General features: G+C 45.8%; 2 protein-coding genes and 1 long non-coding RNA gene across 4 annotated transcripts; 2 read left to right on the plus strand and 1 right to left on the minus strand.

Moving 5' to 3' along the window:
• The first annotated feature begins 7,342 nt into the window (after positions 1-7,342).
• Positions 7,343-10,668, plus strand: LOC142817410 (uncharacterized). Its single transcript, XR_012895217.1, has 3 exons — positions 7,343-7,921; positions 8,905-8,983; positions 9,177-10,668. It is a non-coding gene; the product is annotated as an uncharacterized LOC142817410 (long non-coding RNA).
• A 33,373-nt stretch (positions 10,669-44,041) lies between these two features.
• Positions 44,042-111,961, plus strand: LOC119173684 (sulfotransferase 2A8). Its single transcript, XM_075894436.1, has 3 exons — positions 44,042-44,173; positions 106,170-106,593; positions 110,905-111,961. The coding sequence occupies exons 2-3, from the start codon at positions 106,198-106,200 to the stop codon at positions 111,475-111,477; spliced, it is 969 nt and encodes a 322-aa protein (XP_075750551.1). The 5' UTR covers positions 44,042-44,173; positions 106,170-106,197; the 3' UTR covers positions 111,478-111,961.
• LOC142817968 (uncharacterized) lies at positions 51,157-62,371 on the minus strand. 2 transcript variants are annotated; one of them, XM_075896034.1, is made up of 4 exons: positions 62,212-62,371; positions 57,172-57,226; positions 54,932-55,020; positions 51,157-51,763 (listed from the first exon to the last, which is right to left on the minus strand). In XM_075896034.1, exons 1-4 carry the CDS (start codon positions 62,356-62,358, stop codon positions 51,599-51,601), a joined length of 456 nt encoding a protein of 151 aa, XP_075752149.1. In that variant the 5' UTR covers positions 62,359-62,371; the 3' UTR covers positions 51,157-51,598. The 2 variants fall into 2 exon arrangements, with proteins under 2 accessions (XP_075752149.1, XP_075752150.1); XM_075896035.1 differs by having other exon boundaries at positions 57,172-57,234.
• Positions 111,962-130,338: the final 18,377 nt, after the last annotated feature.

A 130,338-nucleotide genomic window follows, 5' to 3' on the forward strand; every position in this document is an offset into this window, starting at 1 on the left:
TTTATTAGCACATCTATTCGAACAAACCAAGAAGCTTAAAGAAAAATTGCGCTTTTTATTTGTTGTTGTCGTCGTTCCAGTGTGTAAAAAGCATCTTTAACACCACACGTTACAGATCAACTGCATTGACGTATTACCTGATTATCAACTGCTTAGACTTATTCGGCCTCTTTGGCGGATTGAATGCGAAGCATTGTTAAGCAAACTTCAGGCTTTTTGAGGACTTCTATCTACGTGTTTCTCTATCTATCTAGTCGAGTACGTCTGGGTGCTCTCGTGATCACCTCCCTAAAATGGAGTAGACCAAAATGAGTACGGGAGCGTAAAATAGTTGGACTGGTCATGACATGAATAACTTAAAAATCCCACTGCATACGTAGTGAAACCCTGCCTTCCAGGCACTTGTGGCACGTACCCGTCTACCACGGGCGGCGGTATTAGGGTATGCGCCACAGGTGACTGACAGTTATTATGTACACGGTGAAACAGCAAGGACAGGCATTGGTAAGTTGCACGCGAGAGCTTTAAGCAAAAGTGACATCGGTAGTGTTGACTCAACGAATGAAAGGAATAGAATGCAAAGAATAAACATTAGAGTCCCAGCAGGAATCGAACCCGATAAGTCTGCATGACAAACAAGTATTCGACCCTGGAGCCACGCCAGGTCTCGAAGTTGCTTTGAAAAAAAAAGCCTATGCAAGCGTAATCTTGGTTAAACGTCAATTTTGGTTGCAAAGCTGGCCTTCATATTTAGTGAACATCCCATATGTGCTCCTGATACAGGCGTCACGTCTGGTGAGCGCCAGTTGTATACCTCATCACCATCCACTGAAATTGATATATAAATATGCCTACTAAAGGAGGTCATGCTTGCAACCACAAGCGGTACATATATCAGCTTACCACTTCGGAGTCGCTAATACCCTTGTTGCTATTGGCATCGTTAAGCAAATGTGAAGAACTGATGATATTAAGGATATACGACTGATTGACATATGCTTGTGTGTAAAACATTTGTACATTTTCTGTGGGCTCCGCGAAGGAAAGGGGCCTTATTGGCGCACTGATCCTGTGGTGGGGGGGGGGGGGGGGGAGATCGCGCGCCTTCGGCTTTGATCAGAATGATTGCGTTTAGTTGTCGGGCGCTCAAAGAACACTTCACTCGCTGGACAGACCCCTTTTGCGAAAAAAAGCGCACTTACCACACACAGCAAAGTAACAACTGGGAAACTTGTTAGTTCGCACTCATATCTTTGCCTGTGACTACGTTTTGTCAGTTGTTAGATGCAAAGCAGCTCTCTTATCAGCCTGTGTAACGCTGTCCCTCCGTCCGCACAGCTCCCCTCACCGCAGGTGTTGTAGTGGTGCTAAGTAGCTCACGCGCTCCTAGCAGTGCGCTGTGACCGATATCTCCGGAAACAGTCTAGTGGAATTTTGTGCTATTCAGCGGATGAACTCCAGGCTTGCGTTTACTGTGCTACGCCACTAGACAGTAGCGATTATCAGGGAACATTGATTGATGATTGATATGTGGGGTTTAACGTCCCAGAACCACCATATGATTATGAGAGATGCCGTAATGCAGGGCCCCGAAAATTTCGGCCACCTGGGGTTCTTTAAACTGCACCCAAATCTGAGCACACGGGCCTACAACATTTCGGCCTCCATTGGAATTGCAGCCGCCGAAGCCGGGATTCGAGCCCGCGAGCTGCGGGCCAGCAACCGGGTAGCTTAGGCACTACACCACAGCGGTGGGGCTCATCAGGAAAAAATTAGGCACCCGGGATTTTACTATTAGCTGCTGGCAAAGGCTTCGCTCAGAAATGGACTCTCAGCGAATCAAAAAAGCATCTCTCAGTCAAGCGAACGTGACGGGGACGAAACGATCTTCCGTGGATTATTGTCATGAACTATCTGGTATCGACCTAGCCGATGACGCGCGTGCGCTTTGATCGCACGTCATCTAGTCGCGAACGACACATGCCTTTGAAATTAGCTGGGTGTCCACAATAAATGTTTCACGATTCTCGGTTACAATATTCCATTTTACCTTAAAGGGACACTCACTAGGCCCCATACCAAATTTTAGTTAGACAGTGGAAGTTGTTGCGTGTCCGATGAGGAACATTTCGCCACAAAAATTTTTTAATCGGTTCATCACGAGCGGAGAAAAGAGGTCTTTTGAAGTGGCGTGAAACGAGGATGAAAGGAGGCAAGCTCGAAACCCTTGCCGCTCCTCCGCGTAGCCTTCTCTTCCCCACCCTCTCCGGCATCCAACCATGAGGTGACGTGCGCATGACGTGCCCAAACAAGTCCAGTCCCCGAGCACGTGAGCGGCATTGCTTTGTTGACCAGGGTTAATTTGTGGTCTTCTGCCTGTTTCGGCGGGCGTAGAGTTTCCTAATATACACTAAAGGGAACTCTGGCGCTACTGTCTATGGGAGCTGCAACGCACGGCACTTCAGCGAGAATGGGAATGGTGGGTAGTACACACATGTGTCTAATTTTCGTACTTCTGCCTTGCTTCTGTCTCCGTGTGTGTTCGTGTGGTTTTGAGCCTTTTTTTCACAAAAAATAAATTAGCGGATATTCAACGTTTGCGCTTCACAACCTTATTCTTTTAGGCTTATCATTTTAAATTGAGTCACAATGTTCAAAAGGGTTTGTTCTTTCCTTCAAAACAAAACCGCAACCAGCAATACTCGAAGCCGCAAGTACGGTTCGCCACCCGCAAGTACGAAGACAAGGCAAATGTGTGTACTACCCATCATTCCCATGGTCGCTGAACGACCGCAGCGCCAGAGTCCCCTTTAGTAAATTTTAGGAAACTCTATGTCTGCGGGATGCTTTGGACACGCTGGCTTAGACGCGGTAAAATAGTTGAGTACAATGAGTGCGCGAATGCGTAGGAGCGTTCCAGGGCGCTCGTCTGCTCAATGCGCTGACCGCGGGGACACGAACGCATGCGAAACGCTGGCACATTAGTCCCGCATCTTGTAGCAATCAAGGAGGTTGTATACTATGTCTTCTGAAGCGGAGGTGTGCCCACGATAAGTGATGCCGGTCGCTGCCGTTTTGGAAAAGGAAAGACTCGGAAGCAGACGACAAAGTGCGCTTCGTAGCTCCGCCCTCGCAGTCGCCTTTGGAGACTGTGACATGCTTTTGTAAAGCAGTTCAAGATTTTACAAGGCCATGGTGACTTCGTGCGTTATGGCTGTACAAATCGCATCAAGAAGACGCCTGGGATCACTTTTTCGTGTAAGTATTCACGCTTCGTTCGCTGACGATCGTCTGTTTTTCCGCGTATTTTGTTAAATTAGAAACAATATCAAAGGTGCGCATGCGTGTATACATGCGTATAGCTGTATGGAAGGTAACATGAAGCTTTAAATGCTCGCTGACACGACGTTGTCCCTGAGTTTTAAGTTTATGGACGAATCATTTGTGGTCTGTGGCTGCACGTATCAAACATTGGAACGAGCAGGACGTCTGAATGCCCTTTGAATTCCACGTTTTTTTTTTTTGTTGTTGTCTTACAAGGCAAGACTGACGGCGTGCATGCATATTTTTTGGCGAGCGAATATCGAGTTTGGTGCATGTTTATCGAGGAATTCGCATATGTAGGGAACAATTCCATGCCGTGATTATCCGTGTTACAGGTTTCCAAAAGACAGTGTGCTGCGTTCTGCCTGGGAACGTGCTGTTCAAAGAAATAGTTGGAGGGCTACGGATGGTGACCACCTCTGTTCTATTCACTCCGAAGAATGCTACTTCGACAGAACAGGGTAGAAAACCAGACTGCGGCCTGGCAGTGCACCTTCGATTTTTCCTGCTTTCCGAACGCATCTGCAAAAACCTGTTCGTTTCAGCCTCCTTGACGTAGCTTCAATAGAATGTAGTCACAAAAATAAGCAATTGCGTCTAAAACAAGATGCGACACCTTTGAAATGTATTCTATTTTGCCGACGAAACCCAAATCAAAATGAGTGAGTGGTGTTATATCAAACATCGAGCTGCCTCGTTTCTAGACTCTGAAAGCTGTGCTTGCCATGACAACACATGTCACCAACGGAAGTTGATAAATATTATGCATAGCTAACGCCGCTGCAATCGTTCATATAAACGGTTCATTTGGGGTACGTCTCCTGGAGTTTGTCGGTTGCACGCGACACGGGTGCTTCGGTTTTGGTTCCGCCTGCAAATTGGTGAGAATTCGATAACTCTAGAAAAATTTCTGGTGACTCCCAGTTTACTTAATTACCCCTCTTTTCTAACTTCAGCTTTAATTACTTCAACTTTTTTATGTATATTATCTGGTAATCTGCCGACACACACACACAAACACATATATAAAAGAGGCGAGCAAATGTCGCGTTCCGCTCGATCATGAGTATCTGCAGGCACATTTCTTAAAACCCCAATATGTACTACAACCCTTTTGTACCGCAATAGTGCGCCAGCAAGCTTCATGTGCGAAGCATCCCTTGACAACAGATTGATCTGAAAGCGTGCAGCTGACAATGGGTGCATAAAATAATTTGTTTCATAAACAAGAAGAGGCATTTATTCGTTGGTGTAATTTAAAAATTGTTTCCACCTCATTTTTTCATCGTAAAACTGCAAACCGACGCGCGCAACGCGCATATTCCATTGTGGACTACGGCAGTTCCGCCCTGTTTTTCCTCTAGCAACATGGCCGCAGGCGGCTTCACTTGCTCCCGTTGGCAGCGGCCGGGACTGTTACTCCAGAGGTTCTATAGAACCTCCTTGGTTACAATTCGCAAGGGAAAAAAAGGGAAATAACGCCCACATTCTCTTATTGCGTCTCATTATTTATCTAGTGTTTTATTAATCTTTCAAGCAACAAAGTAGATAAACTATGTATGCCGTGTTCAATCATTTTCATCATATCACGTGCCACTGTTTTCAACGTCAGGGCAGAGTCGTCTACGTAAAGGACCAACCTCACTGCATTGCCATGTACGTAGCGCCATTGATACGCTCACGCCATGCCCTCGTTCTCTGGGCGCGCACCGGCAGAAGGAAGGGGGAACAGCGTTCATCTTGAAATTTGACCCATTTCCGCGGCGTGTAGCTTTGCAAATTTTGGCAGACGTGATCATGAACGCATCGTCTACGCATTGCGCTTGTCAGCACAAATTGTCAGAGCTGGTGACTGGCCCTTAAACAATGTGAATACAGCTGATAACCGAACTGTATAGTAGCTTCAAACGCAGCCGCGCCATTCGTTTGCGCGTGAGAAAACGCGGTAGGCAGTATACTCTGGTGGTGGCTAACATTTAATAACCAACAAATGGTTACAGAGGGACGCTTTGGTTGGGGCCTTATTGGTCTTCTCCTCTCACAGCACTAAGCGGAACCCCTATTCCGGAGCTCCATTGGCAAGCAACGCCGCCCATGTCCGTTGAACCCGGGCCTTTTCGGCCTTCAGGTCCTGACAGCCGAGCAGGGCCGCCAGCCAGCCCTCTCTCGTGAGGTTGGGGTTGAGGGGATAGATGAATTTTGTGGTGCCTGATGGCGAAACGCTAGACTGACGCCGACGCCCGCTCCACCCGGGCCCTAGAAGAATGGAGGAGGTGTTGACTGAGCACCACCAGCAAGGCTATTGGCGTCCTCGCTTTCGGCATGCTCCGGCACACATGTTTAGCTACGCTTGGCATACAGCATTCCTGGAATGCAACGTAGATGTGTTTCTCGACTCGTATCCCAGTGGTGCTATCACACAGCTGCCTCAATAGAAAACTTATTCAGGGAAGGGTGATGTCTAACGGTACTATAACGCTGGATTGATTTCAAAAATAGACCTCAGGAAAAGGAAAACAAAGCTTAACTTTTGCCGCCGTCACCTTAATATTGTAAGAATGTTCGGGAGTCCGTAAGCTCGCGGTGTGTAGTACGTGTTTTCCAAAGTTACCGTTAGCTTTAGGCAATTTACGCACCGACAATCACATGAACGGGAAAAAAAGACGCAGTTCTCATAAGCCTGATTGGAAGCATTGGCATGTGGGTATTACTTTTTTGCAGAACAATACTTATAAATAACACAGTTCAAACACTCGCAGAGATTTTTTTCTTTATGGCAATAAAATTAGGTCGGCCAGCTGCAGTGTCGAGCCTCTGTACTGAAGTCTCGCGAATAGATTACCTTAAACACCACATTAGTAGCAAGCAGCTCTCGATCATCACTGTAGTTGGAATCCTCGTTACTTATATGCAAGACGTTTACAACGAAGTTGTATATGGCAAGACAAAAGCAAAATGCATGTGAAGTCCCAGCGCACATGTTCCATGACAGAAGGGAGTTGTGCGAACTGTAATCGTATGATGGCTCCTGGCAGCGAACGACACATTGTGATCTCGCGAATGTTGAGGGACCCGGTGGTTGCTGGTGTGGCGAAAAAATGATGAATGAGTTCTTGAATTGCCTGTGTTATTCTTGTCTGATAGTGCTAAAATTAGATAGTTTTGGGTTGATAAACGAAACATGTGATCAATATTAGGCCAATTTCACAAGACGTCAGTGGAAAATCAGTGGAATTCTGATAATTTGTTGTTCGGACTACGTGTATTTTTCTTCTTAAGATAACTTCGGTAGAGCAAAACTTGAGAGGTGAGCGAGTTGGTATTGATTCATTATGGCGTAAATGTAGCGCAAAAAAAACACGAGATAAAGAAAGTTAATGTCACAAGAGCTTGTAGTTGTTCACTTTCTTGTATACACTCTAAGCCAAAAACGGCCGAAATGGGAGCAACGGCTGTTTTTACTCCTTCAGACCGACTGTTACTCTCCAAAAAGACCAAGCGGAACAAGATGGCCGACTTGTTCGAGAATGGGGAAGCAACTGTATTCATCTTAAGTTTGTAAGGGAGCAACGGAAGGAGGAACCGCTGTAAATGCTCTCGTCACGCAACGGTTACTCCCCGGCAGGACACCGCACACAAATATGCATGCCGCCCACATTTATATTCATGGGCCAGATTATTGTTTGTTCTGTGTGCCAAACTTCACCAAACCAAAACAGTGATTTATTTTAGCATCCGCAGATAATAAGATAGCAGCGCTGGCTGAACACAGAAGGCCTGAGAATACAGCTACGGCAAGTACCTAACACACGCAGCAGCAGAATGGAGAGTTGGCACGTCAAAGCGGACCGAACACCGAAACACGTGCAAAACAACGATAAAAAAAAACCTAGACACGCCGTTCGTCCGCGAAGGAAGGGCGTCAAAGTCGATCAAGCACCGAAACACGTGCATAAGGAGCCCCCCCCCCCCCCCAGATATATCGGAGAAGAAAAAAAAAGCGGACCCAGACGCGCTTTTCATCAGCCGTACCCTTAGTAGCACGCTTCTCCGTGTAGTTTGAAGGCAGAATGACAAATCTGCGCCCGCACGACAAGTGTGGCGCTAGTGTAGTAAGCGATGTAAGTTACAAAGTAATTTTTATTTAGTGTTTATGTTTACTAGCACTAAATAAAAATTACACTCAATTTTTTATATTTATTTATGAGTTTTAGTGTACCTCAGTTTTTTTCTCATAAGTGTATTAGGAGAACACACTGAAAGCATTGCGCTGACGCCTGTGCTGCCACTGCTCGACGTTTTTTTTTTTTTTTTCGGCGCAACTAGGTTCGCGTTCGCACTACTCATTCATATGGTCTGTGGTCGACGAGCACATGGACATGCGAGCTTGTGAGCTATGTTTTGATCGTGTGTGTTTGTCGCAGATTTGCGTTTCTACTTATTCGTGATGAAGGTTAGTGTATATTTATCTTTATGGAGCGCGAAGTTGTTGTGTATTTTGCTGCTGGGTGGAACAAACACATCGTAAACACGTCTTCAGCTATCTGCAAGCCTGTTCGCTCGTCGGACAAAGGACTGTGCATGCATCAGCGTGCAGGTGAGTGGCATTTCGAGCAACATTTAATGCTCTTACAATAGTTTGTTGAGTGGTTGCGTTATTAAAAGAAAAATAATTTGCTTTTTCTTATTTACCGTATCCATTGCTAGCCGTATCGGACTAAATTACCTCTATTATTACCGCCTGCATACCCTCTTGCTTCCCCTGTCACCACTGCAGTGCCAGTGTACTTTTGCAGTTAAAAGTTCACTCCCGCAACACTACCTTGCTTGAAAAAACATTGGGGCGGGGTTGTAGCTGCCTTCATACTGGCACTTTTCTACCATTGGCTTTATGTAACGTTAACGGCTGAGTGTTGGGGCCTTGGGCCCCATTTTTTTAGAGCTGTAAAGTGTATGTAAATCAGTAAGTGAACAAACCATTGTCGCATCACTTCACTGGCATAGCCAGGCGGTTGCGCACAGAATTTTTTTAGGCCGGGCGTAGGGAGCCCATAATGACGACCATATTCGCTTGCCCGGCCTCCAATTCAGATAAGCGGACCTCCCCCCCCTCCCCGCACGCCTCAAAAAAAAAAAAATCTGCCCACATCACTGCGTCACTTGCTTCACCTCTGCGCTGAACGTACTATTTTATAAGCGCACCATCAAGCGAGCAATTTACATATGAATAGAACAATTGGAGGAGGCATGACCCACATCTTTAAGATTTCTTTAGTCATGCAAAACCTTCGCAAAACTGAATATTGTCAAAGACAATCATAAATGCTGTATGTTCTCGTTAGCGTTGTCATTATTCTGCATCATGAAATCCTTATGCGCTGTGAAAATTTGGCATGCCGTTGAAGTCGCATATTGACGTTAATACCAATCAACGAAAATTTCGACAACCTCAATAACGCCGTTTGGGATTTCCCGCATGCACATAATTAGGCTGATTTTCACTTGGCTGTTCTTAACCCGACTTCACTGCTACCAAATGAAACAATACTTATGCATGTCTTTTACTACTTTTTTTTTCAGGGATATGACACAAATTTGGTTATACTGCAGATAAAGATGCTCCCAACGATGCTGAAGTACAGAAAGCAAGTGAATTTTGGTAAGTGCAGACCTTTTGTACTACGTATATGAAAGCATCGCTTTTTAGGGGCAAACTCTGCATGTGTTGGCCAGAGAATAGTTTATCATGCCACATGGTTACACTGGCACTGACAATTTGACATGGCTCCGCTGGCCCGTGTGTGTGCTCGCACTGTTACCGTTAAGATAAAATGTTTATGTTTTCATTGCAGGGATTGCTGTTTGTACTAGAAAGCCAACTGCCAAGATTTGTTTACGCTGGAGCTTTTAAAAGTATGCTTTCCCTATTTACATGGATTTTGGCTTGCACAAAGCATAACACTTGGGCCTAGATTCACAAAGCTGTTCATGCGCAGGCCTTCATAACAGCGTTTCTTGACTTGCCTTTACCCTGTTTTTTGCAGATGTTTCATGGGTTTAAAAGTGCCACAGCATGTGGACCTCTCCCACTCTGAAAAATTTGTGTTCAAAGTTCTGCAAGAGTGGGCTTAACTTTCTTATGCACCTCCTTGCTGTTCCAAGATCCTGAAGTGTTATGCTCTTACTAGAGGTGGCAGTGTTTCTAATGTTTGTATTTCCACCACATTGACCAAGTATGCGATCTTGGCTTGATTGGTAGCACATCCTCAACAAATGTCCTTGTGGCACATGTAGAAGGCAGTACAAAATAAATAGGCAGACATTCACACCGGGAGCTAACTTCTAATAATGCTTTTTTTGGAAGCCACGGTGCGCTTATTCCAATTTGTCTAACAGAGCAGTAACCTGTTTGGCTGTGAACCAACAAGACGTTGAACTAATTAATAAAAGCTTCACATCTTGTTGCTCTCAGATATATATGTATTGGCGAGCTATCTGTGACACTGTCAAACAAAGAATCGGAATATCTGTGCATGATTTAAGATATATCTTCGTTCACATATCTCGTGGCTGTGACTCGTCAACCGAGTGAACAAATGCACCCTAGTTTACTGAATTTAAAGCATTTTTTGAAGGTAGCACGGTCTACATTTATTTGCCTATAGTTTTGTCCAGTCGTTTGCGTCAGGTACAAAGAAATATACTGAAGATTATCATGTAGCCTCTGCAAATGGTTGCTTTCAAGCATGCTTTGCATGCTTGGCTTGTGAATACAGGTATTGCACAATTCAAGACGCAGCAGCGTTTGATAGAACAGTAGAATGGAGAGCAACTATGTGCACATACTAAATAAGTATTTTAACATGAGCGGACGGTACGTGTTATTTGCCACACACATGATCTCACTTAGAATGCCCATTGGTGAATGGGCTCATAGAAATGTCACTCAGCTGTGTATAGGAAACAAGTTAACTGAACCTAAGGGTATCTTTAACTGCTACAAATATGCCTTGTTGAGGTGCTGCACATTTTGTTCCAGAATATAGCTGTCAGACATCATTTGAAAAGCGTCTACCACATCAGCATTTATATGGCTTGCCAAATAACGTTTGGCCGAACCTTCCTTTTTTTTCATATTTCGTTTTGCAGTAGACATCCTAGAATGTAAGCGCTGCTGCAGTGTGTGTGACTCATTATGTATTGATTCTGGCATGTTTAACCTCACACTTCTATTTTTTTTCTCGCAGCAATGAGATGCTTCACATATGCCTGTGGTGATATTCCGCTGCGCTAGCCTGATGGAAACACCAGCTGCGAAACTTGCGTCCTTCAGCATTGGAGAAGTTGCCATTAGCTCACCAATGATGACACAGACTACCTTATGCTAGAAATTCAAGATTGTTGTTCCACGGATGACGCAGAAAACCTTCGATGTATTATGGTGCTTGTTTAGTGCTGGCTGTGGTGTGGCGAAGTCTACTTTTACGTGTGCTCACACGTCGCCTCGTAAAAAGAACAATAAAGCATTTATTTTCCTTTCAATATTGATTGATTTCATATGTGGGGTTTAACGTCCCGAAACCACTATATGATTATGAAAGACGCCGTAGTGGAGGGCTCCGGAAATTTAGACCACCTGGGGTTCTTTAACGTGCACCCAAATCTGAGCACCCGGGCCTACAACATTTCCGCCTCCATCGGAAATGCAGCCGCCGCAGCCGGGATTCAAACCCGCGCCCTGCGGGTCAGCAGCCGAGTACCTTAGCCACTAGACCACCGCGGCGGGGCTTTCAATATTGTCCACTTTTTGTGTTAGAAGCACCCAAGCAGTGCTCTTTCAAGGAGCTCTCGCCATGTGTTAACCGTGTGACAAGCATACTCGAGATAAATACTCATTTCCCCAAGGAGTAACTGGAAGCATGTGCAGTTGGTTTTCAAAGAGTAACTGCGAACACGTGGGAAGAACGGTAAAGAGTAACTGTTGCTCTTAGAAGAGCAACTGGTGGGAGTAATGGCTGGTCTGCAGGGAGCAACTGGTGGGAGTAACTGTTGGTCCGCAGGGAGGAACTGGAGGGAGTAACTGTTCATCCCCCGAAGGAAAACTGAAAGGAGAGCAACGGTTCTTCCCTCTGCAGTTACTCCTTTTAGGGGAGTAATGGGAGTGGCAATGCAATTGCTCCCTGAAAGGAGCAACCCCTATACCCCTGTTGCTCCCTTTTGGCTTAGAGTGTACTCATCTATTTTGGGGCTGCATTTACGCCACATTAACTTTGGTAAACTGAATCAAGTCCCTGTAATATTTGATATGCTCGTTAGATATGCAACAATAGAAAATATCATAGTTTTAGGTTGATTTCATCAAACGTCAATAGTTGTTATTGGTAAACCTAACCAGTTAAAAGACATTTTTGGTCTAGTCAGTACACATAAACGGTAGCATGTCCCCTCTTTTCATATCAAAAAACGCCAAGTCCATGTCTATTACTGTGCAAACGTTACTTTGACAGAATATGTAAGCTGAACGAATAAAACCTAAATATTTAAAATCATTGTTAATTCTCCGTAAATGTAGTGAATAGATATTGAAAAATGTGTTTGGCACAGACGTTAAAAACTCATACACACACTCATGCTTGTGAAATAATTATTTTGGTTGGATAAGTGGTGTCGGAGATATTAATCTAGAAGTACACTGGACTTTTTGTGGCACGTGGTGCTTTCAGGGAAAAAAAGAGAGGGGTGAAACAAACTGACGATACTAGAGACTAGACTAGGAATGCAAAAAAAAAAAGAGGAGTTGCTTGGCAGAACGAGTCGTGCGGCGCTCGACGTTTCCGTGAAAAAAAAAAGGGGGAGGGATAAGAATTAACCCATATGACAGTCCGGCTCAACATTCTGAGACGAAAGAAACATTGTAGTGAAAGAGAGAAAGGAGAAGACACCCTTTTGAGAAACTAGCCGTATTTTCTGTGTTGATGATAGGAGAGATTACTGTCCTTGCCGCAGCATTTTTCCCCTCTTTCCAGTCGTGCTGCCGTTGCTGTGGCTGCACTTTTTTTTTTGGTGGAAGACGGGAGTGCGAAGAGTGCTGAGACGTAGTTTTCACCTGGACAATGCAACGACACTGGCCTGTGAGCAGAAGAAGGGAAAAGAAAAATTCTTCATGGAGGAAGCACTGGCACGTCGTGACGCTTCCACGTGCATCATCTTCTGTGGCCTCGGGAAGTTTGGACGGACCTTTGTGTTGAGTAAACTGATCGGCCTTCCCTTATTTCTGTGAAACTTCAGTTGGCTTTGTTTGCGTATGGTTAGTGCATTTTATTGCCTATATATTTTGTTACGTTGTAGAGAACTTTTTCTTGTTTTGTGCTTTAAGCTGTTCGTCTTGAAATACATGTTCATACAATAGCTACCTTGAAAAATGTTCACAACGACAAGTATCAAAACAGAGCGGGCAGTGCAAATTTAGAAAAAACAATGACAACGTATCTCGGAAATGATTTTCCAAGGCAGATGAAGTTAGGCTTTCCTTTAAGACACGCCGCAACCATGCGAAGTGTAAGGGCCCATTTTGCTGGAAGAATGAGGATTAGCACGCATTAAAATGCGACTGTAAATCGGAATTATTATTTGATAAAATTAGGAAATGGTCGGAAAGAGCATTCCTGGTGTCGTCTACGAGAGTAGCGAAATAAGAATATTTTAGTGAAGAACAGCTTTCGAATGTTTCCGCAAAGGTAGAGCTATCGATTTACAAATATATAGAAAACTTTGGCCAGTTTTGAACTTTGTTTGTGTCAGGAGGTGTGTTTTCATTATAATGCGGTTGTCTCACATCGTATTACATCGGATGTGCTTTTTGATATTGAACCCTCATGCTGTCTTTGTGCGAATGTGTGTGTGTGTGCGTGTGTGTGCGTGCGTGTGTGTTGATTGATTGATATGTGGGGTTTAACGTCTGGAAACCACCATACGATTACGAGAGACCGCGAAGTGGAGGGCTCCGGAAATTTCGACTGCCTGGGGTTCTTTAACGTGTACCGAAATCTGAGCACACAGGCCTACAACATTCCCGCCTTCATCGAAAATGCAGCCGCCGAAGCTGGGATTTGATCCCGCGACCTGCGGGTCAGCAGCCGAGTACCTTATCCCCTAGACCACCGCGGCGGTGTGTGTGTGTGGGGGGGGGGGGGGGTCAGTCTTATAAGTTGTTTCTTCTCATAGACTCACAGACTGTAAAGGATTATTGAGTTTCCGTGGCTTCAGTGTTCTTAGTTTCCGTGCCTCACATTATTTGCAGTTCTCATGTATAATAATTTTTGCTAAACTATTCAGGAAGCAATCAGCTTGATTCTGATGGATGGTCCTTCGGCAGTGGTGAAGAGCCGTTCTCGGTGGGCGCACTTTCTTCATTTTTCGTGCATTATTTTGCAGCATTATGGGCTTCATTTTGAAGCGCTGTGCTTCAAACTTGAGTTCTGTTGGTTTCATGGGATCTGTCTTATTGTGCTTTGTTTTTGGTAGCTTTTTCTACTTTTGTTTGCTCTTGTCTTTTTTTTCCAAATGCTAGGTAATCCAGGATTGGCAGCTTATTTTCAAATAATCAAAGAATAAAAACTTGAGTGTTTTCTTGAATTTCCTCTGCTGGAGCTTTGTGGAAAGGAATGCGCAGTAACTCTACAGTGCTTGCATGATAATTCGGACTTTCACCTAAACAATGCATGAAACGATCAGCATACAATAAATAAGTAGTAGAGCAAATAATTTTAAAAAGTACTGATCACCTGACTGAAATTCTGTCCGGACGAAGCAAGTATGTTCGTTAATACTCCGGAGGTACCACACAAAAGCTCCATATAGCCGGAGTGAAATGCCCACGAAAAATACTCCGGAGGCACCACGTAATCACCGCGACCAGCCGGAGAAAAATATCAATAAAAAGTACTCCGGCGGCTTCACGCAATTGCTCCGGTCGGCCAGAGTGAAATATCTGTTAAAAGAACACTGGTCGCGCCACGCGATTTCTCCGGCGAGCCGAAGCAAAACTTTTGCTCCGGATGTCCGGAACAACACTTGCTCCGAATAGGGGGGACGCTAAAAGACAAGCATTTTACTCCGACCTCGGAGTAATTTTTTTTACAGTGTGCGGCCAACGAAATCGCAACGCAACCAGTGCATTCAAGTTGTTTTAAAAGAAAATGAACATAGTTTTTATCTTGAAGCAAGATGAAAAATTCTGTTTTAAAAGAGTGTGATTTCATTTACTGTATGACGCATGAGCATTTTTTTTGTCACCTTCACATGGACGTGGACTTCAATCGAAGCCCTCAAGGCAACCTAAACGCATTTCAAACGCCCTGCGTTGAGGCAGCGCGTTCACAGCGCTGGCTTGTGGCAAATCAAACTAAGAAGTTTTTCTGAATATGTGGAAAAGTGGCTGCCGTTAAATATCAAAATTGTTAGTATTGTTAGATAAAATCGCTTACTATCGAACATTCGCGAAGTCTCTTTGATGGAAGTACCGAAGAAGCATCTCGAGACCCTCCTTTATGGTCCTAAGTGTCAGCTCTAGATCGTTTTGTGGGATTTCACCCCACATGCGCGGATTATCGTCGAATCGGCTGCGACGACTTTTCGGACGTGGTACAGATCCTTGTATGTATTGAAGTGCCGCCGGTGCTTGCGTGTTTGCCGAACAACCACCGCGTTTCCAAGCAACGCGGACTTGCGGCACAGAAAGTTGCCTGTTTAGTCATTTCTCTTCGCGTCACGTTATCCTTAATTCGCTCGCTACGACAGTCCGCTCACACGCTCAGCGCCTGACCGTATAGGGAATGCGCAGTGGCGTGACGACCGACTGACTGAGGGAAGCGGGAGGCAAAATACGGTCAGTGAAAAGTCCCTAATGTGTGAATAGCAGATTCTGTAGTAGTGTAGTTGTGTGTTGTGCAATATAGCAGGATAGGAAGTAGAAGTGAAGTTGAGGAGCTGTTACGTGAGAGTGTAAGGAAAGAAAGAGAGAAAATAGAGGTTGGAGCATAGCAAAAGCATTATATAGTATAGCTTATGAGCTACCATTAGTGGGTATGTGCCAAACACTTCTAAACACAACATGGCCATAAAAGAGTAGTGAGACAGGCAATTGAGGTTCAGGAGGAGGAAGCTGAGAGGAGACGGCAATAAGCATGGAAAGACAGAACGCTAGTAAGTAGGACTTGAAAATAAAAAAGTCCCAAATATGAAGATGATAATGAAGAAAGAACACAATCTACGTAAGCCAGGTGGTGGTGGTGATTGCTTGCTAGCTGCGCTGTTTTGCACGCATGGAACTAGATTTATTTTTTCTACAGCGGAAGCTATTATCAGATCAAAACTCGGGTCATGCATGGCGCCGTAGTTGTCCACCGCCGCCGCTGGTTCTGCCGCCGGTGTCCGTAACCACTATTGCGACATAACAAAGGAAGTAGCACCAAGGACACAGTGAGGCTTGAACCCGGGTCCGCTGCGTGCCAGCCCAGTATTCTACTACTCAGCCACGCTGATTGTTTCTTCCTTATTGATTTCGTGACTACAGGTCAAGTTAGTTGAACAATCACACATCACACGCGTTTTGTGTGTGTTAATGCATCAAACAAAGATGTCGAATTATCAACGCAGTCGTTAAACTTATTGTAGTGGAGCATACGTACTAACACGTATGCACCTTCCAAAGAGAACAAAAAACCCCGTGCTCTGACTGCGCGAGAACATGTGCCGTCTTTGCCAGATTTGCCGTACGCCCATTTTTCGTCGTGACGTCGTTGCGACTCCTCTGTTTGAATAAATATCATCGCATTTGGTGGAGGCTGCTGAAATTCCTAAGCAGACCTGGAGCTCCGCTCTCGCAAGTTGGCCGAAAGACCACCGTACAACATGACAGCCGCAGTCGCCAACCAGCCCGTCCCAGCACAGCCTGCACCATCGGCTGCCCCGGCGCTATCCGTCAGCGGGACCCACCAATCTTCAGCAGCAGTGGTGAGCAAGACGTCGAAGACTGGCTCTCCTTGTACGAACGCGTAAGTGCCAGCAACAAATGGGACGATGACTCTAAGCTCGCCTAGGTTATCTTTTACTTGGCTGACGTCGCTAAGCTATGGTTTACCAACCACGACACCGCAATCGCCAACTGGTCCACCTTTAAGACCATCGTGACCGAAGCATTCCGCCGACCAGAGTTTCGCAAACTCCGCGTTGACCAGCGTCTACGCCACCGAGCCCAGGAGCCTGGCGAGACGTTTACTAGTTATATTGAGGATGTGCTCGACCTCTGCAGGCGTGTTAACCCATCTATGCCTGAGGAAGAGAAAATTCGACAGATTCTCAAGGGCATCGAGGATGGCGCATTCCAGATGTTGCCTCGTAAGCCTGTGCCAGAGCTTCGATGAATTGCGTCGTTAGCGTTCCATCGCCCGACAGAGTGTCAAATCATCAGATTTGATATCGGCCGTCGCACTCGCAAATGGCAACGTTCGCCAAAAAACTCTGTCGAACCAGATTAAAGACTTCACCAGGGAAAAAGTCGCCCGACAGCTCTCCCTGCTGCCGCATAGTGACGCACCCACCACAAGCCTGCCTTCGACACTGCAGCAGGCCAAACGCACTGAAATTTGCGATGACCTCCCTACAGTTCCGGTCCCTTACCCATGCACTTCGGTACCATCTGATTCCTAAACTGCCTGCTACGCAACAGCTGCGCCACCTTCACCTCTCAGCTACGCAGCTGTGGTTGCGCGGCCCCCACCGCATCCAGTCCATCCAGTCGCCTTATCGGCTCCACCTCCTCCGGCCTCGCCTCCAGTCTACAGGCCCCCACCTCGCTTTTTTCGTTCATCAAATGAGTGGCGCACCCAAGACAATCGTCCTATCTGCTTCGCGTGTGGCATCGCTGCCCACAATGCACGCGTCTGCCGCCGCCGTCCCACACCTGCGCACGCATACTTCGGAACTCCCACCTACGCGCCGCAGCTGACCACCACGTCTGCATATGAACAGAGCCACTCCGACTCGGATAGCCGCCCATCAACTGCTCGTTTCCCATGCCCTCGTCGCCGATCACCATCGCCTACGCGTCGTCGACCACCTCCTGAGGAGGGAAACTAATCAGTGCAGTTCCGGAGGCAAGAACTGCAACTTGTGCACAATTCTCAAGGCCTCCATTTTCGCTGCAAAATGTTAATGTCGATGTTGAGGGAGTCGCCACATTAGCTCTAATTGATACCGGGGCCGCCGTTTCTGTGATGGACGCAAAATTTTGTTGGAAACTGAAGAAAGTGACCTCATCTTTCTGTGGCATGGTGCTGTCTACGGCTAGCGTGCAACGCATTCATCCCTCGGCTGTGTGTAGGGCGCGCGTCGTCATTCAAGACGTTTTGTACGTCTTGCAGTTTTTTGTTCTACCGTCTTGCTCTCATGACCTTATCCTGGGTTGGGATTTCTTATCAAGTAATGAAGCTATCATCAATTGTTCCCGTGCCAAAGTGTCCCTTGTGCGAACATGTGAATTTCCACCACCTGACCGTTCTCCTCTGCTCTGCAAACTCATCGCTGACGACGACATCACCTCGCCTCCGGAAGCTTCAGTCCCTATTAGCCTTTCATGTGTGGCGCAACCTGAGGCCACGGTGGGGTTTACGCCGTCTCCGGTTTTTACTGAACGCAAGGGCATCGTTCTCCTATTTTTCGTTCTTACAATTGCGTCGGGTTTAACCGTAGTACTGGTTACCAGCTACTGCAACTATCCAATTAGCTTACTTCGTGGTGAAACGTTTGGATATGTACAACCTCTTGACCATATCCATGATATTATTCTTCCTGACGAAACGCCGTGTCACATTGCCGCAATCACTCATGCGTTTGAGCCATCAAGTTCGTCAGCCTTCGACAATGCTATTGACGCAGACCTTCCCCCCTCGCATCGCCGCCAACTTGTTGCTCTCCTTAACAAGTTTCACTCTTCTTTCTACTTTCAAGAACCTTTTTTAGGCCGCTCCACGACTATCACTCATACTATTGACACCAGCTCACATTTGCCTCTGCAACAGCGTTCTTACTTCATTTCCACCGAAGAGCGCCGCGTCATTACGGAGCAAGTAGACGAAATGCTTCAACGTGGAGTCATACAGCCTTTTCAAAGCGCTTGGTCTTCACCTGTGGTTCTGGTAAAGAAAAAAGATGGCACCGTTTGATTTTGCGTGGACTATCGCCGCTTAAACAAGATTACGAAGAAAGATGTCTACCCGCTACCACGAATAGACGATGCTCTTGACTGTTTACAAGGCGCTGAGTACTTTACATCCTTGGATCGGCGCTCTGGGTATTGTCAGGTGCCAATGGCTGAATGTGATCGCCCTAAAACAGCCTTGTAACGCCGGATGGCCTATATGAATTCAAAGTCATGCCATTTCGGCTCTGCAACGCACCTGCCACATTTGAGCGCATGATCGATACCATCTTGCGTGCCCACAAATGGAAAGTTTGCTTGTGTTACCTGGCAACATTGTAGTCTTTTCATCTGATTTCCCGACACATCTTATTCGTCTCCACGAGATTCTGACGTGTCTAACTTTTGCGGGCCTACAACTTAACACCAAGAAGTGTCACTTCGCAGCACGAAAGCTAACCATCCTGGGACATGTCATCACAAGAGACGGTGTTCTTCCAGATCCCGATAAGCTTCGAGCTGTCGCTGACTTCCCAATGCCCACATCACTGAAAGCCCTAAGAAGTTTCGTTGGTCTCTGCTCCTACTTTCGTCGATTCGTGCGCAGCTTCGCGTCCATCATCGCACCTCGCACGAGTCTGCTTTCCAACAGCAAAGGTATATCTGCATGGTCACCTGCATGTGACGACGCATTTCTCCAGCTGCGCCACCTGCTGACCTCATCACCTATTCTTAGCCAGTACGACCCCACTGCTGCCACAGAAATTCGCACCGATGCAAGTGGCGTCGGTCTTGGCGCAGTTTTGGCACAACGGAAAAGAACCCAAACCGAATACGTAGTCGCTTATGCAAGTCACGCACTCAAAAAGGCTGAATTTAATTACTCCGTGACAGAGAATAAGTGTTTGGCCATAATCTGGGCGCTGAAGAAGTTTCGCCCATAACTTTACGGCCGTCCTTTCGACGTGGTCACAGACCACCACGCTCTATGTTGGCTGTCCACCTTGAAGGACCCGTCCGGACACCTGGGGCGTTGGGCACTTCGATTGCAGGAATACGACATACGTGTCGTATATCGTTCCGGTCACAAGCATGCAGAAGCCGATGCACTTTCGCGGTCGCCATTAACACCAGATGTGGCTTCTCTGTCACCCTTTTTTACCCCCTTGTCACCAATCGGCACCCACTACAGCCTTTCGGAGCAGCGCAAAGACCCATACCTTGCACTGTTACTCGACTACCTTACCGATCCGTCTGCTGTCTTTTCCACTAGAGCGCTACGCCGGCAAGCAACACACTTTTCCATGCGAGACAACATTCTGCACCACCGCAATTACATGCGTGGTAGTCGGAAGTGGCTCCTTGCTGTCCCAACTCATATGCGCTCTGACATATGCATGAATTTCCATGGAGATCCCCAAAGTGCTCACGCAACTGTCCTGAAAACCTATAAAAGGCTTTGCCTACGACATTACTGGCGAGGAATGTATCGCGTTGTGCAGAAATATGTTCAGTCTTGCACCACTTGCCAACAGAAAAAGACACCTCCGCGGCACCTTACTGGCATGTTACAGCCACTCCCGTGCCCGGCTCGTCCATTCGACCGCATGGGTATCGACCTCTATGGCCCCCTCTCATCTAGTGGCTCTGAAAACCAGTGGATTATTGTCGGCGTCGATCATCTGACACAATACGCTGAGACTCCACCTCTACCGGCAGCAACCGCTCATGAAGTTGCACTCTTCATTCTGCGCAGCTTCATTCTCCGCCATGGTGCTCCACGAGAATTACTCAGTAATAGGGGTCGAGTGTTCCTGTCGGAGGTCGTCCAAGCTATTCTCGCTGAATGCAACATCATCCACCGTAAATCTACCGCATACCATCCACAGAGAAATGGTCTCACTGAACGGTTCAACCGCACACTTGGCGACATGCTGAGGATGTACACCCCCTCCGACCACACTAACTGGGACGCTGTATTACCTTTTGTTACCTTCGCTTACAACACCGCGACGCAAGCGACTACCGGTTTTTCCCCGTTCTTTCTGTTGTACGGCCGCGAACCATCCCACCCACTCGACACCATACTCCCGTACCACCCTGATGCATCGGAGTGCTCCCCTCTTTCGGAAGTCGCCAGATACGCTGAAGACTGCCGTCAGTTGGCTCGGTCTATGACAAGTGAGGCTCAAGGTCTACAAAAAACCCGACATGATGACGCTCATCACATAGCGCCTACGTTTCGCACTGGCTCCCTTGTGTGGCTTTGGGTGCCCCCGCACGTTCCTGGCCTGTCTTCTAAACTTCTGGCCCGGTACCATGGTCCATACCGTACCGTGTCATTGACGCAACCTCGCCGGTGAATTACATCATCGAGCCCCTAACACAATCGCCAGATTTGCGCCGTCGAGGACGTGAGAACGTGCACGTCGACCGTCTCAAGCCCTACTACGACCTCTTCATTGTGCCTACTCCCTGAGTCGCCAGGATTGCTACTCTTCACCCCAGGGGTATTGTAGTGAAGCATACGCACTAACGCGTATGCGCCTTTCAAAGATAACGAAAAACCCCGTGCTCTGATTGCGCGAGAATCTGTGCCGTCTTTGCCAGACTTGCCGTACGCCCATTATCCGTCGCGACCTCGTTGCGACTTCTCTGTTTGAATAAACATCATCGCATTATACACATCTCGCCCTTAGATAACAGTTTCCTTTAAACACTCGTGAACAGATGGAACACTTACATCACAGTGGCTGTACGATAAAATACTACGCCTTAACGAATGAAAAACAAGTAGGAAAATAACGTCCAAAAGTTGCACAGAACTTTCACAAGGCAAAAAGCGGATTACATGTAGAGTGAGAGGTAAATCGTTTTTTAAGTCCTCTGTAAAATGTCCCCTAAGAAAATGGCATTGTTACCATCACAAAACGCAGCTTCAATGGTTCCAGGTTTGTTATACAAGAGACAGCTGCTTCTTCATGGTAAATGCATCCCTTTCTCTTCAAGCTACGTTTTCACTGGCAAGGTTCCCGTATGAAGCTTGAAACAGAAAAATTTCTCATTGGGGGGAATCCTCATGTTTTTCACTCGCTTTAGTACGTCTTGCCCATGTGATATTTCATACATTGAACGGTAAAGGGGCACAAGAAAAACGTTGTGTATTATGTCTTTCATGAGGCGCTTTCTTTTTCCTTTAGTTAGCAAATCCATCGAACACCTTGCCTTCAAGAACCGATATGAGAACACCATTTCGCGCAAAAACGGTGGCAAGGTATGGCGTCCTCCCTTTTCTGAAGATACAAAGAAATCAGGCATGAAGTTTAAATACATTGTTTCAAATAGAGAACATGAAAAAGCACCTAACTTGTCTCTTATCAGCATACAATGTGAGATTACTTGGTTAAGAAACAGATGGCACAAAGACGGTACTCATTGCTTTACACACCGAAACAAATTTGTTCGTGATGTTTGCTCCCATGTAGCCCTCCAGATGAACGTGTCAAATAATATGTGTATTTTATGGGTGCTTTTACGCGTACGACTAAGTGTCTGTAAAAGGTACATAATTTTAGCAGCCAGAAACACAATGCATACAGCTGACTAGGAGAAAATTCACAAGTCACAGCCGCCCCATCCTTCAGCTGCCGCGCGCAGTTCTTACTCATTTTCAAACCAAAACGCTTTGCTGTCTTGATACCTGTCCAATGGTACTCCTGGGTAACGACCAGGCGTCGTGAGCTACTCAATATTTCTGAAGGAACTGGGCGTGAGGTCTAATTACCATGCCATAAACCTAAACATTTTTTCCTTGTTTATTAAGCTTCCACTCATGTCACACCTTTCAGTGATTCTAAATAAGGAAGTGACACTCTTTTTATCAACCGCAAAAAGGGTAATATCGCCTGCGTATGCCAAAACTCCCCATTCACAGGACTGCAACCTGAAATCATTAATCCCTGCGTGGTGAATCACTTTCTTACACAATGGTTCCAAAAATAAAGCAAAAAGTGAAGAACTTAAAGGGCACCCCTGGCGCACTGACGAAAGTACTGAGCCACGTCAGTGCTTGCGACTTCTTCGCAAACTTGCCTTAAGCAGGCTTGGTGTCGGGAAAGAAATCACGTTAATCTGAGTAATAAAGGGTTTTAGAACAGCAAAATAACAAGGAGGCGTCACACAACACAATTAGCGTAACAGGTTGGACGTCCAAAGCTCCAACCCATGACAAAGCATTGATTTTGATCATCTATTAACTATGACGCATACGCACTTCAGGCATAATTCTACATCGTCGTCAACCACTGCATAAACAATTGGCACAAAATTTTATGAAAGTGTTTAGAAAATACAACGCTGTTGAGAATAATGACGAAAAATAGAACGGCGAATGCTGGTCTACTACCCAAAAAATATTATTATTGCCTTCGTGGATATCCAGCAAGTGTACCTGCAGCAGCTCCCCAATAAGTGTTGAGAAAAGACTTTGAAAGGCCACTCTTCTAGCTTTTTCTGTGACTTTGCTGCGCCTTCCGCGCAGACCTGGCGTTTTTTTTTCTTTGGTGAAAGGTGTTTTTCATTGACCGTGTAAAAGCGCGCATGTAGTCAATCATTGTGTGATGTTTATATCAAAACGAGCAATTAAACAGCTCTTACAAGAAAATAGAAACAAAGCCTCATTAAGAAAAAACTTTATTTGTACATCATGGAGCAAGATTCAGGGAGCAAGAAAGTAATATATTAGCCTCATTAAGAAAAATAATCGCAGCATGTCCACGGAGTGACTGACGATGAGTGGGGCGAAGCTTCAAAGGGTTTCATGGGTAAACCGTGAATCATCCTTTGGCTGCGTCCGATCCGTACGTCCTTCCGTCCATCCATCCGATCCTCTGTCCGTCCGTCTGTCCACATGTTTGTCTGTCTGTATGTCTGTCCGTCCACCCATACATCCATCTAGTGAACACCCCAAGTACCGCCATCTCGCAATTTTCATCATATGCAAGTACCCTCAACCAGCGGACATTCCGAGCACGGACGGAGATGTGGCTACTACATACAGGAGACGCACAACCCCCGCCTTAAGGAGCTTCGCCCCTAAAATTCCACCATCTCGGGCAAAAACGAACCATGTGTAGATCTGAAGCGGCGGGCGCCAACGTTTACACTGGCGGCGACGTGGACGCTAGCGCTCATCGTGGTGTTGCGCCGGAGAGAAACCTAGGGACGCGCAAAGCACGCAGTGATAGACTGGTGCTTCCATAGAGTTTTCTAAAATTAACTAGAGGTGACTGTGACGCTGCGATCGTTGAGGGACCATGGAAATGATGGGTAGTACACAGATTTGCCTAGTTTTCGTACTTGTGGGCAGTGAATCACACTTGTTGCTTCGGTTATGGTTGTCTGTTTTGTTTCGAAGGAAAGAACAAAGCTTTTTGAACTTCTTGACCCGATTTGAAAAGGTAAGCCTAAAAAAATAAGGTGGTGAAGCATAACCACAGAACATTTGCTGATTTTTGTTTCGTGAGGAAACAGCTCCAAGCCACACGAACACACACGGAGCCAGAAGTACGAAAATTATAGGAATCTGTGTTCTACCCATCATTCCGATGCTCTCTGAAGCACCGTGCGTTGCAGCTCCCTTTGACACTAGCGCCAGAGTTCACTCTAGTGTATATTTAGGAAATTCGATGGGTGTTTTCATAGAGTTTTATACAATAATACCTAGAGAGAAATCTGGCGCTGCAATCGTCTACCTCCATAGGAATTATGGGAAGTACAGGCTTCATATTAGATAGAGGTGACTAGTGAACTGTCTACAAACTTTTTTCTGCAGTTTCAGTTTTGTTCGCGCAGCACGGGTAGTGGGGTGCAGTAAAAAGCAGTGAAGTAGCTCCTTTCTTGTTCAAAGAGGCTGAAGACAACTAGGTCTGAAGTTTGCTGCGACGTTTCAGCTTCACGTGTCGTATTTGACAGTTTAAACGAAGCGTTGTCCTCTCATTGCTGCACAAAGATGTAGCGTCTCATGCTAGTGCAGGATATTGCGTCGAGCTCATGGTTTTTGACGAGTGAATTGTGCCTTAACTTTTTTTTAATCGACTGCAAAACGATGACGAAACTAAGTGGACGCACCGTCAAGCTTCGCTAACTCGATTTCACAACAAAACCAGAAGTGCGTTGGAGCCAGATCACTTGTACAGACGCACCTGGAATCGCAGCAGACGAAATGTTAAGTGTTTCTCATTTAATACTGTACTGTTATTTCAATAAATAGATAATTTGTACAATCGAGAAAGAACAAGCGGGTTTGTTTTCAAGCGTTATAAAAAATATTCATTAAATCTTGATGCTAAATCTGGAGCGCAATGGCAGAGTAATGCATACCCTGATGGTTAAATTTGCCCTCGTTTCTTTTTTGCCGCCTCGTCACAAAAACGTTTTGCAATAAATTTTAAATACAAACAAATACAGCAAGTTTCAATTAAATGCAAGTTCATATCACTTTGTTTTACACTCGGCAAAGAAACGTCCCGAATCTCAAGAACGTAATCCATCCGAAGTGGATCCGAAGCCTGTACTTCCCACAATTCCCATGGCGGTACAAGCACCACTGAAGAAGCCCATGTAGACAGTAGCGCGAGATTTTCCTCTAGTTACTGTTGTATGAAACTCTATGGGTGTTTCCTTCTGGAGCATGCCAATCACAGCTAATGGACAATGAGAGAAAGAAGACTCCGGTGGGGCACAGGGAGGCACAGCCCACTTTTTTGTTTTACACGCTGCCTGAGTCTGCATAGCGAGATGAGAGAGGGGGAATAGGAGAGGTTAGAGAGAAGGAGAAATTTCAAGAGGAGGGAGCGCATACGGGGAGAAATTCCTAGAAGAGGGAGCGATTGCAAGGCTATGCTTGCTCCTCCTTCTCTCTCTCTTCTAGGCATTCCTCCAGTGGCATCTACAGCTTGAGGAGGAATGTCTAAAGAAGAGAAAGGGGGGAGCGAGTGTTGGTTAGCAGACGCTTCCTGCGTAGTCATTAGGAGGCGAGAAAGCGTAGGAGAGAAGGGGTACGGACGCACATGCGCGGTAAGGGTCTCTCCTGGCATTTCTCCTGAGGCGTTAACAGCGTGGGGAGGAATGCCAACAGGAGAGAGAGGAAAGAGCGAGTGTTGGTTCACAGACGCTTTCTGCATCGGCATTAGGAGGTGAGAGAGGGGAGCGTAGGAGAGAAGGGAAGCAACCGCGCATGTACAGTAAGGGTGGTCACGCTGCACACCAGATTGAGCTCGACACTAAGCTGCTTCGAATCTATAAAGACAGTTTCTAGATCATGCAGCAATATATATATATGTGATGTTCGGGTGTGCGGTGTTCCTGCATTGTATCTTGAAGATGTCTTCACGGCTCTTTCATGAAATAATACTGCACAGTGAAAAGTTATGCTCTTCAGTTCCGCTGCCGTGCGTGTTCGTGTCATTACTGTGATGGCTATAATACAGACACCTTCCACGTGCCTTCGCTGCCTGCGTCACCGTAATTTTCATGTTCCTTGTGAGTCCAGATGAAGAACAGACTCTCGCACACGGTTTCCCCTAAACGTTGGTAAAAGCGTGTGAGCAGAGGCATCTAACACGGCTGAAGGAGCGATTAAACAAGCCGGCCTGTCTCCATCCTTCGAAAGGGCAGGCGATAAAACTCACTGCTGGTCAAGCCTGCCGTCGTGTGCTGCTTAAGGAGAGAGAAAATGGCGTGGCCATCTTGAAGGAGCATGAAAGAAAGAAGGAGGGGGAGAATTTTAGTTCGAGCATCAACTGAGAACTTGGACTATGAGTGCGTGGTCGCGATTGTTGGGTCGCGCTATCTCGGCTGGCATTACCGACCACTCGTATATACCCATCTACATGCTGGCTCTCGACGCGAAGATATTGTGTGCGTTCCGGTTCCCTGCCTCGAGCGGCCATAATATCTTGCACCAGCTTGAATAGTTGCGTAAGACTAGATCTAAAATAGTTAACGGCCAGCTTTTCTTTGTATAGCAATATGATTAACTGCTATCGCGTAGATTGCTTCGCCTTTGTCTTGCAAGCACGCTCCTTATAAATTGCCTTTTCGACATCAGCTTAGTGTTGTGTTCAAAATTTGTGAGCAAGAAAGTCAACACGAATAGACTTCAAGCATTTACCAAGTAGACTGCTAGTAGAACTTTCATAACTTTTGAGCCAATGATATCCAAAGCACACATGTCACCATATAGCATCCTGTCTAGAGCCCCGAGCAGCTTCAACAGCTCCTGTTTTATGTTTGTCTCTTCTATTGATGTAAACTTGTATAAGAGATGTGAAACCAGATGCTTCCGTTGCAAGTGAGCACGCTAGTCTGCGCCGGATGTGCCAGGTCAGTTGCACGCTATCGCTACACACGCACACCCAGTGGAAATGCTGACAAAACATCGGTGCGTATTTGCCTTTTTAGGTGGCAACAGACGTCCGCAGCTCAAGGTTACATAGTTGAAAGTTTCTGAGGAGTGTCTGTGAGGAGGCTGAGGGGTTGACAAAGTGTGTAGCCGAGTGTGCAGAGATGGGTGACGAACAACGAAAAATCTTCAATGATTGAATTTCGTACAGCAGGCTGCGGAAAGAAGAGAGTTTGGGTGATGGTGCCAATTCAAGAAGTAGCAAAAGCCTTCAGTGATCAGCATACGGTTGTCAATTCCAGCAAAATACTTTCGCCGTCAACAAACTTGGAGAAGATGCAGTGAGTTAAAGGCCAATCGATAAGCGCAGTTTTATTTAAACATGCAGTAGTGCGAGTGCTTTTGCTGCATCTCACGCTCTCTACGGATTCGATATCTTTTTCGTCAGCCTGATCAATTCTCATGCCACTTTAGTGTGTTTAAGATGAGTGTGCCTTTGAAGCGTTGGGCACTAGAGATTATTGGTTGTTTTGTCTAGCAGTACTGTTTTTGGCCCATCAAAAAATTGTAGTGCTCTGCTATCATGAAGACCACGAGAACACAGCTACGATTCTTGAAAACAGTCACCTACTGTTTTTGGCCCATCAAAAAATTGTAGTTCTCTGCTATCGTGAAGACCACGAGAACACAGCTACGATTCTTGAAAACAGTGTCACCTTGGTCTTCTACACCAAACCCGTGTTCGAGCCCTAAGGTGTCTTTGGTGCTAGATTTGCCAACAAGTTTTCCGCACTAAGAGTATGATTTATAGGAACTTTATTTCTTCTGGATAATTCTACGCCCAGTGTCTCAACCAGGGCACTCGCAAAAATCTATTTCTGTCAAATAGTTTTGGAAAATCGCAGGCATACAGACATTAGTTCCAAAGTAATTCCGAAAATATTATGAGCGGCAAAAAGTTTTTGCGTTCGTGACCACCATTCAAAATTCACAAAATGGTGGAAAACCCACTGCGGCAAAAAGATGCCTATAAATTGACCGTTTCGCACATGCTTTCAATACATTTTTCGGCGTTTTTAGAGCAGCTTGCTTGTATTAGAAGACATTTCTTCCTGATATCTTCAACATTTTCACTCTTTAGAGCGTTCACAAAACTCGGCGAATTGTAGTGTTTTCGAGAGTTTTTCTGCAAAACAGGACCCTCAATGGGAGTTATAAATTACGTCTTCCAAACTCTCTGGACAACTTACTATCAACAATATTTTTGTTTTGCCTTAGTGTGGCGCACGGACTCTAAAATAAAAAAATGAACATGTCAAAATGCCACTTTGGTCTAATTCAAGACGACTAAAGCACCTCAAGGTGGTAAAAAATCAGGAAAAAAAACGCATACGATCGAGAATCACAGCGACTTAGTAAACAAAAACTTTATTTGAAGTCCATTTTGTTTTAGCGCGCAAAACCAATTCTTGAAATTTAGTCCTAGCATTGCATTGCTTTACTATGCTGGATGTACTAGCCAACTGAATTCGCTGCATAAAAAAGAGTGGTAGTACATTTACAACACAAGGTTCAAAGTTCTCTTTGCTAGTAATCTATTTTGTATTCCACATATTAATGTGATAATAAACAAATATAAACATATAACAATGTGAATGAATTATACGTCACTAAAATCCCAATGTATTGCGTTAGATTTATTGCCAGTCAGAATCCATATGTGTTCCAACGCCCATATAGGTCGTGTGAAGGGGGCGTGAGTGCGGTCAGCTGTTTTTCACAGCCTGCTTGGCTGGTTGCAAGCAGCAGAGTTTGGTAAAGTAGAACTTTTCAGTATGGTGACATGCACTGTTTTACAGCTGTTATGAGATAAAAACATCAGATTCTTATGGCGTAGCCTTCGCCCGCCACCTGTGCTGTGTTCCACACAAATAAGTAACGCGATTCATTATTGGGAGCATAGTGACATACAATTCATTTGCATTGTTATAACTTTTACCTCTGTTTATTATTACCTCGATATGTGGTATGCAAAAAAGAGTACTAACAAGCAGAACTTCGAACGAAGTGTTGTAAATGCACAACCACTGTTTTTTTTTATGCAGTGAATTCAATTTTCCCGTATTGGTCCCCCCAGGAAAACAATGCAAGGTGCGACTTAACTTCAAGAAAGTTTTTCTCCACTTAAACAGAAATGACTACGATGAACCTATCTTGTTAACTAGGTCGCTGTGATTTTCAATCGTGTGCGCTTTTCTCCTGATTTTTTTATGGACTACCTTATATGTGCTATAGACGTCTCCACAGAGACCAATGTGGAGTTTTAGCCAAGTTCCAGATTTTATATAGTAGTCTGTAAAACAAAAACTGGTAAATCAAAATATTTATAAAGAGTAAGCTTTATGGAGAGTTTGACCAAAATAATTCGTGCATTCAATTGATGGTCGTGATTGTAGAAAAATTTTCGAATAAACTACAACTTGCTCAGTTTTGTGTAGGCTCTAAAGTGTGAAAACTTTAAAGTTGACATGAGGAACTGTCTTATCAAACAAGAACGTTGCTCAAATATTGCAAACTGTCATGTGAAGAAAACTGACCTTGTGTGTGTAACATATGAACCAATAACTGTATGTGAACTGATTTGTGAAGTTTCGTTAATATGTACTAGCTTTCACAACGTTTGTCGTACAGACTCGCATTTTTTGGCCATATTTCTGATCGTACGACATATTTTGCCTACAAAGAGAAAAGCAGTAGCCGGTGCCACAATATTCGCACGAACCTCTCTTATTTCATCATTTTAATAAAAAATAACTATTGAAAAATGCACGATACAGTAAATTTATAGGCAATTTTTTCGTCGTACCTGATTTTCCACCATTTCATGAATTTCAATTGATGGTCGTCAGCAGAAAAATTTTTGCCACTCAATATATCTTGAGAAAATACTTTAGAAGTAATGTCTATATGTGTGTATATTTCCGAATTATTTGAGAGAAAATGCTTTTGGTGAGCGCCCTGGCTGACACAGTTTGCATGGATTACCCAGCAACGAGTATATCACTTGATTGGGCATGTTTAGATTAAGAAAAGAAAATAAGGATGGTAAAGCCCCATTGAAAATCCAGCCACCGCAGCCGGGATTTAAGACAACGACCTTCAGGTGAGCAGTTGACCACCTTGTCCTCTTGATAACTTGGAAGCGATCTCAATGTTTTGTAGACTAAAAACCATTAGTTCCTTGGATGCGAACATCTCAAAGATTTAGCATTTCAAACATGTCATACACCTGATACCGACACCTAACTACACATTTGTTGGCCGATATTTTTACCTGTACTACGTTCAGGCCGGGGGACCAGCCGAAACGTAAAAAACAGAGTGTTTTTCTACCAGTCTTTTCTGAATGCGAAGCATTTCTTAGCAAACTTCGGCGACTTTGAGTCTATCTATCTATCTATCTATCTATCTATATATCTATCTATCTATCTATCTATCTAATAATCTTTCTATCTATCTATCTATCTATCTATCTATCTATCTATCTATATTGCCGCCTACAGCTTTTAGCTCTCCTGGCCGTTTCGATGATGGTATCGATACCGAACTTGGTACCGCATAACAAGACTGTATGAAAAACATTTTTGAACAGTCATAACAAGAAAATAATGATATGTTTGTCATGAATGTCATGATTGTGTTGAGATGGTTGAAAGCTTTCTTTAAATCAACAAATAAAGGCTAATCTAACATTTGCAAGCGCAAAGACGGATATATATATATATATATATATATATATATATATATATATATATATATATATATATATATATATATATATATATATATATATATATATATATAAATTGTACCGAAGCATAGTGGCGCCAGCTCTGTGCCAGCGTGAAAGAAGACGTTGACGTCCGTGTGTGGCTCGTGCTTGCCGGGTTCCTGCCTGTACCAGCTTGTTGCCGCTAACGTTTCTCGAATATTAACCTGTGTTTTACGCAACCTTGCTCGTTGCATTTGGTGGAGGTGCTGGGTAACGTCCTGGAGCTCCGCAGCCGTAAGCTACCATCTCAGTCCGCGATGACCGAGCGCGTCGATCCCCCACAAGGCTCTTCCACGCTGCCACCTGTCATGTGTTCTGGTGTACTTCGTTTGCGTGACCCACCAGTATACAACGGCAATGAAGATCAAGATGTCGAGGACTGGCTGGCAGAGTACGAGCATGCCAGTGCGATTCACAAGTGGAATGACTCTGCGAATCTGACTCACGTCATCTTCTACTTGACAGATTTGGCCAACCTATGGTTCACCAACCACCAAGCCGACATCCCCACCTGGTCGGTTTTCAAAGAGGCCGTCACCTCGTTTTCAAGGAGGCCGTCACCTCGTCAGCCATGCGTAAGTTTTGTGCTGAACTGGGACTGTGGGGACGATTTCAGCGAAATGGTGAGAGCTTCACGAGCTACATTGAGGATGTGATCAGCCTTTCTAGGCGAGTTGATGCCAGGATGACGGAGGCTGACAGAACAAAGAATATGATGAAATGCATTGATGACGACGCTTTTCATATGCTGGTGGCCAAAGACCTACAGACCGTCACGACCGTGATTCAGCTATGTCAAAGTTTCGATGAGCTGCGCAAGCAACGAATTTCTACCCGACGCGCTAATACGCAAACAGCTGATATTTCGGCCTTGGAGTGCAAAAGCAGTGGCCCCGACTACAGCGTGCTAATGCCTCAAATTCAACAGTACATCCGGGAGGAATTTGCTCGACAGCTCTCTCTTGTCGCCACCATCAACGAGACCCCCACAACACTGGACCACTCACTTCGCCGTGCTATTCAGACGCAAGTTGCCGGGGCTCTCCCTTCGCCCGCATCCCCAATATCAGTGGCTGCACCGCTGACTTACGCAGAAGCCGTCCGCCGACCTCCTGCCCAACCGCCGCTCCCTTCATACAGTCCAGCCACCAACTACTACAGGTCACCAGTTTCGGTTTATCCGGTAAATCGGCCCTTTCCACCACCTCGAGCACCTGTAAACTCTTGGCGTACTCCGGATAACCGCGCCGTCTGCTACAACTGTGGTCTTCCAGGACATGTCGCGCGCTACTGTCGTCGCCGTGGATTCTATTTTAATGATGTTCAGCATTCCGGCAACATACCTCGGCAATCAGAATCGCATGTGACACCTGATTCACATGACCCCCGCTCACTTCGACCAGACTTCAGCCGACGTCGATCTCCTTCACCCCGTCTTCGGTCTCCTTCCCCCCATGCTTCGCCGTTCCAACCACGCCCAGGAGGAAAACTAACAGTCGCAGTTCCTGAGGCAAGAGCTGCGCCTCCGACGAAGTTTCCAAGGCCTCATCTTTCGCCCCCTAACGAGATTGCCGTGTTTGTGGACGGTTTTGCCACAACTGCTGTTGTCGACACAGGTGCCGCTATTTGTATAATCAGTGAAGTGTTATGCCGCAAACTGAACAAAGTTACGACTCCACTGGTTGAAATTTCTTTACGCACAGCGAGTTCGCAACACGTCCAACCTTCTGCCACATGCACTGCTCGTGTTGTGATTCAAGGAGTGCTTTACATCGTTGAATTTGTCGTCCTTCCGCATGCGTCTCATGAAATCATCCTGGGATGGAACTTTCTTTCCGCTAATCATGCGGTTGTTGACTGCGCTTGTGCTCAACTTGTCTTCTTTCCATTCAGCACGACATCCATAGATCTCCCTCGCTCACCCAAAAAGGTGATCGTCGCCGCTGACGTCGTCATTTCTGCTTTTTCGGTCGCCGCGGTATCTCTTTTGTGCAACTCCGTTTCCAATTCAACTGCCCTATTTATGCCGTCACAAGAATGCGCTCGTCGCCGGAACCTTGTCGTCCCGTTTGCCGTCATAACACTTGCCGATGGCTCCAGTGACGTGTACGTGTGCAATCCGTTCCCTTGTCCCGCTACCTTATTGCATGGCGAATGCATTGGGAGTCTTGACACTTATGATGACATCTTTCCTCTCGATGCCAGTTCTGATACGACACCGATGTCCGTGGATGCTGTCACAGCTGGCACCGCGCCCTCACTACCTGACGAAGACGTTCTGTTGCGCAGCGTAGACACCGGCCTTACGCAAGACCAGCGCAATCAGCTCATTCAACTACTTGACCGTTTCCGCACCTCCTTCGACCACGGACAACCTCCCTTGGGACGCACGTCAGTTGTCGCTCACCATGTCGACACCGGTCATCATACTCCACTTCGTCAGCGCCCCTACCGCGTCTCGCAAGCTGAGCGTGACGTCATCACTCAACACGTCGACGAGATTCTGCAACGTGGTGTTATTCAGCACTCACACAGTCCTTGGGCTTCGCCAGTGGTCCTCGTGCGAAAAAAGGATGGCTCCATCAGGTTTTGCGTGGATTATCGTCGACTAAACAACATCACACGCAAGGATGTTTATCCCCTGCCACGCATTGACGACGCCTTGGATTGCCTTCAAGGTGCGGAGTTTTTCTCTTCACTGGATCTGCGCTCTGGATGATGGCAAGTGCCAATGGCTGAACCAGACCGTCCAAAAACGGCGATTGTGACCCCTGACGGCTTATATGAATTTAATGTAATGCCCTTCGGTCTTTACAATGCGCCTGCGACTTTTGAAAGAATGATGGACAGTGTCCTCAGGGGACTTAAATGGCACATCTGTCTTTGCTATTTAGACGACATAGTTGTATTCTCGGCGAATTTCGAAACTCATCTTTCCCGTCTGGAACAAGTTCTTCAGTGCCTTACGGCAGCCCGGTTGCAACTAAGCTTCAAGAAATGTCGTTTTGGCGCCCGCAAACTCACAATTCTCGGCCACGTCGTTTCAAAAGAAGGAATATCGCCAGACCCTGCCAAACTGCGTGCCGTTGCCGAGTACCCCAAGCCTACTACCCTAAAGGAGCTTCGTAGTTTCGTAGGCTTGTGTTCCTATTTTCGGCGTTTCATTCGCAATTTTGCCTCTATAATTGCCCCTCTGACTGAGCTTCTCTCGCGTAGCGCGGACCTCTCTGGCTGGAATTCCCACTGCGATGAGGCATTCACGGCGCTATGCCGGCTACTCACGTCTCCACCAGTTCTCCGCCACTTCGATCCCAATGCACCCACTGAAATTCACACGGATGCAAGCGGTGTCGGCCTCGGTGCCATTCTCGCTCAACGCAAGGATGGCTGCGACGAGTACGTTGTCGCCTATGCCAGCCGTACACTAACGAAGGCAGACTCCAACTATTCCGTAACGGAAAAGGAGTGCTTGGCTATCATTTGGGCTATAGGAAAATTTCGCACCTACCTTTACGGACGCCAGTTTGATGTTGTCACACATCACCATGCCTTATGCTGGTTAGCGTCCATGAAAGATCCTACTGGCCGCCTCGCTCGTTGGACTTTACGCCTTCAGGAATACAATATCCGTGTTGTTTATCGCTCAAGACGCAGACATTCAGACGCCGATGCACTATCCCGTTCTCCACTGCCTCCTGACCTTGCCTGCTTATCAACTGCCATTTGCGATTCGTCATCGTTGAGCATCACTGACATGCCATCCGAACAGCGCAAGGATCCCTGGATCAATTCTTTGCTCGACGTCCTCTCTCACAGTTCGTCAGAAACGACTTCACGCTCCCTCTCTCGTCAAGCAAGACACTTTGCTGTCCGTGAAGGCTTGTTGTATCGCAGCAATTACGTGACGGACGACCGTAAGTGGCTTCTTGTCATCCCTCGTCATTTGCGTTCGGACATCTGCGCTGCCTTTCACGATGACCCCCAGTGTGGCCACGCTGGAGTATTTAAGACTTACCCTCGCCTTCGCCTAAGATACTACTGGCGTGGCATGTATCGGCACGTTCGCCAGTACGTTCGGTCATGCACCACGTGTCAACGACGCAAGACGCCTTCTCACAGCCCTGCTGGCCCTTTGCAACCCTTAACCTGCCCAGCAAGACCATTCGACCGCGTCGGAATTGATATTTATGGTCCTCTACCCAACTCTCTTCGAGGCAACCGGTGGATTATCGTCGCCGTGGATCACTTGACACGCTACGCTGAAACATCTGCGCTGCCTGCTACCACTGCGAAAGACGTTGCGTCCTTTCTTCTTCACCATCTCATTTTGCGACACGGTGCACCTCGTGAATTAATGAGTGACCGTGAACGCATGTTTCTCTCGAACGCCGTCGACGAGCTACTCAAGGCGTGTCGCACTGTCGATCGGAAATCCTCGGCATACCATCCTCAAACCAATGGCATGACGTAACGCTTTAACCGTACCCTTGGAGATATGCTTGCAATGTACGCCTCTGACGACCACACTAATTGGGACCAAATGCTCCCTTTTGTCACGTACGCGTACAACTCTGCGCCACAAACAACCACTGGCTTTTCTCCTTTCTTCCTCATGTACGGGCGTGAGCCATCATGCTCCATGGACACCATTCTCCCTTACAGGCCTGATGTTTCCGAAGCGACGCCTGTTTCCGAAGCAGGTGCTTATGCCGAAGAGTGTCGTCAACTCGCTCGCTCATTTACCGCACAAGACCAATGGCGCCAGAAAACTGACCACGATGCCTCTGCGTCTAGCGTCCACTATAACCCAGGAATGCTGGTTTGGCTCTGGGTCCCGTCTACCCCTCCCGGTCTTTCTCCGAAGCTTTCGTGGAAATACCATGGCCCCTACCGTGTGGTGCGACAAACATCTCCTGTCAACTATGAAGTTGAGCCCATTGATCCACCTTCGGACCAACGCTGCCGTGGGCGTGAAACAGTACACGTATCACGCCTCAAACCGTGTTATGACCCCCCTTGTCGCGTCCTTTCCCTTGGTCGCCAGGTTGGCTCCTTTCTGCGCGGGGAGTAATTGTACCGAAGCATAGTGGCGCCAGCTCTGTGCCAGCGTGAAAGAAGACGTCGACGTCCGTGTGTGGCTCGTGCTTGCCGGGTTCCTGCCTGTACCAGCTTGTTGCGGCTAACGTTTCTCGAATAATAACCTGTGGTTTTACACAACCTTGCTCGTTGCAATATATATATATATATATATATATATATATATATATATATATATATATATATATATATATATATATATATATATATATATATATATATATATATATATGTCTTTGGGGGGATTTCCGGACGGAGCGGCCGCGTCAGCAGCACGGGTAAGTGAGCTCTGCACATATCTACCTATAACATTAGCAATTTTGGTTCTAGGAAGGTCAGAGTGGTGTCCGTGAAGATACAACGAGTTCAACCGCTACAAATACTGCTATTACAAACGAAAAATATTTAAATTTTAGGAGCGGAAAACAGTGTGAATCTGTGAAACAACAACAGTCGGACCACGTGTTTTTTACGATCGCTTGTAGCTTCGTTAATATTCTACCGGGAAACTTCTTACTTATAAAGTTGAAAGTCCTTAGGGTAGACCTGACGCTACTGAAGTTTGATCAGGCTAGGTTTAATAGTTCCAGAGTTATTCCGCAATCAAATTTAAGCCTAATCACTAAAAAGATTAAATTGATGATATCACCTCGCAAACACATTTAAATTTTGTCCGCTTAATATAATAATAAACCGCAACCCATAGGCTACAAGGAGGCCCGATTCCGTACACTCTAGGCCCTTAATTAAGGTGGTAATCAGCAAAAAGCTCATTCCATTAAAACAAATTTTCAAAAGGAGCTACAAACGCAACCAAAAATAGCTAATATCTTCTTTTAAAACACAACAGTCCGGTTTTTTCCGTGTAAAATTAATTTTAATAGCTTAAAGTAACCGGAAGATACAGAGTTAGAAAGAATATAACGAGAACCGCTAATAAACGTGTGACGCCCGCGTCTTCCCTCGCTCAGAGGAGGAGGGTGGCTCACTGCTCGGGAGAAAGGTACGCCCGTCAAATCAAAGTCTTGAACCACGTTTTTTTTACGATCGTTTTTAACTTTGCTAATAACCTACCGGGATACTTCTAACTCATAAGTGCAAAGCCCTAGTTGTAGACCTGTCGACGCTCAGGTTTCATCAGGACAGGAGTAATAGTACCGGAACTATTTCGTGACCAAAATTAAGCCTAATCACTAAAAAGATTAATTTGGTAACATCACCTCACAAACGAATTTAAATTTTGTCCGCTTAATATAATAATAAACAGCACCCCATAGGCTAATCGGAGGCCCAACTCCGTACTCTCTAGACCCTTAATTAAGGGGGTAATCAGCAGAAATCTCCTTTCAATAAAACATTTTATAAAGATAACCACAAACTTGACTGATACACCGCTGAAACCTACATTTAGAACATAACAATCCGGGTGCGGCGATGGCGTAGTGGTTAGAGCATCCGCCTCGCATGCAAGAGGTCCGTGGCTCAAATCCCGGTGCCGCGCAGTTCCCAACCGGGAAAAAAAATCCGCGTGTTGATGGAACTGCATTAAGAGGCCTGGGGTGCGGCCTCACCGGCAACCACCGCCGGGAACGCACTCCCTCACCAGAAAAGGATTGGCCACCCTGGTGCAGTATCTGGCCACTACCTCCCACATGCATACGTCAAATAACTCACGGCCCTCAGTCCCCAGCAGCTGCGAAGCAACTGACCATGGCGACGGTCAGATCTGCAACGCAGCAGAGGGTGCTAAGAATCTCTGGACTACAGGCCGCCATTCGAACCTGACCTTGGCAACGTTTAACGCTAGAACCTTATCTAGTGAGGTAAGTCTAGCTGTGCTATTCGAGGAGCTAGAGGGTGTTAAATGGGATATAATAGGGCTCAGTGAGGTTAGGAGGACAGATGAGGCCTATACTGTGCTACAGAATGGGCACGTCCTTTGCTATCGGGGCTTGGCAGACAGAAGAGAACTGGGAGTGGGGTTCCTAATTCACAGAAACATAGCTGGCAACATGGAGGAATACTATAGCATTAATGAAAGGGTGGTAGGTATTGTAACTCAACTGAATAAAAGATACAAGATGAAGGTATTACAGGCTTACGCGCCTACATCCAGCCATGATGACGCTTCAGTTGAAAGATTCTATGAAGACGTGGAATCGGCAATGAGTAAGGTAAAAACACAGTATACTATAGTGATGGGCGACTTTAATGCAAAGGTAGGGAAGAATCAGGCTGGAGACCAGGCAGTAAGAGATTATGGCATCGGCACTAGAAACGCCAGAGGAGAGCTACTAGTAGAATTCGCAGAACGCAATTATTTGCGGATTTCGAATACTTTTTACCGAAAACGAGAAAACCACAAGTGGACATGGAGGAGCCCTAATGGTGAAAATAAAAACGAAATAGACTTTATAATGACTGCACACCCAGGAATCGTGCAGGATGTGGAAGTGGTTGGCAAGGTACGATGCAGTGACCATAGAATGGTACGGTCTCGAATTCGCCTAGACTTGAAGAAGGAACGACAGAAACTGGTACGCAAGAAGCCAATCAATTAGCTAGCACTGAGAGGGAAAGTACAGGAATTCAGAGTGTCGCTGCAGAACAGGTACTCTGCTCTTAGTGAGGAAACCAACCTTAGCGTAGATACAATGAATGATAATCTGACGAGTATCATTACGGAGTGTGCAGTGGAAGTTGGAGGCAGGGTAGTTAGACAGGACAGTGGCAAGCTTTCCCAGGAAACGAAGAACCTAATTAAGAAGCGTCAAATCATGAAAGTGTCAAGTACAACAGACAAAATAGAACTGGCAGAGCTTTCAAAGTTGATTAATAGACGTAAAGTATGCGATGTAAGAAGGTATAACATAAAGAGAATTGAACACGCTTTGAAAAACGGAGGAAGCGTCAAAGCAGTGAAGAGGAAACTTGGGATAGGCAAAAGTCGCATGTATGCACTAAGGGACAAAGAAGGCAAAATAAATACCAATATGGATAGGATAGTTAAAATAGCGGAGGAGTTTTACAGAGATCTGTACAGTAGCCGAGACAACCACGACCTTAATACTATAAGAACTAGCAGTAACCCAGATGACACCTTACCAGTAATGATAGAAGAAGTCCAAAAAGCTTTGGAGAGCATGCAAAGAGGCGAAGCTGCTGGTGAGAATCAGGTAACGTCAGATCTGCTGAAAGATGGGGGACAGATTGTGTTAGAAAAACTAGCCACCCTGTTTACGAGGTGTCTCCTGACGGGAAGGGTACCAGAGTCTTGGAAGAACGCTAACATCATCTTAATACATAAGAAAGGAGATGACAAGGACTTGAAGAATTGCAGGCCGATCAGCTTGCCCTCTGTAGTATACAAGCTATTTACAAAGGTAATTGCTAACAGAGTAAAGAAAACATTAGAATTCAATCAGCCAAAGGAACAAGCAGGATTTTGAACAGGCTACTCAACAATTGACCACATTCATACTATCAATCAGGTAATAGAGAAATGCTCAGAGTATAACCAACCACTATACATAGCCTTCATAGATTACGAGAAGGTGTTTGATTCAGTAGAAATATCAGCCGTCATGCAGACACTGCGGAATCAGGGCGTAGATGAAGTACATATAAACATTCTGGAAGAAATCTACAGGGGATCAACTGCTACCATAGTGCTTCATAAAGAAAGCAACAGAATACCAATCAAGAAGGGTGTAAGGCAGGGGGACACAATCTCCCCAATGCTATTTACCGCGTGCTTAAAGGAGGTTTTCAGAAGCCTAGAATGGGAACAGTTAGGGATAAGAGTTAATGGAGAATACCTTAGTAACCTGCGCTTCGCCGGTGACATTGCATTGCTGAGTAACTCAGGGGACGAATTGCAACTCATGATTACGGTGTTAGACAAGGAGAGCAGAAAGGTGGGCCTTAAAATTAATCTGCAGAAAACGAAAGTAATGTACAACAACCTCGGAAAGGAGCAGCCCTTCGAGATAGGTAATAGTGCACTTGAAGTTGTAAAAGACTGTGTCTACTTAGGGCAGGTAATAACCGCAGAGCCTAACCACGAGATTGAAGTAACTAGAAGAATAAGAATGGGGTGGAGCACATTCGGCAAGCACTCTCAAATTATGACAGGTAGATTGCCACTATCCCTCAAGAGGAAGGTATATAACAGCTGTATCTTGCCGGTACTTAGCTACGGAGCAGAAACCTGGAGACTTACAAAGAGGGTTCAGCTTAAATTGAGGACGACGCAGCGAGCAATGGAAAGAAAAATGGTAGGTGTAACCTTAAGAGACAAGAAGAGAGCAGAGTGGATTAGGGGACAAACGGGGGTTAAGGATATCATAGTTGAAATAAAGAAGAGGAAATGGACATGGGCCGGGCATGTAGCGCGTAGACAAGATAACCGCTGGTCATTAAGGGTAACTAACTGGATTCCCAGAGAAGGGAAGCGGGTTAGGGGGAGACAGAAGGTTAGGTGGGCAGATGAGATTAAGAAGTTTGCGGGTATAAATTGGCAGCAGCAAGCACAGGACCGGATTCACTGGCGGAACATGGGAGAGGCTTTTGTCCTGCAGTAGACGTAGTCAGGCTGATAATGATGATGATGATGTTGATGATATGTCTTTGCGCTTGCAAACGTTACATTAGCGTTTTTGTTGATTTAAAGAAAGCTTTCGACCATCTAAACACAAGAGCCTTCACGCCAAGCTTCAAAGTTATGACATTAGACAAATTGGGTATCTAACCGATGAAGTCTTATTTGTCTCATAGACGCCAGTATATTTGTATCAATGCGAACACCTGACGAATACCGTGTGTTACGTTGGGTGTACAACATAAATGTATTCTAGGGCATCTTTTATTTATTTATATAGCTATAACATTGTCCACATTCAAGAGATTTTGGTTATTACGCCGATAACACCAGCATTTTCCTTTGCAGTAAAGACGTGTGAATCCTAATTAAGTGTTCGGCATGCTATGGCACTAGTCAAATTTAAAAGCGTTACAAATATAGTGGTAAAACAAAACAGATTATTTTTCGTCCCAGAGGTAAAACTGTACTATTTAACATGAAAAACACCTTTTTCAGAAAACGTCTGTCGAAATTCCGTTTTGCGCTAAAGTGAAAATGGCATTTTGTTTGTTGCAGAATCGCTGCTACATCCGTAAGAGTTCTTTATTGCGCATTGGCGCTTCACTTGCCGTACGGCGCCTAAGCTCACACCGGTGTACAAGAGCACTGTATACTCTAAAGCGTGAGCATAGATGTAGCGAAAAATTGGGTCAAGTGGAAATAGTGTAAACTGCACTATCATGAACAAAACATACGTCTGGCTTCGTTTGACAAGAAATATACACATAACTTTTTATGGAAGTTCAGTTTGATACCGACTATGATGTGTTTCCTTGTGCTAAATGAAGGCTGAAAAAGAGGCTCGTATGGTCCGTGAAGTAGCTGACAACAGTGGAAACATTGGTTACACTCACTAAGCCATGGGGTGAACATGGTGTCCGCTTGAAGACCAGGTCTAAGACTGTTTCATTCAGTCGTGCATATTTCATGGACGCAAGCTATTGTGAAGCTCGAACGTTCTTCCATACTATACCAGAAGCATGGCTAGATTTTCGCCTTCTCAAATGCCTAATACCTTATATGGACATGTCAAGAGCTGCGGCCGGAATGCTCCCGTCACCAATTTCAAGCCTGTCTTCGTTTCAGTGACACGACCAGTTAGAACCGCTGGGGACATGACAACCCCCTTCACAAGACACTACTTCACTTCCCACACAACACCGGCCGAATGGCGTATATTTAATACACATACGCGCAAAAAATATTATGCTAGGGGCAAATCTACGTCGCTATAAAAAGCACCAGGGAAGTAACCATTGTAAGGCCCTTAATCCGCCCAGTGCTTATAAATTAGTTCCGGCATTCCATTTGTCCACGAGTCTAAAATGACTACTGGCGCATTTACACGCGTTATGTGCTTGAAACCAAGTCCGCGCTTTTTTTCGCTCCTTTCTTCAGTTACATCCGTTCATCGTCTCTCATCTACACCTCCTTTGGCACATCCGTACCCCAAAGCAGTTCGAAGGCACTCTTCGCAATGGCACCCCTGAGGTCTGTCGGGCACTTGTTCTGCAGGCCCGGGCTGTCACAGTGGTTGTCCAGACTGTCATAATTGTCCTGGTATAGGCACCCTCCCCGTTTTTGTAGAGTTTACATAATAAAATATTTTCATCAATATCATCATCAACTTTATAATCATTATCATCATCATGATCTCTGAGTAGTCTTCTGCGTCGTGCGAGTGAAATAGCAGGGATCGTGGTACTCTAGCAGAGGAAGAATTCTTGTTCGGTCATAAAAACGAGACACGACCATTTCTTCTTCCTGCGCTTTATCATAAACCCATTATTGTGGGCGGAAGCTGCTCGGAACGACCGACGAGTATGAAGAAGACCACGCTCAAATTTGTTGAGGCTTTACCGTCCCCTGATCAGGAGGCACCGCAGCGGCGAGGCTCGTGGGTCAGGTAGCCTGACGTAACGCCTACGACACTTGCGCTTCGACAGGTCGCTTTCCGTCAGCTAAACGTCGTGGTGGCTTGACTGATGACTTTCAGATGCATGACGTATTTAACTTTTCCCAATAGTTACTGGTTTAGGTATGTGAATAAATTAACCATATGCGCGTCGCCTCCAGTGGATAGAGAGACGTGGCTGTGCAAGAAGAGGAAAAAATGACGCTGTACTCTGGAACACCTGCCGGACGCACCGCCAAGCGTCATCGGAGAACGGCAAGTTGGTGTGTGAGAAAAATAAAAGTCGAAGATACTGAGGCATCTTGTGGCAAGGGAGGCCCCAACGAGCCTCGCCCACGATGGCTGCTCAGCGGGCACAGAGGGTGTTGTACGTGTCGGTTACGGAGGCCTCGCTGTCCGCGAGCAACGAATAGGTTTTCGAAGGTTCTGCACTCACTAATCTCCTAAATGGGTAATTCAAGGGGGATCAATCAGGAGAACCTCTATACTTCACGCCCAATTGGAAATCAGTGCATCTAAGTGCATAACAGCAACTCACAACCTGCACAATAATTTTTGCCATCAGCGTGTAGTCAGCCAGACTGCAAAAGCAGGCCGCGTAATTAAAATAATGTACTTAAATCTTGGAGGCCTTAAATTGTAGTCATGCACACTTTTCCTGTTTGAATACAGGCAGCGAAGATATGGCAGTGGAGACGCTGCAACCTTTTTCAACAACGTGTGCTTCTAAGCAGCCATTGTCGTCACAAGCCTATCTGAAAAAGAAGCGCGGGAGTCGGCTAAATGCAGCAACCGATATGCGACTGGCTCTGGGTGCTACCGAACCTCGCATTGGTTTGTTTTTAACGACGGCATGTGAATGTAGCAAGAACCAAATGAAAAATTCTTGCTGGAAAGCGACATGGTTTCGGGAGCTAGTGTTCGTGGACATTTATTGTAGCGTATAGCAGGGGGGACATGGAACAACCATGCTGAAAACCCCTACCCTAGATCACAAAATTAGGCCGCGTCAAGACCAGTAGCTTCACAAGATGCTGCTCTGCGGGGACCACCCCTTTCGGTGACCCCATGAAATGGGCGGCAGCTTGTGTGGCTGTGGGAAACGCAAGGCGTGGTAAGGCTAGCGATAGTTTATCACCCGTTACAGGTGCGTATACAGCCGAACAGCTCAGCGCGAGAAGAGCAGGTCTTCTGTACTAGGCTCATCCGCTAGCTGAGAACCGCAGCTATGAGTAGTAAAGCACGCAATCCACAGCATAAACCAACAGAGAAAATGGTCGTCCAGTCAAGGATCACTGTCAGTTAAGTACTGGACATTATGAAAAAGAAACCCGCTTTTCTGAGGGTTGGGCCGGAACTTGTCACCGAAGGTGGTATCATTAACATTCTCGTCTGTGACAGAAGTGTTTGGAGGAGCGTTGGTGTTCTGGAATCTCATAGCGAGGCTCTACGCCTCCTGGTTTCCGGTGGGAAAGGGCACGTACGTATATATGCAGTGACGCATGGCACGTTGACTGCAACTGAGTCGTGCAATAAAAAATTTTATCGTTTCCTGTCACTGCGGTGCTATTGCATAATTGCCTCCACAAAAAAAGTGCACAAAAGAGGACGACTCTATCAACTTTCACGTCTCAAAAAAAAATCAGGCACTATGCGTGCGTTCCAGAAGACTCCGTCGACCTTTAGAACGAATGCATCAAAAATCGCGCTAGCATGAAAGCACACACCGTTTTCATGTCTGCCACTCCAAGCATCGCCAGGTAAGTCGGGCTTCTTTGCCAACTACGCTGACTAAGAAAACAGGTGAAAGATAAGTGAAAGGTTGTTTCACTTATCTAATAAATTATTTAGCAAGCATAGTGCTGATCCTCGGTAGTACAGTGCCACAATTAGACTATCTTGAGCACAACACGGGAAGCTCAGAGCACCCGATTATATCAGTAGCGTGTACTAGAGACACCGGCTACTCATTTTAGACTATCAGAGTTTTGTCTGACGCTGTTGCAGGAAAGCTGCATACGGACACACGTAAGCAAATTACGTTCGTCCTACGTGCGCAAAACCTCCTACCACGTATGTTCGGCATAAATGCAGCACGTCCCTCTTCTTTGTAAAACCATTTTTACGGAGTGTTTCTTCGGTCATTTAACAGTGGACCTTTTACAGCTGGTATTGTATCGGATAACTTGGCGAGTATGCACCACAATATGCTGGTAAGTGCAAAGCAGCTGACAGCAATGCATAGCCATGCTTCATGTAATTAATCAATGTGGTTGGAAACAGAAACAGAGGGATATCAATATTTATTTGAACGTGGGGAGAAGCGACTGGAGGAGACATTGCATGCAATAGCCCTTAGTAGTAGTTTATGCACCATAAACAATGCAAATAAAATAACCAGTTCCAAGAACAGTACAGTGACGTGCTGTATAGCATGCCAGGTGGTGCGAAAAAGATATTTTTGATGGAAGAAGTGATGAAAAGGAGCACAGGAGGTCAAGGAGGAAGTAGTAGAGAAAGACAATATAGAAAGAGGTAAAGTAAGACAAAAGCATGACAGACAGAACAAATACGATTATATAGAAAAGCATAAAAAATAATGGAAGGTGGAAGAAGACAGAAACGAACAAATTATGATGAAGAAGGAACTGAAACTGCTTTAGCCTATAGGTGGCACTTGCTTGCTACCTTCAACGTTTACTGATATTTCGCGGGCGTAAAACTGGCTTCGCTTGGTTTTGTTGACGATGTTTTTGTAGCGCTGTGCGATAAGGATATCTTGAAGAGTCTGGCCCTGTGACCTACGCCGTGTAGAGTGACTGCAAGTGCATGAAGCCACCTTTTGTGTCAAAAGAAAGCGGGCCTCCCCGCCGACAACATTGATATTCAAATAAGAAGGATAGATTAGGTACAGCCTCCTGAAAAAATATGAAAACTAAACCACGTTATGAATGTACTAGGTAATGAGCAACAAAGTTATGGTAATGAGTTAGTTAACGTTAGTTAATGAGCGACAAAGCACAATATGTGTGTTAGGGTGGGCAGTGTTCCTGTATTGAAATTTAAAGGCGTCTTCATGACCTTTTCATGGAAAAACACCTTACAATAAAAAGTCGCGCTTTCCCATTTTACTTGATACACGTTCCAGTTATTTCTTGCACCGCCATTTCCACATCAAGTTGGACGCGTCTTCGAAATGTGCGAGCACGCATTTCAACCCGTGCGCATTGCGACCTCTTACAAAGTAGAAAAGTACATGGTTATTGCAGCAATGCTTTTTTTTTCGTCAACCGTTTGCAAGGTGCCGATGTCGTCATATCGTAATGTCGTATAGAGGCTTAACCAGCTTCGCCCCTAAAATTAGGGGCTGTCCCAAATACTGACTGAAGTGTCTGGCACTGCAACATCGGCGTTTGGTTGTTCAAACGTATTTCATAGCTTAAGAAGGCTGTCTACCCCTCTGAAAAAGTTTTTTGATTGTGACGCACATGAAAAGATTGCTTATCATATCGACGGCAATGAGCAATACTTCATTCCAGAAAAAAATGATAACTTTAACTTGATGTTGAAAGTCGAGTGAGCACTTGCGTCATCCAACAGCGAATGTGGTTAATCTCTGCAATCTATTCATAGGACCATAAATCCTCGCCGGTAGACCTATTTTCCTTAAAATCAAGCACGTTTAACTTCAAATTGTATTTTATGCACACGAGGTAGCTTTTGGTTGCGCATAGACCAATTTTTGCTTTTTTTACGCATTCAAACAGGCGCCCGGTGGCGCTTCCGGCGGTGTGTTCGCTTGCCTACACGCCTGTCTGAAAACGGCGAATAAACGAAAAGATTGTGTGTGCCTATCGCAACCACTAAAGCATTTGTTTTATTAATAACCAAACTTGATGGAGCCTCCAAAAACCATACGCGGTTAGAGTTTTCGATTTTCACCGGCACCAACCAGTGTTGTGGGCATTGATCCCACCGATGAAAGGAGTCATAACGCGGACAGAAAATTTTCATTTTAAAAATTTGTACGTGCTTTACAGAAAAACCGCTGTACGGTTACACTTTTCACATGGTGCCATTTTTATTGCGACACAAAACTGGAGCGTGTTGAAGGATGGTAGAACTCCCTTTATAGTTGAGTTCTGATTGGCGGCAAAAGCGAGTCCCCGAGGCCACCTAAACAGAAGCGCATGGTCGGAATCTGCTCTTTTAGATGCAGCAAAGAACTCTGCTGCACACAACAAATCTGTCTGCTCTTCCAATGAACTAATTCAGTTAGTTTTCATTATTTATCATTACTTCTATTAGGCCTCTATCTAGTGAACGTTTCTGCTGCAGTATCATGCGCATCCAAAATAAGTTAACTTCAAGCGCTGTACTCACACCTGTTTTATTTTTTAAACTTTTTCTGGCAATTTAAAAAACAGAAAAATAGGTATTGATTGATATGTGGGGTTTAACGTTCCAAACCATCATATGATTATTAGAGACGCCGTAGTGGAGGGCTCCGGAAATTTTGACCACCTGGGGTCCTTTAACGTGCACCCAAATCTGATCACACGGGCCTACAACATTTCCGCCTCCATCGGAAATGCAGCCGCCGCAGCCGCGAATCGAACCCTCGACCTGCGTGTCAGCAACCGAGTACCTTAGCCACTAGACCACCATGGCGGGGCCAGAAAAATAGGTACTGTGTCGAAAGTGCGTAGGGGAGAATCTTGCGTGTCCTTCGTTAGCCGCGCCCCTGCAGAGAATACGCAGCGGGCAGTGAGCTCTGGTTGTGTGTGCAATCCAGTCCGTGGGTACTTCGCCCTGTTTTTACCTATAGGTATGCACCGACTGGCTCACAGTCTCCCTCTTTGTACAGAGATTGCACCTTGAGCCGTTGCACAGCCGTGCAGTGAAAAGCCTGCTCAGAGCAGAAGTTCGGGTCGCTAAGCACATCAAACGAATCGTATGGCAAAATGGAAACATGCGCGTCGTCAAAGACAAGTTGCGTAATGCGGTGCGAAAATCACGTATAACATCACAGCAGCGCAGCGCCATTTCGTTGAAACGAAGGGCGTTGAAGTACAGTACGGTTCAAAAATATGGCGCTCCCAATATTTTCACTTCGATTATGGCTTCTAAGTGAATCTGCTGCGTCTGTACTCACATAAAAAAAAAATCACTGCCTTTTTGACAGCAGGCCTATGGGTGGTTCAGAACCCCTTGCAAAAACATGACGTCAAAGTTGGCGTTTCAAAATGAAAGAAAACGTTATGGTTTGAGACTAAAATATCGGCAGCCATGTCTATATGCTTATGCCACTATTGATTGCTATGTTTATTACTTTTTGTGAACCAGTTTTTAATTAGATTCAGGGCTTTCGCGCGACTTATTTGCATCATAAGCCGGAAATTGTGATAGATTGTTAGCTATTACGCAATGAACATAAGAAGCTATAATGTGGAAATATATGAGCGCACAAGGTAGAGGGAAAAGCACTTGACAGGAAAGACGCGCACAGGAAAGACGCTCAGAAGCTATTGTTTTGAAAAGGAGTTCAAACACGAGCCTTTCTTCTTGTATGTTTTCATAGACTTGTAGCGGGCGACGACGCCGGTGATCGCGATAATTTTATTTGTGTGCGCATACCAATTCCTATGCAGAGGCGCACGGCGCATACGCGGCCAACATGCCTCACGTTCTATCCGGAGGGCCGCGGAAGATACGCAGCCACTACCATTTGGTTGTCGCTTTCGAAGCCTGTTTTTCTTGGAAAATAAACTAGTCTTGTCCCAAACTTCGAGGAGTGTAGGTGCCTTCTTTTCGCGCCTCCGTGGGGCGAGTACGCTAAAAGTGGTGACCCAAACGTTTGGAAAAACAGCAGCCATGTCAGACGAGGAAGGCACTTTAAGCTCACCCGCAACCAACGCCTCGGAGTTAAAGCTTCCTCATTTCTGGCCCAAAACCCCAGGGTGTGGTTCAGCCAAATCGAGGCCCGCTTCGAGCTTCGACGCATCACATCGCAGCAGTCGAAATACCGGCACGTCGTTTCAGCACTGCCACCTGACATCGCTGACGCCTTAGACGAAGTGCTCGCCTCTACTCCAGTGGAGAAGCCCTACGACGAACTAAAAAGCACCGTCCTGAAACGTCTTGAAGTGTCCGAACCGAGCAGGCTGCAACAACTCCTGTCTCACGAAGAGCTCGGTGATCAGCATCCCTCACAACTAGTCCACCAAATGCGTCTGCTGCTGGGCCAACAAGCGTCAGAGGAGCGTCAACATCCATTGCTTCGCGAGTTGTTTTTGCAGAGACTGCCACAGTCAACACGGATGATACTCGCTGGCTCGGATGACGTGATTCTAGAACGTCTGGCTCAACTCGCCGACCGCACCACTGACTGCACTGACCCACCAAATACATTTATTGCTGCAACGGGAAGGCCCGAACATGCAGACCGGTGAGGTCGCTTAGAGGACAGAATTGACCGACTGGCTGCCGCAGCTGAACACCTCGCCCTGTCCAACAAACACCGGCCTGCACGGCATCGTTCGCCATCCCGTGTTCGAAACCCGCAGCACCGCGGACACTCAAGCGAGACAGAGCAGAACATCTGCTGGTACCACCGTCGTTTTAGAGAGCAATCCACTCGCTGCACGCATCCATGCTCGTGGACGGGAAATGCACCAGCCAGTCGCTAACGGCGGAAAGCGACACGGGCCATCGTTCAAGCCGCCTCTTCTTCGTTGTCGACCGCATCACTGGCACACGCCTCCTTGTCGATACCGGAGCGAAACTACCTATCCTACCAGCAGCAGCTCAACATCGCCGGGGTGGCAAGTCGATTTCGAGCCTAATTGCAGTCAATAATACTGCTATTGCATCATATGGAGTCCAGTCAATGACGATAGACATCGGACTCAGGCGTACATATCGATGGCTCTTCAATGTGGCCGACGTCAGAATTGCCATCCTGAGAGCGGACTTTCTGAACCACTTCAATCTTGACGTCAGCGTTCGCGATCGTCGTCTCAAGAATAACGTCACTTCGTTCGCTGTTATCGGACTGAAGTCTGACCTGTCCTAATGCGGCATTTGCACTTTCAACCCAGAGTCAAACTTTCAAAAGATTCTGGCTGAATTCCCTGAAATCACCAGACCTCGAAACACCGAACTGCCACTCATACACAAGGTGACGCATCACATTGTCACCACCGGACCGCCCGTCACCGCTAGGCCTAGGAGACTCGCTGGACAAAGACACGAAGTCGCCCGCCATGAGTTCGACCACATGCTCCAACTCGGCACTATTCGACCTTCTTCCAGCAACTGGTCTTCCGCGCTGTACATGGTGCCAAAACAAGAGTCTGGTGACTGGCGGCACTGGTCTTCCGCGCTGTACATGGTGCCAAAACAAGAGTCTGGTGACTGGCGGCCTTGTGGTGATTATCGGGCACTCAATGCTGTGACAACGGCAGACCAATATCCTCTCCCCCACAACCATGATTTCAGCGCTCGCCTCGCGGGAACGACCATCTTCACTAAGCTGGGTCTGATGACCGCTTATCACCAGATTCCAGTAGAACCGAGCGACATCCCAAAGACGGCCTTGACAACGTCTTTCGGCCTCTTTGAATTGGTTCGTATGCCGTACGGACTGAAGAACGCGGCACAAACTTTCCAGCGTTTCATGAATGAGGTCACTCACGGATGGCTCTTTGTTTTTGTCTACTTAGACGACATTTTGGTCGCCAGCAAAACGCCGGAGGAGCATGAAAGTCACCTGCGCCTCCTCTTCAAGCGCCTCGACGAGCACGGTGTGGTTTTGAAGCCCCAAAAGTGCGTCTTTGGTGTTGAAGCACTAGATTTGTCAGCGAATCCGCCCGCAAGACATCTTCCCAGGCAGCACGCCGCCGTTGGACCAATCTTGGACCAACATCGGCTAACATCGGCACCGACGTCGGGCCGACGTCGGAAGTGCAACTTCTTCCAATGTCGGGCCGACGCTCAAGCCAATGATGGGCCGACGTTTTGCCGATGTTTTAGCCAGTATGCAACCAACATTGGGCCGACGAAGGCCCATCGTATTGCCGACAAAGCTGCCAATGTTCGGCCAACATTGGGCCATAGTTCAGCCAATCACATGCCATTTTTACGCCGATGTTTGCTGCACGACGAATATTGGCTACGGATGTACGACCGACATTGGACCAATCCAGGGCCACATTGCAGCCAATCAAATGCCGTTATTACACCGATGTTTCCTGCACGACGAATATTGGCTACTGATTGGCTTGCCATTATGTAACCATTATTAGTAGGGAATTTTTCTTACCGGAAGATTTAAACAATATGCCTCGATGACCCGCTCTTGTAGCTTTGCAGCCCTGTATACTTGGGGCAACAGAAAATTGAATGCTGAGAACTGAAAGCAGTTACTCGATCTATTTCATCTTTTATACCTCATTCCCTTTGCTAACACTAGAAGTGTAGTTTATTTTTTTACCAATTTATCTTTTGCAATAGCGAGTGCTTTATTTGGTACTGGTATTTGGTACAGCAGATCGAAAAAAGTCGTTAGGAAGTAAATGTTGAAAGCGTATGTCCCCCACTTGCAATCCCCACATATGTCCCCCACATGGTAATCGAGAATATTCATAGTTTAGAGCATTTTTTTGTAACTAAAACATGGTGATGGTGCTTCCGAATCAGCATAAGCTAGCCGAACAGTGCACCACCGACAGTCTGCAGACTATTTATTCTTTGTTTTTTTTTATTTATTTGGTACAACAAAAAATGTATACATTGAAAAATATATATACACAACTAAAAAAGGCCCGCTCTACTGCAGGTCAGGTTGCGTTGGGGGCACAGTGACAGTGGTGCTGTCAAGGCCCTGGCTGCTGTGGCTGGGCAGGAAGCCAGCTGCCGCGAGCAGCCGATAATCTGCACTCTGAGAGTGGGGATCATCGGGCTGCTCCACAACAAATGCTTCTCTGAAGCGCCGCTTCCTGCCCCCACAGCGATCACCACACCCTGGCAGCCACCTCTTAATAAAGTTGAGGGCCTCCGCCTGGTCGCACCCTGCTTTTTGGCAGATGACATCTGCATACAAGAACGGAAATACCATAGTACACATGAAGCACTGCAGTACAGAGAATACACAAGGGTACACACACATAAAACAATGAACAAGTCTAACCTGTCACTAATCTACAGAGCCTCAGGTTCACAAAGGCCCTTTTCCCTTTTTTGCCATGAAGGCTGTACAGCACTTGCACATCATGTGCCAATACAGCCTTCATGGCATTCACACCAATTTCTCGGAGGCCACGTCCCCCAATCTGCAGGAGGTGCTTGCGCTGTAAAAAAATGCAAGAAGCATAGATGGGGTAAACGCAACAGCACATCGAAATGTTTTCATGATAAAAATCTGCAAGAAGAGGACACTGAAAACAACAACTTGAATTTTTGGGCATCACAACATTTCATAGTTTTTTTACGCTAACTTCAACTCACTTGACCTAAAATGGTTTCCACATCAGCCCTCTCAGACTCAGTGTGAGAACCTTTCAGAGTCCTTCTCTGAATGCAGTTTCGCTGTTATGAAATCAAATACAACACTGTTATAACCCTTAATAAATATTGACTCTAGCTATGAAATAGTATAATTACTTTGTACAGTGCTCAAATTCCAATACACGTTTCTTCGAGGTTACAATGTCTTTGCCTGAATGTTGACCAGGAGTAGCTTCTACAGGTGAAAAACGATAAAATATGTGGAATTCAAAAAGAAGCTTGGACATGTTTTTAATCAATGCATTGTAAGCAGAGCACAACAAGATAAATGAACATGATCAAGGCGTACTAAGAGGCAACCTTAGAGCGACCAAATCTTGGTCATAGATGAAACTGATAGAAAAATAAAGGTCGCACTAGATGGTCGCACCATTTGCTGTTTATATTTTTCTGTGATAGCCAACAAAGAGGCATGTCGCTATAGAAATCTCATCACAATAAACAAAGGTGCATTTTTCTTCACACTGCGAAATTGGGTGCATGTTAGATTTTTAAAAAAGTAAGAAATCGGCTAACACAAGGCAGGGTGAACGGTAGCTCAAAGTAGAGAGAGCCGCAGCGGACACGAAATAGGGTGATAAATGAACAAAATTACTGAATGTCTGTTTTAAGCAGGCTATTGCTAGTCACTGCCCATCAAACACACGATGCCGCCTACATCGTCTGCTAGCTTAGGACAGTTCACTAGGACTTCACAGACTATAGTAAATACAGTCGAATCTCATTAATTCCAACACACTTAATTCGAACTGACGCTGTGGTCCTATCAAAGCTATACCGCGCTCCGAAAATGCTCTCAGCACCCCACCCAATCCTGCGGTGGCACTTCAGACACCTCATCGCTGTGCTTGAAGAAGAAAATGAAGAAAAGGAAAGAAAAGACTGCGGTGGAATGTTTGCCAAATGCCAATCTGCGACATTCCTGTGCCCCGCTTCGGCTTTTTCCGTCCCTGCCACGTAGAGACCCTTCTCCTCTTAACACTGCGCATGAAGAGAAAGAGGGGAAAAAAAGCTGTCGCAGAGAGTTGGCTCTCTCATGCCGATCTGCAACGCGCCGGTGTCACGCTTCCCTGTTTTTCGTTCCTGCTATGTAGAGACTCTTCTCCTTTCAACACCGCGCATGAAGAGAGAAAAAAAAAAAAGCTGCCGCGGAGTGTTTCTCTCTCGAATGCCGATCTGCTTTTCTCCAGGTGGAGACGCTCCTTCATTCTCATCATGTGCTGGCCACGCTCCGGCTGCAGCGCAGATGGTAACAGTGGAAACACAGTTGTCTTCGAAGAGTGTCAGCACTGGACATTGCCGCGCGCAACTTCTTTTGCCAGGAGAATACTGAAGCCGAAGTACAAATGCTTTGCAAACTGCACGCAAAACTTGTTGACTCGTTGCAAGGCCAACGTGTACAGACATGTATTGACTACTTTAATTAATGACGGATGTCCTGTAATTTGTGAATAAAACTTCTCCATGCACATGCATCACTGCATGGTGAGCCCTCCGCTCGTTTACCGTATTTACTCTATTCTACCGCGCCCTCGATTGTAACGCGCGCCCGGTTTCCACGACAAAAAAAAAAAAAAAACTAAGACATCGGTTGCAACGCGAACCCTTTTTTCTCGTTGGCCCGCTTGATCACACCACTCGCGAAAACGACTCTTTTTGAGACCGTCTTCCGTTTAAATATGAAGTACGGGGGAAGCTTATGCCTATCTGACGTGCAACAGAGCATTGCTGTCACTCTAGTTTTACCGTGGCCCGATGTCAGTACACAAACTTGCTTCGCCCCCTTCTCCTAGACGGTTGTGGTGCCAGGCATGTCGAAGTAAAGAGGCGTGTGATCGGCATTCCCGATTTGCCCAAGCAGGTAGCCGTTGTTGTGCCGCAAGTTTAGGAGGAACCTCTGAAGACTCTGAAGCTTTTCTTCGTACTCCTCCGGCAACTTCCGGCATATGCCCGTTCGCCTTCGGAGGGAAAAGCCTTTTCTCTTCATAAAGTTCGTTAGCCAGCACCTGCTCGCTTTAAAATGGCTCTGCATTAGCCCTTTTTCTAAGGCTAACTGCATAGCCTGCACTTGGAGCAGTTCTGTCGTCACGGGCCGCTGTGCCGCTCACTGCTTAATCACATACTCGCCGAGCAGCTCTTCAATTTGTGGAAACCGACCCTGCTGTGGTCCACTGAAGCCTTTGCGTGAATCTTTGCTGTCGACAATATTCTGCTTTTGTTTCCGCCAGTCCCGCACGCACGTTTCGGGAACTCCGAATGACCGCGATGCGGCCCGATTTCTGTCCGTTCCGGCACACGCGACGACTTTTCTTTTAGAAGCAGCACTGTGGTGCACTCGTCGAGTTTTTGGAGTCGGCCCTACCATGCCGTCGATGCTAATGTACTACAAGATGACGAACTCCTCAGCACACGTATGAAGTGCCGCGCATGGGAAACACATAGGCAGAAATGACCGACGCGCCATGCCGACGCACGTAGGGGGCGGCCATTTTGTAAGTGGCGATGGCAATAGAATGACCGTATTCATTTTTTTTTTCGTACTCGATTCTAACGCACATGCGATTTATAAACTCTCTTAACCGGAAAAAAGGTGCGTGTTAGATTCAAGTAATTACGGTAACTTTCATTATTTTGAACTTCTTTTAATTTGAACAAATTTTCTGGCCTCTTTGAGTACGAATTATTCATATTCGACTGTAGTACAGTGGCTCATGAGATAACCTGACTAGTTTGTTTCCCGAAACACAGTATCTTAAAGCAGTACTAAATTTCTGCATGTTACATAGGCATATTAAAAATCAAGAAATATACACCAAAGCCGCAGCCACAGCTTTACTCTGCACAGCTGCCTCTGCTGCCTCCACTTCTCCAATTGTACCAGCAGGCAGCCGGGGAAGGTCAGAGGGGCGCTGTGCTGGCTGGGCGTGCTGAGGCACGAACAAGAGCCGTACCTTGTGCTTCAGCTGTCGCACCTCCTGCAGAACCTCTCTTTGTTGCTGCCGGATGCCAAGTTGGATCCGCAGGATCCGTAGCAATAGAGCTGAAACATACAAGAGTACATACCATATTTACTCGCACAATTTGCATCCTCACATAATTTGCTCACCAGTATAATTAGCCAGCCTGCTTTACTACAAGAAACTTTTTGCTCGCATACTTTGCCCTCCCCAACCAGCCCGAGCCACCTTGCCAGCACACACACAGACACATTTGACTTCATGATGCTCTGGTCAGGCACATCTCTTGTCGAGCAGGCGAGTGCAGTCTTACACAAAATGGACTGAGTGCAAGGTCCCTTCTTCCATGAACTTTTATGCTTTCCCTAGAATATCGAACTTGAAAACTCAAACCTTTTTATGTGTAGTCCGAAATGCCTAAAGGTTTGCCTCCTATCTTCCCACCTCTTCCACGGCAAGAATGTATTCCTGAGACACAGCACAGATGTTGAACGCGTGCAAGGACCTGTCACATCAACTAGATGAGGCAGGTTTTCGCACTCATTTTTTTTTTTTCGGTTTCGCCATCTGGCCATTGCGTTTTTACCGTTCCTTGTGATAGGCTACAATAATTATATACGAGGCAGATTGCTGTTATAAAGCTTACCGAAGAAAACTGAAACCGTGCTACCACTAAGCACATCAGCGTGGAGTTCTTCGACATGCAATATTCAGTATGGGAGCCAGCAGAAGAGTGCGTTGAATAAGACTTAGCATAGAAGCTTGGGTGTGTTGGTTAGATATCGGAGGGAACACAACGCAATAGAAGACTGGGACAAGGAATGGACACACACACACATGAAGGGCGACACACACAGCACTGTGTTGGCATCGCGGTTCCTTGTCTGCATCTTACTTTACGTTGGGTTCCCGACAATTATTGGAGAGTACTTATGTTCTCTGGTATAACCCTGTCGTGGGAACTGGTTTTTGTGAGCACTGTTCGGAAGAACTTCAAGAAAATGGGGGCATTTGAACAGGCTTAGCAAACAAATGACAATCCGCTTTGAGACAGCTGTGACAGCGCCTGCAACATATATTCCCAGTTGAGCTTTTAGGCCAGCGATTCCTACTAGCTTCGCAGATGACCGGATTGACAAAAAAAGTACACATAATACGCGAGTATATACCGCATTTGACTCTGTAGCTTTGATGAACCAGGCAGATACACAAATTTATCCAAAACTCCATTGATTCTGTTGCAAAATTATTCAACAAACAAATTGCGATGTTATCCATGTTACTATACGATTGTGGCACTTTACCATTGCAGCTTTCCAGGAGGCACACATAGTGCAGCGTTAGTTCACCACTCGCAGTTAATTGTATGCAGTAGGTTGCTCACAGCAACTGACTGCATGCAATGGTGAACATCTTGCATGCTTGCACCGCTGTTTCAGCATGCTGGCTGCTTCCCATACGGCTATCAATTGATGTTCACAAAATTGGGAAGATGAAGAAAGACTACACAGTGCCCTCTGGCCACCCTATACTCCAAACCTCCAGCCAACAAACAAACAAAAGAAACAGAAGTATGCAAATGAATATTATTCCTAATGCAGCTGGAATGGAGTGTAGTTTTCACCAATTTTGTGTGTTAAGTCAATATGGAGTGAGTTAACTCCATAAAGTAGCTTTTCTCATAACAGTGTTCACTCTATTGTAACACAAGGAGTGACTTCATAGCATCTAGAAGGAAAAATAGAATCTTCAGTATTTGATAGAAATGTGAGGATCTACCTTAAAACAACAATCTGGAAAAAGAACTCATTATATTCGAAAAAAAAAAAGGTAGCACAGTTGATCCTCTTTACAAGAGACACTGATGTAACAGACAAACGGGGATAAGAGGCACCAGTGTGCAGGCTGACATTTGGCCCATCATGCATCAGGCACTCCGTAGATGCGCCTGTGCAGCCGGGAGCCCTGCAGTCAAGCATGCTGAGCAAGACTGTTGGCCACTGTACAATGACACATTGCCACAAAATTTCAAAACTTCATTTCACAGACTTCTGCAAAAGCTTCTTACACTCTTGCATAATTTTTGCACAAGCTTCTCTCATTCTTGCGTGATTTTCGTCAGAACATATAAGTGTTGGAAGTTGTATGTCCCCAAAAACTTGCACAATACAAATAGCATACATTAAAGTCTATCACTTAATACGTGCATAGTGTAACAATGAAAGGAAACTCACGCATGGTTTGCTCCGAGCCTTCCCCGTGCGGTGCCTCCTTGAGCCTTGGAGAGCACTGTACAGCTAGAGCAAAGTAGCATCAATCCAGTGTTAATGGCAGGTTAACAAGACAACAAAACTAACCCCCATATTCATAAACGCTCCCCGACTCGACTTTCACCCTTCACTTGACAGAGTTGAGCACTGTGCCACTGCTCGTTTGAAAGCGACGCTGGGCTACACGAGAATCACAGCAGATTATTGCTGACATGCAGCAATTTTCTCTGCTTAGAGACGGCGCTCCCATCAGCCATCTCAAGTGAAGGTGAAGCATTGAGTGGAGGGACGTTCTAGAATACGGGGGTAAGATTGGTTGCAAGAACACTACAATAGACACACTTAATTTTTACACTTCATCTATATTGTACAGCTACACACATTCTGCATCCTTATAATGCAACATATACATACAGGCTTATAAAGTAAACACTGTGGGCTGCTCAAATAACACCTACACAAAAAAATTACCCAAAAGTGGCCATGCGCAAAGTACTTTTATTTGAAACTCACAAAACTTTTGCGGTGATGGAGAATAAATAAGACAGGTTACGCTTGGAGGCACATGAGACCTTCGCAGCTTTCATAAAGTACAAAAAACAATATGGTATGTGTGTGTGTATGTACGCACGAAGCTTCAGCCTTTACATACGGTTTCTTGAAAGAATCGACTATGAATTTTATGGCACCTGTGTCCTTCAGCGCAATTGAAAGCCTGCTGATCAGTGTGTGCAATTGTGGAATAGTTACATGGAAAATGGCGTGAAACACCTAAAATCAAATTTTTCTAGCTAGGAAATATGCGGCTGTGTATACACAACACATGCTGCAAACAGTGGGAGGTGACCACAAGAGTGATTTGAGTACATGTAAGCGGCAGTATTCCGCATTCATGCACCCCGCCATTTTCAACTGTTGCCCAAAAGCAGCACCACTTCAGCGTGCTACTTTTTTTTTTACATCATAAACAGCACGGAATACAGCGAGGATGAAAACAACATATGCAATTAAATTTTGAGCACTATTTATGGTGCGCATGATTGATTGATTGATATGTGGGGTTTAACGTCCCAAACCACTATATGATTATGATAGACGCCGTAGTGGAGGGCTCCGGAAATTTAGACCACCTGGGGTTCTTTAACGTGCACCTAAATCTGAGCACACGGGCCTACAACATTCCCGCCTCCATCGGAAATGCAGCCGCCGCAGCCGGGATTCGAACCCGCGCCCTGCGGGTCAGCAGCCGAGTACCTTAGCCACTAGACCACCGCGGCGGGGATGGTGCGCATGAAAAAAAAAAAAAAAAAATAGGCCTTTGTACAACGACGAATTCATAATTTGCCTTCACGGACCTTCTGTTAGGCTGCACCACATACAGATTTTTTGTGGCTTTCAAAAGAGATTTGAAAAAAAAAAATAACCGTGTTTACTCTCGTCATGAGCACACTCACTAGGTCACCCTCATTTCAGTCGCCAAAATTTTGAATTTTTTTTTTCTTGCACATATTAAACACACACCTTACGTTCATCCGCTGAAGTCCCACGGGCTCCCCCCCCCCCTTGCCGCCTTCGCTCGCTGCCACGTGCCATTTTATTTTTGTTTCTATTTGTTCACGGAACGTCCCCTGTCTTTTTTAATTATCTCTTGTAACATATGTGGCATTATCTTGTTCCCGAGGTGCCACAGGTGCTCTGCTATGTAGATGCACCATTAAACTAGTATTTTTGATCAACTGTGCATTTCTGATGTTTACCTTGCAAGTACGTAAAACTGGCATGCTTCTTGATCTACGATACACATGTGGCTTGTCTCACTTTGAAAGAAAAGTTAGCATACAATGGTGTAAATGCTTAGAATTTGAAATATTGAGGCAGCAGCACACCGGAGATGATCATATGGTAAAGAAACAAGTGCTGCCTTATTACTGGCAAGTTGTCACTTATATGTACAAATAAATTTTGCGAGCTAAAAAAAGTACAAAAGCACAGCGAGGCTATGATGTGGTTCAACCTGTGGATTCGCTTCATTTATCACGCCATATGATGAAGCTTCCTTTGGTAAAACTGCTCAGATAAGAAAAAAGTTTGCTGTCCAATACAGCAACTATACAAAGTGTGCACGTGCATCTCGCAGCGCCTTTTCGTCACTTCCGAAATGCGCCACCAACATGCCCGGGCACCAACCGAATCTATCGCCTACAACTGCCATGTTGTCTCCTCGTGCTTGCACCCGTTTAGTTTTGCCTCACGATGCAAGTTTGAGAAATTATGAGCTGCTAGTGAGGCAAGTTGATTTAGTAGTCCACGCAGAGGGAGCAGAGCTTAGGGTGTTTCTTCGCTGAAAGTTATAACCTGAAATTGAGAACGCACATTTCGATTTTCCTAAAAGTACCAGCGTATTTGGCTGGTGCAGATTAACAAAAGCTACTTGAAGAAACTTTGCAATATTTGCATCTTCAGGTGCAACTTCATTACGGGTAAGTGCCATAGCCAAGTATTTACCTGCAAACAGATATAGCTTACCAAGATACTGTACATACAAACTTGTCCGCAGTTAAAATCATGATGGCGAGGAAGGCGGTTAAAATCGTGATGGCGATCGCGGAGATTTGGTATTGCATTGAAACAAACTATAAAGAATGGGAAACAATATTAGTTCACTTTGAAGTATAGCCGATCGGTTCAAGTTGGGCGTCAGGATTTTTTTTAATTAGTCAATTAATTCTATACACGGTCTCCATCATGTTCAGTGACTCCACTGTACATTAGCTTACAACAAAAGCAAAATACAAAGTGAAAAGTGTGTTAAAGCATACGCGAAAAATAAAGTGATGACTGGCATTACCGCGGCACACACCACGCAAAGTCACTATCTGCCTTGTATAATATTTTCCTCGACTATTTCCACAAATTGCAATCAAAGAGGCTCAAGCTCAACATCAGCACTGTTTAAAACACTTGGGGGGGGGGGGGGGGCATTGCTACTTTGGTGGCGTAGGCCGTGACAATATATTCATAATATTATATCTCTTGTAAACTTGCCTAGCTCTGCACGACTAGTTTTCGATGGGAGCAGCTGCGCTTCGCACATCCACTCTTAAAATTGCAGCTCGAGAGATTTTGAGCTTTCACTTGTTTTTGGGCCAGGCAATTTGTAGTGAAAGCAAGATAATAGGCCCTCATAGGTTGTGGCGGGCAGCCGGTGTACGCCGTGGCTGGTATATGTGTCGCACATCTTGATTATCTGGTCTTGTATCGAATGAACGAGCGAGGCCTTCCTAATCCAATGAGCTCGTTAAAGTAAGACAACAAAAAACCACAATGCTTCCACATCGTTCACAGCAACAGATGACGAGCCCCCAACAAACCGCACTGCAGCACGTAAACTGCCGTAGGTACCCAGGGAGTTACCCGGGCATGGCGGGAGAGGGCGACAACGGCAGAAGTGACATCACAGGAACACTATGTATAAAGGGGACATTTAAAGACTTTTTTCCCATTTTTAAACTTCGTGCACTGTTCTGTCACAATTTATAGCTCAGAATAGTTGTATTTTGAAAAGGGCACTAATTCATAAGCCCAATGGTTCAAGGATGGGTGCATTTAGGGGGCCCATTCTACGTTTTACTTATGCCCTTCAAGAACTTGCTTGTAGGGCCAAAGTCCTGTTTCAGAAAGAACACGCTAGTGCGTGGCCAGCAGTCCGTCAAGCATTAGTGCTGGTGAGATTTGGAAATGCAGCGCATGAGCATCCTCATCTGCTACTTCTCTGCTCATGCTCTCGGGGCTTACTTGCGAGGCACGGTCCTTCGCACTTTTCATTTTCACACTGTAAATCAACTGATACCAACTCTGCCTTCCATTATTTAATAAACCAATATTTCATGGTCACGAGGACGAGCTTAAAATGTTTGCTACATCAGACCTGAACAGCATTTTGAGTCATCGAAACTTGCTAGTTGCAGCGAGCATTATGCGAAAAATATGATGTGCTTTACGGTGACAACTTGCAAAACACTGCAGCAACGATTAAAATCATGCATTTTTTGTGCTCACAGGAAATCCCTGAAGCAGGAGGCACTGGGCTAGATAAATTGCGCAGCTAAAATACGGATGCGCTTTCCAATGCTGTCATGCGTACAGGCGGAGAAATTGCAGACAAAACTGGGCGCACCCCGATTCTATGCGCATGCGTCCCATTCACAAGCCTCGCTGCCAGTTAGCACCACATGGCTCACTGTCCATGAGCTCGCTTGTTTCCTGTAACAGTGGACCATACGGTACACCTATTTAAAAACGAGGATAGAATGTATATAATGCAGCATCCGATGAAGCCATGACGATGTGTTGCTGATGAAATCTGGAACTCTAGTTAGTACCCTTATTGTTAACCAGCCGACCGACTAGCAAAAAGATTTGCGACTGAAATGATGGCATCTACACCTGCCCTTAAAGGGACACTGAACAAAGTTTTTGCCGCCGAGATTTTCAGCCAAAGCAAAAGATTGGGCCATGAAATTCATAGACAATAATAATTTCAAGCAGAAACTACGAAAACATACTGAATTTAATGAGCCTTTTACAAAATGCCGCGTCTAGCTCTTAGACACGGCGTTTTCTAAAAGGTCGCGACATTTATTTTTCAAGTTTTTTTTTTGTTATTCAAGACAAATCTACGGTGCATTGTTCAAAGAAAACAAAATTGCCTCGGTAAGATTTCTTTGCGAGCAGCTTACTAATTTTCAGGACGGCGCGTTGATTCGTGAACTGAAGGATGCGAGTGATCGATCTTGTCTGCTAGTGGCTAGGCGACAAAGGCTTTACTTCATGTCCTGGTGTAGCTAAGTCACGCAAATGGAGCAGAAAATGTGCATTATCATTTATTTCACCTAAATATCACACGTATGTGACTTATTGCCGGTGACAGATGATCAGGATGAAGTCGACAAGTTGCAAATCTGAACACGAATTCACTCGAATGAAAAACCAACCTATACTCACGTGCACGGTGAAGTCGAACACGTCGTCCGTCAATGTTGTCGCTGATGCCCGAAGGAAAAGAGAAGAGGACAAGCGACGGGGTCGTCTCTTTCTATAAAGTCGGCAGAACTGCCAGAACGGCCAACACAAAAGGCATCGGGTTGACATTCCTCCATCTGGGCATAAGTCGATCCACCCGGGCATGCAGCTGCTACTGGTTCTACTACTATCCTCTTCCCCGTGCCTCTTCCCGACATTGCAGTGTTGCTGCCATACTCGCGAACCTTTTTAAATTAAAGCACGCAATCATGTATTATCGTGCGCCATACTAAACTTAAAAACAGTGCGCCGGTACATGAGATCACGAAGCGCGGTCCACGCCATCACAAGAGCAATTAGAGAAATGAAACAAAGAAAACAAAAATGTATAAAATATTTTGTCTCAATACGATCCGCAATCCAGTTTGCTGCAGCGGCTTTTGGCTCTGTATGAACGGCCAAGCCAGTGCCAAGCCAAGCTTGCGTCCCTGATCAGCTGTTTGTTTCCATCGAGAATTCAACAGTGAACTGGCAATTTGTTTAGATGATATTGCTAAAGGGCTTGAAATTGAATATTTCTCTACGTACTACTGCTGTACTTTTCCTCTCTGTTTCCTGATCACAGTGATGAGATTGAGGAGGTTACAATTTAGAAAACAGCAAGTGCAGCTCAAGCATTGCTAGTATCGCTGTTTCGGTAATAAAATGTTACAAAGATTTTGCCCCGCGACCTGCTTGCCGTGTTCGAGCACCCAGTAGAAATTTACGGTGCCGCGTTTGAAAGAGTTGAATAAAATTGCAATATTACGAAAGAAAGGCTCTGAAGCAACATCGCATTTTATCAGGCCTACACCTCCCACACCTAGACGAGTAAAACTCGTCGATATTATCTTGCAAAGCTGTGTATAATATTTAAAACACAATCTTTAGCCCACGATGAATTGTTCTCTCGTGTGGCTTCTCCATTTGGTACTGTCATGTTAACTTACAAAGGCAACTTTCCATATTTAGTCTCTTTAGATGTTGCAAAAGCTTGACACGTGGTGTGTATGCCATACTGATAATTCTCCTCGTAACCTGGGTCCGCTTCTTTAAACAGCGTCGCATTTTATTGTTCGCAATTGTGTTTGTTTTATACTGTAAGCGAGCTGTGTGATTTCATCAATATTCACGAGTGTTCCCTGACTATACAAACACGTGCGTCTTATTTGGTGCGGTGCACGTTTGTATGTAGCAAAAAATGTCATTTCGTCAGCGTGCGTCTGCATACACTTGCATGCCCTGCAGTACGTGTACATAATTAATGCAGTAAGGACTGCAATGCATAGCCTTGCATGGAACATATATTCCATGCACCCTCAGAGAAATGTTGTTTGTTATGAGCCTACTGTTTATCATTACATTTTTTTTTTCGTTAAAGTTTCATCTCCATATAAAGCAGCTGTATACAGGCACGAGCTTCAGCGGCTTCCTCGTTGTTCCATTTTAAATAAAAACACCAAGCCTACCCGAATCAATGATCTGTTTGCTATCATTACTGTTATGTGTTCTACGATGTACACAAGGAGAGTAGTATACAAAAAATAGGGAGGGAATTGAATGCCCTGCCTGCATGGCTGCGCCGTTTCACAAGATCAGGCGCTGCGCTGTGAAGCTTCCTACCGGCCTGCAGAAATTCAAGGGAGCGTACAATAGCGTGGTTCAAGAGGACTTGTGGGGAACACTAGACACACTGGGTGTAAAAGATGGAGTCACTAATCGTTTAAAGGAAATCTATAAAACTAACAAGGTAGTTAAAAAGTGGGAAAAACAGGTATCCAAGCCCACAGTGGTGAAACGTGGACTTAGGCAGGCGTGCCCACTGTCACCCTTCTTATTCATGATGTACCTACAAGGATTAGAGGCCAAATTAGAGGCAAGGGAACTTGGCTTCAACCTCTCTTTAGTCAAACAAGGAAAACTCATTGATCAGGCACTACCAGCATTAATCTACGCAGATGATATAGTGTTAATGGCCGACAACAAGGAAGATTTGCAGAGGTTGATGGACATCTGCGGTAATGAGGGAGATAGGTTAGATTTTAGATTCAGTTAGGAAAAATCAGTAGTCATGATTTTTAATGATAACAAAGGTAGTGAGCTTAGAATACAGGAAGTCACGCTAGAGATAACAGATAAATACAAATAACTGGGCGTATGGATAAGCAATGGGACCGAGTACCTGAGGGAACACGAAATATGCGTGACGACTAAAGATAACAGGAATGCAGCAGTGATGAAAAATAGGGCACTGTGGAATTACAATAGGTATAATGTTGTGAGAGGAATATGGAAAGGGGTCATGGTTCCTGGGCTGACGTTCGGCAACGCGGTCTTGTGCATGAGGTCAGAAGTTCAAGCAAGATTAGAAATTAGGCAACGTGAAATATGTAGGCTTGCTTTAGGAGCTCACGGGAATACACCAAACCAGGGAGTACAAGGTGATATGGGATGGACATCATTTGATGGCAGGGAAGCTAGCAGCAAGATAAAATTTGAGAAGCGATTAAGCGAAATGGGGGAGGAGCGTTGGGCTATGAAGGTTTTCAGCTACTTGTACGTGAAGAATGTCAATACAAAATGGAGGAAGCGAACCAGGAAATTGACTGGTAAATACTTAGAAAACAGCAGGTGGCCAAACCAGAAAGAACTATCGGTTAAAAAGGAACTGCAGGAAACGGAGACTGACATGTGGAGAATTGGCATGATTAAGAAGTCCGCACTAGAGATCTATCAAACTTTTAAGCAGAAAATTGCCAAAGAAAAAATCTATGATAATACTCAGGGTAGTTCTCTACTGTTTGAGGCCAGGACGGTAGTATTGCGAACCAAGACATATCGGGCCAAATATGAAGAGGTAGACACAATATGCAGTGCGTGCGAAGAGAAAGAAAAAACTGCCGAACACTTGACAATGCTCTGTAAAGAGCTTCACCTTATAGTTCAAGATGATGGCGCAGAGTTTTTCAAAGCACTGGTGTTTAGGGACAGGGAGGGCAAAATAGACTTTAAGCAGGTAGACTTAACTAGAAGGAGGTTATCTGATTGGTGGCTAAAGTCAAGGCACGATTGAAAATTAAACCCTTCACTTCAAAGTACCCGTCTGACTTTACTATTTAAAGGGGAAAAAAAATCTAGTGGTTAGTTCACTAAGCATTACGGCTAGGTGACGTTAGCCGCCGCCCGATCTAAAGGGTACGGCCACATCCATCCATCTATCCAGCCAAGAATATGCTCTCTGGCTTGTTGCTCCAGGCCTAGTCAGGTAGATTTTCTGGCCTCACCGTTGAATTGTTTGCTCGGGTTGTGGCTTGCGAACATTGCGGTTTTGGGCTTCGTATCATCTTGTTCCGTCATCATGTCCTCCAAGTGGAGGACATGTCGCAGTGTGAGGAGGGAGTACGACAAGGCGCTGATAGAATGAGCTATCAGTCTTACCAGGCAGGCGGTTGAGAGTGCACCGAGGCAGCTGACGCACACCAGCACTATCCGCTTCCTGTATAATACAGGCTAGGGAATTCTAGAAACACAGAGCAGAAATCAACTCTTGTGCCTCTCTCATGCACTCACAAGGCGGAACCTGCTTCGAACACTGAGGACCGAGCTAAGCAACACCATGCGTGACGATAAATCATGGTCTCCTATTGCAATAATGATTAAGGCACGCATGCAACTTAAACCATTGTCACGCAAGATGAATTCACAACACCATCGAAGTGAACCCAAGGCACGTGCTGATTATTATGTACGGTACTAGCGCTAAATTCATGCAGACGTTTAGTTGGCGCTGCAGTAGGCCTAGTTGAAGGAATGGCCACAGCTACTGCTGTGATGGAGAACGGGCTCATTAACATCTTCATGTAGATTAAAACGGCCTACCCCGAAATGGCTGGGAGTGTCACGCTATCCCTAGCAGTGGCACATGCAGTTGCATATTTAACGATTACAGAAATGGCGTACCGATTTCCAAAGCACCTATCAATACTTCCGTCAAGGCGTAGCACCAAACACTTTATCGCACATTTTGGGAAACATTCCTTTTTCTCCCAATCTGGTGGCTAGGCATGACTACGCCCAAGAATAAGCATGTTATTATGTATGTCGGAGGTATTTTCATCTGATCCCTGAAAAATTATTTCCCTAAACCCATGGAAAAAAAGGAAAATGGAATTCGCACCTGTCATCACATTGCACCCCATCACAGGAATGGGATCAGATTGGCCTGGCGCTCAATACTCTCTTACGCTTAATCAGAGCTCGGTCTGGCACCAGCTCCAGACAAAACCATTTATAATCTCCTGTCTGGCACATCTGTTTTACTCTGCTCTCTCTCAACCAGAGTGCACCATGTACCTGTGGTTCACCCCTGGTGGATCTTTTTCACTGTTTGTGAATTGCACACAAAGCCCTTACTGGTAGATCCTATTCCCAATTCTTCACTATTCTCACGGGAGGCCACTCTTTGGGCAGCTTACATCACGACATGTGCGTGTCATGATGTCAGTGCCGTCTTTTTCAGAGTTGGCGCCGTCTTTTCTTTCTCTTTTGCTCCTTCCCTGTCCTGTGTTTCTGGTGTTGCGCTGCAAACAAGTGAAGATGTTAAAGAACACCATATGTTCAAAATTTGCTTCTCATTAATATATCGTGGTTTTGGGAATTAAAACCCCAAATATATTGAAAGAAGATGCATGAAAAAAGAAGGATGATATTGGAAACTGGCAAAAAAGGGATGACAGACTTCTTAAGCTATGCTGCCATTGAGATTTTCAGCTGTTCACGCAATTCTCACACGTGGCTTTGATGCAGCTATGCACATATCACACAAGCATGCTGACTGTACAGTTAGTACAACTACAACCTTCATGTACCCAGCCTTTATGTACCCTCTATGACATTTCAGAACATCTGAGTCAGTGTTAGCATCAAGTTATGTTATTCATGCTGGGGAACCAGTGTGATGAGTTACCATTTCTACAGAATGAAGCCCTGTCTACCTGGAACAAGCTGCAAGATATATAACTAAACGGCCCTTTTCAGGGCCAGTCAATCTCTGTCCGGCTTGGATGCACCAACTGATTCCCTTTATCATCAACCCTCAATAAAACTAGCAAATGTTTGTACATGTGCAAGCAGTGTCATTCAATATCTTAGGAAATGCTTGTGAAGCAATTTCAAGGAGAATCGTTTTTCTGATCTCATAGTGAGGCATTAGGAACACCTTAGTCACACCAAATGCCATTATTCAATGAGAGGAACAAGAGAAATATTTCACTGGGAACTATGAAGTAAACAAAAAAACAAATGTTTTCAGATACTGCGAGATCATTTCATAAAAAAGCTCAGAAGTTGCTATGTGTGGCCACATTTCATCTGTGCAAGCATCGTGTGGTTACAAAATTCTGTACCAAACATAGGTTCAGCTTTCTGGAATAGACCGCGCTGCACAAGCTAGCTCAGTGCATGCACTTCTGTACCCTGCCAGAGAATATTTTTACCACCAGTATGTTGTAACGTGAAGTGAAATGGTGATTGCATACTAGGGCGCGTCCTGCAGGACCCCAATAAAGTTGTTTCACTTGATCGGTTGGTGTGCTGTAAGCAGAACATTTCCAAGAAAAATCGTATAGTTTGGAGGAGGACTTAAGCAAGGAAAGGTGTAGATAAAACACTGGATTCACTGGCATTATCCTCACCAAGTATAACATTGTTTTTCTGGTGAAGCTTTGTGTCTGAACAGCGAGCAGGATAAGCTGGTAAAAACATGCAAAATGGGAAGTCTAGCACAGCAATCTGTGCAGTACTGCTCATTTCATGGAGCATTAATTTCACAGGCTTTGCTCATTGTTAGCGTTAAGCCTATATTTTGTCCACTGCAGGGTGGAAGCCCAATCAATGTTCCCTGTCCTGTATGAGCCAATTTCATATTATGGCTGATAATTTCTCGATCTCATTGGAACTAATCACCTGCCACCCTCTGCTACATTTCATGTGTCCTAATATAAGTTAATTGACATTACTGACCTGTCATCCATCTTTTTTTCTCATTCCCAACTAATGCATTCATTTTTGATAAACTCTGCTTTCTTCCCATGTCTTAATATTATGCTAGCCTTTTTTCATTTTTCTGAAACATTATCTTTGCTCAGAAGCTAGAAGTTATCAGAAAGAACATAACGACATTCTACCTCCTGAGCATATGGCATCATCAATACAAAAATGTAATAAAAGTGAGAAAACATCCTATCTATATAAGAGGCCCTAAAATACTGCAGGAGGCAACAAATAAACTGGTATTTGTATAAAGGCAGTGACAAAAACTTTGACTACTGTCACTTATTCTGATTCTTGGGACATCTTTTTTAGTACATCATAACACATAATTACACATTTACACAATTTACACAGAGGAATTGCCACCACGTGCATTGAGGCCACCCTTCAGAAGTCATGTGAGCACAAGGATGAGGTAAGCCTTAAAAACCAGATTAAAAGACTAAAGGATGCTCGATATCCCAACAGCACCATCACACCCGTGTGCTAAACCATCCTGCAGAAAGTCAAGTTAAACAAAACAGGACCATAATAAAAACAGAATGACCAAAGATCTTTGCATGCTATACCGTACGTACATAAGGTGTTTCACAATATAAAGAAAATAGCGAGCCGATATGATTTTATCCTGTTACTTGCCATCCCTTGCAAGTTTTCAAAAGTGTGTGTACTATATGATTTTATCCTGTTACTTGCCATCCCTTGCAAGTTTTCAAAAGTGTGTGTACTAAAAAGCAACAGGAATAGCCATTATTTCACCATTCGTCACGAGAATAGGTATACTGAATGCCAATATAATGTTGTGTATGAGATACTATTGACACGTGGAAACGTAAACATAAGACAAACTGGGCAATGCCCCAATGTTTGAGCAAGACAGCATGCTTAAAATGTTAAGAATGGCTATGGTAGTCGCATGGCCATACACTGTAAAGAATGTAAGTGCAGCTCTATGTTTCATAAAACACTGTTTTTGAAAAAAGCAAGAACAAGAAATGAAAGAGAGACTGTGAAAGCATTTTCTTGTCAGGAAGGCCATGGATCAGTGCATCAGTATACCTTCACTCATCCATTCGGAGAGAGAGTATTCTTTTCTCAGTTAAGATTATATTATCATGGTCTCACATGTGTCGTTGTGCATGAGCACTGTTCTTGTACTCTGTAAAAAAGTGGGCGTAGTACCTTCAATAAAATTTAGTTGGCAGTCAGCGCTCTTTCCTGTCCTTTTTGTCTCTTCCTGAACTTCTCTCACTGTTACTAGAACACAACCACGATGAACCAACTTGCCCAGATTAAGCTATTGTTGACGAAAAGTCAGAGCATGAAAATACTTCAGGGGCTCAGAACCTCCTCACTACCCGTCTAGTTACGGCTCTGGTCTATGTGTTCCGAGAGTGAAGCACTAGTGGAGCTATCTAACTACCTAACGGTGAGGAGGGTTTGTGTATACTCGAGCTTGTTTCATGACATGGTGAGAGGTGGCAGGTTGTTGAAATAATATGCTGTGTGGGAAGTCAAGATTTTGATTGAGAACGCTGAGTATGAGCCAGTGACATTAGGCGTTCAAGACTTTTTGCGATATTCACTCTAGCATAGGACCTTGGTTGGTGGTTGACGTGTGCATTTGATCACATTGTAGTCTTCCATCATAATTTTTTTGCCACTTGGCATCGACGCTCTTGAGTTGTACCAAAGTAATTAAGCATCCAGGTACAAGTATCTTCTGTCAGTGTTTCAATGAAGAGCTGAATATGAGTAATAGCTTCCATCGATACTTCTGGCATTGGTGTATGCACATTTCTTTTGAAGTTCTCTTGTAAAAAAAGGCATTAAAGGTATGTTTTTGTGACTTTTTAGTGTTGGCCAGAACTGCTGGTGTGTCCGAACGGCTCTTCGATTGGTTGTGGTGTTGTCTTGTTCAGGGCCACAGAGATTTCAGTCTTTTTTTATATTTGCCTTCACAGGAATGCTCTTTGCATGCTTCTTCAGTACTTTGTATTATTCCTAAAGCATTGACTTCCAGATTTTGATTGTGGTGCTTTAATCTAGTGTTCAACTTCACGCTAGCTTCATTTGCACGCAAAGCAAGAACTCAGGAGTATGGTAACTTTTGCTATGGGTTTTCCCTTCTTCAGTCTACTGTATTTTTGCCTGTGTTGTCTAAGCGCTGACAGCCTCGTGCGACAGCTTTTTTTTTTTGTGCACTTATTGTGTGCCAATGACTTATTTTCCTCCTCAGCTAAAGACTTTTTGTATTATAAGAGAAAGCTCTGTCTGTATTGCTTTTGTCATTTGCTGATGGTGTATCTTCAGTATCTTTTCTCAGTGTACACTATACTTGAATGGAAGAGCAGCATGACTACCTTCAGCTGTTAGCAGGCTTTTAGCTGCTGTAATACTGATTGATGCTCCTTTCTCGGGCGTTCTATTTTGGATGGTTGGCATGTCATTGCTTCTTTTAAACTTTAAAACTGCAGGTGCACCTTTTTCTGGTTACACCTGGTATATTTTTCCAGTGGTTATATATATATATATATATATATATATATATATATATATATATATATATATATATATATATATATATATATATATATATATATATATATAATATATATTGCTAACTTGAGAAACAAGGCCTCTTTACGTTAGTTGCACATCAGGTGGGAAGAGTACTTCTATTACTTGCCAAGATTGTGGCCCCTTATGGTGGGAATCATAATGCACTGTTGATGTGTCAAATTCACATAGCATAATTCCAAGGCACTCGATCAATATCCAAGGAAGAAAATTATGTTCTTTTGCGTGAGTTTCAGCAACTCATAGTAATTTGTATGTAAATGAATACTTCATCATTCTTGGCTGTCATGTTTTATGGAAGCACATGTGCTTCGTTAATAACAAAAAAACACGCACGCTCACGCCACTGCAGTGGCGTGAGCGTGCGTGTTTTTTTTTGTTATTAACGATTTGCCTTATGCATTCACGTTTCTTCTTTTTTTGTGTGTCGTACTTCTCGTATCGCGCAGCCTACCGTTTTGGGCACACGTAAAGAAAGTACATAAAAAAGAAGCGTTCCACGCCGAAATTCGCGTTCGCAACGAGCTGGGCACCGACAGGGTGCCCTACGACGCCCACACACTCCGCAACACCTTACCAACCGTTCGCTGCGATGTTGTTGGGAATTCGTGTGGTCGTTGCATGAATATAGCGCGTGCGTGCGTGCGCACGCGCGTCCGTGTGTTAGATCACGGCAACTGCATATGTTGTATGATTCAGTCACCATAACGCAACTGACGACCCCCGCTCTTCCCACACGTCAAGCAGCAGCAAGTGCCGTTAACCGTACTGTGCTGTGAACGCAAAACAGATTCGAATAGGTCGCGTAGATAGCTAGCCCGACACATGATACTATAAGATTTGCGTCAGATATTCGACGTCTACATGCACGCGTAAGGCAGCGGTATCCGCAGCAGCTTCGTCATACGTACGGATAGCACCGCATCGGACGTCACGTCTGACAGAGAAACTTGATCGGTAATTTTTTCTCACTTAAAAAGTCTACCTTGCACAACTTCAACCAACGATTATGCATTTCAACGAGCTGTGCATGGTTTAATGATTGATTGATTGATATGTGGGGTTTAACGTCCCAAAACCACCATATGATTATGAGAGACGCCGTAGTGGAGGGCTCCGGAAATTTCGACCACCTGGGGTTCTTTAACGTGCACCCAAATCTGAGCACACGGGCCTACAACATTTCCGCCTCCATCGGAAATGCAGCCGCCGCAGCCGGGATTCGAACCCGCGACCTGCAGGTCAGCAGCCGAGTACCTTAGCCACTAGACCGCCGCGGCGGGGCATGGTTTAATGACGAAAAGATAGTTCTAATATTGTGCCCGGCACATATATTACTCTCTCTCTAACTTGAAAAATCGGCGCGTGAATTGGGGCCAGAACAGCGCCAAAAAGCAGCACACGCAGAAATTGGCTCATATTCTAATATTATGACATCGTGATGTTGACTTTTCTGCTGACGCCGGCAATAACGTTCAAACGGCGGGCCAATAATGCCGGTCTTATTGGATGGCTCCGCCCATATTGGCTGCTACTTGTACAACCTGGCCCGATGTGTCCTTTCTAATAGGCCGGCACAGCCTATATGGGCGGAAAGTTCTGAAAGCTGGCCCAATATAACCAATCTAATAGACTGGCACAGCCATCATTGGCGGAATGTTGTTAATGCTGGTCCAACATAGCCGTTCTATTCGGCTGGCAGAACCAATATTGGGGGTACGTTGTCAACGCTGGTCCAACGTCGCCGTTCTATTTGGCTGGCATAGCCAATCTTGGCGGTACGTTGTGAAAACTGGGCCGTTCATGGGCCAGGCAATGCCGATCTATCCCCAATATTGGGCCGACCTTCTGTGCTGCCTGGGTTGCCACTCGAATCACGGGTTCAAGCTGTCAGGAAATTCCCCACGCCTACCTCTTTCCGCAAGTTCCGCGAGTTTCTCGGGCTAATCAACTTCCATACGCGCTTAATCTCATCCTGTACACACATTCTACAGCCGCTAACTGACTTGCTGTGTCGGGACGGCAAGAAAACGCCCGAGTTTCACTGGTCAGCGGAGCACAAAAAAAAAATTACGGCATATTCACGGGGTGAATGATGATGAATGGGCGAAGCTCCGGAGGGATTCATCGGTAAACTGTGAATCTTCCGTGTAATTCGCCCAGTCGATCATCATGTAAAGACGTGAGAAACGCTGTGTGTGTATATACACAAATCAACTTTTATTTGTTCTTAGACGATGGATGGTTTGCGATGTCCCTTCATTATGACGGCTTTATGGTCTGTGAAATGAAGGGAGAGCGGTTCCTGTATGGGTTGCAGTGGGCAATTTGCAAATACTAGGTCTATGCATGTTCCTCGGATCGTGGTAGGTTTCATATGGTCAAACGGTATACGTCTGAGTGCATATCTAGAAGCCATATGTTGGATAAGCCAATTATTGTCTATGATAGCCAAGTTAAAGTCTCCAAGTAGTACAAATGGTCCATTCTTGTATTTGTTCTCATAATTTCGTAACGCAGTGTCTATGAATGTCTTGATGTTCCCGGTCGACAGGTTGGGTGCGAGGTACATGGTCATGAGGACGATTTCAGAGTCAAAGAGTTTGATGGCTGCATATTCTCCGTTTTGGCTTTGACTCGTGAGTGGTAGTCTGAGACCTTCAGCCGTTTCCGTTTGCCTCACGTAGATGGCGACACCACCTGCAGGACGTTCTGATTCATCGGTACACACGACGGGAACGTATCCTTTGATGAACAATCTCGTCACGTTCCACGTCTCGGTAAAGCACAGCACGTCGACTGCGGTCAGTATGGGGTCCCTTTCTATGTCAAGTGCGTGGGCATTGAGAGAGCGAACGTTGAGGAGGGCAATGGTAAATTCGTTGGAAGAGTCAACGTCTTCTCGCAGAGATCGTTGATACTGCTGCGTCGCGGTCGGTAATCGATGTCGGCCTAGACGTTGAAACTCGTTCAGCATCGCCGTGTCCTCGTTCTTGTCTTTATGGTAGAACCGCTGGTCTCCTTTTGCATTGGTGAGGTAGAGGTTATTTACGTTGGTGCAGCGGCTGAGCGCGACGTACACCAACTTCTGGGGGTGCGTTTTATTATATTCATAGACAATTGACGAGTACGTTCCCCCTTGGGACTTGTGGACCGTAATGGCACTGGCCTGAACGAGGGGGAACTGCCTTCTTTTGCAGGCAACGCCAGTCTTGCGATCCAAGGTTAGGGTGGTAACACGAGGTTCGATGGGGACCCAGAAGGCGTCGATGACGTGACGGTTTGCACACGAGCCGGCGCTTGAGATGAACGTCGATGGCCACGTCGTCCGGAACGTTCTGAGGTAGGCATTGAACCGTGTTGGGGACGTTTATCGGAACGTTAACCACTTGCCCCTTGATGCCGTACTGTCCGCTTCCGTGCGTCAACCGCCTTATGCTCATGAACGGTAGACGAGGAGCGATCAGCCGTTCCTCAACGGGGTTCAGAGGCGGCAAGTGATCCGGTTTGGGTGGGTACGTGTAGCCATAAGATACGCTCATTGGACGCACCTTTCCCGCCAATAGCGAATTCTTGCAGCTCGAGCAAACATTGTAGTCACCGCCACTGCTGCTGCCGCCGTCATCAGCGGGGAACTCGCGCCGAAGCACGGCAATGGCATTACCCCGAGCCTGGTCGTTCTTGATGGAAGATATCGTGACTAGACTGTTCGAGAACCACAGTCTGTCACACACACCACAGCTATGGCCAAACGAAACGTCCAGGAAGTCGCGCTTGAAACGCGCGTCGGCACCTTCGTGTTCTTTCTTGGCGCGTTTTGCAGAAGCCTCTCGAACTCTCGCTTCGGGGTTCGCCTGTCGATACGCACGCTTTCTCGCCGCTTCCCGTTGTGTGGCGTTCGTCAGGTCCCGTTCACGCCGCAGCTGTGTCGCTGCGGCCTCTTTTTTACGTACGGCAGGATCTTGGTGGCGGCGTCGCGCCGCTGCAGCCTCTCTTTCACGTACGGCAGGATCTTGGTGGCAGCGTCGCGCCGCTGCAGCCTCTTTTTCACGTACGGCAGGATCTTGGCGGCGGCGTCGCGCAGCTTCACGGAGCGCTTCTGCCTCGCGCGCTTGCACATTGGGATTCTGTCTGCGAGCGCGCGCTGCTGCCGCCTTGCGCTCTCTCCGCTGTGCAGCCTTATCCATCCGGCGACTCCGAGCGCGCGCCAACAGCGAACGGATGGATGGATGGATATGGCTGTACCCTTTAGATCGGGCGGTGGCTAGCGCCACCAAGCCGTAATACCTAATGAACCAAAAACTATATATATTTTTTCCTTAAAAAGTGAGTTTGAGGATTCGTACTTTGCAGTGAAGAGTTTAATTTTCACTCGTGCCTTGACTTTAGCCACCAATCAGATAACCTCCTTCTAGTTAAGTCTACCCGCTTAAAGTTTATTTTGCCCTCCCGGTCCCTAAACCCCAGTGCTTTGAAAAACTCTGCGCCATCATCCTGAGCTATAGGCTGAAGCCCTTTACAGAACATTATCAAGTGTTCGGCAGTTTCTTCTTCCTCTCCACACGCACTGCATACTGTGTCTACCCCTTCGTATTTGGCCCGATATGTCTTGGTTCGCAGTACTCCCGTCCTGGCCTCAAACAGTAGAGAACTACCCCGAGTATTATCATAGATCCTTTCCTTGGCAATTTCCTGCTTAAAAGTTCGATAGATCTCTAGTGCGGACTTCTTAATCGTGCCCATTCTCCACATGTCAGTCTCCGTTTCCTTCAGTTTCTTCTTTACCGATAGTTCTTTTTGGTTTGGCCACCTGCTGTTTTCTAAGTATTTACCAGTCAACTTCCTGGTTCGCTTTCTCTATTTTGTATCGACATTCTTCATGTACAAGTAGCTGAAAACCTTCCTAGCCCAACGCTCTTCCCCCATTTCTCTCAATCGCTTCTCAAATTTTATCTTGCTGCTAGCTTCCCTGCCCTCAAATGATGTCCGTCCCATATCACCTTGTACTCCCTGATTTGGTGTATTCCCGTGAGCTCCTAAAGCAAGCCTACCTATTCCACGTTGCTTAATTTCTAATCTTGCTTGAACTTCTGATCTCATGCACAAGACCGCATTGCCGAACGTCAGCGCAGGAACCATGACCCCTTTCCATATTCCTCTCACAACATCATACCTATTGTAATTCCACAGTGCCCTATTTTTCATGACTGCTGCATTCCTGTTACCTTTAGTCGTCACGTATATTTCGTGTTCCCTCAGATACTCGGTCCCGTTGCTTATCCATACGCCCAGATATTTGTATTTATCTGTTATCTCTAGCGTGACCTCCTGTATTCTAAGCTCACTACCTTCGTTGTCATTGAAAATCATGACTGCTGATTTTTCCTACTGAATCTAAAATCTAACCTATCTCCCTCATTACCGCAGATGTCCATCAATCTCTGCAAATCTTCCTTGTTGTTGGCCATTAGCACTATATCATCTGCGTACCTTAATGCTGGTAGTGCCTGATCAATAAGTTTTCCTTGTTTGACTAAAGAGAGGCTGAAGCCCAGTCCACTTCCCTCTAATTTTGCCTCTAATCCTTGTAGGTACATCATGAATAATAAGGGTGACAGGGGGCAACCCTGCCTAAGCCCTCGTTTTACCTCTGCAGGCTTGAATACCTGTTTTTCCCACTTTATAACTACCTTGTTACCTTTATAGACACCCTTTAAAAGATTAGTGACTACATGTTCCACGCCTAGTGTGTCCAGTATTCCCCACAATTCCTCTTGAACCACGCTATCGTACGCTCCCTTGATATCTAAAAATGCTAGCCACAGGGGCCTGTGTTCTTTTTCTGCTATTTCGATGCACTGCGTCAGTGAGAATAGATTGTCTTCCAACCTCCTGTGTTTCCGAAACCCATTCTGCAGTTCCCCCAGCACCCCCTCATCCTCTATCCACGCCTGCAGTCTTTCCTTTATAATCTGCATCGCCAGCCTGTAGACCACTGATGTCACTGTTATAGGACGATAGTTGTTTATGTCAGCTTTGTCCCCCTTTCCTTTATAGATCATGCTCATCCTGCTAAGTTTCCATCCATCGGGAACTTCACCATCGATTATTATTGTACTCACTGCCTCTCTCAAAGCCTGCTTAGACTTCGGACCTAATGTCTTTATCAGCCTAATTGGAATGCCATCTGGGCCTGTTGATGTACTACTAGGAACCCTTTTCTCAGCCCTTTCCCACTCTTGTTGTGAAAATGGAGCCATTGCACCACTTGATTCGTCCTTGTCTACTGTGGTGCATAAAGTACTTCTTTGTTGAAATTTTTCTGTCACCTTTGTTCTTATATATTCAATAGCTTCGTCCCCTTATAGCCTAGCCCCTTGGGCTGTAGTTATGAAGCTCTGCTCTAGGCTCGTCTCATTTCTTAGGGAGTTTAGATGGTTCCAAAATTTCGCAGCTGCCTTTCTATCTTTTTTATGTACTTCTGCCAGCCACTGAGCTCCCTTCCTTCTAATCTTTTCATTGATCAGAAGGGATGCATCCCTTCTACAGCTTAGAAAGGTTGCCCATTTTCTTTCAACATCATCTGTCGGTTCACCCCGCTGCTTAGCATGTCTGTGTTCCCTAGAGGCTTCCTGACGTTTTGCTATGGCTCTCTTAACTTCCTCATCCCACCAACTTTTGGGTTTGTGTCTTCTTTTCCGGGTTGACTTGTCACGCGTCTTAGCAAGCTCTAGCTCAAAGAGTCTAATTAGATTCGTGTATGTCCAAACTGTCTTATTATCCTCCGTGATTATTTTTTCAATTTGTTTAGTGGCTATTTCAATTTGCCATTCTGGGTAAAAATTTTCCTGTAGTTGCTCATCTTGTCTCCTTCCCACTTTCACTGCTCTTCCAAAACTTAGCTTGATACGTTTGTGATCGCTACCTAGACTTCTGGAGCCACCTTCATCTATGTGCATTTCTCTGAGCTTATCATACATCCTATGTGACATCAGTGCATAATCTATCGTCGACTGAAGCCTTCCTACCTCCCATGTCATTTGCCCTTCACACTTCTCGGTACTGTTGCAAATGATCAAATCAAGCCTTTCACACATATCCATGATCATTTTGCCTGTCGGGTCGGTATACCCATCTATATCTTCTATGGAGACATAGACGGATTTTATTACAACGCTCCCCCTAGCGTACGTCGCCGCACTAAATCGAACGATTGCCTTCAACCAATGACACGCGCCATATGTGACATCATTCCTATTTTATAAGATCTCGCGTCTTTCATCAATTACAAGTACCGCTTTCTAGTTTATAACATCTTGCATCTTTTCATCATCAGCTACAAGTACCACCATCTAGTAAACACTACAAGAACTAAACGAGAGGTGGCTACATACAGGAGACGGTACCGCCATCTAGTGAACACTGCAAGAACTAAACTAGAGGTGGCTACATACAGGGGACGGTACCGCCATCTAGTGAGCACTGCAAGAACTAAACTAGAGGTGGCTACATACAGGCTACAGGGGACGCACAGCCCACGCCCTAAGGAGCTTCGCCCCTAAAAACCTCCCAGGACGCGAAAACTCAGCTTGCTTGTGCAACACTTCTGATTCACCCGCTTTCCGACGCGCCAACGCGGCTCATGGTTGACGCTTCAACGACGGCAGTGGGAGCAGTGTTGCAACAATACGACAGCAAGGACTGGAAACCGATATGTTTCTTTTCTAAACGTCTGAAACAGGCGGAAGTGCGCTACAGTACATTTGGAAGAGAGATGCTGGTCATTTATTTCTCCGTAAAGCATTTTCGTTTCTTCCTAGAAGGCAGCACTTTTCACATTTTAACGGACCACAAGCCGCTGACGTATGCGTTCAAGAACAACAGTTCCTCATATTCGGAAAGAGAACAGCGCCAACTTTCTTTCACTTCCAAATTTTCAACGGTCATCCGCCGCAAAGCGGGGAGCGAAAACCAAGCAGCCGACGCACTCTCCCGTATCGACACCGTTTCAGCGTCCATCGACTTTAAGACATTAGCCACCGCCCAGCGGGAAGACCCAGAGCTAACCGAGATAAGGCAGAATCCACTGTCACTGGTGCTCGAAGAGATCCCGCTACCATACACAACGACTATGGTCACGTGCGACACATCGCAGAAATCTCCAAGACCCTTCGTCCCCGTCCAGTTTTGCCGTGCAGTGTTTGACAGCCTTCACGACCTCAGCCACCCAGGAATCCACGTGACGCAGAGGCTCGTCACTGACCGCTTTGTGTGGCCCGGAATCAACGCCGACGTTCGACGCTGGGCAAAGAAGTGCCGAACATGTCAAGCAGTCAAGGTGACTCGTCACACGCGCACAGCACTCCAAGCATTTCGGCCACCAGAGTGTCGTTTCGACCACGTGCACTTAGACTTTGTGGGACCTTTTCCTCCTTCCCAGGGTTACGGATACCTGCTCACTTGTGTCGATCGATACTCACGGTGGCCCGAGGCGACGCCGATTTTGGACATAGCAGCCGGGGCCGTCGCACTGGCGTTTGTGGCCACATGGGTTTCACGCTATGGCTGCCCACTGCGCATAACGACCAATCGTGGACGACAATTCCAGAGCAACCTATTCTCTGCGCTGGCAATGCTTCTGGGAACACGGCTCCAGTACACCACGGCTTACCATCCAGCGAGCAATGGAATGGTGGAGCGGCTACACCGTCAACTGAAGGCATCTTTAACTGCCAAATTGGATAGAGAGCACTGGGTGAAGAAGCTCCCTCTTGTTCTTCTGGGCCTGCGTACGGTGACAAAAAAAGACCTCGAATTCTGTGCAGCAGAAATGCTGTACGGCTCTACAATCTGACTACCGGGAGAATTCTTCGGTGAGAAACCAAGCGCTACGCCGACGCCTTCAGAACATATGGAAAGGCTACATTCCTGGTTGGAGCACCTGCAACCCAGCGCGCCACGCGTCAGCCGCAACCAAAGAGTGTTTTCTTTCCCAGACATGATTGAGGCAACCCATGTGTTTGTGCGACGTGACACAGTGAAAGTGCCGTGGACTCCGGCTTACGACGGGCCCTTCCGTGTGCTTTCGCGGTCGCACAAAACTGTGACCATTCGTGTTCGCGACAGAGAGAACGTCGTTTCTCTCGATCACGTGAAACTGGCTCACCTCATAGACTAACTCGCACATTTGTTCGTTTTTTTCCCAGGCTCCGCGGTCTAGGTGGGGACGCCTTGTAGCGGGCGATGACGCCGGTGATCGCGATAATTTTATTTGTGTACGCATACCAATTCGTATGCCGATGCGCACGGCGCAGACGCGGCCAACATGCCTCACTGTATCTCCGGAGGGCCGCGGAAGATACGCAGCCACGCCCTTTTGGTTGTCGATTTCGAAGCCTGTCTTTCTTGGGAAATAAACTAGTCTTGTCCCAAACTTCAAGGAGTGTAGGTGCCTTCTTTTCGCGCCTCCGTGGGGCGAGTACGCTACAGACTGGATCAAAATGGCAATTCGCTACATAGATTGTAAGGTCCTTATTTTACAAACTCTCTTATTCTAAAGTTCTGTGCAATTTCATAAATGCACAATGTTGCGAGACCCAGCTTCCACTAGGTACCAGCTACCAGTGTCGTGCTGGATTCTGCACTGGGATACTGGGACTCTGGAGCGCGGCGTTATAGTGGGAGTGGCAGGCTGGCCAGCGCCAAACGTCTCTGCACGCTTCAAACGGTGATACCTATCAGCCAAAAAAGAAATATATAAGTAAAAGAGTTTTTGTAGAATGCATAATTGCAATAAAGAAAAAAGGAAAAAAGCATTACAACAAAACAAGTGCTTATGAGGAGAATTTAAACTCACCCCCTCTTGATTCTCAGCCGAGTGCTCTACCAACTAGAAATAGTATAAACTAACACAAACCTGACATGCTAAGGCACTTGTAAAGCCAGTATTTGAAGAATGAAGACATCATTCTGGTTCTCGTTTAGAAGTCGCAATGTGATGGTAAACGCAATCTTCATTTCCGCGAAAAAAAAAGCGACAGATCCCACGTACCTTGGAAATCGGTGTTATGCGAAAAATGTGGAGGGAACGTCACTGTGCCCTAATTTTTTAACTGAGTGAAGTGTGGCAGGATAACGCTACAGATATGTGCAATATGCGTGTGTGTGTGCCATACAAATATATAGCAAAGAGAAAACCGGGCGGGGCAATCGGCTGCCAATTTCGCAAGGCCAGATCCGCCGGCTACCTACAACATCCTAATACTGATCCGACAAACGAGTGCACAGATATATGTTTAACAGTCACATGTTTACTGTTGCGTAGTGATGTCCACAGCAACATGAGTATTCGCAATACCAGAAGCCACAAGCTAATATTTATAGCGCTTGTGCCAGCGAGGGTGGCCCTGGACACTTAGTCAATGAGCTTCAGTGGATGGCGCTTAACTACAATTGTCGTTAACCCGACATGACGGCTGTATGATAAGAGTGTGCATGTATTGTTTATAAAATTGGATAGTAAGAACTGCAACTACAATTGACGTTTTCCTTACAATATGGTCTACTTCAAAAGCAGTTCCGAGACCTCGAATGGCACTGGTTAACGCTCCCAAATTCAAATTACCACGATCTGCTCGCGTCATTCCTTGGTTGATATTGCCACGTTGCTCCAAGGGTGTCGACAAGGTTTATTGACGTCTGAGCAACAGGGCTCTAACCAAGCGCGTCGGTTGGGCTTGTTGTTGTTGTTGTTGTTGTTTCCCTGTAGAAATGGCTCGTACCCAAAGAAGGGGATTGGCCGATTTTAAGGTGAATTTGCCCTAAACTTTCAGCATTGTGTCATTCCTACAATTTTTTTTGTAACTTAATTTTGATTTGAAATACCGATATCAAGTTTGCAGAAAAAAAAATAAGACAAATTTTGAGACAGCAATTTAGCAAGAAAATCGTTTAGTCGCAGTGATGTATTCTTGAACGGCGAATAAAACATCCCTGTGGCTGAAACCCAGTGTAGAGGCTCCAAATGAAAGAAGATCAGGCTGTGATAGTTGCAAGCCCAGTCTTTGAAGAGGTGGTGCTAGTATGCTTTGCCTGAATAAATCGAAACGGCGACAATGTAATAAAAAATGACTGATCGTTTCCTCTTGATTACAGTAAATGCACATAGGGGAATTCAATATGCCTGATCTATGCAAGTAAAAATTGAGCGAGGTAACGCGGCAACGAAATTTCGTGATGACAACTTCCATCATCCTTGATTTAGTCAGTTCACTGCGCCAGGGAAATAACAAGTGTTTGTACTCTGGAGAAGCCGTCAGTGCAGGGTCAGGTAAATTTTGCCTGATTTTAAGTGTGCGAAATCGCGCCACCGTAATATATACTGTATGGGGGAAAATAGGAATAATTGGTGTCGAAAGGGATGCCTTCGCAAGAGAATCAGCTATTTCGTTTAACAACAAACCTTTGTGCCCTGGTGTCCAGATTAAATGAATACTTCGGAGATGACAGGGGATTAACGATTTAAAAAGTTTGACTATAGGTGAGTGACCAGATGCGGACAGAGAAGAGCACACTGATAATGAATCAGTTATGACTGCTACAACTGGAATGGAAATATTTACCTTTCGCAAAGCTAACATTATTGCCATGAATTCAGCCAGAAAGACAGGAAGAAAGTCCGGTAAGCGAAGTGAAAATGACCAATCAAGTACGGGGCAATATATTCCAACGCCTGATTTTTCATGTGATTGAGATGCGTCCGTTGCTATAATGACATTTGTTGGCAGAGTACTTAAATGGTCCTGCAATAAACCATTTAAAATGCCTGTAGGCAATAGCTTTGCGTGAGTTGGGAAGATATCATCGTAAACAATTTCTGGAGAATTTTGTTGCTCAGTTAAAGGAATCAGATCACGAACGTGTACATTTAGGGGCTCAAGTAACGATTGAACAAATACTATTTGTGGTTTGGTAAATCTGGGCCAATGCACGGAGAAGAATAGGTCAGGATTGGAAATAAAAATAATTTGTTCAGGGTTAAACGGTGCTTCATATAGTCGTAAAAAGGTCTGCACAGTAAGAATGTTAAAGCGACATAATAAGGTTGGTATTCGTGCTTCAAGGTATAACACTGCATTTGCAGTATACTTTGGAAGTCCTAAGCAGAGCCGTAAAGCCTCTCTTTCCAACAGAACGAGCGGCCGAAGTTTGTAGGCTGGCGCACCAGAAAAAAGAATGCAGCCAAACTCCAACACAGGTCGGACATACATTTTATATATAATCAAAAGTGCCTTTCTTCTCATACCTGATCTGCAATTGCTCAACCTCCGCAATACCCCCATCGCGCGTACTGCTTTTGTCGCGATGTATTCAATGTGAGGGCGCCAATTTAGATGCTCATTATACATAACTCCAAGATATTTCAATGATTGTACTTGTGGGATATCTTGAAGCTTGTAATTAATAGATATGTGCACGGGATCTTTGATTGGAAAAACGAGAATAGCACATTTACCGGTATTGAGGTTCAACATCAATCCATCCAACCAATGTTCTATTTTATTAAGATATGTTTGCAAGATAGTGTAGAGACAGTGGAAGTCATGTGACATAGCAAAGAAAGCAATGTCATCGGCATAAACATAGGTTTTCACTTCTGGATGAACGGGGATGGTACTAAGCAATATGTTGAATAAAACCGGGGAAAGTACTGACCCCTGAGGTACACCTCGGGTTTGCTTGTGCTTACAGGAAGAGAAACCGCCTTGATAACAATAGAATTCTCTTCTACTTAAAAATTCCGTCACCCATGCTACTATATAAGGTGGAAGTCCATGACTCCATAACTGATTAGTCAAGATAGAATACTCTACACTATCATATGCTTTACATATGTCTAACGTTACTAAAGCCGCAAAGTGCTTTTTGTGACGGGCAATATGAATACGACTTTCCAGATCTACATGTGCATGCCATATGGAATATCCAGATCTAAAGCCAATTTGGGAAGAACTCAACAGTTGTTTCTCGTTAATAAACCTAATTATACGACCATGAAGTACCCTTTCAATAAGTTTTACTACATTAGATGTTAAGGCTATCGGTCGTATGTTGTCTAAATTATAGCCTGCCCCCTGTTTCTTAAGCAATGGTATAATTTTCGCAATCTTCCATTCAGAAGGGATCCATGCTCTTCTAAGGGAATAATTGACGAGACCTAACAGATCATTCGGATATTCCCTGTGAAGTATTTTTAGCATTGTATTTGTTATTCCATCGGGGCCTGGTGCTGCATTTGGCAATCTTTCCATAGCCTGATTTAATTCGGAAGTCGATATTTCTGTGTAGTCATAGATGGTTGTTGTGTAAGCCGAATTAGGAAGATGCGTTGAGAACCTGTTTTCTAATTCTTTAGCCAACTGATTCAAAGATTCCTGTAGTTCCTGTGAGGTGTAAACTACTGAGTCAACGTTTCCTGGTATAGGGGTCTTCTTCCTACCACGAAGGAAGTTGAATAAAGCACGTTTGTTATTTGATTTAGACAGGTACTCGAAATGCTCTTGGTCATATTGCTCTTTCGCTCGCGATACAGTGCGTTTAAATGTTGCCGCAATGAACTGATAATCCTTCCAATTTTTTGGACTCTGATTACATATAAGTCTTTTCCATGCGGCTTTTCTTTTATAATCTCGTGTGCACTCATCATTCCACCATCTACTAGGTTGGGCACTTTTGGATGACGACGAAGCAATTACAAATTCTGAAGTGTTCTTGGAGATTTTTAAAGCAGAACAGAGATTTCTGCCGAGGTCTTCATTTTGACCACTGGACACTGCCCTAATGTTGGAACGCAAGCAGTCTTTAAATTTTTTGTAATTGATCAATGTTTTCTTTGTCCTTTCAATAGATTTCACAGCACATGAGATTTCAAAGTATACAGGAAGATGGTCACTGTTTGAAGAGAAATCAATTGTTTTCCAAGACTTTATTGAAACACTTGGGCTGCAAAACGTGAGATCTAATACCGATCGTGTCCGTCCGCGAATAAAAGTAGGCTGTCTATCATTTAGGCAGGTAAGATTTTTATTAATCATCCAATCCCACAGAAGAGTACCAGAATGGTCTGTTCGAAATCCCCATGAAACATGATGTGAGTTGAAATCACCAGTCAGAAGGAAATCATTCTTGCAATTAGCTAAGGCAGTATCTAATTGTTGAGTATTATGCAAACCCGTTGGAAAATATGCGTTTATAAGTGAAAAAGGGTGGTGCCCGGGCAGACAGAGGTCTATTGCCAAAATTTCACAGTCTGTGGACATAAGCTGAAAAGCTATGCTCGCTGTGCGGCAAAATTTATTCGAGACTAGTATAATTAGACCACCTCCTAGTGATGGACGGTCTAACCGAAATGCTCTAAAATTGTTTAAATGATAATTCTTAACAGGGTTAAGCCAGGTTTCTTGTAATAAGATTATATCCGGATATAACTGATTAATTAAGCAAAGTAAGTCAGTAGAAGCAGAAATCAAAGACCTACAATTCCACTGTAGTACTTTCAAGGTATCTATGTTGACGAGCGAAACACTTCAGCAACGGCAGCTTCTAAAATACTCTCCTTAAAAAGTGCACTGGCATTTTCGCTGCCCTTTTTGGGTTTTGTGTTTGGGCAAGGAGATTTTAATGGAGATCCAGTGCGCTTCTGACGCCTGAAATCTTGGCATACGTCCATTTCATTCTGATCCTCCACGTGGGTCGACGTAGAAGGTACGGACGAAATTGGGGTTTTCTCCTCGCGGGATTGTCGCTGTGGGGCTAAATTCGGTATAACTTCCACTGCACAAGGTGCCGACTTGGCCATCGGTACTGCTATCGCAGAAGCCAGCTGTGTCATCTGTGAGCAAAACACTTGAGAGATGCACTCACTCACGCTCGTAACTATGTGTTCCAGCGCTTTCGACATCGCCTTTTCTACTGCAGCCTCAATAAGATTAAGAATCTTCGTCTCACTTAGTTGTTCGTGCCTCGACGCGACTCCGGCATATCCAAAGGCTCTATCCTTCACAACTGTTATTGCTTCTCGCCGCGAGCAACGACGTCTGTCCATGATTTCTAGAAGTTACGTTTCATTGGACCTTGCGGTGCAGTTCAGATAATCGGCCGCGTGATTTCCTGCACAGAGGCAGCACTTTTCGATTTCGGCGATGCACTCCTTCGATGGGTGGGTATCGCCACAGATGCGGCAACGTGAATTTGATTTACAGCCCCCTGCACTGTGACCAAAACGCCAACAGTTTTGACATTGGAGAGGACGAGAAGCGAGACGTTCGACTCTGAAAATGAGCGGCCATATTTTCAACTCGGATGGACAGGAAGTGCCGGCAAAGGTAGCAATAACCGACTCAGTGGGGACTTTCTCACCGTTAACTAATCGGTTGCATCGGTACACAGCTATGACCCCAGCATCAGACAGCTTTTCCAGAGTCTCAGCGGGCGTTAATGTAGAGTCGACTCCTCGTACAATTCCCTTAGTGCACGCTAAATGAGGCGGGATAAATGCACTTACCGGGACCGAAGCAAATGTCTTGCATTTTAGGATGTCAGAAACGCACGAAGGATCTGACGATCTGCATACCAAACCACCTCTTCCGAACTGACGAACATCACTTATCAGCTGAAAGTGCGGCGTCATGGCCTGCAACTCCACCTGGATCGCCTTCGGGTTATTGAGCCTAATAAATCCACCACTCGAGGGCACCAGCGCAACAGGGATGCTTCCAACACCACTGCGGAAAAAACATTCCAATGGCAATTCATCATTAGGCAAGGAGGCTGACCAAGGGCTATGCCCTTGGCCAGGAGATGAATTAGACATTAGCACTAATTCGATTGCTTAAAGAAGTAATATGCCACGTCAGCTAGTTTCAACAGGTCAAATTCACCCAAAAACTCAGCCAAACCACCGTCCGAAAGAGTCCGAAGGGACGAGCCCGGTTCAGAACGAAGCCCGGTTCAGCGGAAGATCAGCGGTGATGGCGTCCGAACCGGGCTTGTTAGCCAGAGCGGGGGCCCACGCGCACTTCTTTCTTTTTTGGGGTGTGAGTCTTCGCCTTGGCGTACGACCCACTACTAGAAGTAGGTGGCAATGTTCCTCCTCAACAAAAAAAGAAAGTGCATCGTCCCGATGCTGTAAAGTTATTGCAAAAGAAAAACCAATACAAAGTAGCTCAAACAATGAAAAAGGGCCCCAATAATCAAACGTTACACGCGATAAGCTCACCAATAATGAGGCAATTGTCGGAGCACAAATAAAGAAACACAGGAAAAGTGGTCTTTTAGGAACGCGCAAAATAAGGCTTCATGCGCACCACGTGAACTATGTCAGAGGTCGGTTGTCTTTGTTGTACCCATCGTGACGACGTAGCGTCCGGAACCACTTCGTAGTTTACGTCACTCTCGCGGCTTAAAGCTTTATACGGACCGAAGTATCTACTGAGCAACTTTTCGGGGAGGCCACGGTGACGAACAGGGGTCCAAACCCAAACTTGGTCTCCCGGACTGTAAGATACGTCATTGTGGCGCATATTGTAACGTCGTGCATCGACCTGTTGCGGCAGACCAATGTGTAGCCGGGCGAGTTGGCGAGTTTCCTCGGCACGCTCTGCAAATTTTTCTGCGTCAGTTGTCAATTGATCGGCGTCTTCACAAGGAAGCATCGCATCCAGCATCGTCTGAACTTCGCGGCCGTAGAGAACGCGAAACGGTGTAAATCGGGTTGTTTCTTAAACGGTGGTGTTACAAGCGAACGTCACATATGGCAAAATGCGATCCCATGTTTTGTGTTGGACGTCGATGTACATGGAGATCATGTTTGTGACTGTGTTATCTAGTCGCTCGCTTAACCGTTGCTCTGCGGATGGTAAGCAGTCGTCGTTCGATGCCTAGTGTTACTTAGTCGAAAAACTTCACCAATAAGCCGTGCAGTGAACACTGTTCCTCTGTCGGTTATCACTGTAGATGGAGCACCGTGGCGCAGAACAATGTGGCACAAGAAGAACTGTGCTACCTCAGAAGCCGTGGCTCGTGGTATCGCCTGGGTCTCAGCACAGCGGGTCAAACAGTCAGTTGCAACAATGACTCATTTGTTGCCGTCGGTCGATAAAGGAAATGGGCCGAAAATGTCCATGCCGACTTGGTCAAATGGATTGTGGGGTGGATCATTTGGCTGAAGTAATCCAGCCGGCTTGCTTGGTGGAGACTTTCGACGCTGGCGAGAAGACGAAGAAGTGTGTTTTGAATAGGAGCTGCTTCTGCTAACTCCGGCGTATTTCAGTTGTAATTTAAGTCTGTTGATCAGTTTCCGCTGCTCCCTTGGAGGGGATGGAAGTAGACCACCCCGGGCGCCTGCCGGCACCAGCGGCGTCAGCGGCGACCGCCTCCAGGAAGCGGATGGGACAAGCCAGCGACAGCGACAGTGAAGATACTCATGCTTACTATCTCAGCAGTGAGGACTTCTCAGATGACGGTTTCCAACCTGTGCTGAGCCGCAAGGCGAAGAGAAGGAACATGAGGACATCCTCATCCTCAACTATTCAAACTGTAAGTGAAGCGCCAAAATCGAACGCTTATACCATCCTGTTTCTGCCTGCACTTCCTACCGTCAGCATGAAACGCCTTAACAGACAGTCTGTGTCGAGGTCTCTGGAAACGCTCGTGCCAAATGAGATCACGCACATAAGAGTGAACGCCAGAAAGAATATACTGGCTGTGGACGTTTTGCACGCAAGTGCGTTGGGCGTTCTGCGCAGTGTAACTGACTTGGACGGCAACCAGGTGCGCTCTCATGTTCCCTTGGGATGTGATGTAGTAACCGGCGTGATCTACGACATTGATGTCGCTATTTCCAATAAGGACTTACAGCTTCTTGTCAAGTCAACAACTGATACTCCAATTTATGATGTCACCCGGCTAGGCAAGTCTCGCTGTGTGAAGATTGCGTTTAAGAGCACATCACTCCCCTCTCATGTGAAGGTGGGGTACTTCAGACATGCTGTGCGGCCTTTCATTCCAAAGCCTCTCCAGTGCCGTAAATGCATGAAACTTGGACATGTGAGCAGCGTCTGCGAGAATTCGGTGGTATGCCACCGCTGCGCCGAGCACCATGAAGCGGATAAGTGCGTCGCAACTGTCAAGAAATGCTCTAATTGCAATGGATCCCATGAAGCCACATCGAAGGACTGCCCGCGGATTCAGAAGGAAATTGCCATCTTGAAGGAGATGGTGCGCGATCACTCATCTCACCGAGAAGCCGCAGCTAAAGTCAGAAGGCGTCGTTCACGTCGACGTCGGTCTTCGAGGACGCCCGCTACCTCCTCGACACGATTGCGTGATCCCTCATCAGTACCACCTCCTTTGCCTCCCAGACCACATGCCGCGGGAAAGGCTGTAAAGGACAAAGCCAGTGAGCATACCCTGACTGCGACAGAGTGGCCTGCACTTCCAAGGGAAGCAGCATCAAGCGAACCGAAGGAGCTTCATGACGGCCAGTCCACGCTCCCGGTTCGAGATCTTTCCAACCAAGACAGGCAAGTGACTGCAATCGTCCCGGTTCGAGATCTTTCCAACCAAGACAGGCAAGTGGCTGCAATCGTGCAATCATTAATTGCCACGATTCGCACGCTCCTGAGCAGCATACAATCTCCGTCTGCTAAGAGTGCACTGCAAATACTGGATGCACTGAATCCAGTTCTTGCTAACTTCGTATAAGCACAATGGCTCAACAAAATCTCCACTTCCGCACTGAAGTTAAAAGTGCGTCGATTTTTCAGTGGAATGCCAGAGGCATGAAGTCCCGTATCTCGGACTTGCGCCAATTTGTTCGGGCCAATCAATTCCCTATACTTGTCATATGTGAACCAAACGTGTCAACGCCTTATAGATTGTCCGGTTATGAAGCTTTTTGTTCAGCCGCTTGCGAAGAACGTAGCAAAGTAATTGTTTACATTCGCACAGACTTGACTTATCTTTCGCACCCAATAAGTTCAAATGACGACAATCAGTACGTGTGTCTTCGTGTGAAGAAGAATGCAGTTTCGTTCACGCTTATTGGTGGATATATATCTCCGTCATCGCGATTTGACTGCGACAGATTAAAAGACATCCTAATGAGAACCGATGGGCCTTGGATCATAACCGGTGACTTCAACGCCCATCACATGCTTTGGGGGAGCACTAGGATGAATGCCAGGGGCCGGAACATTGTTACATTCGCTTCCGATTACGACCTTTCCATCATGAACGATGGTACCCCCACATATCTGCGGGGTCTCACGTATGGCAGTTGCCTTGACCTGACATTGGTGTCACGGTGCTTCTCTCACAAAGTTAAGTGGTTTTGCGATATTGAGACTCATGGGAGTGATCACATACCCACCTACGTGACGATCGATGGTATCGTAAAAAATTTCTCTTCCGGTGTTGCAATTGGCACTGACTGGTCGATGTTTGCATCGCGTGTTGAGAACGCTTGCCAAGACGGCCTCGCCTGCAGCCTGGAAAATACCATAGTGGAAGCTATGCAAGCGTCCGAATGTAAATTACCATTTTCGTCTAAAGTTCCACAGTTTGACATCGAACTGGAAAAATTACGAGCTATACGAAGGCGTGCAGAACGACGATACAGACGCACAAGATCAATTTACGATCTGAGGGAAGCAAGGCGGCTCCAGAAAAAGATTCAACGACGCATTTACAAACTGGAGAGCGAACGCTGGAAAGCATTCTGCGAATCTCTAGACCCTCATAAACCGCTGTCATATATCTGGAGAACAGTTCGTGGTCTTCGCTCCTCTCCACAACAACGGCACCCTTTTAAAGCTTTGGCACTCCATCAGGGAAAAACAGAACTCGAGGTGGCTGAAGAATTTTGCACGAGAGTTGCCGGGAATATTGTGAACGAGAGCATCGACGCCGTGATCGTTCCTGAGACGCGATTACCAGAAATGGACATTCCGTTCACCATGGAAGAACTGGAAGGTGCGTTAGTCGCTTCTAAGCGCATGTCATCGCCAGGTCCTGATGGTATTACTTATAGTGCGTTGGGACACCTTGGACAAAAAGCTAGAAAAGAACTTTTAACATGCTTCAACAACTCCTGGCTCAGCGGCAGTGTTCCCCGAGAATGGAAAATTATTCGATTAATACCACTTTTGAAATCGGGAAAATCACCATTGGACTTGACAGCGTATAGCCCTATTGCCCTCGCAAGCTGCCTCGGAAAAGTGATGGAAAGGATGGTTCTATTTCGTCTCGAGTGGTACTTGGAACGATACACCAAATACCCTTCTTGCATGGCAGGCTTTCGTCGGGGCCGCTCCTCCATTGACTGTGTCCTTGATTTGTCGACATTTGTTCAACAAGAAAAAAGTCGCAAGCGCATATCAGTGGCACTCTTTCTTGACGTGAAGGGTGCATATGATAATGCAGCTCACGATGCCATCCTCACTTCTCTCGCAGCGATGGGCGTTGGTGGACGAATGTTTCAATGGATAAAAGATTATATAACTGGCAGAGGTTTCTTTGTACAAACATATGAGGGTACAACTGCCCAACATTACACCTACTGCGGAGTACCTCAGGGAGGTGTTTTAAGCCCCACATTGTTCAATGTGGCCCTAATTGGTCTGGTGAAGGTTCTGCCAAAGTCGGTGTGCCTATCCATATACGCCGATGATATTTGCCTCTGGAGTGCTGCAGTTACTCGCCCTCAGGTGCGTGCACGAATACAGCGGGCAGCAACACTCACAACAGCCTACCTTCAGAAACAAGGCCTAAATATATCAACTGTGAAGTGCGCGTTGATGGCGTTTACACGCAAACCAATGACGCCATACCCTGTTTACATCAATGGGCAGAGTGTCAAATATGCACGGACGCATCGTTTCCTGGGCATAATAATCGACAGGGGTCTTTCGTGGAGCCCACATTGTGCGTACTTGAAGAAGAGACTGCTATCTATTGTGCATATCATGAAATTCTTGTGCGGTAAAGCATGGGGAACTTCTGTGGCCTCCATGCTACAGCTGTACAGGGCCCTATTTCTGGGTCTATTGCGCTACAGCTTGCCGGTACTGACTAACACTTGCAAATCGAATACTCATTCATTGGAGAGTTTGCAGGGTCAGGCACTGCGTATCTGCCTAGGACTGCCCCGATGCGCTTCTACTTATGCCACAATCATGCTTGCCAAAGACCATCCGGTCAGGACATATATAGCTGTGGATTGCCTCAGAGCGCACATTCGACATGCTAGCCGTGTCCCCGACCACCACTTGGCCCTTCTACCTTCCGGAAGACCACGTGCTACGTTTTCAGACGTCATAGCCAAGCACCTAAACAGCATTCCATCAGGATATACGCCAGCTGCGAGAACGGCATGCCCTTTGTGGTGCCTCGACCAGCCGCAAGTACGTCTAGAAATTCTGGGAATCAAAAAGAAAAGCAGTCACTCCAGAGTAGCATTGAAGCAAGCAACACTGCTATTATTACATGAGTTGTACTTAGACCGAACGCAGATATACACTGATGGGTCCGTCTCATCCAGTAGCTCATCAAGTGCCGCTGTAATTCCGGCTGCAGAAATGACAATCAAATTTAAGTTGTCACATATGACTACATCTACGGCATCAGAGCTTGCTGCTATAAGGGCTGCTTTACAATATCTCGTTCAAGAACGTCCAGGAAAATGGGTCATATTCTGTGATTCGAAGGCAGCGCTTCAGAGTTTGCAGTCTGCCATGCGTAGGAGGAGCCATGACCAACTGGTACAAGAAATAAGAAATTGCCATCATGAAGCTCTAGCACGAGGGCATGATATTATATATCAATGGCTGCCTGGACATATCGGTATTACCGGAAATGAACTAGCCGATGATGCAGCCCGCTCAGCCCATGAAGAAACCCGTGTAGTCCCGATTCCTCTATCAAGGAATGATGCAGCAAGACAACTTTACCTGCTGGCTCGAGATCTCACACGCACGTTCTGGTCGTCTACCAGCTTCCAAAGGTGTCAATTTTATGAACTGGATCCTTCGCTAAAGCTAAAGCTACCATCACAACTTTCCCGCTCCGATGCGACACTGTTATGCCGCCTTTGGTTGGGTGTTGCATTCACAAAGGTGTACTCCTTTCGCATTGGTATGGCAGACACTCCTACATGCGACTACTGCGGAGATGAAGAAACCATCGAACACGTCCTCTGCAGCTGCGCTTGCTACGACACACAGCGATGCCAGCTACGGATGGTTTTGAATCGACTTGACCCCGGACCATTTTGTGTGCGGAAGATACTAGGACCTTGGGCATCTGCCTCAGTTGCGCAGAAAGCAACTAAAGCACTGCTTCTTTACCTTAAGTCAACAAACCTGAGCGACCGCCTGTGAACTGTGTGTGCTCACCGAGTGTGCTCGTGATTGTGTGTACCTTCTCATCTTTGTGCAACCTCTTTTCTCCCCTTTATCCCTTCCCCAGTGCAGGGTAGCAAACCGGATGTGCGTCTGGTTAACCTCCCTGCCTTTCCTTGTATCTTTATCTCTCTCTCTCTCTTCGACGCTGGCATTCACGACAGCTTTTGACGTACTGCTTCGTGCTTGCCGAAAGTCCGGGCCAGTAGTACGCCTCACATACTCTGGCGAGCGTTCGCGAGTAACCTAGATGACCAGATGTGGGCTCGTCATGACACGCGGAAAGGACTTCGTCCCGCATGTCCTTCGGAACGACGAGGAGGTAAGCGCGGCTCGTAGAACAGGCGTTTTTTTTTTGTACAGGATATTATCTCGGAGGCAGAAAGACGTCACAACACGAGATGGATGGCGAGGTATAACGGCGTTATGACGCTCCAGATAGTCGATGAGCGGTCGAATCTCTTCATCCTCTCGCTGGCGTCTGCTCAAGTCAGATAGCTAAGGGCGCCCAGGAAATCGTCATCGTCCTCTTCTTCTTGATTGACTAAAGGTATGGGTGCGCGCGACAGTGTATCAGCGTCTTCATGCTTCCGTCTAGACTTATATACGTTGGTCACATCAAATTCCTGTAGACGCAAGCTCCATTGGGCCAGTCGTCCAGAGGGATCACGTATGTTTACCTACCAGCAGAGGGCATGGTGGTCCATCACCACTTTAAGTGGACGACCATAGAGGTACGGGCGAAACTTAGTGATCGCCCACACTACTGCGAGACACTCTTTCTCTGTGGTCATGTAATTCACCTCGGTTCGGGACAGTGAGCGGCTGGCATAGGCTATGACTCGTTCTTTGCCGTGTTGATGCTGGACGAGCACTGCGCCGAGGCCGATGTTACTGGCGTCAGTGTTCACCTCTGTGTCAGCATCATCGCCAAAATGCGCAAGAACAGGGACTGACTGCATCCGCTGTCGTAGCTCGGCAAAAGCAGCCTGTTGCTCGGTAGCCCATACAAACCGTGTGTCGTTGCGTGTAAGGCGAGTCAAGGGTTCCGCTATCTTCGAAAACCCTCTAATAAATCGTCGATAGTAGGCGCACAAGCCCAGAAAGCGCCGAATGGGCTTTTTGTCTGTAGGATTCGGAAATGCGGCTACAACGGCAAGTTTGTCGGGGTCGGGTCGGACTCCTTTCGCATTGACTACATAGCCAAGGAATTTGAGCTCTTCATAACCAAAGTGACACTTCTGCGGTTTGAGTGTAAGATCTGCTGATTGAATAGCCTGTAGCACACTGCTGAGGCGGTGAAGATGTTGCTGGAAGGTTTCAGAAAAAATGACAACATCATCAAGGTATAAGAGACAAGTTTGCCACTTCAGACCAGTAAGCACAGTGTCCATTATTCGCTGGAAGGTTGCGGGTGCTGAGCACAAACCAAAAGGAAGGACTCGAAATTCATACAGGCAATCAGGGGTCACAAAGGCCGTTTTCTCGCGGTCTCGCTCGTCAACCTCAATCTGCCAGTACCCGCTTTTTAAATCCAAAGAGGAAAAAATAGTGGGCGTGGCGTAATCTGTCTAACGAGTCGTCGATGCGTGGCAGCGGGTACACGTCCTTTTTAGTCACGCTGTTCAGCTTCCGGTAATCGACGCAAAACGTAGCGTTCCGTCTTTCTTCTTGACTAGGACGACCGGAGAGGACCACGCACTGTTGGAAGGCTCCATGATGCCGTCGTCAAGCATTTCTCAAACTTGCGTACGAATGGCTTCTCGTTCCTTCGCTGACACACGGTAAGGCTGTTGGTGTACTGGGCGGGCGTCGTTGTAAGTGATGATTCTGTGCCTAGTGATCGAAGTCTGGCGCACCTTAGAGGAAGCAGCGAAGCATGACTTGAATTCAAGCAAGAGTTTTCGCAGTGCTGTCTGGTTTTCTGGTGTGAGGTTAGGATTAATATCGATATTGTTTAGAGACGTATCGGTGGCCTCCACTGCGTCCGACGAGAAGCAGATGGGAACGGTTCCTAATTCATCTGCAAACGCTAACGAAGTGCCACGGAAAAGGTGTCGGTGTTCGTAGCTGAAATTTGTAACGAGCAGTTGAGATTGGCCATCACGTAGCTGTATGATACTCTTAGCCACACAAACACCTTGAGTCAGCAGGTGTGCAAAATTACTTTCTGCAATCGCTCCACCATATCGCAATCCACAGCATGTGACGTCGACAATAACACTGGCTCTTGGAGGAAGCGTTACACTTTCAGCAGAAACACGAACAATGTCAGCACGTTGTTGGTCGTCCTGCTTGTCGATTGCTCGGTCGGCTGAGAAGGTGATGCGATTCTCTCGAAGATCAATGACAGCTCCATACTCTTACAGGAAATCAACACCAAAAATAACGTCGCGTGAACATTCACGGAGCACAAGGAAACTTGCTACAAATGTATAACCGCAGACCTGAACTCTACTCGTGCAGGTTCCAGGCGGAGAGACGGTGTGGCCACCAGCCGTTCGAATCACGGAGCCATGCCAGGGCGTGACTACCTTCTTTAGTAGTCTGGTCATTTTCCCGCTTAGTATCGAATAGTCAGCCCCGGTATCAACTAAAGCACCTACCGCATAGAGGTCCATCAGCACCGGTATATCCAGAGAAAGCCGCACATATCGCTAAGTCGAATCTACACCCTTATATATATATATATATATATATATATATATATATATATATATATATATATATATATATATATATATATATATATAATTCTTTGTGTATACCCGAGAGTGCGTATAGGCTGCGCATGAAGGTGAATAAGAAAAGCAGGCCAAGTGCATTAGCGCTCGGAGTCTAGATTTGTTGCTCCCCTCTTCACAAAATTTATGTGCGTTTTTATTGCACATCAGCATTTCTATGCTCGCCCATATGCGTTAGCCCGCGTTCCTATGCACAGTTTTTGAAAAAAATAAACGGTTAATAACCCAGATTAACAACCTGCTTATTCTCTGCCATTTCCACTGCTTATTGAGTCTCTTCGTTTCCGGTGGCACTAATGTGGGCGTCACTCAGTGAAGAGGATGCAAATGCATGACATGTAAAGTATGTACGCAGAGCAGCCTCCATATGCAAAACGTGTGACGATGCTCTGCTCAGTCTCTCCCGTCGCCGGAATACTATCATGCAGCTGCCGAGACGAAATAAGGTGGCCGCAAAAATAAGGATGCCTGACCTTGCTTTCGAAATTGCTCTCTAAGCAGCACAGATGTAGAAAAATAAAGAGGTCTAGTTTTACGCTGCTGCCCACTTTGCATTGTATAAATGTAGACGCCACACAAAGTTCACACTGAACTGTGCGTTCACCTCAGAAGTTACGCGTTGCAATCAGCGATGAAGGCCTAGAAAACTGCGCATATGCGACAGCAGACGCCTTTCCATCATCACAGTTGCCAGCGTAAGTGGGTAAGTCAAAACTTGCAAAAACCTACGCAGACCAGAAAAAACATGATTGATTCTTCCGTCGTAGAAATGAGTAAAACACCAAAGTAAAATGTGTCCTTAAAGAAATCGTATAATGTTGCTGTTTATTAATCTAAAGAGCTTGAGCAATTTCTATTGGTGTTTGACAGCTATAGCACTGCTTACATCTCCACCCAGGCATACATCTCCACTCCTACGACAAACATCCATCATTAATAAATTAAACATACCTTTGTGGTCCTAGATACCTGTGCGAAAGCAGAACCAGAGAAAAAAATCTCGGCATATCCAAGGACTGAATGATGATGAGTGGGACGAAGCGTCCATGAGCCATTCGCACTTCCATCCATCCATTTGTTCTTGTTGCCATCCGTCCATGCGTCCACCCATGCGTCCGTTCGTGCATTCGTCCGTCCGTGCGTCCGTCCCTGCGTTAGTCCATCTATCCGTCCGTCCATACATCCGTCCATGCATCCGTCCACGCGTTCATCCATCCATCCGTCTTGTTGACAGTCTGTCCATCCGTCCGTCTGTCTAGTGAAAACTCCAAGTACCGCCATCTCACATATTTCATCATATATTCATTATATAGAAGTACCGCCATCCAGCAAACATTCCAAGGACTAAACGAAAGGTGGCTACCTGCTACTGCTACTACTATAACTCGGTAACAACTTTCTGTGACAGCATGGCCAAATCTACGTGGGCGAAGCTTATGCACATGCGTTACTACGCCAAGTAGTTCGTTTACGGGTGATTTAGGTTTCGGTTTCGCAAGCGCATTCAACACTACGAGCACCATACATTAAACATTAAAATTGTGGGAGACAATCAATAAAATGCTCATTTTTTAAGGTAAAGAACAACAATTGACTTTACTGAAGAGTTAAGCTTTATTTTTAAAAAGGCATAGCGGAATAGGAACTCGGTGACTGGAAAACAAACGCGAAGGCAAAAAACTATTTCCGAAAGAAATTTCGGTGAATTCTGGGTCGGCATCGTTGTTTTCCTTCGTTTAACGATGCGAAAACTTTCTGGAGACGCTCAGCTATCATTTAGGGGACGCGAAGAAATATTGGCCACGACTGGTCATGAGTGGGCGCCTGACCTTCGTCTATCCGAGCGAAAAAAAAAAACGCTGCTTTTGCACAGTCAACGGTATAATATACATGAACGCGTATGTTGCCTACTGAAGCTTTGCACTAGTAATTTGATCCTCGTAAATCACCATCATCCCAATGCGCAAAGAAGCACTCCAACACTTTAGACGCCCACGGGTGCGGTGTTACAGTACGTGATCTTCAGTATGCTCGAATCAACAATATTAGGCAACCGAAATACCGACCCCCTATGCAACGCACTTTAGAAAGAAGGTCTTTGTTTTTACGCATAGTTTGCAACGGCACTTTTGCTTTCAAGCATTTGGTCTGGCAGAAGAATGGCTGTTCCCTGGTGTCACTTTCAAGGTGGTTATAGTGATTAGAGTCCCACTTTCAGTGATGATATTACTCACACACGTCTTTTTTCTCGGTGACAAAATATTTCTCGACGCACCACTCTCTTCTTTTCTCCCTGCTCGATGAACACAGATCACCTAACGAACTTACACTCATGCTCGCTCGCAAGCTTCGTTGCTGCAACTAGAGTTATTCAATCATATGAGTTGCGAAACTCCCAATAGGCTCCATGTATCAAAATCCGAACAAAGCATTGGCTGAATAGGCGGGAGTAGATTATAGCGCCATCTCTTGTCAACAAAACTACCTAGAAAACGCAATATTTTGTGTTTATGCGTTTAGCAAAATTGTGAGCGCCGCCGCATTCCGCCAAACAGCATGGCAGCGCCTAGAATTTTTTCTTGGCAAGGCTCCGTGTTTTTAGGTAAGTTGGTGCCTAAGGGTGCTGAACATGTTACTTGGTCGCAGTTGTGGAGACGCGATAAAGGACAGGGGAGCTGCTTGCCCTCTTGATGTTGTGTCCTTTTTCATGTATTCCGCATCGCGCTAGAAGTAACGTGGCTATAAGCGGCATGTTCGTGTGGTACACAGTTAGCACGGTGTAATGGACGAAGCAGTGAAGTCGCTAGTTTATCAGATTCATGTGGCAAGCCCACAGTGTTTACATTTCGGCAAAATAGTGAGTGGCAAGGCATGATGCAAGCGGGATGCAGCGTTGATCGAGGTGGATCCAACCTGTGAGTCTGTCGACGGCAGCAAACGACGTTGCCCGAGCATCAAACGCTAGTGCCGCTGGAAGGACTCCATGAACAAAACAGCTGAACATAAAAGCACGCTTGCAGTGCTAGATGCAAGTAAATAGCAATGTTCAATTTTCCCACTTTCTTGTCATCGGGCTTTCATAACTATATGGTACCCCAGCCTGTGCCTTATTGATTTCGCGATTAGTCGAATTCAACCGCTGCGTGCAAGACAAAACGGCCAGTTCGCGGTAAGTACTGATCGGTACTTTTGTGCTTCAAATCACACTCTACCATATCTATGTCTTGTTTGTGCGGCCATCACTCCTGTCGTGTTATTAAGACACATTGTGAACCACAGAGCAGAACAGTTAAAAGGATTCGTCAAGCTTCCCGTGAGCAATCGATCTCAAGCACACATTTTCAAACGAGCAAAGGAGGAGTAATAGAAATAATCAGGGCGTAGCATTAAAACCACCGTACCACAAAACTGCAAGCACCACCTTCGACGAAATAAACCTGGACGCTTTGACCCGGCTTTGATTACATCTTTGCAGAGCGAAAACAGCTGACAGCGGTGGCGGACGCCGTGTGACAACGCCAGTGTTGCGTGCGGCGTTGAGCAGCCTTAAAAAAAGCGCACCCACCAGTGGTGATGCAATGTTTTGTATTGTCGCTCCCAGTTGGCGCGACGATCGGTTCACTCCCGCTAAGTCAGCCCATGGCATGTCTGGGTTTCGGAACGCAGTTTCGCAACTCATATGAATGAATAACCCTGGCTGCAACCGAATGGCGCCATTGTTGTTTACAGGGGCAGGAAGAGGGTGAAATGACACCAGAAAACCAGAAAACTAGAAACGGCGTAAAACAAAAATCCTGTACAGTGAAAGCTTCCTAAGAGCAATACGAACAATCTTGAACATAATACTTACATACTTTCTTTTTTATATTTTATATTATGCTACACAATATACCAAAGTTGGCGTTCATGGACTACATGCAGAAGCCTAGTAAAAAGGGGCGTGCTTGGGCTTCGTAACCATGGCTGTGTTGCCACAGAAAGTTGTCGCCGACAATACATACTCCACGAATGCATGTCCCATGGCATGCAGAGCTTCGCTCCTAAAACACTGTGACAGCCAGACAATCGTGGCTGATCAGACGCCAATCTTGGGCGGATGTTTATGCAGCCACCCAGCCACATTAATGCCCACAAGTTCACTCTCCTTCCTCGCCCAATTTTTCATTGGAACGCATTACCTGCGGAAGTAGTGAATGCTGCCTCGACGGCTTCATTCACTCAACAGATAGAAAAGATTAATTTGACCATATAAGTGATGTATGCTGAAAATAGTGTCATTTGAGTGCAATTCATCCGGCTACAAATGTTGAAAATATTCTTAGTTGTGCGCAGTTCTGTTGAACAGCGACAAAATATATTTGACTTTTCTGTACTTGATAGTTATGTATTCTTTCATTTATGCCCTGTACTCCAGTGTCTTACTAGTTATTGCTTGAATGTATTGTTTGTATCCCACTCCTGCATGGGCCCGGGTAGGGCCTGCAGTATCTGTAAATAAATAAATAAATGTCGGAGTCATACACCACTGCACGACGAGAGACAAGTGACACTCATGTTACATCTTTCCTTTGGCCGGCCGCGACTGTGCGCGGGGTGAGCGTAGCTGGGGAACGCGAAGTCAGACGAAAGCTAGAGCTGTAAGGTATGGATGGACGCCGTGAGCGACGCTAACGCCTTAAGGCCATTTCACATGACACAAAAAGTAGCGATTTTCAATTTGCGAATTCCCTCGCAGCGAAAAAAAAAAGGCAGTTCGCTCCCACCGCAGAGGTCTGTGGTGAGCTAACAACATTTTGGAAATTTTCGCTCTGATCGCAGTACCTAAAGCAACTTCTGTTGCCGACCTGTCGAAATAAGGTCGGGCCGGACAAGCTGTCGAAATTGCGTCGACATGTTTGTTTTTGTAATGGCCACTGTTGCGCATTTTAAAGTGTAGCTAGATTGGAAAGTGTTCTTGAATAACAAAATAAGTGCTCTTCGTTACCGTTCATGAAAACTTAGTAATATCACGACGCACATATTGTTCCTTTATATTGAAAAAAATTTTATTGTCTGCCACAACGAACGGTGGCAAAAAACGTTGCTCACCGCTCCAGTCACCGAGCGAAAATTGCGGACCGTTCGCGGTACATCTGCAAAGAAACCGCCATTAGCGGCGGTTGCGAACAGAGTGATTGGAGCGAACGGAACAATTTTTTTCGCTGCAATCGCGGCATTTGAAACAGCCTTTAGGCAGCCCTAGATAAAACTTGATTCATCTAGGGATCTTAAGAAAGCCTGAATGTGCGCGCCGCCTTACGGAGGTGGCGCGCACATGAAGGCTCTCTACGACGCTTGGGTCAAGGCAGCGCCTCCTCTATTTTTCAGTGCTCGGGCGAACGCTCTCTTCAGGCCGTCGAGCACGCGCTTCGCCTCCGCTCGCCGCTGCCGCATGATGGCACTGCGTGAGCAGACTACGGAATCAATCAGTCAGTCAAGGAACTTTATTTGTTCCTGAAAAAACGAGAATGCCCCGTTAGGGGGTACCGTCTCGGAGCCCCACCCACGATGGCTGAAATGGAGCCCATGAGCACCACACAGGCATTTGGCTCTACTGTGCTTGCTACCGAATTAAGAGGCCAGAGGGAAGAGTAAAAAAACAGAGCTAAGCAGCCGGATATTAAGGCTATAACAATCCGTCCTAGAATACACTGACAAGCTCTAGCAACTGACCACAGGCCACATTTTCATGCCTTTCACCTTGGCTCTAGTTGAGAGTCGGCATTAGACTTCAGACTGTTCTGAAGTTTATTCAGAACTGTTTAAAACATAGGCCATGCATATTCAAACATACACAGCACCTGTTCAAAACACACGCAATGATCGCAGAAATCGCGCCGCACATGGAGCTGTTCCTGCTTATTTCGCGAAGATTTTATTATTTAAGCTCTCCAATTCGGAAATCACCTGCCATAGTTTCTCATTTTCTGACACTTGCCTTTTCTTGGTGGGAACACATGTAATGCTTTGTGAAGGAAATAAATGATGACTTATATCCCTGTAAGCAGTCTGATGGCATTTTCTGCTATTTAGTGCATGAACTCCAAGCTTGCGGATTATGTGCTAGGCCATAAGAGAGTAGCAAGCAGCGGAGAACATTAGGCACCCAAGCTTTTAATATTAGCTCTGGGCAAAGGCTTCTCTCAAAAATCTACTTTCAGTTAGTCAAAAAAGCAACTCTCAGTCAAACGAATGCCACGAAGACAAAACGATTTACCGCCCCGCCACGGTGGTTTAGTGACTAAGGTACTCTGCTGCTCACCCGGTGGTCGCGGCTTCGAATCCCAGGTGCGGCAGCTGAATTTCCGATGGAGGCGGAAAGGTTGTAGGCCCATGTGCTCAGATTTGGGTGTGCGTTAAAGAACCCCAGGTGGTCAAAATTTCCGGAGCCCTCCACTATGTGGTCTCTCATAATCATATGGTGGTTTTGGGACGTTAAACCCCCCATATCAATCATCATCATCACGAAATAATCACCCACGGACTGCTGGCATCGCCTACGCGGTATCGGCCTAGCAGACGACGCGTGAGCGCCCAGATCAAGTTGTCGCGAACGACACATGCCCTTGAAATGAGCTCGGTGTCCAGAACAAGTGCGTTACGATTCTCGTTTCCGAGTTTCCATTACATCTTAAAGCATGCAAATACAGCTAAAAACTGAGCCATATAGCAGCTTCGAATGCAGCCGCGGCAATCGTTTGTGTGAGAGACGACGCGGCGGCATCTCTACTTCAGTTGCGGCGCCTGGCCGCGAAACGTTGCACTAGCACCGACGGCCGCTTCCCATTGAAATCCGCTTTTTCGCCCGGGCAGTGAAAAAATAGAGCAGGCGCTGGTTTAGGTCGCCACCTGGAAGTTTGTTAAGGCATGGGCAAAATTGCACTTGACCTAGTGGAAGCACGGCCAATGGCGTGGACGCTTAGAAACGACGCATTGGAAGAAATAATCGCGGAAACCATGACCATGATATCTTACTGCACTTCACCAAGAACGCTGTGGTAAGACAACGGTACACATAAAAGGTGCACTTTTTATAGCACAGAACGTATGTAAACAGGTATTTATTGATTGTAAGAATCCCGTATTCTCTTGGGACATTTTGCACAGGACTTCACAGATAGCTTTACCTCTTAATCCGCACGGAACATGCTTTTTGCCCTTTGAAAATTTTGCTCAGCATTTGGATGTTATCTTTTTACTTGATGTACATTCGGTATAGCGCAGCTTGCTAGCTTATAGACGCTGTTGTAATGAGTACCGTCTCCTGATAGAAATCACAGTCAAAGTGCTTGATGTATATAAGACGAATGACTGTGATAAAGATGTGATATCCTTGTTTGATATACTAACGCGTATGACACGAGTATGGTGTATGATTGTTAGACTATGTTCACCAGTTGTCCAGAAGGCAACGAAAAATTGCCCCTGGCGCAGCGGGTAGCGAGCCCAGCGTCTGATATCGTAGACTTATGGGTCATAGTTTTGAATCCCACTGACGGAACTCTATCTTCTGATCATGTGCACTTTTTGACGTCATTTCTGGGAAAGAAATACGTCACTGAAAATTTGGTGTACCCCAGCAAAAAACACTTTTCTCGTAAAACAGAGCAAGGACGTAATAATAGCTGTTTCTTAGGGAAATTGAAACGCCTACAGTAAGCTTGTATGGAACAAGTGTATCACAGAGTAGCAATCACCGGCGCTGGCGTCAGGCAGCCACCCATTGTCTTCGCTTACTGTGAACTACCAAAGTTGTTGCCGCTGAACGTAGCCACCTCGCGTCCCCTGGAGACCAGCGTACCCGAGCAACGCAGAGAGCTTCAGGACGCCCTCATGCAGCTCTCGGACCAGCCGGGCTCCTCCATGTTGGCGCTCTCTGTATTTTCGTTTGCGGTCCCATGTTCGCAAGTCGTCGGCCGAATACCGGAATTCCGCTGCTTGTAGAACGACGCTGATGACTGGGTGGGGACCGTCAACGCTATAGCAGCGCGCAAGGCCTAGACGGAGCCTCGGAAATGATTCGTGGCTGTAGATAACCTTCGAAACCGGTGCCGCGGCGTGGCATCGGTACGAAGGCGTGCGGCAGCAGTGTGTGTGCTTGCTAACATATCATCATTCAGGTCAGCTCCCAATACAATGCCATGATTATGTTCATTACTGAAAGAAAACATCGGATCCAAGCACTGCTTGGGTTGTTAATATTTCCATCAGGAGGTATGTATACACTGTCACAAATACACAGCTCTGCACTCAAACAGATACAATTTCACAATCATCTGAGCATTGACACCATTCATTTACCCGTTCACATCTCATTTCTTGTTTAAGGCACATGCATACAACACCTCCTGCTCTTGTTTTTTGTATTTAGGTACGCTGTATTATAACCTTCGATAGTGATAACACCCAAGTCAACACGATACCACCTTTTGTAAGCATTACTATGCAAAAATTTAATTTCAGCTGATCATGAAGAGCGAAGAGGTCATCGTCTTTACAGCGTGCGGACTACATATTACTATAAAATACAGCTAGGGATGACCCACCTAGATTCTCAAAAATTGTGTTTACTTGACAGGGAATAGAAGCCAATATATTAGTGTTCACTTGCAGGTGATAGAGATCTATACATATAAACGGGCAGTAAGGTTGCTGAGTATAACAAAGTACCAGCTCTTGAATAGGACACATAAGTAAAAGTAAATGAAAATACGTAGTGATTATGGTTTGCCATTATATACAGTACCACAATGTGAATAGTGTAACGAGTAGGCCGTCCAATGCTCCAAACCATCACAAAAGCTTGTTCTTGTTCCCCTAATTACTGTGGCGGATACCCACTTCAGCCATAATTCCTCATCGTCGTCAGCCACTGCATGGACAAATAGCACAAAATTCTTTGCAAGTGCTTAGCGGATACCACGCTTCTCAGAAGAATGACAAAAAATAGCATAGCGAATGCTGGTCTACTACCCAAAATTTTATTAATAATGCCCTAGTGGGTACCAAGCAAGTGTGTTTGCAGTAGTTACCCAATGAGTGTTTTAAAAGACTCTGAAAGGCCGCTCTTTTAAAGCTTTAGCTATGACTATGCTGCACTTGCCATGCAGGCCTGGCGTTTCTCACTGAATCAAACGCCCTCTCGTAATCTAGGAAGGTTATGTATAGTGGTTGGCTGTATTCTGAGCATTCCTCTATTACCTGTAGCTGATTGATAGTATACGAATGTGGTCGATTGTTGAGTAGCCTGTTCGAAATCCAGCTTGTTCCTTTAGTTGATTGAATTCTAATGTTGTCCCAATTCTGTTAGCAATTACAACAGTATTACTGTATAGACCATCAAAAGCGGGCAATAGTGGTTATTTTATATAATGGCATCTTCAGCCTTTGACCATGAAATGGCGGGTTATACTAAACCGCTTCTTAGACCCAAGGAGCACGGTCATGATGCAGTGTATGACCTGCAATGGGGTCATTGTGTTTGCCATCTGATAAATATTGCATATAGTCTTAATAATAATTTGTGAAACTATTCAGGCATTGCTCACATAAGGTATTGCTCTTATGTCTCAGGTATAGGTCAATTAATGCATGACCATTTGCCACTTGTGTGTAAGGTGAAATTATATATGCAGGTCTACACGTTTGAGATGATACAATATAGCGCCTTTCATTCACAATTGAATTGCCATTTCTGGTTGTTTTTAAACATTTCGTTTATATTTTTCTTATTGGTCTGAAGATGCAGAAAACGTTAACGCGTCTCACACGATAGACACCATACTGTCCTACGCACCGCATTCTGTCAAGGTTTCCCCCGTTTCCAACGCCACCCGTCTTTTACGCACTATTGACCTTATCACCCTTGAGGTGAGGCTTGGGGATTTTTTACTCCATAAAAGCATATAAGAGCCATTGTTATTATCAGCAAATTGTTTTTACTTTCAACATTATGGCTCTTACTTTGCAATAAGTACTAACTTTACAGCACCAGTGTGTGCTCTTAATCCCATTTGTTTTGCTTTTGCAGGGTCGATAAGAAGTGAAATTGAGGTCAGATGGCTCTGAGTAGGCCCCAGCCCTACGCTAAAATTATTGACGGTGTGCCGAGGTGTCCCTTCGCGACTCCGGAAAGCATAAGGCATGGCCTACGCTTCATGGCACAGAAAGGCGACGTACTGGAGGTGTCATATCCCAGAAGTGGCACTCACTGGGTCCAGTGCATCATACAGTTGATCTTGAACAGAGGGGAGCCATTCAACGAATACATGGAGTTTCGACAACGTGCTCCTATAATCGAATACCGCCCAGACCTCCCGCCACGCCCTACCAGTGAACCACTGCGGACTTTGTGCACGCACCTTCCACTGCGCTTGGAAATGCTGAACCCGGAGGCGAAGTATGTCTACGTGGCCCGTAACCCCTGGGACGTCTGCGTGTCACTCTTCCAACATGTAAGGGAAACAAACCCTCCAGCTACGATTCACCCCAGATATCTGAAAATAATGGGAAAATACGTAGATGCCGTTTCACGTATTGCATGTGACGAAAGCAAATGGACCAATGGAGGGCGTGAACGGCATCGGACAGAGAAGCGGTAAACGTTAGGAACACTGTAACAGATGTTGAGGTATCTTAAACGCAACCAAAGACAGTATAGGCAAGGATGTCTGGAATGCGGTTTGCAACTGTAAAGGAAGCCAAGTCGCAAAAGGCGGGCTAAACTGGTGAATATTGGTAAATGCACCAATGCTCAACGGAGCAGAATGATGGCAGAAGACGATCACGAATGGAGTCCCTCAAAAGTAGCCACTTGATAGCAATTATATACGCTTAACTCACTTTAACTGCACTCCAGCATAAGTTAAAGTGCAGTCATTTTCCATTTTCTCGCTGTTTAGGGTTGCCAAGCGCACTTATTTTTTTTTCTTGCTCCTACGCGCCTTTTGCGCCACCGTCACTACAGGTTGAGAATATGCGTGTATTGTGATTACATTATGCCTGTACCTACAATATTTATGCACATATTGTAGTTTCACTGGCCCCGATTCTTAAAATCTCCTATAGTAACATATCCTAGCGTAGAACTCTAACCCCTCAGTTTAATTTTGTGATATATATGTTTTAAAAAACGTAGTTGATTTCTGCGTTATAGGAATAGGTAAAAGACGAAAGTAAAGCGTGTCTTCACAGAAGTAGTTTAGTGTTTACTGTACGTTGGAGTCTCGCAGACGTTGCGCATTGTCTATTGGTGTTTGACAGCTATAGCACCACTTAACGTGGATGCATCCACGTTGACGCTCAATTCAATATCTACATTTCGACGCCTAACGTCAATCACTAATTATGAAACAAACCCTTGTGATCATAGATTCCCGTGGCCGCTGTAGTAATTAATGGCGAGAGCAGAACCTAAGAAAGCGATGTGACCACCTAAAGAGCACGACTAATTGGACGTTGAGCTACAGCTAAGGCATACGTAACTATGACCAAGGTTCCCTACTCGCGGCATGTTTGAATTATTGAACACCACTGCCCAACCAGAGCAAAATGAAAACGTGCGTCACGCCTTCCCTTTCGTCATCCGCGATTATTTGCGGGGCTAGCGGGAATGCCGAGTGAAAACAGGCGAAGCCGGTTGGTGCCCGTGGGATGCAGAGCTATTGTTCGTATGGATTGATGCAACGAGCGACGCCGACGGTTGGGGTAAGCTCAGCACTTGGGGGTGTGCTAAGGGGTTGACTAAAGGGCACTTACTCCTATTGGAAACGCGCCGAATGGCTAAACGCTTAGAAACGACGCGTTGAAGCGTAAAAGGCCTGTACACTCACGAAAATGCACGCGTGCAGGCCCCGCATCCTGATTGCAATAGAATTCTGCCTTACGGGTGAGCCACAAACAGTTGGAGACGGTTAGCCTAATCAAATCAAAAGGCACTTGCTCTTCATTCATTCTTCGCAAAAATTTTATGCTGTAGGAATTTAAACGTAACTTCTGCTTTATCGGCTTTAGAAGCCCATCCAAAAAATATATGCTTTCCAAACAATGTAAGAAAACATATCCTATAATTTTCGGTTTTTACCGACAAGGAAATCTGTCCCCCTAAGTGAGTAAAAATTACGATCCGCTTCAAATGTTCTGACAAACAATGTACCCGTGTGAAGCATAAATAAGACAGACTTCGTGGCAGGAGCCACTTTCATTCTCTTCACTCGCTGACGCGCATATTGCCCTTGACCTCCAATGTACAATGACACGGTGCAAGGGTACATGCAGAACATTACACACATTTTTGTGCATCTTTCTGCGAGTCACTGAAAACAAATTTTCGTTTAAAATCTAGCAGATAAAAATTGTGCACTCAGAATAACTTCCTTAAGGTACCCGCGGACAGCGCCCATCATCTAATTTGTAGTAACCACATATTCAGGTAAAGCCCGCATCAATCTCGGTTGGCGCACTGTACGTAAAAAAAGGCTTCCTTGTGTAGCCAAAAAAAAAGAACATGTTTGCAGCAAGGCGTATGCAAATATTTGGTCAACCCAGCCATCTTTGTTGCACTCTTCGAAACAGATTGGTTCGATTGCATCTCTTCCAGATCGAGGCCCACACGAACGCTGCGAATATCGATGGAGCTTCTGCATATTTGCCCTTGAACAATGCGATACCTGCATCACATACCAAAGTTCCGAGGGAAAAACGAGACTGCACAGTCACCCTAAAAAACACTGAGAGATGAGCACCGTTGCGTCTGTTGCCTTTCGTCTGGATGTCTATCTCTTCTTCTTGTCAGTAGTGCTAGTTATCTTTATAATATCACAGCGGCACACCAGGGTACCTGATAATTGTGGTCAACCACTTAACGTTGTCAAAATAGACTGGTCTGAACGACCACTCTCAATTCCGGAAACCCAGGCACTTTCCCTAGTTCACGAAACTGCCAATTGCATAGTCTAACAATTTAACTACAGTCCTGCTAGTGGTAACACTGTGTTGATCGGTAAAACAAACAGCCACATCGTCGGCATACGTCCGAGTATTAACATCCGATTCTTGTAACCTAAAGTCATGAATCCTGCAGTTTTGAGTTATTCTTAAGCAAAACAATTCTATACACTAACTGAACAATACAGAATTTTGTGGCCGTGGTGCAGTAGATAGCGTGCCTGGCATCTGTTGTAGCGGACACAGAAGTCATGGGTTCGATTCCCATTGACGCAAGTTTGTTCCTTCGTCTTCTGATCTTATGTATTTTTGACGTCATTTCCGTGACTGAAATACGTAAATGTAGTATTGGTGAACCTCGGCATAAGGCACCTTCACGTTAATATTTCACTTCACATCATTTGACTGGCAGCTTGATAGTTTGTTCGATATTCCGTTACCTTCCTCTCTTGTCAAGATAACGTGTTGAACTTTGATGTCGGCATTTTGACGTTACTACTAAACTGTACCATTTATCAGGCTATTGTATTAAAGCTCATGAAAAAGAGCACTATTAGACAATGTCTGTGCAGCATTATTAGTGTTTTTATTCAGAAATTCACAGTCACATCACGAAGGTGGTGTAATAAATGCCATAGCAACAAGTTACAATGTTATACAGTGATATTAGCATGCTCCTTAGCATTTGACCCAGCGTAACTAGACGAAACACGAACTCAAAGAAACGGGGCCACGAAGCGAGAGAAGTGACCTTAGTGCCGTTGATCACTTGGACGCTAAATTGGTGGCGAAAACAAAGCACGTACGAAGGCCCATAATTGCTAAACGCTGTCAAGATTTGGGGCGTGCAACCACTTCCAACCACAGAAAGTACTTCTTCTCTTTCTTTGGTGCGTAAACATCGGATACACTGGCACTCTTTAATTCACCCATACAACACATGAAGCTTGGGGCAGTGCTGTTGCACTTGTGCTTTACAAGAATACTAACGGCGACGATGAAGGAAAAAGGGCCTTTTTGTATCAATGGCATTGCGATTGATAAAATAGCGTGACAATAACTATACTTTCACCCGTCCCGGTGTTCTAGTGATTATGGGGCTCGAATGCTGACCCGAAGGTCACGGGATCGAATCCCCAGTCGTGGCCGCCAAACTTTTGATGTAGGTGGGAATGTTCGAGGCCCGTGTACCGAGAATTAGCTGCGCTTTAAAGAACTCCACGTTGTCATATTTTCGAGAGCCCCGATCTAAGGCAACTCTCATAATAACATGGTGGACTTTGACCACTAAACACCAACAATTAGAATTAAGAAATAGCAATACTATCACTACACCGGTTATCTAAAGCACTTCGATGGGTATACCACAGTGATGCCTCCACGAATGTCATTTTTTTCTTGAATTTCAAGGCATGTGGAGTGGAGATCTGTGGAAATATAAACCACCTGGGTTTTTCTTATGAAACCCAAATAAACTTTTTTAGTTCAACTCATCTGAATGCAGCCACTGTAGCCAGGATCCAACCTGCGCACACGTTATCAGCAATGCAACACTTTACCTGCTTAGTTACATGGGTGATATAGTCAACGCTAAAGTGATTTCCGTGACTCCCTTGTTTGTGTAATGATCAAAATGACTCCCCGCCCATGTTATCCACAGGATCTAAAACTGTCAGCATTAGACGATAGCACTAACACGAAATCAAGCATGAGGCACCACTATGGAATATCGCCGCGCTGATGACATTATGGCCGCAGAACTGAGCAACAGAGAGAAATTGAAGCAAAATACTTTGTTTGGAATTTTTAACAACTTGCAGGTGACGTCTCTCAGCTTCTATCGCTTTCAAGACGGAACATTCGACGATTTCCTCGAGGCTTTCTTCATGGGACGTCTTCCATACGGCTGCTATTTTGAGCACCTGGTGGCCGGATACTCGCTGAAGGACGAGCCCAACATTCTCTTTCTCACGTACGAAGAACTGCAGCGAGATCTGCGGGGAGGGGTTCTTCGTCTTGCCAGCTTCATGGGCGAAAATCACTTGAAAGATCTCAAGGAAAATCCGGTGGATGGGCAGAACCTATTGGACGTTATAGTCAAGAACAGCAGCACCGATAGCATGAAGAAGTTAATGATCTTCGACCTTACCAAGTATCTCTACCCAGAGGTGGACGAGCTCTTAAAAAGCCTGAAACCATCAACGAAAGCAGCCCACGCAGGAGACCCCAAGCGTCATGAACTCGTGAGGAACGGCAAGGTGGGCCAGTGGAAGGAGTACTTCTCTGCCGAGCAGCTGCGACGTATGGAGGCCGCCATCAAAGAAAAGACCAGTGGTTCTAGCGTAATGAGCCTATGGAGCGACATACGAGCAGACGCGCTGCGTATGTGCTGAGAAAACACAAGCTTGCAACGTTCACGCTGCTGTACAGCACCTACCGCTGTCAATGCCGCACGGCGCACGTTCAACAAGAAGTTGCGTTTTCTTTTCATCTTGTTCTCCTCATCGACGCCTGACAACCTACTTCAGCACACGGCTAACCCCAAAAATTTAAACTCGGTGTATTTGTCTCATTGTATTCGCTTACGTATGAATTTGTGGACTGAAAACACTTTAAAGTACACGTTAAAAAAGTGCACGCGCACTTCTTAGATGACAGTACAAGACTGTGGCGGGACGCAGTATATCGAATGTCAAGCTAGTGCACCTTTGAGCAACTAAAACGTATCCTTTGAAGTGTCTTTGTCGATGTTCTGTAATTAACAATGAAAACTCATTAGCACCGTAACAGTAATTTCTACGTAGCAGATTAGGATCAGTGTCACGTGCATTCATGTATTCTACTAAAGAACTCTTAATAAAGGATTTAAACCACTTTAAACAATTTCAGAAAGAAGTCGTACTTACTGCTTTTCTTCAAGAGCGTAGGCAGATTTTTTTTTTAAGTGGCACCTCTCTAATTTCTGGGGACGGGAGAAGGGGCACGTGCCCGGTGTGCCACCACCTGGATACACCACTGCCAATGCACATGTGTGAAAAACTTGGAGTCTTGACGTTAATCCAAACATATCCCATATCTTCTCCATTGGTATGAAATCAGTACAATGTTTCGAGAAGGTATAGGATATCAAATAAAGAATGAGCGCAGAGGACCGCGTGAATCAGCCAGAGAGGTTGTGAAGGCAAATTAACAATATGCCCCACCTGAAAGCCCACCGTCAACACAAAATGCGCAGAAGAATATTTTTCCCAAGGTATTTTATTTCTGTTTCAAATGCTGGGAAGACCTGTCAACGATTATGTTATGAAAATAACCAGATATTTAACGATTTCTTTATCAGCATAGCAAGAGCATCAGAAACAATGACAGTGTAAGAGGAACAGATGCTAACAGGAAAAGGTAAAAAAGAAGGAAAAACTGGAAGGTCCACCAGACACCCGTCTGTTTTACTATCCTACGCAGGTGGAAGGGCAATCATGGGTTAAAAGACAGAGATAGCAAGAAGGGAACGTACGAAAATAGCGGGTACCCACAAAAGACAGAGAAGAGCAACACAGCACGAGCGCTCATGGTGCGTGGCTCTTTCCTGTCTCTTGTGTGCGTTTCCGCACTCCCAGTTCGCTGAATAAATTTCAACTACCAGCTAGCCCACCTATATATCCTGACTTACAAAAAGGTTCATGTGAGCTTGAACTACACTGCTGCGTTTCACAGTAGCCTACGCAGGATTTCAAGCATATCGCGTTCCACTGTTGACCATCCGGTCACGATGCCTACAAAAGGCTTGTATGCACTAAACATAGGTAGAGCACTCAGTACCTGTACGGACTCAGCGTGTGGGGATGTCAGTCTTCTGATAAACACACAAAATATGCCGACCAGGAACCAGGCCTGGCGTTTCCAGCTCTAGTATCTAGCGTGCACGGTTAAAAAATACCATGAGGTGAACATAACTAACAGCGTTCTCAACTCGGCGTTGGCGTTTCACTGCGGCGTCTCGAGCACACATTTCTGGATGTGCTTGAGAGGCGCCGAGACGCTATAGGTGGCGTCAAGTGCATCGGATGCGTTCATCTCATTTCCTAAAAATTTACCTGTTTTTGCGTTAAACTTCATGGATTTTTTAGAGCAAACGCAGAGTGTGTCTGGAAGTATGATGTGACAATTCTCACATCAAGGTATCTAACCAACGACACCGATTTCTTCCATTCTGAAGTGACCAAGGACTTGACACGCCCGACCGCCAGGCTAGGACTAGTGGTAGACCAGGGAGCAGTGCATCGACTACCAGCAACTCTCCTGAGCGTGCCAACGCAGCAGCCAATAGGCATCCGACAGTGGACCAGAGGGCGCGACAAAGCTCTTTGGGCCACCTTAGAATTATTGGTACCGACCGCCAGAGAATACTAAGAAAATGGAACGCTCGCTGAACGCAGTGACACGCTGAAGTGTCGGTGCCTTTTTTGGCACGTTTTCAAAGAACGCTTCCTGGGCGCTTACATGATCAGCCACGACCCCCTTGCTCACAACTAAAAAAGAAAATGACACACACGTGCAGGCTCAGTTTTGCTGCGTCTACTCGCTAGGCTACGCATTGGAAGACTCGTTTTTGCTACGCATGCTCGCTAGGCTGTGTGTTCTGGCGCTACCATCACATCTCTTAAACTGCATTGCCGAGTGCCTTTAGGCACCCGGCAAGGCACCTGGCAATGCATTTTAAGAGAGCTTGTTTCATATGGAGGGCGTATGATGCCCACGCTGCATATTCGGTCAAGGAGAGGACGGCGGGGAATGGTTGCATTCTGAACTGAGTCCAATCGGTGGGACGGGCTTGGCCCCAGTGTTGGTGCATTTTCTGCCGCGGTGTGAACGAAATGCGGAGTAAAAAGTGATCACTGCCTAGGGTTTCGCCTAAATTCTATGTAGCATCGCGGATGTGACGGGTGAGGAAGAGGTCGGGGCATGTCATGTGTCTCGCGTGATCGAGTTGCCGGAACGTGTGGGTTGTGCCGGATCAGTAAGAAGCGTGAGGCTCAGCGAAGAAATGAGCCCCTTGAGCTCTCTGCCCCGGGCCTTCTCGTAGTGGTAACCCCAGTGAAGGCTGGGGGCATTAAAGTCCTCGACAATCACCAGTGGTTGTCGGGCCGCTAAACGCCACGCCTGGTGGAAGAGATGCGTCCACGAAGCCCTCGCAAGGCGAGGGGGACAGTACACGTTTAAGATATGTATCGATGGTTGGCCCCTCCGCTGAGACAGCACTGATATCATGCAGTAGTTGTAAGGAAGAATCAGATGGAGGTCAATCTGTATCGCCGTGTAAGCTTTATGCACGAGGAGGCATGTGGTGGTGCCGCCTATATAGGAGCAGTATGCAGAAAAGGATGGAGCAGGCCCAGATTCTTGGAACGTTAAGACGGCCGGCTGAGAGCTAAATGAACTGAAGAAAAGGGAAAGATACGAACGCTTTCGCCTGTTCCCGAAGCCTCCAGGATTCCACTGCATGATCTCGAATTTAGACGCAATATTTGAACGGGACGTACGGTTGATAACCATCGTGACTGTCTTAGGTTTTAGATTTGGTCCTCCATGTTCCGCTCGGAATCCTCAGAGGCAGGGAGGGGCACGGAGGCCGGATTGTCCGACGGCGGGATGGTGTAGCCACCTTACGACGACGCCGTGGAGCTTCACCCTCACTGCTCACCGAGCAGGAGCGGGAACGCGATGCCTTGGGTTGAAACTGAGCAATTGCCCAGGCTCCAATAGCCTGAGTAACCTCTACTGCTATGCGTTGGACAGAGAAACTAGTGAGGAGGTGATTAATCGAAGCTTCGACGCGCGTAGGCGTTCCTCTATGTGCTGGACGTGCTCCTTGCTGGGAAGAGTTTGGTTAGTGGGCAAGAGAACCTGAGGTGGCCCAGGAGCCTCAAGAGCTTTCTTGAGTAGATGCGGCACCGGTTCTGAGTGCTGGAGTACACATGGCTGCTTGAACCTGCGGCTTCAAGCTAATCAGAGATGTCTGCACACACTAAATCAACGCAAAACATCAGTACAGCAGATCTCACGCATGATCTCACGAATAACAAACGATCGTAAAAGCATAAGAGAGCAAGCCTGAAATCGGTCAAACACTTCGTCATCAGTCATATTACATACTCGCTTCCGTATCAAATTGTGAAGAGGGAAGAGGAAGAAAAACCAAACCAAATAATCAGAATGGCCTACAAGACAGCCCTAAAATTACCGCAGAATACTTCAAACAACAAGCCACTGGCGCTTGGTCTTCATAACACAATAGAAGAATTATCTGAGGCCCAGCTACTAGCACAAGAAAATTGCCTTCTCCAGACCCCGACGAGCAAAGCAGTCCTAACAAAACTAGGGCGCGATACTTTATTACAAAAACACCAGGAAACTAAAGAAGTACCAAGCGAATTCAGAGAATGGTACAACGTATTGCCAATACCAAGCAACATGGATCCTACTCTGCATGCTGGGAGAAGAAATGCAAGGGCTGACTACATTGACCAAATGACAAGATTTTTGAACACGGCCAGATTCACTGACGCCGCGCCTTATCAGACCAATGCACAGAGATCTGTACGTGTAGTCACCGACCGTAGAGGGAAACTTACAGCCTGCGCTTCAATAGATCAGGTGTCGGCAACACAAGCAGAAGAGGTTGCCATAGCACTCGCAATAAAAGAGGGATGGACTCGAAACGCTCCATTAACAATCATTACAGATTCGCAAAACGCTTGCAGAAACTATCTAAAGAGCAGAATTGGAGCACAGGTGTTCCCAATATTGGTTGGGACAGGATATTGGTTGGGACAGGAGAATATTGGTTGGGACAGTAAAATACGTACAGGCTGTGCCTTGGGCACCGGGGTACGAGGGAGTGACAGGAAACCTGAATGTGGACGAGGTGGCTAGAGGCTTCACAAATCAGCGAGCCACTCAAGACAACGCAATAGATGACCCTACACCCCTGGACCCTCGTTTCAAAACGATTCTAAAGCACTACAGGGAGAATAGCGAGCTGTATCCACGTCCTCCTAGCAAGCTCAGCGCTAGGAGGACGTGGCAACAGTGCTAAGAAGAATACAGACTAACACTTACATAAATCTGCATGCACACTCTTCACCTGATCTACTTCATGGCGCACAGAGATATACGCCCGAGGTGTGGAGCCACGCCAACACTCTTTCACATCACGTGGCAGTGTGCAGAGCACGACGAAGAACACGACACCAATGGCACATAGGAGGAATGAGAGGCGCTGCTGTCTAGCCCAACCCTGGTGGATCAGCTGCGAGTGATCCAGAGCTGAACGGATTGCTCGCGCCAGTGGGGCCCTGGAATAGGGACAACCCTGCCGGACAGACTTCGCTGTTCATGCTGTATATTCCTCGGAGCACTGGAGTTCTAGCCTGTCTAGATTATGTACATAATAAAATTTTAAAGACGATAGTCTTTCTTAGGGACCTTCGATGCAAAAATTTTGGTCTGTCTGTCTGTCTATTTGTCTGTCTGTACATTTGTCTGTTTGTCCACTCTTAACAGCATCGGGTATTTGAAACAGCCAACCCCATCCGCAGCAACCACCTATGTTGCTAAAGTTTCAGCGTTCATGCTTGTGCAATTGCCGATTAAAAGAAAAATATTGCGCGTGTCTGGGTCACCATAACAACACGTATATATTGTGCACGTGCTATTTTGACTAGAAAAGGCATACATAAGTAATTTTAGGGACCGTAGCGCTTATCACGCTGCGCTGACCAACCAAGGCTTGCACGGAAAGGCGAGTGTTTCCAACGCTTTGCTAAAACGAGACGGTGGTGGCACCTACCCGTCGCCTTGCGTTCTACACCTTATCACCTCTGAGGCGGGTGCGCACACCCATCTCAGAGCCACGCGCTTTGTTTTTGAAAAAACTGCCAGATGGCCCTCATGTCTCTCGAGTGACGTGACTTGATGCGCTTGTTCGCCTCCGCTGCAAGCTCGAGGCACTCTAACGCAGCGCCTCCAGAATGCGATTCACCGATTTTCTTGAGCAGAACATCAAATAAATCTTTTGTTCTCTCTCTCCACACGCAAGACTATTGCCTTTCGACGACATTTGCGCATTAAATGCAGATGCGGGGCCAATTTTTGTACTACTACTACCACTACTAGAGAGGCGCCCAGCCAGCGAATGGTCGAAAGCACGTCGTAGAGAGCGAGGCGTGAGCAGATGGGAAAGTGGGGCGCAGAGGAGGAGAGAGAGAGAGAGAACGGCGAGAGACGGAGCGGTGGAGCAGTACACCTAAAGCCTCTAGAACTTGGTAATGTAGCGATGTATGTGGTAAAGGCGCGCCTTCCCTCTCTTCTCCCTCCCCCGACCTCTTTGTGGCTGGCACCACATCGAAACAGTGTACTACCTTTAGTACACTCTAGCGTCAGCATTGACCAGATGCAGCGCATATTTACAGTCGCTCTCGACTACTATCTTTGCTCTCGAGCGCAGGCGCGCTGTTGAACAGCGCACCACTTTTACGGATACGCGCTTGTCCTTTTTCGTGCGCGTTGTCCTGTGAACCACTTCTCACACAAGAATGACGTTGCTGTTTGTTGCCATTAGTGGCATTATGGCAACAAACCACTTCTCACACAAGAATGACGTTGTTGTTGTTGCCATTAGTGGCATTAGCCACTAATGGCAACAAACAACAACGTCATTCTTGTGTGAGAAGTGGTTCACAGGACAACGCGCACGAAAAAGGACAAGCGCGTATCCGTAAATGTGTTGCGCTGTTCACCAGTGCACCCGCGCTCGAGAGCAAAGATAGTAGTCGAGAGCGACTGTAAACATGCACTGCATCTGGTCAATGCTGACGCTAGAGTGTACTAAAGGTAGTACACTGTTTCGCCGTGGTGCCAGCCACAAAGAGGTCGGGGGAGGGAGAAGAGAGGGAAGGCGCACCTTTACCACATACATCGCTACATTACCAAGTTCTAGGGGCTTTAGGTGTACTGCTCCACCGCTCCGTCTCTCGCCGTTCTCTCTCTCTCTCCTCCCCTGCGCCCCACTTTCCCATCTGCTCGCGCCTCGCTCTCTACGACGTGCTTTCGACCATTCGCTGGCTGGGCGCCTCTCTAGTAGTGGTAGTAGTAGCACAAAAATTGGCCTTGTATCTGCATTTAATGCGCAAATGTCGTCGAAAGGCGATAGTCTTGCGTGTGGAGAGAGAGAACAAAACATTTATTTGATGTTCTGCTCAAGAAAATTGGTGAGTCGCATTCTGGAGGCGCTGCGTTAGAGTGCCTCGAGCGTGTAGCGGAGGCGAACAAGCGCATCTAGGCACGTTAGACACGAGCGCCATCTGGCAGTTATCTTCGAAAACGAAGTCGCGCGCGACCGCGGATAAAGATGCGCGCCAGTCCCGGAGGTGTTAAGGTGTAGAGTGCAAAGCGACGGGCAGGTGCCACCACTGTGTTGTCGTAGCAAAGCATTGGAAACACCTTCTGGGGCATCGGGTTGGACTGTCAGCACAGCGTGATAAGCGCTACAGTATTTAGAGTTACTTGTGTGTGCCTCTTCTAGTATGACGGCAGACATACAAAACATAGACGTGTTTTTAAGGCGCCCCAGATATGCGCAATATTTGCTTTTTTAATTGAAAATCGCACAACTATGAACACTATACGTTGAGCAATATTGGTGGGCGCAGCGGATGGGGTTGCCGTTTGGTGCCATTTGAGATATCGTTAGGGTGGACAAACAGACAAATGAACAGACAGGCAGACAGACCGAAGTTTTTCCGTCGAAGGTCCTCATGAAAGACTATTGTCTTTAAAAACTTCGTACTCAACTATGGGAGATCCTAAAGCCACCCCGTAGGCCTCACACTTGATCAGACCGTGTATAACACACATCATCGACCGCTGCTGTGTTTAGAAAAAATGTTTAACGATTTCGAGTACTTCGTACTCAACTATGGAAGAGCACTGAGCCGTCCCGCTAAAAGCAACTAACTCAACGCAAAAACTCTGGGTTGTCATTTTGTCTGCTGCTACGAGCACGCCGTTTCCGAAATTTAAAGCGATGTGTACAATGGGGCACGCAGCATAACTGGTGCTCAAAAGCCTCTGCTCTCGACCTTGGTTGAACAGTAAAGTTGTACTGCATATTCAGACGGCTTTGCAAATAATGTAGAGAATGAAAATTACTGGTACAAGAAATCAGCTTTTCATTTCATCCTTTATCTTAACTACCACGAGACGATAAAAAAGTATGAGATAGTGCCGTTTAAATTTTGCTGCATGCAGGAGGGAACAAACCGGGATTAAGAGGAAGAAATGGACCTGGGCCGGGCATGTAGTGCGTAGGCAGGATAACCACTGGTCATTAATGTTGAATTCCAATGGTAGATCCAGATCAAGTTTTAAATGCGAAGCATTTCTTAGCGAACATCGGCGACATTGAGCGTATCTATCTATCTATCTATCTATCTATCTATCTATCTATCTATCTATCTATCCATCTATCTATCTATCTATCTAGCCGCCTCCAACTTTTAGCTCTCCTGGCTGTTTCGATAATAGTATCGATACTTAACATGGTATAGCATAACATGACTGCATGAAGAACATATTTGGCTAGTCACAACATGAGAATATGACATGTATGTCATCAATCTCATGATTTACATTTCATGGTTCCGCAGCTCTTGCAGTGGTTTCATTCACATTGCATGTTGCAAAACTGGTATGGTATGACATGATTGCATGGCGAACACAACCAACAGACCCTGACATGCAAATCATGACATGCGTGTCATGTAACAACATGACTACATGCGACGATCATGATGCGCTCGTGGCCGTTTCGCTAGCGTCACATATACCAAATATGGTATTACGGTACGTGAATGAATGACGGAGATACGTGACTTGTGCACACTTGATAATTAGAGATGCGTGTCATGTAACAACATGACTTCATGTCACGCTCATGATGCGCTGGCAGCCGTTTCGCTAGCTTCGCTTATACCAAATTTGATATTACGGTACGTGAATTAATTACAAAGGCACTGTACTGGTGCAAACATGATAAACTTCAGATGCGTGTCAAATAAAACATGACTACATGCTACGCTTATGATGCGCTCACGGCCGTTTCGCTAGCTTCACATAGGTATTACGTGACGTCAATGGATGACGAAAGTATGTGACTGGTGCAAACATGATAATCATGAGATGCGTTTCATATAAGAAGGTGATTACATGCCACAGTCAAGGCGCCACTACATTTCGACGTGACGCGGTGCGCGTGTTCGCCGGCATTCATTTCGTCGCGTCGCGCCGCCGTTGCCCCACCAGGCGCCGGTCCTGCCATATAGTCGCAGGCACGCACCGCACTGCGTCGCTATGACGCAATTGCGTTCTAGCGCGTCCGACGACCCTCCTTCACGAAAAGAGGGAGACGCAGTGTTGTCTGGGTAACGCATCGGCGCGAAATGCTGCATGTCGCATTTCGCACCGCTTGCCGTCGGGGCCGCGCCCACGGACGCTGGTCGCGCTGGTCGCGCCTGGCGTTAGACTATAGAGTGATCGCGTTTCGCTAACGTAACGTCGCTGTGCCCAGCGTGCGCGCGCGTCAACGCTACATTGGAGTATATCGGGCCCTCCATGATGCGCTCGCAGCCGTTTTGCTATCTCCACATATACCAAATTCGGTGTTACGTAACGTCCTTGTATGTAGAAATATATGACCGGTGCAAACATGATTGTCCTGACACGCGTGTCATGTAACAATATGACAACATACCACGCTCATAGCGTGCTCGCCACTGTTTCGCTAGCTCCACATATACTAAATTTGGTATCATGTGACAAGAATAGTTGACGAAGGCAAACGACACATCTAAACATTGTAATCATGACATGGAAGATATATGTACAGCATCATTTATTTCCACTTCGTAACGTTGTGCTGATTTCTCATTCTTTCTCATTCGTGCTTCGCATATCATCGACTCCCACTGTACGTGGAATCTGCCAATTTTTCTGCTCTGAGCGGAGCAATCACGTTTCACTGGTGGATTGGGAACGTGAATTGCGTGTTTCAATAGCAGATTGAGAGCAACTGCAGATCACGAATTTCTCCGTGGAGCAATTATTTTTCCTTCGCAAAAATCAGTGGATTTGACCGGATGTTTAAGTAACGTATTCTGTGTGCCCGCTTTTCATCCAATCATTGGTGGGTGTCCGGAAAACGCTTCACACTCCCTCGCACCCTCTCGTGCTCCCTCGCTACATTTCCGCTCACCAGCAGCTCCCGTCCAGACGCGCGCATTCCAATTGCGGATTTGATGAGAGCGATCCTACTCAGATATGCGCGCTCCATTCGCAGTCTGGCCCAACACTCGCGATCTGCCATTAAAATTCAACATAACGATAGCTCACTTGATTATCAGAGAAGGCAAGCGGGTTAGGGGGAGACCGAAAGTTAGGTGGGCAGATGAGAATAAGGATTTTGTGGGTATAAAGTGGCAACAGCAAGCACAGGACCGAGTTGACTGGCGGATAGTGAGAGAGGCTATTGTCCTGCCGTGGACGTATCCAGGCAGATAATGATGGTGATGAAATTTTGCTGCGAAATCACCACCTATCAATTGGCAGGTTCGAGTAAATGCATTGACAGTCATATCAATGAATGAAACCATATCCACCCCTCCCTCTTCTCTCCCCACACACACATGCCGTCCTCGTGACTTCTGTACAATGCACCGAGGGCTATCTAATTCACCTGCTCCTAGCCTGTCTGCCTTCTCATCCTCCCGGCGGATTGGTTCCACTGAACACCTGGCAGGACTGGGAGACCTCGCTTCGCTCCACTGACCCGGCAAGGCAGAAGATCGCCGCTAGCCGGGCGGCCGACGTCATCGACTTACTAGGCATGAACGTTTGAGTGTAGTAGAGTTGCGGAGGAACTTAGGTGGGCTGGAAGGTCGCGGCATATCTTGCTGGCACTTGCTGTCTTGACAGCAATCACTGGACGGCTCGTATACTCTCCAACTTGCTGCGCTGGCACTGGGGCATGTCGTTGCACGTTGAACAACAAATAATCAAATTTATTGGAGCCTCCAGAATAGCGTGCCACGTAAAATTAAGCAGGGTGCTCGGTTGCTGACCCAGAGGTCGCGGGTTTGATTTCGACCATGACGGCGCATTCTTAAGGAGTCAAAATGGCAGAGGCCCATGTACCGTGCGATGTTAAGTGCACATAAAGAAGACAAGATGGTCGAAATTCTCGGATCCCTCAACAACGGCATCTCTCCTAATGGTACAGTGGTTTTGGAAAGTGAAAGGCCTGGCAATTTATTATTATTGGAGTAATGTGCAGCTATTGTCACGTAAAATATCAGATATTGATGAAACTTCAATCGTCCCTGTTCAGAAAACTTGGCAGTGTAGCTATCTCTCAAAACGTGCAGCTGTAAATCAGCAACTGTGTGATCTCAAAACACCTCGTGAAGTCGCTACCTTCGATTTGAGAGCCATCACTGCGAAGCTGTAATTTCTGCACGCAAACTAGAAACCTGCGTGCTTCCTGTTCCTCGAATGAACTAGTCACTAACCCTAATAACTGCAACGCCCCTTGTGATTTAAAGGAGTATAATCGTGAGCGATCCAATATGTTGTGTTTTTTTTAATTATAACGCATCTTCCATTGCGACAATTCTCGTACGGAAAAGGAATGAAATTAGGAAGAAAAAAACGGCAGGGAGGTTAACCAGCCTATAGGCAGTCGGTTTGCTACCCTGCGCATGGGAGGGGGATGGGGATGAAAGATAGAGAGAAGGGAAAGAGCGATAAACACAGCACATTATGCAGCACACGCGCGCACATTCACTCATAGACCAGTCTTGTCTTTCGTGTCTTGACCAGTCTTGTCTTTCGTGGTGTGTGACATTGCTGTTATAGCCGCTTCTTCAAGTCCGTGTCACGTAGGAATTTCAACAGTGCTTTTGTCACCTTCTGTTCAATGTCCTCTCTCAGGCACTTGAAATAATAGTGTACACAGACATTTGGCTGTTGTCGATGCGCGCAAGAACGGACGCCAGTGACTGTATGTGGATGTCATACAATGGAGAGTCGCACAGGATGTGGTGTAGCGTCTCTTCGCAACGACAGGCATCAAAAAGTGATGTAATATTTTTTATGGGCTAATTACCATATGCACAGTGTCTCGTTTTTTTTGTGTGTGTGTGTGGCATTTTCCAACGTTTTTAAAAATGTCAATTAGAGACACGTGTCAATATGACAATATGCTCGTCAAAATTATTGTTGTATAAACTGCTTTCTTGCTGTACCGCTTCCTCGGTATTATTAGAAAAGCAGCGAGAAACATCGTCCGCTATATACAAGGTTTTTTGCCCTTATTTAAGATATCGACAACCGCTTTTAATCAACAATACACTTCTAAAAAAATTTCAATTTAAATTGTTTGAATTTTGAATTTCCCTCCATGGTGTCAGGTTGCGATTACCATTAGCATAAACACTCTCCCGCACTTGTTAGCCGCTTACGCACTGAATTTCTCCTTGAGTTTTTCAGCTAACCACATGGTTAATAATATATTCACCTACTTCATGGATTCTTCGCATTCACTATATGTCTGAAAACAAACAGGATAGCCAAAAAACGCTTTGAAACCCCTGAAGCTCGGCAGTACGTGTGCTTCGCAGTCACAGTAACCTGGCCTATATTGAGTTTTACTTGCCAGGATACAAGTTTGCGACGGCGCCGTTGGTGTGCGTGTACGGCAGTGGCTTCAACAACATCCTCGAATTTCCGGAAGAAGGCTTGTGCGACTTCACCGTGTTCGACGCGCTGTACAAGGACGACCGGAACCCCTGGCCTGAACCCAACAAAGACCTCCTACACTTCCTCAGTTCAGCAAGACGACAGCGGAATTCGTAGTTCGGCCTGTCGTTTGACTGCAAGTGAGTGTACTTCTCATGTTCATGCTCATGAGCCCTGCTCGGAATATATGATTCATAATATTGTGAGGCTCGAAATAATGATGTAAGGCTCGAAAAAACATGATGTGAGGCTCGAAACCCTTGCCACTCGCTCCCCGTAGCCTTCGCAAACCGAATGCTTCCCCTACCCTATCCAGGCGATAGTATCACGCCTTGCGCACGTCAGGGAACGTGCGCATCACGACACTGAGCAAGCCAAAGTCGCCGAGTGTGGCGTTGTTTTGCTGAGCAGCGTTGTTTTGTGGCCTACTGCCTCGCCGACACACAGGCTTGCAACCTGTATCCGGGCGCTACAACTGCGACATTTCATTGGCACGAGAGTGGCGTTATCATGAGTCAATGCTGCATTAACGTTTCCTCAAACGTGGAAGAATTAATTAGCCTAATGAGCGCTCAAACACGTCTCAACATTGCTTTGGTTCCGACGGCTAACGTCTTCTTCGTGCGCTATTCGTGGAGTCATAACCGCGGGCATGCGACTGCGGGGACACGAATGCATGCGAAACAAACACATTAGCCCAGCATAACGCTATGATTCACGGGGGGGGTGGGGACGAAAAGAAACACACCTGTTCCATTTGTGTGTCTCATTATTTCTGTCAAGTTTTATTCATCTATTCAAGCAATAAATTGCGCTAAGCACACACGTATCAAATACCTTTGCCGTAGGACGTGCTACTGTTGGCAATATCACAGCACAATAGTTTACGTAAAAGGCAAATGTCACAGCACTTCATAGGCCATCGTTTACGTCATCACCTCATTCTCTCAACGATATTGCATGTCGCGATGGAGTGCGCCGCTAAGTTATTCCTTCCCCTTCCCGCTATCCTGTGCCCCTTGCGCACCAAAAAGCTGTGAGACGACGCCCTCTGCGACGGGCCTCCCGAAGTCCGCCGCGCCTTGGTTCAACTAGCCCGGTTGGTCGCCTACATCATCATAGGGAATCCTGACTAAGATTCGCTCCATAATGTTTGGTATGCATAGACAAATTCCGCCAGACTTACGTCGCGAAAATGTGGTGGCGCTGTCTTGGTAAGCAAAAGACGCTCTGCCTACCGCTGTTTCTGTTGGGTTTTCAATGGTGCATGTGGTGTTCTCAGTCAATCAACGAGAAAAAAAAACGCTATGCCGACGAAATGCGTCGCGGTTGGATGTGAGCCGCGTCTCACAACTTAGTTTTGTTTGTTGGCGCACATCGCAGCCCTCAGCGCTTATGGCGGAAGTTACGTGCGGATGTCACTATAGTTTTACCCATAATGTCGACATCGGCCTACCTGTGTTTAAAAATATGGAATAGGATTGTATATTTAATAAAACGTTTTTTTTTTCTTTGGGCGTGAGCACGTGAGGAGAAGGTCAAGCGACGTTCACCTTCAAATTTGACCCACTTCCGCGGCGCGTAGCGTAGCGAATTTTGGCGGGCGTGATCGTGAGCGCCCAGGCATATATTGCTCTCATAAGCTCAACCTTGTCAAACCTGGTGAGGAGCCCTTTAAAGAGGCACCTCAACTCTATTTGGAGACAATCGCGTTTTCTTCCCAGAGCTGTATGTTTCATAAAGGACTTAACGCGCGTTTTGGGGCAAAGTCATACACGTTTCAAACCAAGGCTCTCCGACAAAAGTCACACATCCCTTTTTTTTCATGGAGTGCACGTGCAATGTCCAGTGCTCGGTAAATAATACTGAATGGCTGAAATTGCTGCAACCCTCTTCGATTGCGTGTCCAATATTATCGTAGTTCTGGCATGTAAAACGCCGGACATCATTCTTTAGAGGTCGTCCACCCTGTGGTTTAGTCGTCACTTGGCGCAAAAAATCATAAATATTTGTGCCTTCGTGGCCAAAAATGTCCTGAAAGGAAAATTACGCAGCCGCTTACTGCATAAATCTGCTTTATTTTGTTTTGTTTTTTCAGCTGTGCTACTACAAGGTGAACCTCACAATCATCCCCCCTTATGGATTGGCCCTGTTCGACATAAGTAGGAAGACTGGATTGGTGTGTTCTTCGCGGAGAAATTCGCCCACCTGTGCGCGCTCCGTAGGCTGTTGGACTTCTTCACCGAGCGCTTCCGTTTCGCCTCCAACTTGACAGAGTGCTTGTTCAGCACGCACGACCAGTGAAGAGCGCTGATTTCACGTGTTTGTCTCACGAAACTGTTCACAATCGTGTCTCGACGTATCCATAGGACAGGCTGCCCGTGAGAGTTTGAATATACATAAATAATCTAGCTAAGAAACCTAGATGGACCGCTTCATTATTTAATTTTTTCGTTAATGTTTTCCACCACGTTGATGTGGGGTGCCCGAAGGTCTTCGGTTTGATCCCGTCCCCACCAGGTGCAATTAGATGGAGGTGAAAGGCTACAGGTCCGTACACCTTGTGATGTCAGTGCGCAATAAATAACGCCAGATGGCCAAACATCCCGCAGCCATCGACTGCAGCATCTATCATCAATCACACCATGATTTTGGGGCGTGAAAACCCAGACAATATTGTTAATATTTGTTAATACTGTTATTTTTAAACGTTGTCTTACAATTTCGCATCACCATGGCTACACTCTTTCCGTTTAATATGTCGCGGGTTGCGTTCGTGGCTGATGACACGGAGGGATATGCATTACACATAATTTTGGCACGTTTCAGGGATCTGTCTTGCTACTGAAGTACGAAACTTTAAAAGAAATGATGACTGTGTTTAGATTGACAAACTGCGGTCTGAGAATCCATTGACTTCACTTTGACTGTCATAAGGTAATTATCACGGGGAAAAATCAAGGTCAAAGTATTTTTTGTATTTCCGTCCCAATATCTCCGTGCTTGACGTAACATATTTCAAAATGTATTTTTTATATTTTCGTCACATTGACTTGATGAATGTTTTTCAAAACCTTGTACGCTACGTCTATGGCACCGAAATCTGATAATATACTTAATTTTATAGAGTATAAGCTATATGATATTTACCACATCACCGTGTTTGGTGTTTGGTATGAGAATCTCACGATGGCGTCTCCACCCGCATGTTTTTTTTTTTTTTTTCGCGTGCTTTCTCGCTTGCCAAGCGTCATGTCGCAGTAAGAGTGCCGTTTTAAGTATTGTGAAACTGTAGTTTGCCAATACGCTAAAAATCGGTTTGCTCTGCAGAGTCTCTTCAACGTGAGACAGCCTGGTCGCGACCTTTTTATCCTATCCATATGGGCCACAGCTTAATGAAAGAGGCACTTAAGTTACATCTTCTCTGGCACTGCTACAAATATAGTCTGGCATGAGAATTTGTAAGGAAAATATTGTTGAACATTTAATATATACAGTCAATTAAACGACCAGTCACAAAACACTTGTTTTTACAGCGAAGGTTGTTACGAGATCACAACTCGGGTCACGCGCAGTTGTCCGCCGCCGCCCCTGGTGTCCATAACCACGCGAAATTAGAAAAAAACGCCAGGCCTGTGCGCAAGGCGCAGCACAGTCACAGCGAAAGCTAGAAAAGCGGTCTTTCAGATCCTTTCAAACTTGTTCTTGTTCACCTATTGTCCGTGGTGCATACCCACTATGGGGTATTAGCCGAGAATTGAGTGGTTTTAAAAATTATAGTTCAGATTAAAATTAATGGAGATATAATAGAAAGATTACCGATGACATAAGAAATTGTGGTGTTTGATCTAATGCATACAATTATTTAAAAAACGAATTCACTCTTGAAGTAGAGAATAATTTGATTTTATACGTACATATTTTGTAGACATGGGTAATAAAACAGAATAATTAGTCAACCTATTAGTTTCATCAATGTAGTCCGGAACGGCCACGCATACTGTCACAATAGAGAACCCAGAAATGGAAGCTCCACAAGACAAAATAACAGGCACCGATAAATCCTTACCAATACCACATAAAAGAATTTCTAAAAGGATTTTTCACATTATGTTAAACCACCTGCAGGTCAAGAGAAAAAAAAACTATTATAATTATATACAGGGGTGGTCGTAAAGAGCAGGGCTCCGCAAAGCCTCATCCCTGTATATAGATATAGTTTTTTTTCTCTCTTGACCTGCAGCCGGTTTAACATAATGTGAAAAGCCCTTTTATAATTGTCGATCTTCACGACCAAACCTAAGTGACCCAGCACGCCCGTGAGGCAGCGTTGAGGCAAGCCCTTGACGTCTCCTCATGGGAGGCTTAGGCCCGGCCACCTAAACCTGCTGGATTTTTATAATAAAGTTTATTCCTCCTCCTCCTCCTCCTCTTATATACAGGGAGTATGTGAGTGGTGACCCGATGCGAGCCACCCCTTACAAACACTAGGTGGGCTTCTCATTTCAGACGACCATTGGCGTCCGAAGCGACTCGGTTGACCAGGGCCTTCTGGCTCGCCGGGTCGGAGCAGCCGAGCAGGGCCGCCTGCCAGTTCTCCCGGGTGGGGTTTGTTTTTGGGGTGAGGCGAGGGGTTGACTGGTGTGAAAAATGTCCGAGGACTTCTACGCACAGTGCGGGCGTTTTCCTGTACAAGCAGGATTGAGATATTTAAGAACTGCCGGGCACAGCAGTGTTTAGGTGTAAGGCGGAGGAGTACAGAACGTGCACAGCGGTCAAACAATTCATTGGGTAATTGCAAAGACACTTTCCTGATATCGACTAGGGAATTAATAATAATTTTTTGGGTAGTAGGCTACCATTCGCTACGCTATTTTTTCTCATTATTCTGAGAAGCGTGGTTTCCGCTTAACACTAGCAAGAAATCTTGTGAAGTGGGTATGCGCCACAGTTAACAGAGGAACAAGAACAGGCTTTTATACGTTTTTAAATTGGATTTATTCTCTTCGACTGCCCGATTACCCGTTTTTGTGGCTGAGTTTCCGGCAGTAGAGCTCGCCTTACGCAAGTTAGATACGGCAATTACATCAGCTGTCATCATAACAGATTCCCTATCTCTCTGGGCGGCAGTTTCTGTTGGTGCTGATAATCACGTAACAAAGGCGTTCCGTGCACTAGTACCTGCGCATTTGAGAAAAGTACGATTTGTTTCGGTGCCTGGACATAAAGGTTTGTTTCTAAATGAAATAGCCGATTCCTTAGCTAAGTCGTCAATCAGCGAACCAATTCTACCGCTCTGTCCATCATCCGCTTATGTGACTGCTGCTCGATTCCGCAGACGTACGCTTATGCAAGTCTTTAAAGGTTCAGCACTAACAAACTCTACAGAATATCGCCATTTATTATATCCCTGGCGAAGAGACTTTTGCCGCACTCGAAAACAAGAAATAGCTATCACAAGGCTGCGTTGCCGGGTACCAAATCTAAATTTCTATAAACACAGGTCTGCTCAGGCACCTTCGCCACTGTGTGCATTCTGTGATCAACTGGAAACAATAGACCATTTATTTTTTACCTGCAGGCGGTTTAACACATTACGAAAAACCCTATTAGAAATACCTTTACGTGGTATTGGTATGGACTTATCTCTGCCTGTCATTTTGTCTTTTGGAGCTTCCATTTCTGGTTTCTCTAATGCGACAGTATGCGCGACCGTCCGGGATTATATTGATGAAATTAATAGGTTGACTAATTTACCAGTTTCATTATCCTAACATGTCCACATAATTATATACGTATAAAATAAGATTATTGCTCTATTCTAAAAATAAATTAGTTTATGTAAATATTTGTATGCATTACATTAGGCACCACATTTTCCTAGGCTATCGGTAATCTTTCTGTTAAACCTTCATCATTCCAAATCTGAACAGTAAATTTTAAAACCACTCGATTCTTGGCCAATCCCCCACAGTGAGTATGCGCCACTAACAATAGGAGAACAACAACAACAACAACAAGCTTTGTAATGGGTTGGAACATTGTACGATCCACTCGTTATGCTATTCGCATTGTGCGACGGCTGGTTGTTCTTTCGTTAAAACGCCTTATAAATCATTTTAACGTGATTGCTTTCCTGACATCAAGCCTGCCTAAAGCAAGTTTGCCAACAAGTCGCAAGCACCGGCGTACCTCAGTGGTAGAATACTGAGCTGGCACCCAGCGGACCCACAACTTGCGGTCACACAAAAGAAAAGTAAGACACCGGCACTGGATAGCGGCGAACAGAGCGTCGGCCTTCGATTACCTGACAAGCGGCGAAGCGTGCCGGAATTTATACTTCTCGGACATTTATACACTCGCCATCAAACATTCTGGTGTTATCGCTAGCTGTGACGTAGATT

Source organism: Rhipicephalus microplus, chromosome 5, assembly GCF_043290135.1.
Source record: "Rhipicephalus microplus isolate Deutch F79 chromosome 5, USDA_Rmic, whole genome shotgun sequence".
Taxonomy (NCBI): Eukaryota; Metazoa; Arthropoda; class Arachnida; order Ixodida; family Ixodidae; genus Rhipicephalus; species Rhipicephalus microplus.

What these genes read in the sequence shown, in the direction of transcription:
- LOC142817968 (XM_075896034.1), bottom strand. Translation starts at nt 62,358, where the DNA reads ATGTCAACCCGATGCCTTTTGTGTTGGCCGTTCTGGCAGTTCTGCCGA. An exon ending in TGTTCGACTTCACCGTGCAC is followed by an intron (nt 57,227 to 62,211) that starts GTGAGTATAGGT and finishes CTAGCTGTACAG; the next exon opens with TGCTCTCCAAGGCTCAAGGA. An exon ending in TGCGACAGCTGAAGCACAAG is followed by an intron (nt 51,764 to 54,931) that starts GTACGGCTCTTG and finishes ATTTTTTTACAG; the next exon opens with CGCAAGCACCTCCTGCAGAT.
- LOC119173684 (XM_075894436.1), top strand. Translation starts at nt 106,198, where the DNA reads ATGGCTCTGAGTAGGCCCCAGCCCTACGCTAAAATTATTGACGGTGTG. An exon ending in GCGTGTCACTCTTCCAACAT is followed by an intron (nt 106,594 to 110,904) that starts GTAAGGGAAACA and finishes AACAACTTGCAG; the next exon opens with GTGACGTCTCTCAGCTTCTA.